Below are 111148 nucleotides of genomic sequence, written 5' to 3' on the forward strand. Positions count from 1 at the left end.
TGTTTCTTTTATCTTTGAGAAACTGCTTTTTTGGCACTTATGTTCCTATCATTTCAAATAACTAAAATTCTTTTTCTGTTTTTTTTTTTAAAGCATAAAACCTTTCCCAGAGGATTTCAGTCAATATTTATGGAACAGCTTACTTTCTGCCCGAAAGTTGCTCAAATCCAATCTGAAAGCTTTTAATAATATAATAATAATTCCTTTATTAGCAGTTTTTATGAAAACAAAGTTCCTATCCTACTACTTTTAGGTATCAAATGCATAACAGCAGCATTATCCATTATCCCATATCCTTTTACAACTAACACAAATCTTTTTCTTTACAAAGAAGTATTTTATCTTCCCTTCTTTTTTTTTTTTAATCACATCTTCTCTCTATAAAAGGGTCCGAAAGAGACCGTATACCTTATAGAGGAGTCAAATTTATGGCTACAAGTTTTGCAGGGACCAAATTAAAATAGAACTTGTGGGCAGCTAGGTGGCTTAATGGATAGAGAGCCAGACTTGGAAGCAGAAAGTCCTAAATTCAAATTTAACCTCAGTTCCTAGCTGTGTGACCCTAGACAAGTCACTTAGCCACAATAACCTAGGCTTTGGAACTAATAACAGCAGATGATGAGAGAGAGAGAGAGAGAGAGAGAGAGAGAGAGAGAGAGAGAGAGAGAGAGAGAGAGAGAGAGAGAGAGAGAGAGAGAGAGAGATCTCTACAACATCTCAACTTTTCCTATCCTGATATCAATAGTGGTTTGGCATAAGAAAATAAATGGGAATTTTGGGGAAGTTTTACAGAAGTCGAGGACAACATGTGAAGGCCAGCAGACACAGAAAAAGTTTAGAAACTCAGAAATGTAGAACATATATGTATACTATCATAATAACAACCTTTTTATCTTTCAATGACACAAATATACATGATTTCTTTTTTTAAGTTAAAATAAGTAAAAAGTTAGTTTATGAGAAGAACAAGAAATCCAGCAGATGACATATAAGAGCAACAAATATAGATATTTTTAAAATTTAGTAAATAAATACACAAAATATATGTACTGTTATGTGTTTTTAGTACATTCAGTACTATTTTCCTAAAATTTGTTTAATTTAAAATTTTTTTCATATTTGTTTTGTATTTTATATTTATAAATGTTTTTTGAAGTTTACTGTTTTTAAAAGATGTTTGAGGGCATGGAAGATATTTTTTAGGTTTTCTACTTGTGTGATCATGGGCAAATTATTTAATGTCTCCAAGCCTCAGGCAGCTCTTGAAGACTAAATAAAATCTGCATTGGCAAAATCTGTAATCTGCATTGGCAGAGAAAGTTTCTATGTGGATGAAATGAAATACTCTTGATATAATAAAGTCTTTTCTGGATCTTTCAATATCATCCTGTATTTTGGTTGGTTTTAATATATTTATGATTAATTATGCAAAATGCCTTCCTAATCATAGCCATCCTTGTGTTTCTGATATAAATACAATTTGGTTAAACTGAATAATTTTTGGACATATTGTTGAAATTGCTCTTTTAGGGGAAAATAGTATTTAATAGCAATGATATAACATGGAATTATGGAGAGAATGGTAGAATAATGGAGTCAAGAGACCTACATTTAATTTCTGCCCGATACCTCCCACCCCCAAAGCAGGTCATTTATCTTTTACTATAAATATTATCCCCAGGTAAATCCCTAATACTATATGTTCCTGAATATTTGCTAATCTGTTTTAGTAATTTCTTCACTGGGAGCTCCCTATACTTATGAAATCGCAGTTCTGCTTAAAAAAAAAAGGACAGTGAGGTGACTCAGGGAAAGAGAGTCAGACTTACCAACAAGAGATCCTGGGTTTAAATCCAGCCTCAGATACTACCTAGCAGTATGACCCTGGCTAAGACATTTAACCCCCCATTCTTCTCGCTATTTTGCCTTGGATACTTAGTATAGTTTCAAAGACAGAAGGCAAGAGTTAAAAAGAAAAAAGAATTAACAGGATTTTTCTAACCCACCTGTTTTAATTCCATGGATGATGATGTGGTTTCTTATGCATATAAGGGAATATCATTAAAAGGTTTTTCTAGTTGATAAAGATCCAGAAAACTGATGAATGACAGTACTATGAAGAGTCAGAATCAATTCATTGTCAATAGTTTCAATTTATTTTCTTTTTCTTTTCTTTTTCATTTATTTTCTAAAGACTATTTAACATATACATTTGACCATCCAAACACTTTGGAAACAAACAAAAAAATATTTCACATGTAGTATTGCACATACAAGCAGTGATCCTAGCAGGCCAGCTGAAGAAATTGATTTTTCTCAGCTTTAAACAATCAGTTTTTGTTTCCTATCAGTTTAGAAATAGACATATCACATATTGCACATTTTCAGCATAGTTATCTGTTTTAAACAGACTCCGTTCTTCTCTCCTATTCCTTATCCCTGCATGATATTATAAATATGAGACTAGTTATCAAAAGCAAAGGATTGTGGGGATTTTTTTCAGCATAATTGAATAATGAGATCTTATAGATTTTAATATTTGATTAAAGAAAAATCCATCCATGTTTAACAAAAACATAGAAATTAGAGATCAAAATGTCCCTATGGTCCAATTTGTCTCCTTAGTCAAATGACACACTTTGAGAGATAGAAACTGAGACAGAGACAGATATACAGAAAAAGAGAGACAGTGAGAGATACAGAGATAAATCATCTTAAAGTTAACATCTTATTTATCAATAAAAAAAATTTAAATGAATGCATATGGGGAGTCAGGTGTGAAATGTACTTGAACCCAATGTCTTTGTCATGAGATGCATTGGGAGTGGGGGTGGAGAAGGTGACAACTGCTATGTCTCTAGATATTTACATTCAGTCTGTTTTCACATAGAAACCAAACTCCTTCATTTTGTGCAACTTTACTAAGTGGTCAGCAAATAAATAATTATGAATTCAGTCTCTGTCTTGTTTTTGAATATTATAGTTAACAAAGGCACTATTTAAACATAAAGTGCATAGAATCATAGATTTAAAGGGACCGTAGAGGTCTCTGAGTCCAATTCCCTCATTTTACAGATAAGAAAACTGAGGGTGAGAAAGGAGGTGTCTTGCCCAAGGTCACCAAGCTATTCAATGTCTGAGATGGAACATGAATTCAGGTCTTCTGATGATGCCCACCCTCCATCTTCTGCTCCACCAAACTGCAACTGGAATGTTAAGAAAAGGTTACTCAAGGGTGGTTAGGTTGCTTAGTGAGTAGAGAGACAGTTCTGGAGATAGGAAGTCCTGGGTTCAAATCTGTTCTCAGCCAGACATTTCCTAGCTGTGTGACCCTGGGCAAGTCATTTAACCCCAATTATCTAGCCCTTACTACTCTTCTGTCTCAAAATCAATACCTAGTACCAATTCTGAGATAGAAAGTAAGGGTTTATTAAAAATATATATATATTCTTCCTCCTTAGGAGTGCTGCTTAATCAGTATCACCATGAGGTTTTCTGGCTCACAGAAATATTAGTTCTTCCACAGGGTTCTTCAAGGTACTCTATTTCTTTCTTGGGGAATAATTGATGCTCAGTACTTAAGAGAAACATGTAAGCTCTTTGAAAGGCAGCCTCCATCATGCTTCCTCCTGCTCTAGAACACTAATGAAGGAAAAGCCCAAAGAATACTTTTCAGGTCATGACTTTGTTGTTGGCTTTTTCTTCCTGAAGTTTCTAAGATTTAATAGTCAAGGCTTGTAGTCTTTTAAGTGTTTCTTCACAGGGGCACTAGAAGGAGAGAAAACAAGTGGATTTAATTTGTTTTTCAAAGAGCTGGGCATATGATGACAGTGTCCTTATTTTATCTCCTCCAGAGCTAGGACCACTTCAAAAAGAGTCACCACCTAGTTCTTCTCTATATCCGTTGTTAACACCTCCAAATCCAGGAAGCTTCCATTATTCATCATGTCCCTTTTGAAAATTGCTTCCTGAACCAGTTCAAAACTTTCTACCACCATTACAGAAACGTCCCAAACCAAAATTTCTTCATCTTCTTCTCTTAGAACTATGACCGTGAACTGGATTCATCCTAATGCTGTAGGAGATTCTTACAGCTGCCTGAGAAACCATTTGCCTTATTAGTTTTCTCTAGTCTAGGGTGGCTGCTAAAAATCTAGATGTTCTGTGGCACTATAGTCCAGGAATCCAGGTGTTTATACATCCAGGGTGTTTGCGTACATTTATTAGAGTAGGTACAATTTCCCCTTAAGCATTTGGGTGGCACTTGAGCTTTCTAGCAAGCTGATGCTCAAGTTGTTGAGGTTTTTTCATTTTTTTTTCTATTCTCCTTCTTCCTTAATTTGCTCTGTTTTGTTCAGCAGCTTCTTGCTCATATAGATTTGTGGTTATCATCCTCTGGTTTTTGACCTGATGGTGAGATACGTACATATCTTGGAATGAGTCATCTCTACCTATATGCTGCAGGAGACATTTCAGCTTAAGCAGCTGGGCTTTTCTCATCAAGCATCGTAGTGTGCTCAGGGGCATCTACCAATAACAGGGAATCTTGGTAAAGGCTGGTCTCTCTGGAGCTTTTAGAATGACTCAGGAGATTTCCTAGGTCTCTTACCAATGGAGAAGGGAATGGAAGTCTTTAAGGAGAAATTCATACATGGAATAAGCAAATCCACTGAGAGACTGAATTCCCTGAGTTTCAGGCAAGTCCATGAGCATGAGTTGTCAGTGTTTGGTGGGTTTGCTACAGATCCAGTGGAGATCCTCCTGGCAGTTGGCACTGCTGACCTCAGTATTTCTCAAGTATGCACAATTCCCATTTCCTGTGAGGTTGAACCTATAATGGATGAAAGAAACCCAGAATTAATGTCATCAGGAAAGAGAACTTTATAACAAGAGACATTTCAAAATCAAACCACAGCAATCTAAGTAGCCAGGCCATTGCAGAGAAAGAGGGGAATCTTTATTTATACCTTTGGGGCAGCTAGATGGTGTGGTGGATAGATTGCGGGACCCGGTGTCAGAAAGTCTTGAACTAAAATCCAGCTTTAGACACTTACTAACTGTGTAGTCCTAGGGAAGTCACTTAAACCCTGTCTGCCTGGGCTTTCTTCAACTGTAAAATGGGGATAATAACAGCATCGACCTCCTAAGGTTGACATGAGACTGGATGAAATAATATCCAGGAAGAGTACTTAGCATAATCCCTGTCCCATAGTAGGTGCCATATAAAGTCTTATTCCCTTCCCATAACTTGAAGAAAAAGATATAGAAATAGAAATTTGAGGTGCTGAGTTAGTTTATCTGGTATAACAGAAATTGTAATTTCTCGTCGCCCAAACTAATATGCATTCTATGATGAGCTTTTGAAATATCTCTAAAAATGTCAGATTTCTCTTTGCAAGAGAAACAATTTCTAATCAACCCATCTTCCCAGTCACTGTCACCAGACACTTAGTTTGGAAACCTTGGAATCATCCTTAGCTCCTCTTTCTGCCTCCCCATCCTGTGGATACAACCAGTGGTCAAGTTTTGTTGCTGACGCCTCTCCAACAGCTCTCATATCTTTGGTCCTCTCCACCTATACAACTTGGGCTCTGTTTAAAGTCCTTTCCAATTCTAGTCAGGCCAATTGCAATTGCCATTTAATTGACCTCCCTTCCTTAAGTCTCTCCCACTCAAGTCTATCCTTGAAACAACTACCAATGTGATAACTAAAGCACAATCGAATTATGCTGTTACTCTGCTTAAAAATCAATATGTTGGGGGCAGCTGGGTAGCTTAGTGGATTGAGAGCCAGGCCTAGAGATGGGAGGTCCTGGGTTCAAATCTGTCCTCAGACACTTTCCAGCTGTGTGACCCTGGGCAAGTCACTTGACCCCATTGCCTAGCCCTTACCACTCTTCTGCCTTGGAACCAATACACAGTATTGATTCCAAGATGGAAGGTAAGGGTTTAAAAAAAATCAATATGTTGGGATTTAGAGCAGCTAGGTGGCTCAGTGCATAGAGAGTCAGGCTTAGAGATCTGAGGTCCTAGGTTCAATTATGGCCTCAGACACTTCCTAGTTAACAATGCCAATTGTCTGGATCTCACCACTCCTCTGCCTTGGAGCCAATATTTAGTATCAATTCTAAGACAGAAGGTGAAGGTTGTTTAAAAATAATTCAGTAGCTTCTGGAATCAAATATAAGCTCTACTGCCTGAAGGCTGGAGTCCCTGATACGGGGTTCTAGGGGCAAGGTATCTGGCCCGGAGACAGGAAGACTCATCTTCTTCAGTTCATATGTGACCTCAGACCCTCACTTCTTTCTGTTCCTCAGACACAGCATTTCATCTCCTATTTCTATCCTTTTCTGTAGTCTGTTTCCCTCATCTCTGAAATGTGTGCACTAAATAATGCTTAGTGGAGAAGAGAGAGAGGGGACAGTGAGCAGTTCTAATAACTTGGGTAAGCAGGAAAAGCCTTGTGTAGGAGCCGACATTCATACTGATCCTTGCAGACTGATAGGGGTTCCAAGAAGGGAAAGAGAACCATTCTCAGCAAAAGGGAAGCCCAATGCAAAGACTCAGAAGGAGAAGGTGGAAAAATGCCTTGCCTTCCGTGAGCCTTCATTTTCTCATCTATGAAACAATGCAGTAAAAGTACCTGATATCTAAGGCTTCCTTTCAGCTCTAAAAATTTATATTATAACTCAGTGGAATTGCGCATTGGCTATGGGAAGGGTGGGGGGAGAGGAGGGAGGGAAAGAATATGATTCTTGTAACCAAGGAATAATGTTCTAAATTGACTAAGTAAAATAAAAAATAATTAAAAAATGACAAGAATTTATATTAAAAGATCTTAGATCTAGTGCTAGTAGAGACCACAGAGGATACTTGGTCCAATCCTATCCTTTCACAAATGGCTCTATAAAGTAGGGAGACAGTTAAGTATATGTACATGGAATGGATAGCCTCAATCATTTATTAAAAATGAAAATCTCATTCAGAATAATACTTTGGAAAAGGAAAAGGAACTATTCCCCACTCATTCCTCTGAGCTTCAGCAATTGAGAGAATGAATTTCCATCTCCAAACTCACCAGCCACTGAATTCTTTGTCATTTGTCCATCGCCATTCTTGGTTTGTTTCATTTCTCAGGCCAATCCAGTGCTCAACACTCCCCGCATATCGTTGGAGAAAAATCTTGAAGGAAACACACGGGAAGCCACTGTCATATATTTCCTCTTCCATGTAAGTGTGGAGTTGAGAAGTTGATTGATTTCATATGAAATCCTCCCCCCCAAAGGCTAGAATGAGCTTTTTGATGTATATGCTATGAACATCAGACCAGTACCTTTTGCAATCATGATGATGACAAAGGGCAGTTAATTCTTATTTGGGATCCATATTATTGAGCTATTTACTGTAATGAGGATCATGAAAGTCAAGCAGAATTTGAAGATATTTACTGCCTGATCAATGCCCATTGAACCCTATTGTATTTGACTAACTCTTCCTAACCTGAGGACACAGCAAATACCTAGAAATTCGGGACATGAAGCCATAGGGAAAATTATGAAGCAAAGTTTGCCTTTGATGAGTCCATTTTTCCCATTCCAGCTTCTTCCCTGATATTTTTTAGAACCCTTACCTCCTGTCTTAGAATCAATACTGGGTATCAGTTCCCAGGTAGAAGATCAGCAAGGGCTAGACAATTAGGTTAAGTGACTTGCCCAGGGTCACAGAGCTAGGATGTGTCAGAGGTCAGATTTGAATCCAGAACCTCCTTATCTGCAGTCCTTGTTCTCTCTCCACTGAGCCACCCACTCCTTTATTTCAATTAACATTTATTAAGCATCTACTATGTGCTGAGTATCATGATAATACCCTGGATTACAAAGAAAGGCAAAAACAAAACAATAATAACATAACAATAATAAAATAATAAATAATAAAATTAAAATAGTCATTGCTTTCAAGGAGCCCACAATCCAATGGAGAAAAAAATACAAATAATATGCAATATCTCCCCTCAAAGGAAAGCTATGAAGATCCACAAACTAGAACAATTAAAGAAAAAAAAAGGCAAAACTCCTAACATCTTAAAATACCAATTTTCATATAGCAAAGTCTTACCAGATCCTCCATAGAGGCAATCTGGGCAAGAGTTGAGTCATGGAACGAGCAGGCATATTGGCTGGTGGACCAGTTCCCTGTAGTGTTGGAAAAGATGTAACAATTGCCTTGATATCCAATCCAGGAATCTGGGCATGAGGAGACAGGAGGAGCCAGGGGCATGGATGTCATCAGTGGGTATGTATTTTCCTTGGTGTATATTCCAGGACAATTGTATTGGCCCACTGCAAATGAAATCATTCAGTATTTTAAGTCATAATACAGATCTCAATGAACCCACGGTCTGTGCCCTATACTAAATGATAAAATGAGGAATAGGTTTGCTGAGAGTATTTCCTCACTGGAGAATAACCCCCTACCCAGTGGCATAAAGAAGGTTATTTCCCTGAGCCCCAAATATAATGTTCATCATAGGGTCAAATAGGGTGTTCTCTGTAATGTCTCTGACCAAGGATGCCAGAGAGTAAATGGGCAAAGGAAAAGGTTGAACATTTAGTTTTTCCAACCTCAAACAGCCTTCCCTGGCCACCTAGAGCCCTTCCCTCTGGGAGGAGGTAATTTTCTTGAGTACAAAGAATATCTTTTTGTATTCATATACACAGAATTTAGCCCAATGCTTAACAATAATTAATATACCCTTAATAAAAGTTTTGAATCATCTATCCAATCATTCACCAAAACAACGCATTCCCCAACCATTCTGGATTAACTAGACAGTTGCTGTAGGTAAGGGGCTATAACTGAATCCAAGGAGAGCTCACTCACCTGACAAAGAAATTAAAGCTATGATCAAAGTAACAATAAAGACGACAGTGAGAACAGCACATGGAATAGGGCACTGTAGGTGGCCATCTGACTCGGGGGTCATCATGGAATTTCTGTTCTGGCCTGAAAGAAAGGAAATCAATGATCAGTCAAGTCCTGAAAGGGATTCATGTTTTGGGCATCTATCTACAAGTCACTGATAAACAAAAATGCCTCCTATGGCTTCTGGCCTAATTAGTTGATTTATTTATCTGTATTTTGTTGTCTTGGATTGAAGAGATTCTTGAAAAAGTCATTTGGATGAAAATAAAAGAGACTCAGACAAGACTAATTTATTATTCATGCTTTGGGTAGATCCATAAACTCTAGATTGGCTACATTTTTTATTCTTTTGGTAAAAATTGAGGAGGTTCTCTTTTAAAATCAAATCTAGGTGGCTCAGTGGATTGAAAGCCAGGTCTGGAGATTTGAAGTCCTAGCCTTAGATACACTTCCTAGCTGTGTGACCCTGGGCAAGTCACTTAATCCCCATTGCTTAGTCTTTACCTCTTTTCTGTCTTGGAATCAATATCTAGTATTGATTCCAAGACAGAAGGTAACAACCCCCCCCCAAATCTAAAAAAGAAACTAGGTTGTTATTGTTGTTTAATGTGCTAGGGTACACATCATTGAGCTATTTACTATAATGAATATTACAAAGGGTTAACTTTCTAGCCTGATATTTCTTTCTCACTCCTATAAGGACTTCATCACTGGATGCAGCTAGGGTTCCTTCTCGGTCTGGTTTCATTTCTCTCCATCTGATAGTCACTGATGCTGCTAACCACAATATCAGAACAGGTTTCATAGCATATCCTCAAGCACCTAAATCCTACCCCTCCTCCTCCTCCTCCTCTTCTTCCTCCTCCTCTTTCCAAACCAGATCAGTTCACCTGCAGTAACAGTGAGTGAGCAAAAGATCAAAGGGACAGGCACCACATCACTGATCTCATCATTAAGCATGTGGTTCAGTTTTGAGCTACTCTGACCCACAGTTCAGCTCATATTACAGGTGAATTTCCACTACACACAACATCATTTCTGAGAACCTTTTAAACATCCTTTCCAGAGGAAGAGTAAGAAAGACAATAAAAATCCCCCCTACACACACACACACAAATATTTCCTGTAAAATCCCCTGACAGTGATGTCCATTCATCTATATGAACTAGACAACCAAAAAGCATTGGAGACAGAGACCATGAATCCACCAGGCAACTAACTGTGAGTTCAGGAAATTTTGAGATCCTGGTCTGGCCCCCAGATAGTTCACCTCCTCTGAGCCTGGTTATCTCTTCCTTTACAATTTGCTGCTCAAGTTGGGTAAATGGTGTATGTGCTTCATTGAAATAGTGATATGACTTATGATAGTAACTTGGCTTTGACATATGGTCTTTAGTCATTCTGGTTGCTCAAAGGTTAGAAATGTCCTTACACGACTCAGCAGTTTGATATTTGATGACTTTAGAAGAATTTCATCAGTTTCACCCTTTCTACTATAGGCTCTATGGCACAAGAATGTCAACAGTTTCACCCTTCCTACCATAGGCTCTATGACTCTGATTAGTTCTTAGATACTGTAGTACCCTTGTTCCCAATTTCCTAAATTCCTTTAGGATATGACTGAAGGAAGGAGGGGAGAGGAATGAGAGCTTCAAAAGGAGTTTTTCCAAACTGGGATGAAAATCACAAATTGAGGAGGTTCTCTTTTAAAATCTCAAAGGAGTGAAAGTTCCAGAAAGAGAACAATCTGGAAAAGGAAATGCCAACAATCAAAGATGTAGTCATGGGGGAAATAAAAGAATGAGAAAGAAGGTAATACTAGTGAATTCAAATGTTTTCAATGGGAGGAGGAATGGAAAAAATAACCCATATAATACAGAACTAGAAACTGATGCTGAAGAAGAACATGAAAAAAAAAACTAGCAGAGAGGTACAAATTCAGATAATTCTTTCTTGTCTATTTTCCTATAAACTTCATTTACCTGTGTAGTCATACTATAAAAGGCAAGGTGGCAGTTATAGTTTGACCTCTTGTCTTGGAAGAAGTCAGAGGTTGCTGGCACAGGATAGGACATTTGGAAAGGCAGAAGAAATGAGATGGTCAAAAGTAGAGGTGATAGTAAGGAAAACAGAAATTATATCTAAGGAGATAGGAAGTATTGAGCATCCTCCTAAGAGTATGATCTGGGTCAGGCATATGGAAGTATTAGGAGAAATTTGGGGGGATGAGGGGAGATGGGATGGAATAAGGTGGGGAAAGCCTAAGTTGATTTGAGTTAAGACCATAAAGACAATCTTGAGAATTTCTATCTTTCTAGAACTTTCTTCCAGCTCAGTCACTTTTCCTCCCATGGATTAACAGCTATAAACCTTTTTCCAAGGCCTTCCTATATCCCTCTGATTGAAGCAGATTTGGATCCAGGCTTAAATATATAATTGATGATGATGGTGGAGGAACAGAAGACATAACCATCATTCTACCAACTGAATTAATGTCATTATCGGTACACATTTTTCTTCATTCTTCTCTTGTTCCTTTTTATAAGTTCTACTTATGATATTTTAATTAAAAAGATAAAATCTGGCTTACTTTGAGTACCTCTCTCCAAGTGCAAGGGGCTGTTCTCTGTTCCAGAAAGTTCTTCTCTCATCTTTCTTGTTCAAGGTCTCTTGACTGATCCTTTGCTGGAGTTCTTGTGTCTGTGATGATAGTCAGAATAGACACAGTCACTTATATTCTGTTACACTGACTCCGCCCCCTTCTTCATTTCCTCCTTCCCCGATTCATCTTTAATTTACGGTCCAGTGGTCCAGACAGTGTTCGCGTTATATGGTGAGGGGGTGGATTTCCCTTAAATCTGAACCCTTCTTCCTCATAGCTATAGGGATAACATGAGGGGTTTGAAAACAGGGAATTTCTTACTTTTGATGGATCAGCTCAGTACAAACTCAGAGAGTTAGGGAGAAAGACATGTGAGGAAACAATAGAACTCAGCAGTTTTAGGATAAGTGGTTGCACATGCCAGGAGGTGAGTTCTAGTTTTGATCATACAGTTTCTACCAATTTTCTCTCTTTGTGCCCCACCTTTCTAATCTGTAAAAATTAAGAGAACCAGGGCATCTAGGTGGTTCAGTGGATTGAGATCCAAAGCTAGAGATGGGAGGTTCTGGGTTCAAATTTGACCTTAGGTACTTCCTAGCTGGGGGACCCTGGGCAAGTCACTTAACCCCAATTACCTAGCCCTTATCACTCTTCTCCCTTGGAAGTAATACTTAGTATTAATTCAAAGATAGATGATAGGGGTTTATTTAATTTTATTTATTTGTAACCCTTTTACTTTCTGTCTTAGAATCAATATTGTGTATTGATTCTAAGGCAGAATTGTGGTAAGGGCTAGGCAATGGGAGTCAAGTGACTTGCCCAGGGTCACACAGCTGGGAAGTGTCTGAGGCCTGAGGTAAGGGTTTTAAAAAGAGAGAGAGAGAGAGAGAGAGAGAGAGAGAGAGAGAGAGAGAAACCTAATAATAGTTCACACTTTCAAGCTAGGTAGGGAAATTTTCACCCAGGAGGAAAATATGAAAGTGAAGAGAATAAAGCATTATTCTTTAGGGTTGGGATAGGGGTGGAGATAAAAGAATCCTTCATGTGTATATGATGCTTTTATCTAAAACAAATTTGCTGAGCTCTTCATTAATAGTTTCATTCTAGGAAAAGCCTTAGTTAAAAATAGTTTACCTAGGAAGGAGAGTAAATAAACTCATTATCACTCAGTGATCTACTTAGCATGAGGTAGTTTTCCCGATCAACCAGATGTTGTGATCATATTTCATAACCTGGCCTCAGATGGGTTAGCTGTCCCCTAAAGGCCCTGAGTGAATAGGATAAAGAAGAACAGGGTCTTTAGGAGGAGTAAGGAAAGGTCCAAAGCATGGCGTGCTTTTTCAAGAGAAAGTCAAAGATGACTCTAAGGACATTTATTGGAAACCTGCTATATGTAAAAATAGCCTTTCCTTTGTACATTTCTATTATACAAAGTGCATAGAATAAGTAGCATCTTACTTTATTTTATAATGGTATTCCTGAAAAAAATGGTTGATCATGTGATCTATCCCACCCCCCCAAATCGGTTTTCTTATTGACTACAAGACTTGTCCTCTCCCTTTCTCCTCCCAAGGAGACCCTAAACTCCTTGAGGGTGGAGACCGAGTCATTTAACAAATAAGTTTTATCCCCAGTGCCCCAAACACCCTAGACACCAAATAAATAGTTGATGAAGGAAACGTCTGATTTTGCTGCCAATCAATTCTTTCTTCCTCTACAAATACTGAAGCTCGAGTCTAAATGGAAGTTCTTGACAAGAATGAAAGTAGCCATTTTTAGGGGCTGATTTCACCAGAACCCAGTTTGGAGCCATCTTAGTCAATGAGAGAGACTATCCATCCTTATATGGAGAATCCGGCAGGCTCATCGAGGAAATGAAGTAATAGCAGTTTGATGCAAAGCAGGGCAGCAAAGCCAGGATATGGTATCTGATCATGACAGCAGCTGGGACAGGATGGCACATATACAAAAGACCACAAAACTCTGACCAAAGTGAATTTCCGGAGTCAACCTGTTCAGTTTCCTATTCTTAGTTTGATTGTCTGTGGGTAAAATCAGCTTCTTCGGTTGGCTTTGAATCTTCCTCCAGGTCTGAACTCCATTTGAAGTTAATACAAAGAACTCTAAATGTGTCTTCTAAATCCAAAAGAGTCCCTTGAGGTTGGGTTTTGGAGAAGGATCCTTAGAAGCAGCAGGGTAAGAGCAAGGGGGAATTCCCACTTCCAATGACCTCCTCCACCCCTATCCCAACCCTCAAGAATAATGCTTTATTCTCTACACTTTCACATTTTCCTCCTGGGTGAAAATTTCCCTACCTAGTTTGAAAGTGTGAACTATTGGGTTTTTCTCTTCTTGACTTGAGAGAATGAAAGAAATACCTTCAAATCAGAAAACTGGAGATTTTTTTTTTTGCCTTGGCAGACTTCCCAAAAGGGAATTCAGTCAGTGAAAACCTTATAAGATTTTGAATGAGCTTTGGAGTGGTCATGTTCTGGAAAGACTGATCTATACTGCTTTGGAAGGTAATTTTCCAAATAATCTTTCAAATTAGACAGGGTAGTGGAGAGCTACATGGCTCAGTGGATAGCCAGGATTAGAGACGGGAGGTCCTGAGTTCAAATATAATCTCAGACACTTCCTAGCTGGGTGACCTTTGGCAAGTCACTTAACCCCCATTGCCTAGCCCTTACTACTCTTCTGCCTTGGAACCAACACACAATCCTGATTCTAAGTTAGAAGGTAAGGATAAAAAATGATATGTAGACGAGTTGCTATCCTCAATTCACAGATAAAAACAACCTGAGGTTTAAAGTCGTTGATTGAACAAGGCTGTAAAGCTAGTAGACTAGAAGCATGTTCTTCTGATCCATTGGCAGGGTTCTCTCATCAATCAATTAATAAACATTTATTGAGCAACTACTATGTGCCAGGCACTGTGCTAAGCATTGAGAATACCAAAGGAGACAAAAGACAGGTCCTGTCCTCAAGGAGTTTACAGTTTCATGGGGGAAGCAGCTAGGAAGTGTCTGAGGATAGAGAACCAGGCTTGGAGTCATGAGGTACTGGGTTCAAATGTGACCTGAGACTTCCAAGTTATGTAACCCTGGGCAAGCCATTCAACCCCAATTGCCTAGCCCTTACCACTCTTTTGCCTTGGAACCATGATTCTACAGAAGGTAAAGGTTTGAAAAAAATAATAATCTAAAAGAAGAGACAACATGCAAAGAAATATATTTAAAGCAAACTACATATAGGATAATGGGAAATCATTAAATGCAAAGAAGACACTGAAATTAAGAGGGATTGAGAAAGGCTTCCTGAAGAAGGTAGGATTTTAGTTGGGGCATAAAGAGAGCCAGGAAGTCAGCAGTGTGGTCACAGGAGGGAAGGAGAATGTTCTACACCCAGGCACCAATTAGAAAAAAAATGTCCAGAGCAGAGAGTGTTTTGTTCCTAGAATAGTGGAGCAGTCAGTGTCACTGGATGGAGGAGCATGTACTGAGTGAGGTGTAAGAAGATTGGAAATGTAGAAGGGGGCTAGGTTATGAAGAGCTCTGAATGTCACATGAAAGATTTTGTACTTGATCCTGGAGGCAATAGGGAGCCATTGGAGTTTATAGAGTTGGGGGAGTGGGCATGGGAATGGGATGATCCAATGTACCCTGAAGGAAAAGCAATTTAGTGCCTGAATGGTGAATGTTTTGGAATGGGGAGAAACTTGAGACAGAAAGGCCCTCCAGCAGGCTCTTGTAAGAGTCCAGGCATGAGGTGATGAGGATGATAAGAACAATAAGAGGGGCAGGGGAATCTCTGAGAGATGTTGCAGAGGTCAAATGGCCAAGCCTGGGCAACAGCTTGAATATGGGGGTGACAGTAAGGAGTCCAGGGTGACTCCCAGGATTCAAATCTGGGACTGAGATGCTGCTGCTGCCTTCTAAAGTAATAGAGAAGATGGAGGGAGAGGGAAGCCAGGGTTTACAGGGAAAGAGTGAATTCTCTTTTGGACATGTTGAGTTTAAGATGTCTGTTGGCCACCTAGTTTGAGATATCTGAAAGGCAGTTAGAGATGTGAGATTTTGAGGTCAGGGAAGAGTTGGGGGCAGGAAAGATAGATTTGTGATTTATCAGTTTAGAAATAGGAATTAAATTGATAGGAAGAGATAACTGACTATCAATTCAAGTAATGAAAGAGAAATGAAAGTGTCCAGGATCTACCCCTGAGGGACAGCTCCAGTTAGAGGGCATGACCTGGAAGAGGACTGAGCAAAGGAGACTGAGAAGCAATCAGGTAGGTGGGAAGAAAACCAGGAGAGAGTGATGTCTAGAAACCTAGAGAGAAGAGAGCATCAAAGAGGAGAAAGTGATCTACAGTTTCCACTTGTGAAGTAATCTGTAGCCGTGCTGTAGGTGGGTAAGGGAAAATGTTTCTGACTTAGACTTATGAGTCAGTATCTCTTTGTAGACAGCATCTTGCTCCACAGCAGTGCCCAGACTGGTGCACTTTGATCATACTGCCAATTCCATTCTCTTTGATTCTAATTTTTTTCTTTATCATCTTTCCCCCTTTAATGAATGTAATACCACCTTTCCACCAGCTGTCCTGCTTACGGAACCAACAGCTCAGTAAATGCAGTCCCCCATCTTTGAGTCTCTAATTTTCTGTATTGAAACTGAGGACTTATTGTTCCTCTCTTGCCATGTCTTTTATTTTTTTTTTCATGTTTCTTTCCAATTAATTTCCTACTTTTAATCTTTACTCTTGGATTCCTACCCCTCCTCTTCCTCTTCCTTCTTGCATTGGTCGACATCATCTCCCTGATTTCTGAAAAGTCTTGCTCAATTTATTTCTAGAATGTTGCAAAAGGTCATTTTAGTGAAGTCTCTTTGTGATAAAAAAGAAGTTCCAAAAGTAGGACAGTTCAGAGAAAAAAGAAGACATGAAACTCACTGAGAAAAGGAAAAGAGAAAATGAAGACACTGGAGACAAGAGGCAATAATCTCTCACTCCTGTAGTCATTTCCTTTCTCAGCTAGAATTTTCAAATTCAGTGGTTTTTTTTTTGTTTTGTTACCTTTGATTGCATTAGAAGCTACCATAGCAGAGGTAGGAAACACGGTGAGATCATACTTAACATTTTAAATACAATAACATTTTTTTTCAAAATACCAGGGCTATGGAGGCAGCTGGGTGGCTCAGTAGATTGACAGCCAGGCCTAGAGATGGGAGGTCCTGTGTACAAATCTGACCTCAGACACTTCCTAGCTGTGTGACCCTGGGCAAGTCACTTAACCCCAGCTGCCTAGCCCTTACCACTCTTCTGCCTTGGAGCCAATACACAGTATTGATTCCAAGACAGAAGGTAAGGTTTAAATAAAAAAAATACCAGGGCTAGAGGTTTAAAAACAATATGTAAATTTGTCAAGCTTATTTGGGTCTACAGGGCTTTTTAATCAAGTGCATCAATCACTTGAGCATTTAAGCACTTCTTTTCCCATAGTATGTACTACAGACTATGAAATAAAATGAACTTAGCAGACATTGGGATCACAGGCAAGAATTCCCTCTTACATGATCCCAAGACAATGTTTTACCCTTTCCTTGAGAGATCACCAGTGAAGAAGAACACATTTATATGTGTGGTTTGGTTTTGAAGGGGATGTTTATTGCTCTTATCCCAGAATGCCAGTCAGGTCTCAAATCCCTATTACAACAGGCTGGGATATTTTTAGTTTATTCTTAAGTCCCTAAATGGTTATTGTTTTTTAATTAGGGAATTGCTATAGTAAGAACTTTGCCTTAGGGAAGTTGATCTCCAAAGTTTTTCTGAGGTGTACCTGCAGCTAGGAATGCCCTGAGACTACCACATTTCCCACAACACACATCTAGCTGATCAAATGAGATAATATCTGGGGGATGGTTGGGGTATTCTGGGAGGACTAGGTACCTCTGATGTGAGGACTTGCTAAGCCCTGCTACTCATCCACCTTTGATGCCCACCTTTCCTTCATCTCTCACCTGTGGCTCAAAGAAGCTGTAGCCTGGGCAAAGACCACACTCTAAAACTGTCTCTACAGATGGGCTCAACTAGATTGAGGGTAACCAACAGGGCTCGATCTGTCAGATGAATTAATGGGGTAGGTGGCTCCCCCAAGCATGTGAAGACTTCCCTGGGGTTAATGAGCAGATGAGAAGAATTTGTTCCAACCACTGTGGAACTTGGAGCTTGGTCAGCTATTGAAGATGCCCAGGTCATCCCCTGTGCTCTTGGCCATTGCCAGTTGTCCTGATTTGTCTTGACACTGGACTTCAGTGACTCAAGAAGACAAAGTGAAGTTGGTGTCTGTGAAGCTCTGCACAATTCAGGGCCAAGTAAAGACATGATGCCATGATGGCATTGACCTTCTTTGAAAAAGAAGGATGAACAAACAATAACAGCTCCACCTCCTACTGCAATGTGCTGGTTGTTCTCAGCATAGCTTTGTTGTTGGGGAGGGGGTTACTTTTTCTTATTTATTTATTTTTAAAAATTGAACCCTTACCTTCCATCTTGGAGTCAATAATACTGTGTACTGGCTCCAAGGCAGAAGAATAGTAAGGGTTAAGCAATGAAGCTTAAGTGACTTGCTCAGAGTCACACAGCTGGGAAACTTCTGAGGTCAGATTTGAAGCCAGGACCTTCTTGTCTCTGGGCCTGGCTCTCAATCCTCTGAGCCACCTAGCTGTCCTCCCAGCATAGCATTGTGATGATCATAGCATCAGCTTTATCTGCAAATTTGACTTCCCCACATTGAGGTCTGGGGAAGAAAAAAAGGATGAGGGATGAGAGTAGGGAAGGAGAAGTAGAGGAGGAATTGACTATCCCTGAAGTAGCCCATTCTACTTTAAGAAAGTTCTCATTCTCAGAAAGGTTGTTTTTATTTTCTTTTTTTAAATATTGTTTCCCTGCAACTTTCACACATTCCTCCTAGTTTTTCCTTCTGAGACTAAGCAGAACTAAGTCTAAACCTTTTTTCTACATTGTAATTATCATATCAAATATTTGGTGACCATGCTCAAATTCTTTCCCCAATCTGATCATGTTATAGATCAGACATATAAAGGTGAAAAAGCCTTCAAAAATCTCTTTTCTTTTTACAGATGAGGAAATTGAGCCTCAAAGGAATGAAAGAAATGGCTCTCCAAAGGTCATGGGTATTAAATCAGAAGGATTTGAACCCATGGCCTCTTATTTGGGGCTTACTTTAGTCGTTAAAATTTCACATTAAAAAATCACAACTTTGATTTTAATTGTTGTGTCTTATTGTTTCCACTTAACGTCACTGTAATAAAAATGTATGTGTGTGTGTATGTGTGTATATATATATATATATCTTGATCAATGACACATGTAAAACTCAGTGGAATTGTACATTGGCTACAGGGTGGGAAGAGAAAGAACATGAATCATGTAACCATGGGAAAAATTCTAAATTAATAAATTAAATAAAAAATTTCAATTAAAAAAATAAATTAAAAAAATATATTTTTCCTTTCTTCAACTTACTCCATTTTGAATTGGTACATTTTGTTCTTCCATACTTTTCTGTATGGAGGGCTTGTTGTGTCCCCCTAGGGCAGCTCTCCAACCTCTGACCCCCACCTGACACCCAGCTCTCACTTGTGGCTCCCAGTAGCTGCTAGCATGCGGCAGCGGCCACACTCCGGGCAACGGCTTTGACAGGCCGGCTAAACCTTGTGAGGGTAGCCATCAGGTCGTCGTGAACCCCTGGTGAACCAGGGCTTTGTTCACCCAGCATGTGAAGACTGTTTCAGCGGAACAGGCGGAAGAAACCAATAAGAAGGTTCAACGGCTGAGAGGGCAACGCAGCAAGGCACTGTGGAGTGCTTAGGGCGTGTTGGAGCACAAAGGACAACACGGCCATCCAATACAGCTGAGGAAGTCTCCAGGTGTAACGACTTTTCGTGCCAATGGACCCAGGCTTCCAATGCCGAGAGAGTGGGACTGTCTCTGTGCATCGACTCTTCCACTTAAATCTCCTTCACGCACAAGTGTTTTTGTGCACACTCATCTACATCACAGATGAAAGCACACAAAGACAATCGTCATCCTCGGTTACCGAGAGACTACTACTACTTTTCTGTATTCTTCATATTCATCTCTTCTTTTGGAGCATTACTATTACATTATATTTATTTATTTACTTATTTTTAGTTTTATTTAGTCAATTTAGAACATTATTCCTTGGTTATAAGAATCATATTCTTTCCCTACCTCCCATCCTCCCACCCCTTCCAGTAGCCATCAAGCATTTCCACTGGGTATGTCATGTGTCCTTGATCAGAACCTATTTCCATGATGTATAATAAAGAATGGTAATCTTGTGAGAAACTATTTCTTATTGTGGTAACTGGATACTCTGGTTTATTAGAGAGCTACTGCTAAGGGAACCTCTGAGGTTGCTTAATTATAATGGAGATAGATGAGAGATGTTGCCAGAGAGATGCTCTGGAGCTGCCTATTGATCACTGATGGCTAATAAGTCAAGATGTTCCCTACCCTCTTTCTCCCTTCACCTCCCAGGTTTCACCCAGCCCTTTTGCCACCCTTTCCCCTCCCCAGATCTTAGTCAGCCACCTTCTAAGTAACTCAGAGGAACTATGAGATTTCAAAGAAATATTCTTTACTCTTCTATTCTCAGGTAAAGAGGTTTATTGGGAACAACAGGATGAGGATTGAAACTGAGGTAATTGGGATGAGGTTGTCCCTAATCTCTAGGGAGAATTAGGAGGGTTAGGGAAATGCCAGTCTAGTCACAATTATGACTCAGAGACAGCCAGAGAGATGGAGGACAAGTTTTTCCTTCTTTTCTTCTTTCTTCGGGCAGGTAATCTCTGCTTGAGTAATTCAAGTCCAGACTCTGTCAAAAACCTAGGTCAGGAAAACCCAAAGAAGAGGTTTCTCTCCTGGTCAGTAAACCCAGAGCACCAGTTTCTCGCCTCTGGCCAGGCTCCCAACTGCCTCCTCCTGGGAACATTCCTTTTGGAATCTTCACCTTGATTTTGCAGATTAGGTCCTTCACCTTGGTCTGCATGCCTAGCTTGTCCTGCAAATCGTCTCTTTCTTCAAGCCTCTTCCACAAATATCTTTGTTGATATTTGCACTAGGATGATCATTTAGAGTCTACATCCTCTCGACCCATATTACATTATGTCTATATATCATAATCTGCGGATCCATTCCCCAATGGCCATCTACTTTAATCCCCAGTTCTTTGCTATTAAAAAAATATTGCTTATAAATATTTTGAAATGTCTGAGATCTTTCTTCTTATTTTTATTCCCCTTGAGGTCTATATCTAATAGTAGGAATTGTAGGTCAAAGAGTATGGACATTTTAATCATTTTCTTAGTTTAATTCCAAATTGCTATACAAAAGGGTTGGAACAATCTACAGCTTTATCAACAATATTTTGCTTAATGTACCTGTCTTTCCACATTCCCTCCAAAACTGAGCATTTCCATTCTTTTGTTCTCTTTACCAGTTTGCTGGATATAAGAATATAAGGATAAAAGGATAATAAAAACTCAGAGCTTTGCATTATTTTTAAACCCTTACCTTCCATCTTGGAATCAATACTGTGTATTGGCTCCAAGGCAGAAGAGTGGGAAGGGCTAGGCAATGGGGGTCAAGTGACTTGCCCAAGGTCGCACAGCTGGGAAGTGTCTGAGGCCAGATTTGAACCTAGGATCTCCTGTCTCTAGGCTTGGCTCTCAATCCATTGAGCTACCCAGCTGCCCTTGCATTTCTTTTAACAGAAGTGATTTAGAACAATCTTTCATTTGACTGTTAGTTTGTATGTTTCTTACAAGAATTTTTTCTTCATATTTTATAACATCCATTATAGTAAAACTCTTTGTTTTACATATTTCTTCTAGCTCCCTATTTTGCTTATATTTTAGTCCCTTCTCAGATATTTGACATAATTTTTCATATATACATACATATATATTCATATACCCACTCATAAAATTACACAATTATAGGAGAAACTACATGGAAGAGGCAGCTAGGTGGCACAATGGATAAAGCCCTGGTCCTGGAGCCAGAAAGATTTGAATTTAAATTCAGCCTCAGATACTTATTTTCAGTGTGTGTCTGAATCAATCACTTGGCCCTGTTGACTCAGTTTCCTTATCTGTAAAATGAGTTGGAGAAAGAAATGGCAAACTACTCCAATATCCTTGCCAAGAAACCCCCCCCCCCAAACCTCCTAGAATCAGCCATGGATATCTTTGCCTCAGTTACTATTGGAAGATCTTGATAACTCAAAGGTGGCTAGGTGGCTCAATGGATAGACAGCCAGGTGTGGAAGCAGGAGGTCCTGGGTTCAAATCTGGCCTCAGTTATTTCCTAGCTGTGTGACCCTGGGCAAGTCATGGATATCTTTGCCTCAGTTACTGTTACCTTTATCACTCTTCTGTCTTGGAACTGTTACTTAGGATCAATTCTATGACTGAAAGTAAGAGTTTTAAAAGAATGAAGTAACTAAGTTTTGAATCCACTTCCCTAGAAATGAAGGCTGTGTAAGGGAAAGTATGCCCTGCTAAGCATTTGGGGCATGAGAAAAATATCTTCTATTTGTTATTGCCATCATTTTGAATAACTTTGTAAAAGCTTTAAAAAATTATCTGTTCATAAGATTCGACTTCTTTGTAAGTAGACTTCTTTTTTATATTAGAGGAACACAGTTTGGGCCCCACTGGTAAGCGTCAACAAGATATGAATGAGGTGGTTTTTCTGTATTATCCCTGGGGGTTTCATCAAAGATTGGTGCACTTTCCTATCTATCTTAATAGTCAACCTCCGGAAATTTATACTCCATGTTTACATTTATCTTAGTCTTCAAACAGGAAACATTTAAACCACTTCTGAAGATATGAGTGTAAAGCAAAAAGAGAGAAAAAAAAGAGTTTTGGTGCTGTTTTCCCTAATACCACATAAAGAGACAGTCTGTTCCATTATATAAGGGAAAAAACAGTGGGTGGGGGACAGAGCAGGGAATAAGGACCAAAGAGGAAATGAAGTAGAAAAATATGGCAAACATAGTGTTATGATCACCAATAGCATCAACTATTGCTGCTAGAAATACCACATGTTATCAGAATATTGTAATAGGGAATAACAGTTTTTGAAAGAACTATAGCTTCCCTGAAGGTACTTTAGTAATTAATGTCTGCTAAAAAAGTATATTTTCTTTATATTTGTTTAGCCTAAAATCAATGGATTTTAAAGCTATCAGTTGAGTTTATCAATCACCCCCAAAATACCAAATGCTTTGAAGAGTATGGTTCAGAGGATTTCAATGCTGACTAAAAGGTCTTTTTAAAAATACAATTTATTAATTTTTATTTATTACCAATTACATATAGATAGAATTTTTAATAATCATTTTCTGGCATTTTGAGAGCAATGTTCTCTCCTTCCCTACTCTCCCAATATAGCAGGTCATATGACATAGGTCAGTGACGGTGAACCATTTAGGGACCGAGTGCCCAAACTGCAACCCTCATACTGCCTTACCCCAGATAGGGGAGGGAGGAAGCCCTTTCATTGGGCTGCTGGGAAGAGGCATGGGTGATGGGAGAAATGTCCTCAGGCATGTAAGGAGAGGGGAAAGGGAGCATCCCCCTCTGGCATGCTCTAGCACATGCACCATAGGTTTGCCAAGATGGATATAGATTATACTTGTGCTATCATGAAATACATATTTCCACATTCATCATGTTGTAAAAGAAGGCACATGTCACTTATTCAAGAAAAACTTATGAAGGAAATAAGGTGGAAAAGGGTATGCTTCAATTTGCATTCAGACATCATCAGTTGCTTTTATTGTGGTGGATAGTTTTTTTCATCATGAGTGCCTTGGGAGTATCTGGGATCCTTACATTACTGATTATAAACATTCATAGTTGATCATTGTACAGTATAGCTGTTACTTTGTACAACATTCTCCTGGTTCTCACTTCACATAAGTCTTTCCAGGTTTTTTTGTGTTTGTCCTGTTCTTCATTTCTTATGTCACAGCAGCATTCCATTATAGTCATATACAACAACTTGTTTAGCCCTTCCTCAATTAATGGACATCCCTTAAATTTTTAATTCTTTGCTACCAAAAAGAGATGTTATATTTTTGTACAAGTAGGTCCTTTCCTCCTCTTCTCTGATCTCTTTGAGATACAGATCTAGTAATAGTATTACTGGGTCAAAGGGTATGCACAATTTTATGGCCCTTTGGGCATAATTCCTCTAAAAATTGCTCTCCAGAATGGTAGAATCAGTTCACATCTCCACCAAAAGATTATTAGTGTCCCAATTTCCCCACAGTCCCTCCAACATTTATCATTCTCTCTCTCTTTTTTTTTGCCATATTAGCAAGTCTGACATTCACAAAGTGATACCTCACATTTGTTTAATGAGTAATGATTTGGAGCATTTTTGCATATGACTAGAGACTTTTAATTTCTTTATCTGAGAACTACCTGTTCATATCCTTTGAAAGACAGTTAAGTCCTCTAGTGGGAAGGTAACTGGTTCCCTGAGAAGTAAAGATGTACAGGATGCCCCAAAGGTATTGAAGCTTCAATAGTTTAAAACTGTGCTAACTCTCTTGGAACACCCTGATGCTATTATGAGTTCTAATTCCATCTACTTGTTTCTCAGTTCTTTATAATCTGTTTTACATTCTCCTACTCTTCACAACTCCCAGAAGCACCCAAACATACCTCATAGCCTCCTCTGACTTCCAAAGTAAAAAAGTTGAAAGGGATTTCAAAGGTCATCTAATTAAACTCATGTCAAAGTACTAATTCCTATAAAAACATAATCTTCAACAAGTGCTTAAGGGTCACTAATAACAGGGAACTCTCTACCTTTCAAGGCAATTAATTTATTTTATTAAACAGAAATTTCCCCCTCTTAACTATCACTCATTCCTGGGTCTTAGATTTGTGCTCTGGGATTAAAAAGAATAAATCTAATATTTCTTTTATATGACAAAATCTTAAGTACTTGAAAAATGTAATCATGTTCCCCTAAAGTTTTCTCTTTGCCACAATAAACATACCAAGAGCCTTCAAACAATCCGTAGATAGCATGATTTCCCCTGGGTTACCCAGTCCTGGAATTCTTCCACCACTTCAATACCTTTACTAAAATATAGTACCAAGACATGCTATTTCTTTTTTGCTCGTTTCTGTTTTTACCTTGTTATAAAGAATTCCATAATAAAAAAAACAGTATCTTCAAATCTGGCCTCATACTTCCTAAATGTGGGACCCTCAGCTTGCTTAGCCTTCACCACTCTTCTGCACTGGAACCAATATCTAGTGCTGATTCTAAGACAGAAGATAACGGTTTAAGAAAAAATACAGTGTCCACTTGAAATCCAATGCATACAGCCTATCATTTTAAAAGTAAATTTCCCCCCATTCATTCTTAACAATAGGAATATCAATAGCCCCATCAAGCCAGTGAATTTTACTTTTTTAATTACAACACAATGCAGTGTTTTATGTGCCAATAATGGAAATATAAGCAGAAGTGAAATAGCATAGAAGCTGAAGGAGACTACAATCTAATGGGGGGAGACAACACATAATAAGAAACTCAAGAGTGGAGGGAGTGGGAATGCTGAGGGGAAAGAGAAATTAAAGAACCTAATAATACATCAGTGTGGCAGAAAAGTCTGGAGAGGAATGAAAACATGAAATCTCCCTTAAAATGGAAAGTTCTGAGATGAATCAGCCAATCAGAGGGAGAAGTTGAAGGGGTAGAGGATATTTCTAATGTGCAAAGTGAGGGTCCTTCCACATTAAAGAGGTTTCTGAGGCATAGAAGAGAAAATCTGCACCATCAGGAGTGAAGCCTGGAGTGAAAAATGAGATGAAGGATCTCCAGGCATCATTATCTGATGCTAAGACAGAAGATAAGGGTTTAAGAAAAAGTACAGTGTCCACTTGAAATTCAATGCACTGTGGAGGAGAGAATTTACAAGGCATGCAGCAAGACAAGAAGCTAGAGATGGGTCAGCTGTCAGTTAAATGAAGATTCCATTTGGAATGTGACTGGGAAACAGTTGGAGGCAAGAGCCAAGTGCTAAACTGTTTTTTTCTGGTCTTTGGGAGCTGATGGTAGTGACCTGAAGAAAGTTTTTGGCTTCTGGTCGATGTGGAAGAAGCTGGTTTTATCTCTGGGACTTGAGATAATTAAGTTGGAGGTGACCTGGCTGATTTGAAGGCAGAAGAAGAGGGCTCTGTTTCATAATAGTGACTGAATTGCCATTTCTCTCAATATCCTCCAACCCAACATTCACTGTAGAGAATAGGGATATCCCACCCCTCTTACCTTATCCTCCACCTTGTCCTGTTTTCCCCCAACAAACCCTTACTTGATATAAAGAAGAGAAAAGAGTGTTTCCTCTGAAACTTCACAGCTCATCCTGGGTGATTTAGAAGGAGGCTGAAAAAGAGAGGGGGAGGGGAAGCAGAGGAGAGGAAGGGAGATTGGAGGGGAAAAACCGGAGGCATCAAGGGAGGAAGGTAGGCAAAAGAAAATAACTACTTGATCCATTAGTTATCATTTACCCATCAATGTATACTCTCAAATATCATCTATTATAGCACATAGCCTATCATTTTAAAAGTAAATTTGCCCCCATTCATTCTCAGTAATAGGAATATTTTGCTTTTTCAGACAGCTCAATCTCTATATTCTCTCTTCTTCTAGCTCCCCCATTATGAAACAAAAAATAACTGAAAAACAATAACTACCACCATCACCACCTTATAACCAATATGCATAGACAAAAACAAATTCCCCCATTGGTCATATCTGAAAATATGTGTCTCATTCTAGATCTTGCATCAATTTATGACTTCTATAATCTTGGGCAAATCACGTACTTTCAACCTCAGTTTACTCATCTATAAAATGGGGATAATAATAGTACTTGATTTCTAGACTTGTTATGAAAATCAAAAGAGATTATATATATGTGCGAATTATATATATGCATATATATATACATATATATATAGTTTACAGAGCTAGCTATTGTCATCATCACCATTATTATAGTCTTAATTTCTGTTTCCAAAGTCACTATCCAATTTCATTCCTGTATTGGCTTTTTCCTGGATCATGGCAATGATCTCACTAACTAAATAATAATAAATAATAAAGAAATAATTTGACAATAGGGTATATGATAGGGAAGGAGAATAATTTGACAGTAGAGTATATGATAGGAATGACTCCTCCCTATCATATATCCTATTGTCAAATTGAACTTTCACTTTACAGGTAATCATGTTATCCTTCCAATCAGTGTCCTTATCTGTTGCTTACCTAGAAAGTTTAAATGTTTTCAACCTGGCATTCCAAGCGCCTTCTATGATTTAATCCAATTTAACCTTTCCTGACCCCTTCCCCAGTTGTTAACATCCTTTAAATTATTTTTGATCATTTTGCCTATGCTTTGTGCTCACTTATATGCATATTATGCTCTCCCTTCTAAGCTCCTCGTGGTAAAGATTGTTTCATTTTTGTAAGATTACCCCTCACTGAACACTGTTCCTTGTACATAGTAGGCATTTGGTAAATATTTATTGAATTGAATCGTAGCTTCAGTTCTCCCTCTCCTGTTGCTCACGTCCCACCCACCCTTCAAAATCCACCTCAAATACTATCCTCTTCCTCACAGCTTCCACATTCATTTGGATTCATGAGGAAAATCCATGGGGAAAGGCTCTCTCCCTCCTACAAACTCCTCAGCATGAATGAAAGCATTAGGGAGCAAGAAAAACTGGAAGACTGCCACCAGCAAATGTCCGGGGAGGGAGCATTGGAAAGAGAGAGACTTATAGATTTTCACACAGGTGGTAGAATAGAAAAGATAGAATCCAAACCGTGTTTTCCGGCTTCAAACCCGGCTCTTCACCAAGTGAAAGTTCTCTTACATTTCCATTAGGCATATGTGGATGGAACATCACGTTCTTTTTAAAAAAATTTTCTGCCTTAGAATTGATACTAAATATTGATTCCAAGACAGAAGAGTGGTAAGGGCTAGGGTCTAGTATCTATTCTAAGAAAGAACAGCAAGGGCTAGACAATTGGGCTTAAATGACTTGCCCAGGATCACACAGTTAAGAAGAGTCTGAGGCCAAATTTGAAGTCAGGTCCTTCCAACTGCAGGCCTGGCTCTCTATCCACTGTGCTACCCAGCTGCCCCTCAAGTAGTAGGTCTTTAGGAAAACTCACTCTCCTTCTTGACCTGACATCTCAGAAATTATACGTAACTAAACAAGAAGGAAATCCCTATGTGTTAGTTTCCTTTGCCCAGTAGCTCAAGAACGAAGTCATTTATAGGAAGCAAATTGAAGTTCTTTTCTTAGAAAGAGGAAGTTACCATTTTTCAAGAGTAAATTATTCTTGTTCAGGAGGTTGGGTGCATTAAGGACAATATTACATTTTAAAGATTGGAACCCACATGATCTAGGAGGAAGTGCTTAATATCTGGTATTGGTTACAATTAATCATTTTCTTTCTAAATGATGCTAGTTGGGGTGATCCATCAATATACACTGAACAGATAATAAATAAATTAGATAGATCAAAAAAAGGACAATAAATTAACAAATAGAAAAATATGTAAGGAATAAGCAAATGGGACTGCAATAAATAAGGAAAATTCATGGGGAAAAATAACTTTGTATAAAAGTGGTTATGCCTGGGGCAGTTGGTAGCACAGTGGATACAGTGCCAGGCCTACAGGCAGGAAAACCTAGGTTCAAATTTAGCCTCAAACACTGCCTAGCTATATGACCCTGGGCAAGTCACTTAATCTTGTTTGCTGCCACTTGGCTAACTGTCTTAGAGTTGATACTAAGACAGAAGGTAAGGGTTAAAAAAATAAGTGATTATACCTGTATTATCACAAGTAAAATGAACAAGAACCAGAAAATTCAATCAATTCAAAAGTAAATAAGACTTTTCCTCATGACTGTATACCCTCCTTGCCATCACCATCGTAGTTTAAATTTAAGTGCTTACATTTTTCATATCTTATGTCCTTTGATCCTTATAACAGGCAGGCCATAATCAGACCACAGCTAAAGTATTATGCTCAATTCTGGCCATGGCATTTTAGGAGGGCTTGATAAGTTGGTGCAATGGATAGAGTACTGGCCCTGGAATCAAGAAGATTCTTCTTCCTGAGTTCAAAACTGACCTCAATCATTTCCTAGCGATGTGTCCCTGGACAAGTCACTCAACCCTGTTTGCTTCAGTTTCCCTATCTCTAAAATGAGCTGGAGAAGAAAATGACAAAATGAAGGAGACTGGCATTGGGTAGTGAGGAGCAGTGATAGAAGCAGGGCACTCATATACTCTGAAATCTTGCATTACTCACCAGTTGGCACTAGTTAAACATCAACTGCCAAACCTATAGTTTCAGCATTAGTCAAGCATGAATTTGCATTGTTGATCAGTTACTCATTCTATATCATCAGTCACCTGGATTAGATCTGTTTTGTTCCCTTTGGGGCATCAGCTTTGTGCTGTGTGGTATTATTAATTACTCATATTGTTCCTTAGTTACTTTAGTTCTGAACTGTTAGGCATAATTAATTGTCAGTAGTGGTCATCTACTGGGCTGCACCCACATATTCTCATTCCAGAAGGGTAGTGAGACCCCTCCCACATTGGCAAATGATGACAAGGTGGACAATGGGGGTAACATGGGACATGTACACTCAGGACTCTGTCATTCCAGAAGAATCCCCTAAACCTGCACATATTCCTTATTCCTTTTCTGGTGACATGTTCCTCCAAATACATGCCCACCTGCCCATTTTCCAGGGTTTGGGGAAAAGGTGAAGATTTCTTTGGAAGCTCCCAGATCCTCAATAAACATACAAATGCTGACCCACACTTCAGGTTGCAACTCTACACTAGGGGCTGCTCCATTACCTGTTGGGCTATTCCATCAGCCCCAAGGGCTACTCTATCACCCCAGGAGCTACTTTTCCTTCAGCTCCAGGGCTGTTACTCCATCAATCTAGGGCTATGGAGCTGATACTCTACACCTGGGGCTGCCTCTTCATTACCTGTTAGGCTACTATTAGCCCTCAGATGAATTCATTAGCCCAAGTCTAATCCATCTGCTCCAAGGCTGTCTAGTTATCACCCAGACTATTCCACAAGCTTTTTGGCTATTATACCACCTTAAATCTCTTCTTTTTCAAATAAAACTCTTTTCTTACTTCTGGATTAGACTGGAGTTTGAGCCTTCCTTTTTTGGGGTGAGACCCTGCTATGAACTTGGGTGTGTTTCTCCCACAACAAAACCACTCCAATATCTTTGCCCAGAAAACCCCAAATAGGCTCATGAAGATACGACTAAAACAACTGAACAACAAAAGATAAGTTGAGGAACATTTAGCCCAGGCTTAAAGAAATGGGCATGTTTAGAGTGTTAAAAAGAAGAAAATGAAGGAAGTGTGGTGGGAGGGATGAGGAGAGAGAAAGGCCATGATGGTGATCTTCAAGTATCTAAAGGTTGTCATGTGAAAGAGGTTAGATGTATTTTGTTTAGTCCCAGAGGATAAAACAAGGAGCAGTGGATAGAAGTTGCAGAGAGACAGATGTAGACAATATCAGGAAAGAGCTTCTTAGCAATTAGAATAGTTCAAAATGGGATCTACTTCATCCTCACTAGAGGTTATCAGACTTTTATATGGATTCTTTTCGGGGTATGTGTTGGAATTCTACAATTCTCTGATTCCTTGAATAACCCTAGGAAGTAGGTAATATATTATCATTCAACCATTCTTGAAACCCCCCCAAAAATTTGTATAATGTTTACCAGGGTCCTAATGGAATAGGTTTTTATTTGCTGTGTTTTGCTTAGCACCCTAATTCCTCTGAATAACAGATTTCCACATCCTGAATGGAGATAAGATGAATATTCTGATCAGATGCTTGCCATCCACTTTAGCTAATCATTATCCTGTAAATTTCTGAGAATCAAAAAGATTAAACATCAGTGTTGTGTCAGAGATTGGATCTTTTCTACATAAAAGGGGAAGACTGATGAGCTTACTAGACCATCCAGGTACCAACATCCCATCTTGCGTGTCACAACCCTTGTAAACTATCTGGGAGCTACTCTCCTATCCACTGGTTCAACTACCTGATCTGAGATCATAAACCTGTGAATGCCACAGATAGCACGCTGGAGGAGACCTAACCAAGAAGCAACTCTGAGAAAAGACCACCTTCATTACTAGTCCTGTAGAGACCTCTTCTGGCTGTTGAAAATATCTTTCAATAAATCCCAGGAGGATGCCCAACTGCTCTAAGACAAAAGGTAAGGGTTTAAAAAATTATTATTATTGACTTTTACAGGCACCATCTCTCTCTGGGAAAGAAGGATATAAGGTCTGTGCTTAGCATGGTATCTCTCTGATTTTCTCCCCCCCCCCCCCTTTCTTTTTGAAAGAGAGACCTAGACCCTATAGGATTCATGCTTCAGTTTACAGATACATGCTCTGGAAATAACCCTGCAGTTATACAAGATTGGTTCATTCCAGTTTTGAGCAGTCCCTGAGTCAAGCAAGATAATTCCTAGGCTGTTTTCTTTTATTTTCATGTGCTACATCCTGGTCCTCGGTCCAAGTTGCTGCTGATCAATCCCTATTATATTGGGTAAAAGTTTCCATCTTGGTTGCCCAATCATGAGGGCCCTACCCCTTCTAGGATACTATAAAAATATGTAACCTACTCCTCCTCCCTAGCTTTGGTTCTCTACATAGCATATGTGTCTTGTTTTTGCTTGGTGGAATAAAGTTATTGCCAAGAATTATTGCTTTCTTGGTTTAAGGGTTGACAGTCCTACTGTGTAGGAGTTTAAATTTGGGGTTTATGCTAAATATAAAAATTCTAAAGTAATATTCTGGTCACTGATTTAAAAATATTATAGCTTAAGTCAAAATGACTTTTAGCAGCTTTATTTACAAAGAGATGGGAAGGGTGAAAGCAAAAAAATGTAAATAAGAGACGGATTCTACTAAGCCTACCAGTCCTTCCTCTGAGAAGCTAGACTCAGCCCTGGCAGGGGCTTCCCTATATCCCTTGTCTCCACATGGATTTCCTGGTAATCCTCAGCCAGAGCACAGCCTCCTTCAAGCCAAGGCAGGGATCTCAGCCGCTCACTCCAAATACCAGGAAGGGAATGAATCTCTGGAACCAATCTTTCCAGAAGTCAGGAAAGGAATCCCTCTAGGCCATGCTGGTCTCTTCTTTTATGCTCCTTTTTTCCACATTACTTCCTGTTATTCACCCTTCTTCACAGAAACCAATGGCAATCTTTTAATTTGTCTAGCACTGCCAAAGGGGGGAGCAATAGCCTTTGGAGATGTGAGCTTACTCTCTTACCTAGTCTTAAGTAGGAGTACTTTAAGTTCTTGATTTGATTAGCTAAAAATAGACAAGGGGAGAGTTAATTCTATCTTCACAGTTGCTCTCTGCTTTTTAGGATTGACAGGTCCATGCACTAAGTTGGGGATTGAGGAGAAAACCTCTTTCCCCTATTTATGTCCTATTTTTCTAAGTAATAGGCTTGGGGTTATGGTCCATTTCCTTTGTCCTCTTTAGTTCTATGTGCGGATGGTAGGGTCCCTAGATCTCCCAAACTCAAACCACCTAAACCTCAGAGACAGGATCCCAGGAAGGATGTTGCTACCAGTCTTCCATGGAAGCCCTGAGAAGTCAGAATGATGTGAGGATAGCTGGGCCTGGTGTGTGTGTGGCTGTTTGGATTTGGAACTTGGAAGAACTATGCTGTGTTAAATGCTTTTATCAGAAGGGGCTACCTGGACTTCACTGACCTCAAGGTTGGAGCAGGTCTTGTGATATCTCCTGAAACTTAGGGTACCTGGAGCCCTTTGACCTGTTCAGATATTAATAATATCTGAAGCCCTTTGATCTAATTAGATATTAATCACACTACTTGTTGCAGCCCCTCCCAATCACTCCTCCTTATTGAAGTATATTTAAACTCTGTCCCTTCTGCCTCTCTCTGGGGATTCCTACATTCTAGTGTTGTGCAATTTCCTTGAATTGATTTAAAGATGGGTGCTCCTTTGGTAGTTCCATTTATTTTTCAAGTTAAAACTAAAAGGAACTGAGATAAATTGTGAGCTTAATCTCTTTTCCCTCCCCAGAAACTGAAGGGGTACAGGTATTGGAGGGGAAATATTTATTCTTGCTATACTTGTGAAGTAAATATTCCTTTGCAAAAGCTAATCTCACTGTTAAAAAACTAAATGGAACTAGAGTGATTAGAGATCCTTAAAATAAGGGGAACATAATGAGTGAGAGCTTGAGCCAATGGCAAAAACCAGACACCCCTCCAATTCTGTTAAGATTAGTAGAGAAGGGGCAGCTGGGTGTGTCAGTGGATTGAGAGCCAGGTCTAGAGAGAAGAGGTCCTGAGTTCAAATGTGACCTCAAGCATTTCCTAACTGTGTGACTCTGGACAAGTCACTTAGCCCCATTTCCTATCCCTTACCACTCTTCTGCCTTGGAACCAATACACAGTGAAGAATATGGGGGGCAGGGGGGATAAAAATGTAACATACCTGGCCTTCAAGTATTTTTGTTTTTTATTGCTTCCAATCTCTACAATCCAGTGACACAGACCATTTTTGCTCTTCCTTACTCATGATATTCCATCCCTCCACTTCATACCCTTTTCCTTGTTCATGGTGTGCTCTTTCTCTTGGTAACAACATCTTGGCTTCTCTAAAGAGTCAAGTCAACTCCCACTCTGTGCAGGAAGCCTTCTTTAGTTCTCATGACTGTTGATGCCTTTTCTCTGAGATTACCTTCCACTTATATTGTATGTATGTACCTTGTATATGCAATTTTTTTTTCATGTTTTCTCTTCCATTAGAATGTGAGATACTTGATGGTCAGAACTTTCCCCCTCACTTCCTTTGGATTTCTACAACTTAACACTATTACTGGCATATAGTAAGTGATTAATAAAAGCTTATTGATTTATTGAAATAATAAGGGTGGGGCAGCTAGGTGGTACAGTAGATAGAGAGCCAGACCTAGAGATGGGAAAGTCCTGGGTTCAAAACTGGCCTTAGACACCTTCTAGCTTTGTGACTTTGGGCAAGTCACTTAACCCCCAAATGCCTAATGCTTATTATTCTTCTGCCTTGAAGCCAATATTTCGTATGAATTCCAAGACAGAAAGTAAGGGTTTCGTTGTTTGTTTGTTTGTTTTTTTGTTTGTTTTTTAAAGAAAGAATAGGGGCAAGAGATTCTTGTTATAGTTCTATTTTTAATTATTTCCTCAGATACAAAAAGAACACTTTCAGATTCTAAACTGAATAATCAATAAACCTTATTCAGTCTGTGTAGGTATTTGGTCCTAGTTTATGGATGAATTAGGAAGAAACTGAAAATATTTCCCCTTATCAATGTATTTTTTAAACCCTTAACTTTCATCTTAGAATTAATGCTGTGTATTGGTTCCAAGGCAGATGAGTGGTAAGGGCTAGGCAATGGGGGTCAAGTGACTTGTCCGGGGTCTATCCATATTTGGCTATCCATATTTGTTATAAGAAATTAATTTTTCTTTCATTTTTCCAATGGGATAAAGGATAGAAATGAGAGAAAAATAGATTAATGTTCATTTTTTAAAAATACAGTGATGGGGGAAGGCACTAGAGATGTGGAAAGTTACCCATACTTTCAGTTGAGGCACCTACTGTATTCTTAGTTTTTCTTAATTGTTTTATTCCATTATAAGAGAACTCTCAAAAAGTAGAAATGATCTACAAGTAATCTATAAATGTGTATCATTTCAGTAATAAGTAATCTATAAATGCATGTAACATGAGAATGAAATATCAGTGAAATTAAAAAAAAAACAATAAAGTGTACTTTAGTTTTATCTTAGACTAAATCAGAAGGTGATCCTTTTGCTATTTTGTACTTAATGCTGGTTTCCAGGAACACAGACCATATCCAAGAGTGTCTCTCCAAATATTAACATCACTATTTTTCTTTTTAAGCAAACAAAAAGGCCTAAATTAGGCTGCACTCCTGTTTTAATTTTCCTGTGGAATTTTTCTTTTCTTTTCTTTTCTCTTTTTGTCTTTTCTTTTCTTTTCTTTTTTCCTTTTCTTTTCCTTTTTTTCTCTTCTTTTCTTTCTGTCTTGCACATTGTAAAATGTAAAAAGTTCAGGAGAGACTTCTCATAGCAAAGCAAAACTGCCCATTTGGGTTTCTCTGTCTCTTTTTCTATCTAGCTCTCTGTCCTTCTCTCTGCAAAAATGCTTGGGGATAAATGAGAAATTCTCTAGAATGGAAACTGGCTAAATAAAGACAGAGTACTGAGTTTTTCTTCTATTGCTTCCTCTGAGATATGGGGGATAAGCAGCCTCCCCAGAGTATCCTCCTCATGTCTGGGGTTTTCTCTTCGTGGGATAGTGTCATATTCCAACCCAGAAATGAGGGTGCTATTTGTGCTGCTTGCCTTCATGTTTGCCCAAAGTTCAAAAGTTCCCAGTTAAGGCTGGGTTTGAAGCAATCCCAAATAATAAGTGTAACTGACATTTATAGAGCATTTTGCACACACATGATCTCTACCAAGTGTCACAGTGACCTAGGGAGTGTATAATCCAAGAATGGTTCTTTCTGTTTTATAGAAGGTCATCATGAATCCTAAATTACAGAGCTGGGTCTCAAACCCACTTTTTCTGAATCCAAATTCAACATTCTTTATACTCTTTCATAGTGTTCTTTCTATTGGAGTCTGTATTGGTGGTGGTGTTTCTTTCCTAACATGTCATGTCTTTCTGATTACTTTCATCATTCTCTACTGTTACTAAAATCACTGATTCTATTTGAAATGTACCTCACTCAACACAATCACATAAAAACTAAAGGAAGTTGTTCTAACAAATCAATATAATATATAATAATGATCAATATAATAAATCAATAGTATAGTATAGTATAGTAGTAGTCTCTCAGTAACCGAGGATGACAATTGTCTTTGTGCGTTTTCATCTATGGTGTATAGATGAGTGTGCACAAAGACACTTGTGTGTGAAGGAGATTTAAGTGGAAGAGTCGATGCACAGAAACAGTTTCACTCTCTCGGCGTTGGAAGCCTGGGTCCAGTGGCATGAAAAGTCGTTACACCTGGAGACTTCCTCAGCTGCATTGGATGGCCATGTTGTCCTTTGTGCTCCAACATGCCCTAAGCACTCCACAGGATCTAACTTTGAATATACCCTCTTTCATTAATATTTCCTGTCCCTCCCCAACCTAACATATGCTTTCCCTCCTTTAATTACCCATAATACATACTATCCTTATAACCAATTTGCTGGTACTATATATGAAATTGTGTTTTCTACATAACAGTCACTTTTAAATTTTCTGTTGAATGAATGAATGACTACATTATATTTTAACTATGTTTATCTAGAGTCTCTAGATCAGTGGTTCTCAACCTCTCAATTTGTAGCAATGAGAATACATAATGCATATCAGGTATTTACATTCCGAATCATAACTGTAGCAAAATTACAGTTTTGAAGTAGCCACCAAAATAATTTTTTGGTTTGGGGTCACTGCAACATGAGGAACTGTATTACAGGGTCACGGCATTAGAAAGGTTGAGAACCACTGCTCTAGATTATCAATTCTAGGAATAGTGATCACATCTTACAAATCTTTGTATTGCTTCATCAGCACCTAGGACAGCATTCATCACATCCCCATTACACAATCAATAATTATTTGCTGATTAAGAGTACTTATATTTACCACAGAATCTAGTTGTGCTAAACACACAGTAGGTGCTCAGTAAACAATTTTGTTTTTCTTTTTGGTTTGATTTGGTTTCAGTAGCCAAAAAGTAGAAAGGATTTTAATAATAAATCAATAAAAATCAAATAAAATCAATATGATAAAAGTCAGATAAATTTAGAAATCTTAAATCTTAGAAAAGATGAAGTTGCTTTTATAACTTCTACTTTTATAGCAAATATTAGTGGAATCTATTTCAAATTCTTTTAAATTTTGTTTTGTGATAATAAAGAAATATAGTATCAGAATGAAAATTTACAAGTTGGAAAAATATTTCCTTAAGATAATTCAATTAGCCTTTCCGTTTTACAGATGAAATAACTAAGGCCAACAAGGGTTAAGATTTAATATTAATCAAACAACAAATATTTATTAAGGTCATACTATGATCCTGACACTATGCTAATCACTAAGTAGACAAAGGAAAAGTGAGATATTCCTTGTTCTCAAAGAACTTACTTTCTACTAGAGTAATTACTTAAGTGGGACAGTTGGGTAGCACAATGAATTGAAGGCTGGGCTTGAAATCAGGAAGACTCGAGTTCAAATCCAGTTTCAGACAATTAGTATCTGTGTGATCCCAGATAAGTCTTTTAACCCTGTTTGCTTCAGTTTCCTCATTTGTAAAAAGAGCTGGAGAAGGAAATGGCAAACCACTCCAGCATCTTTGCCATGAAAATTCCAAATGGGGATTGCAAAGAGTTGGATACAAGTGAGAAACAACTCAACAACAAAAATTAAGATAAATATCCAGCTCTCCTAACTTCTTTTGTTTAATATTGAGTAGCCTATAAAGTTTGTTAAAAATTGGTCACTTCCTCTGACAATTGTTTTAGCCTGACATGAAAACAAATACATAGTACTTATAAGTGATATGAAATAGAAATCTCTCTTCTTTCAGTTAATATCACTTCCCATCCAAGTTCCACTGTTGTAATCCCCTCCCAGATATTTCTGCCCCTTTCTCCTCTCCCTTAGCCAGAAATTAAATTTCCCCTGACTCAGCTCCCATAATTGTTTGTTCATGACCTGTATTGTGACACTTAAGCCATATCACAAGACAGACAGAAAGTGTTATCTTCCCAACTAAACTGGAGCTCATTTGGAAATATCTCATACTATGTATAATTGGTTGCATGTTGTCTCTAATCACTGACCCTGAAACCACTCTAGATTTTAATAATTTAAGTTATATGCATGTATTCTTCATAGCATAGTAGTTGGTAGCAACCAACTACTTAGAATATACTCTATTTTAAAAAAATGAATTCAATAAACAGCCCTAGAGCAATAGCAGCATCTGGTGGCTACTATGAGAAACTGTTGAAGCCAAAGTTTCTTCTTCATTACCAACTCCACTTCTGGAATATGTTTTAGTCCTGCCTTTTCTTTTGTCTTTTATAAGTCAAAACCCATCAAACTACCAAAAAACTTTTTACTGAATTAGAAAAAAACATAACAAAGTTCATTTGGAAGAACAAAGGATCAAGGATATCCAGGGAAATAATGAAAAAAAATGCAAAGGAAGGAGGCCTTGCAGTCCTAGATCTCAAACTGTACTATAAAGCAGTGGTTATCAAAACAATTTGGTACTGGCTAAGAGACAGAAAGGAGGATCAGTGGAATAGACTTGAGGTAAGTGACCTCAGCAAGACAGTCTATGATGAGCCCAAAGATCCCAGTTTTTGGGACCAAAACTCACCATTTGATAAAAACTGCTGGGAAAATAGGAAGACAGTGTGGGAGAGATTAGGTTTGGATCAACATCTTACAACCTATACCAAGATAAACTCAGAATGGGTGAATGACCTGAATATAAAGAAGGAAACTATAAGGGGAGTAGGTGAACACAGAATAGTATCCCTGTCAGACCTTTGGGAAAGGAAATAATTTAGGACCAAGCTAGAAATAGAGACTATCACAAAATGTAAAATAAATAGTTTTAATTGCATAAAATTAAAAAGGGTTTGTACAAATAAAACCAACATATCCAAAATTAGAAGGGAAACATCAAACTAGGAAATATATTTATAACAAAAACCTCTGACAAAGGTCTAATTTATCCGATGTATATGGAACTAAATCAATTTTACAAAAAATCAAGCCATTCCCCAATTGATAAATGGGCAAGGGACATGAAGAGGCAGTTTTCAGATAAAGTAATCAAAACTATCAATAAGCACATGAAAAAGTGTTCTAAATCCTTCCTAATTAAAGAAATGCAAATAAAAACAACTCTGAGGTATCACCTCATACCTAGTAGACTGTCCAATATGACAGCTATGGAAAGTAATGAATGCTGGAGGGGATGTGGCAAAGTTGGAACATTAATGCACTGCTGGTAGAGTTGTGAATTGATCCAACAATTCTGGAGGGCAATTTGGAAGTATGCCCAAAGGGCTTTTAAAACACTGTCTGCCCTTTATTCCAGCTATAGCACTGCTGGGTTTATACCCCAAAGAGATAATAAAGGAAAATACTTGTAGAAAAAATATTCATAGCTGCGCTCTTTTTAGTGTCAAAAAAAAAAAAACCCTGGAAAATGAGGGGATGCCCTTCAATCGGGGATTGGCTGAACAAATTGTGGTGTATGTTGGTGATAGAATACTATTGTGCTCAAAGAAATAGAGAAATGGAGGAATTCCATATGAACTGGAAAGTCTTATGAGAAAAAATGCTATCCTCATCCAGAGAAAGAATTGTGGGAATAGAAACACAGAAGGAAAAACATTTCCTTGATCACATGGTTCTATGGGGATATGAAAATAGGTCATGATCAATGAAACATGTAAAACCCATTTGAATTACTTATTGCCTATGGGAGGGGGTAGGAAGGAGGGAAGGGAAATAACATGAATCATGTAACCATGGAAAAATAACATAAATAAATTAAATAAATAAAATTTAAAAATAAGTCAAAGCCTAGTCCATTTTATGTAAGATAATTTTCCTATAGCATGTCTTTAAATTTTTCTCATTCTCTTGAGGAACTGCTGTGGAAAGGAGTGCTGCATTTTGAATCAGAAAGTGTGAGTTTAGATCCTTGGATCTGCCATTTATTTAACTGTGTAAATTTGGACAAGTCACTTAATTTCTCTGGGTCTCAGTTTTCTCAATTGTAAAATGAAAGGATTTAAGTAGGTGACCTCTGAAGTCCCTTCAAATTTTAAAGCTATGTTCCTACATGTTTTTCCCTTTTTCTCTACATACTATGTTTATGTGAATTATCTATTGTCCAAGAATAGACCAGGCACCACAGCACCTGGATAATACATAGAAATACTTGGATAGTTCCATTCCAAATGTTCATATGTGTTACTTGTGCTCAACCTGTGGTATAGCTTTCTAAACTCATATTTGTTTGATCAGTCATGGCTGAACAAACTATACATATTGACTTCAAGCTACAGAGTGATATCATTTTGATCTTCTTCAAGAATTAAGGACAACAATCAACATGGAAAGTCTGCTTAATAGTCAGGAAGATTTTGGTTCAAGCACTCCCTCTGAAATAATATAGCTCTATGATCCTAGGCACATCTGAGGCTAGGTAACTCTCTAAGATATTAGTTGCAGAGCAAGTATTGATCTTCATTGACAAAGAAAGTTTCTCATCAGGAATTCACTAATACAACAAAGAAATTAAATTATAAGTAGATTCTTTGGAAATGTGAATCTGAAGTAGTTTTAGGATGAGATAAAATAATAGTAGAGTAGCTAAACTGGTGCCAGAGATGAGGGACAGAAAAGAAGATGAGTGCTAAAAATATTAAAGAACAATGAAGAGTGGACTAGGTATAATAAGCCTTCTATCTAAGCTTATGACTGTGTATGCAGAAGGAGACATGATCTGGATTCAAATTCTTCCTCTGGTACTACCTATGAGACCTTGGGAAAATCACTTAAACTCTCTTGGCTTCAGTTTCTTCATCTGTAAAAAATGAGGAGGTTGGGCAAGATGGACTCTGAGATCCCTTCCCATTCTACATCTATGTATATAATCCTATACTTGAGTTCTTTCCCCCTATATTAGGATCTTTTGCAGTGGAAATTTATCTTCCCAACCTTATAAAATCTAAATGAACATTTCTATGTAGAATCTATTGGGAAAGAGCGATCAACAATTCTCATCAATGGACCTGAAATCCTTATTTGCAAGACCAAACTAAGATTGTCCTTTTAGTACTGGTCAGGTAGTTTAGAGTCAGAGCTGTGAAAAAAACTCATGTTCAATAGAAACTATCCTACATACCTGTGTGGTTTGAATTGCTTTTTGTTTTCTTTTGCATTCACCCCTAAAACTAACTAAAAAGCTCTCCCTGTATTTCTCTAGGTAAGTTTATAAATTTATAGCTAGGCTTAATGGCCCTCTGTTAGCCATGAGATCACAGATAAGATCCTCTGTATCTCCATTGTTTACCAACTCCAAGTATATTATCAAATACTTCAAACTCATCTTTTCATTGCCTCCAACCAATTATAATGTCCCAAGATTCCCAAGTGTAGTTCTTGAAGGATAGATAACACAGTTACACAAAAATTAAGACCCTGTAATTTCTCCAAAAAAGAGAGCATTCCTAATATAGATCAAAAAGGAGATTTTTTTTCTATACAAAAAAGGAAAGACAGAAGTCCATCTTTGGGAACATTGCCATTTCAATATAGATTTGAAAGAATATAGCAACCTTTTCCCAGCCTAGTACCTCCGAGGCATCGTTTCATTTTAATTAACAAAATATCCTTTAGTAAATCTCATTTGGACATGTAAGTCATGTGTGTGTGCATATACACATTTCCTTTTGCCTCTACTAAAAGTTAATGCTAAATTAACAACATTTAAGGAGGCCTTTGCTACCAATTGGAAGGGCAAATGTAGCTTTTTAGCACATCCTTAAAGCCAAATTGTATAGTTGATGAGTAGAAAAGACCTTGGTCGTCTTTCCTTTCTCTTACCATTTTTTAAAAAGTGCTAGTGATACAAAGAAAGGCAAAAAAATAGTCCTTGTGCTGAGGAGTTTATGGTGTAATGGAGACAACATGAAAATAATTAAATAAAAGCAGAGTATACACACACATGCGCACACACACACATATATGTGTGTGTGTGTGTGTGTGATGAATTAGAAAGAATTAAAAGAGGGAAGGCATTAGTATTAGTTGCAAAAGGTTTCTTGTAGAAAGTGAAATATTTTTTAGCTGAGACTTCAAGGATGCCAAGAAGCAGGAAGAGAGTTCCAAGCATTGCAGGATGGGGCCAGTAAAAAGGTCCAAAGTCAGGAGAGAGTGTGGGACTTCTGGAATAGCAAGGAGGTCACTGTCCATGGTTCACAGAGTCTGGTAGGGACTAGCGTACAAGAAGACTGGAAAATTAGGAGTGGCGCAGATTGTGAAATGTTTTAATAGCCAAATAGAGAATTTTATATTTGATCCTGAAGGTGATAGTGAACCACTAGAATTTATTGAGATGTGTGTGTGTGTGTGTGTGTGTGTGTGTGTGTGTATGTGTGTGTGTGGTGATCAGACTTGTGATTTAGGGAGATCACTTTGACATCTCATTGGAGCATCGACTGGAGTGGAGAGAGCAATGAAACAGGGAGACCAAATCAGTATACTATTGCAATAGTCCAAGCATAAGGTAATAAAGTCCTGCACTGGGATAATGGGAGCATCAGGAGAGAAGAGGGCATATGAGAGATCTTATGAAGGAACCAGAAGACTTGACAATTGATTGGACAAGGGCATGAGAAAGGATGAGGAGTGAAAAATAACACCTATGTTGTGAGCCTGTATTAATGAGGGGATAGTGATATCCTCCTTCAACAATAATAGGAAAATTAGAAAGAAAAGATGATTTCAGAAAAGATGGTAAATACAGTTTGGGAAATGTTGAATTTGTCCATGGGATATCCAATATGATATGTCCAATAGGCATTTAGAAACTTAAGAATGGAGCTCAAAAGAGCAGTTAATACTGAAACAGGGCTAAGAATCATCTGCATAGAGATAATTGAATCCATGGAAGCTAATGAGTCCACCAAGTGAAATAGTACAGAAGAAAAAGAGAAGGCCTAGATAGAGCTTTGGAGACACTCGAAGTTAGCATATGTGACCTTGATGAAAAGACAGCAAAGGAGACTAAAGAGTAGTTAAATAGATAGGAGGAAAACCAGAAGAAGCAGATCACGATGAGGACAAAAAACAGAGTTAGGGAATGCAAAACAACAGACTGTGGTCAGGTATAGGAATTACAGAGTTCATGAACATGGAAGTGGAACACTTACAGGTGACAGCAAGATCAAGGGTCTGATCATCTATATCTGTGTGTAGCTGACATGGAATGAAGGAATGGGTTATGGAAAATGAATAATTTGAGGGAAGGACTGTTTGAGGGAATACTAATATGTTGATGTCTCCTAGTATGAAAGTTGGAGCTGAGGAGCAGAGAAAGATTATAAGTGAGAGAAGGAAGGAAGGAAGGAAGGAAGGAAGGAAGGAAGGAAGGAAGGAAGGAAGGAAGGAAGGAAGGAAGGAAGGAAGGAAGGAAGGAAGGAAGGAAGGAAGAAGGAAGGAAGGAAGGAAGGGTGACCAGAAGTTACTATTTTCCATTGTTCCCATCAATATTCCAGTATCAATGGCTTCTGTTTTCTCATCATTCTAGCTGCATCTTTGTAAGTTTTTTCCATTAGCTAAGGAAAGAATGCACTTATATACTTGACTCTACAAGGAGCACAGAAAAGAAATTACAACAGTGCCTGGGGAGGACTTTTTGAGTACAATCACAAAAGGGGAAAAGGCTGTGATTTACCCTTTTGTCATATGTACTATCTAAGGTTCTATCAATTTTCCTTTGAATTTTATATGTGTTTGTGAGAGAGAGAACATTTCATAGAACTCTGAGGGGAAAATACCAACTACTCTTATTGGTCCACCTTAGTCACCTCCTTTTTTTTCTTTTCTTTAGAATATTTTTCCATGGTTACATGATTCATGATCACTTCCCCCCATCCTCCCCTTTTCCTCCCTGGTCCTGAATCTGACAAGAAGTTCCACTGGGTTATACATGTATCATTGTTGAAAACCTATTTCCACCTTATTCATACCTGCAGTAGAGCGATCCTTTAACACCAAAACCCTAATCACACCCCTATCACACTATGTGATCAATCACATATTTTTCTAATGTATTTCCATTTCCACATTTCTTTCTCTGAATGTGGATAGCATTCTTTCTCCTAAATTCCTCTGAATTGTCCTGGGTCATTGCATTGCTGCTAGAAGAAAAGTCCATTACCTTTGATTATGCCACAGTGTATCAGTCTCTGTGTACAATGTTTTCCTGGTTCTGCTCTTTTGCTCTGCATCACTTCCTGGAGGTTGTTCCAGTCTCCATAGAATTCCTCCACTTTATTATTCCTTTGAGCACAATAGTATTCCATCACCAACATATACCACAATTTGTTCAGCCATTCCCCAATTGATGGGCATCCCCTCATTTTCCAATTTTTTGCCACCACAAAGAGCGCAGCTATGAATATTCTTGTACAAGTCTTTTTTCTTATTATCCCTTTGGGGTACAAGCCCAGCCGTGTTATGGCTGGATCATAGGGCAGACAGTCTTTTATCGCCCTTTGGGCATAGTTCCAAATTGCCCTCCAGAATGGTTGGATCAATTCACAACTCCACCAGCAGTGTATTAGAGTCACCTCCTTTCTAAACCTACTTAAGTGATCCTCAGTTGTTAATCTTGGTTGATGCTTGAGCCAATGGCATTGACATTTATCCCTACTTCTTCAGAAGTACTCCTTGAATCCTGAGAAGGAGATGTAGCCAACATAGCTCTCAATCAGTTAGAGTGGGAATTGGGATGAAGAGCACCAGAACTTATATTGGCTATAGTAGAAATGGATAGAAGAAGCACCATCTCATTTTTAAACACATTAAACCCATAGAGCCTTCATTCTATAATTGCTTCACTGAGTATACCTAATTGGCCATTACTCCCAAATTCTAATTGTTTTTGCCTCAAAAAGAAAATGTTCTGTTCCCAGAAGCTAGCTTTTATCAATATCTCTTCTAACACAGCTCTTTTAGAGAAGTTCTTCTCTATTAAACGAGACTGGAGTTAACTAGTAGCTTTAGGCAGCTGGGTTCTTTTATAGTCTTGGGTACATAGCTCTTTCCTCTTTATATGGAGTCACAGACTCTGACAGCTAGATTGAAAAAGACTTTAGTTCTGCTCTCCAGTTTGCTACTTAATACATATTCAATTTTTGTCAAATAACTGCATTTCTCTGAGCCATAGTATCCCCATCTATAAAATAAAACCCAACATTATCAGTCACTCTTATATCACATGGTGATAACATAAGATAATGACATTTTATTACTTTCAAAGTATAAAATATATCTGTAAGTAAAAATTGTTGCTAATCATCTTTTATGAGCATTTGCTGACTCTACCACCCACTTGATTGGAAGCTTCTTGAGGGCAGATATCTCTGTATCCCCTGTGCATTGCATAATTCCATCCCAAAGTAAATATTCAGTAAATTTGGTTTTTATTATGATTATGTACATGTACTGTTACACTAACATTCAGAATTACCTTGAATTGTTAGTCTATTTTTATTGTATAAATTTTAAAGCAGAACCATTATATATGCATATATATTATTAGTCTCTTATCTTTGCTCCCCATCTCCCCCATTTTAATAAATTCTATCCAGAATGACTCCTGGATGTCTACTTTAATCCCTAAATCTCATCATTCTTCCAGCATCATTTTTCTTGTCCCATTGCCACTTTTTAGTCAATGTTGTGATGACTATTAGCCTGTCTTATGCACCATTAATTGGTTCCACGAAAACACAACATTGAAACATTATAAATAACCCATCAGCTAAAAGACCCTTCAGCAATATTAAGTGAGGTTCATCATGAAGCCTCAATGACATTAAAACAGTGGTGGAAAATGCCTGCCTGAATCATAGTTAGCATTTAAGGGCTAAATTCTTCTTCTGAGTTGCTGCTCTTGTAATGTACACACAAAGGTAATGGTAAGTTAGTTGTACATTTTGAATGAGTATTGCTTCTACTTTTTATACTTCTTGTATATACTTTGTTATTTACACTCTCTTCCACAGTACAATGAGAGCCCTTTGAGGATAGACTATTTTAAAATTTCTTTGTAACCCTAATCAATACAGGGCATATAGCAAGCACTTTTTATATGCCTGTCAATTGGCTAAAAAAAGAAATATCACAAATTGTTTCCCAAGAATAAATTCTTTCTCAAAATAGTTAAAACTATGTAGCTATCCAATAAATACCAGAATTTTCTACCTCTAGGACCTTATGATTTTTAGTATTTATAGTCTCTGATACACATATGCATGCGTTTTTGTTAAATAAATCATCTGTTCCTAGAACCTGTTATTTTAAGATGTTTAGAAAAGACTTTAGTCACCTAATCTGCCTTAGCTTACTTTTTTTAGAACTACTTATTTTATTGATTTGATTTGTTCTCTTTCAACTAAAAGGCCTCTTTTTGGGGGGTGATTTCTTGAGATATCAGTAGGAAGGTAAGGTATTTTTAAAAATATTTTTCTCTCCCTCTCTCTTTTTTTCCCTAGGTAGGAACAGCCTATCATGCTTCAGCTGTTCTCAGCAGAATATGAGCATTCTGTTACTTAAGGAAAATGTAAAACTTGATATGTGTTGATAACCCTGTAAATCACAGTTTATAGCAGTGATGGCAAACCTTTTAGAGATGGAGTGCTGTCTCCCCCCTGCCAAGTGCCATGCCCTGCCTCACCAGAGACTGAGTGCCAATCTCTGTCCCCCACCCCCCAACCCTCCCCTTACCCTAGACAGGGGAAAGAAGAAGCACTCCCATTGGGCTGCTGGGCAGAGGGGTGGGTGATGAGAAAAATGTCCTCAGTTCAGGTGAAGAGGGGGAGGGGAGTGACTTGAGCACTCTGCTCCCCTTCAGCTCTGCCACCTGTGAACTGCCCACCTTACCTGTTGTGCTGGGCAGATGGGTGGGGGTTGTGAAAAAATGTCATCAAGCACTATGGAGAGGGGGAGGGGAGTAGCTCCACCTGAGTCCCTCTGCCTTTCTAGTAATGAACTCTTGGAGGAGGAGGCAGCACTTGTGCCCACAGAGTGCTCTACATGCCATCTTTATCATCTGTGCCATAGGTTCACCATCACTGGCTTATAGATTCCTTTTTATACCTTCTAGCACAGAAAGTCCTTAAACTTTTTTGTTTGCCATGGCCCTTTGGAAGTCTATTATCCCATCTCAGGATAATGTTTTCAGATGCATAAAATAAAATGCATGGAATAGCAAAAAATAAGATGTATTGAAATACAGTTAGCAAGATACAGAGAGAGAGAGAAAGAGAGAATGGATGGAGAGATAGATAGATAGATAGATAGATAGATAGATAGATAGATAGATAGATATTTAAGTTTGCAAACCCCAGATCCTAGAAGAATAGAATAGTCGTCCTGAAAAAGTAGTTTGGCTTTTAGATATAGTTTTAACACAGAGATTGAGATTTCATGAAACTAGCTAGGTAGTGGTTTAAGATACATGGAGAAAGCAGGCTTTTTAACATTTCAGGACTCACTAGAGAATTTTATTGTAATTTTTATGATTGGGGTGGGGAAGTGGGGGAAACATGACTACCCCTCCTTCAACCCCTCCAAACAATGAAGAGAATTAAGCAAAAGAACAATTCCAGAAAGATACAAAATAAGGCATTTATTTTTTTAAAAGAAAAGAATTTGGAAATAAAAGCAGTAAAATTGAAACACAATTACTTTAGGGAGTTAAGACACTGGCAGGGCAATAATGTTGAGGAGATTCATGCTTCAGAGTGGGGTTAAACCAGATCACCTCTGATGATTTTTCCCCCTTTTGACCAGAGGGAGTTGGCCTTTTCAATTTCTGGTTATTCTAATTAGGCTCTTTTCTGGGACGCATGATATTAACTAGTCACATCTGAACCACCCTAAAGTTCTGGGATGCAATAAAACGGTTCAGATATAGCTTTTCCAAATGCTGTCCCATCCTAGTTATAGATGTCACCTCATTATGCTTATAAACGGCCCAATTCCTGGCTTATAGTTCTTAATTGTTAACCTTAGGAGAGAGAATGAAACATTTCACAGTCTATCACAACACTTGACTTGGCCTTCTTGGACAGGCTGTGTATTTCCATAACCATTCATCACTCCCTCCTCCTAGCCATTTTCTTGTCTCTAACACAAGCCACAAGTGAGAGCAAGAGACACAGCTCTGAGATTCCTCTGCCCCTTTTCATCACCACACATGGTACTGTATAAAAAATAACAGGAAACAAAGAAAACCCCAAATTTCTCACATATATATTTACACCATAAAGTATTTGAGAGGAAGGGAAGTGTCCATTGTATATACCTTTGTGTGCACCAAGAAAAACCTAAATTTCCTTTCAATGAATGCCACTCTTTCTTAGAAACATTTGTCTACTTTGCTGCACATATAGTTTCTTTGAGACATACAACTATCAGTAGAAATGCCTCCACGGGATAAATGGGCACAACCAGTTCCTTTAATCCATATCCTGGAACAGAAAGGAGAGGGAAGTTCTTTAATGACTTGGCTCCAGCAACAAGGAGGATGGAGTTCATCTCAGAATCTCTAACAGTATACAGTAAAGTGATGGGATATTCAATTGGTCATTGTAGGATCAGGATAAACATGGAGAAGGCAGAATGGCTGAGTAAGATAGACTAGCAGACTTTCTCTTCCCTCCTCCTCTCCCCCAGCCTTTAGGCTCTACTAAGTGATTATGATTAAAAATCCCACCCAGGGGATCACCTTAGCCCACACTTTTCTTAAATTCCCATGAAAAGACAAAGAGAATGTCTATGAAATGATAAAGCCTAAAGGCTGAATCCCTGCTTTGTCACTAGTCATAGAGCTGTGTGGAAAATTATTTGCTCTCTATTTCTTCACATCTGAAAACTGGTGTTAGTGATATCTACCTTATAGAATTACAGTTAGGATAAAATAAGGGAGTGTGTGAAATACTTTGTGGTCACAAAAATGTTAAATCAAATGTTCTATGTTAAATATATTCAAGGAAGGGTTCTAATGTCCCAAAGTGGCAAACCACTAAGGGCCATGAATCAATTACTAATGAGTTATACACCCAGTGTGATCCTACATATTAAAACTCAGAGAGCTCCTCACATATTACTCAAGTTCAAGGAAATCAGGACTTGTTCAGAACCTTCTCTATATGACATCAAAAACCAGGGTGTCAGGCCATATCAGTGAAGGATTAGTCTCCATAAGCAGCAGTTCTCTGACCCATCTCTGAATACCTACCTACCAATATTGCTATCATCACTAAAACCATCACTATTTTTCACTTTCCTGAATTGAAATGACCAATCCAACAAAGGTTTTCTGTAAAGTTATCCTTTGTAGAGGAAATTCCGCTTTGCTATTTTCCCAATTCTTATTTACAAAATTATATATGTATATATACATATATATATATGTATATTTATATATTTTCCAGTAGTACAATAGAATGAATTGAGAAAAATTCAATGAGGAAGAAGTAAAAGCAATAATAAATCTGTCAGGAAAATGCTTTTGTAATACTTTTTGAACATTGTAGAGGCACACATTTCTCCAGCCCTGTTTTTGCTGGTTAGCCATGGAAAATACTGTCCACGTAGGTGATAATTCCCTCCATTCTTTCTCATTCATCTGTTTATTTTTCTTTTGGCAAATTGCATCCACCTATTTTAGTTAATTATTAAGCTTCCAAAATCTTATGATAGATGCCTATATCATAATACACTTGTTAGAAATTCCTTGAAGTTTAGGCTCAATGAATTTATGCTTCAATTTACTTATTCTGCATATTAAAATTTGGTAACACAAATTCACTTTAAAACAAAACATACTGGGAATATTAATTACTTTGCATTTACTCAATGCTAACTTTATAACTGCCTCTTGTGCAAACTACAGTGTGAATTCCTTGGTATTAGGAGTTTGTCCTTTATTATTGGCCCCCCTTCAAACCCTAAATGCCTTAAAGTAATGCTCTGAGTTAACTCGACATTAAGAAAGGTTTCCTGTTTAAAAATACCAAAGAAACAAAATGGAAACCTGACAAACTAAAATTTCTTTGGAAAGAAATGGCAAGCATTTGTGGAAAGATTTGGTATTTTAAAATGGTTCCTTTTATTTAAGGATCCTGATGAAATTGATGTTGTTTCCTTGGAATTTTTTTCTTTAATTTAAGCTTTCAAATCAAGAATGTGGGTCAGTAGAGGGAAATGAGAAAATTCACAATAGATCTAATGTTCTGATAGGGAAAAAAAGATATATATCTACTAAGGGAATTCTATCTCTCCCTATTCTCTAATCCTAATTATAAAGCGGGACACATTTTTTAAAAAAATAGGATCAGGGAGAAAACACTCTTATAGCCCAAATTATAATTATAAATTATATTGATGAGGAAAAGGTATATGTAGTAATCAATCTTATGTACTTTTGTAACACTGTCATGGACCTATAATTTAGTCATCAGGGGAACTGCCAGTGTAAAATGCCCTCCACTGATATAGCCCATAACCCATATATAACTGATTGTCTTAGGGAATTAACTCTTCTAGATTGGTAACCAGTGGATTGATGATAAAGGAATAGGGCATTTCTCTTATCAACTCTGAATAAATGAACAGATATCTCAGACTCACCATCTGGAAATCGAACTTCCGTTTTCCCATGTCCAGAATGAGACTCCATTTTCAGTTATTAGACCAAACCAGTAGGGAGAAGAGCCAATACGTTTCATCAGGAATTCCTTACACAAAGCATAGCTGTCTGTAACACTTCATTCTCGAGCCCCCATCCTTCCCACCTTCAATCCTCCTTCTAGGCTCTGTCCTTTCTCTCTGAGTACAGATTGCATCAGATCACTAACTTTCAACTTTGCCTAGAATTCCTGTGCTAGGATCTCATTATGTTGTGTAGTATATTGGTGGTAGGCACAAGATCTCCTAGCTAATCTCTTCATCATGGTGATTTACGTGGGAAAAGGAAGGAGTTGATGTAAAGAGATCAATTCAACTCCCAGAGATGTGCAGAGAACTGTTTCCCCATTTGTAAAATAAGAGAATTGGATTACACAATCTCTTTGGTCCTAATGCTAATGCTCTAAGAATCTGTGTTTCACCATCATAATGGGGAGATTGGAGATGAACTGATAAGATGAATGTCCAACTATAGCAGTATTATAGAGAAGATTTCTTACCATTTCCTCTATCGAGTTGAATGTAGCCAAAGAAGCACCAAGAGACCTACACATTTTTTGGCTGGCATTCCAGGTCTTTTGATCCGATGATAGGTAGTAGCATTTATAAAAGATTCTGATCCAGTCTTTTGGACACACAGTTGAGTCATCTGAGCATCGCTGTTCTTCTAGGTTCATAACCGTTCCTTTTTCCACTGGAATTGAGACAGAGAAACAATGAGGCCAATGTGGGGTTAGGTTGCTCTTCAGGCAGAGCTCAGGAATCTCCATTGCTCTTTGGTGATGGTGAGATCTGCATTTCCAGTCCCCTTTCATTTTATTCAGTTTGACTTAAACATTAAAACAGAATCTGAAAGACATTAGTTCAGGCCTGAAATAAATTGGTACTAAAGGAAGTGTACAGAAAAAGAAATAAAACCATGATTTCATTAGAAGAGGGAACTCCCAGGTGAGAAAACTTCATCTTCCAATGAAGACTGGCACCTCTTGTGCAACTTTTAGTCTTAGATAACTATCCAAAACACTGAAAGATTGTGACTCGATAGCCAGTGTGTCAGAAGTAAAACTTAAACCTATTTCTTCCTGACTTTGAGGCTAGCTCTCTATCCACTGTATGGCACTGCCTCTCAAACTGAAGCATATTGTTTACTTTTTTTGTTTGAGGAGAGAATATAAGGATATCTCAACCTGAAATTCCATTTATATAGGCAACTCCCAGTGAAAAATACCCCTTACCAAAGCAGTTAAGGGACTTGCTCAGAGCTAAACAGCCAATTTGTGTCAGAACTAAGATGTGAGCCTGTGTTCCTGACTCGAAGACTTGCTCTCTATCTAATACCCCTATATTTTCCTTGACACCAGTGGTTCTCAATGTATGTCCAGGGACGAAGACTCTTTCAAGGACTCCATAAAGTAAAAACTATTTTCATAATAATACTAAGACATTTCACTTTGAGATAAAGCAAACATTAACAAATCTAATCTGCATAAACCAAAGCTCTTTGAGTAGTCCTCAATAACTTTTACAGTGTAAAAGGATCTTGAGACCAAAAAAATTGAGAACTTCTGTGCTATACTATGTTGTCTTTCCACAGAGTTTAATGAACATTGAAAACAGCATTGAGTTCCCCTGGGTCATTCATTTCCATTCACTGTTCCTCAACAATCAACAACTACTAAAGGCCAGGAAGTTAGTAATCCCTTGGTTAGTTGGTAAGTTTCTCAGAATCAATTACACTTTTCCCCTTGGTAGTCACAGGTCTAATTCGCAAAGAAGTTCAGTTCAAGGTACTCCCTTCTTGCTTGAAGTTCCCCTAGGAGAGCCCTTCGGGACCCCAGGCCTAAGGTGTCCAAAGACTGTGAGAATAAGAACTTTGATCTCACAGCCTGGGACAGAATAGAGAACAAAAGAAGTTTAAGGAGATGCATCACTTACCTTGCTTACTAAGGCTGACCACAAACAGTAAGATTGAAATTATGCCACCTCCAACCAGAGTTGAAAAAATCAGTTTTTTGGATTTTCCACCTAAGGAGAAAGCATGCTAATGTACACTTCCTGAAATTCCTCCAGAGAACAGGCTTAATGCAACAATTTCATCTCCAATAACAGGGGGCATGTTACTTCCTCAGACCCTTTTTTCTCTATAGGAACTCTTTTCTTTCCCCCTCCCTTAACCCATTGCTGCCAAGATTTGTTTCCTACAATCCAGGGGTCAGGATGTCCATAGAAAGGCAGGTAGTTAACAGCCCCAGGGATCCAGGGCCAGGATTCCCCCTTACCTGGGCTCTCTGTCTCCTCTTGCTCTTCGGTGCTCTCTCCTTCCTGGTTGTAATCATCTTCATCGCCTTTGTCCTCTCCTTCGTCTTCCTCTTCAGCGTCATAGTTGCTGTCATTTTCCTCCTTCTGGTCCTCCTCTTCCATCTCTTCCTCCTCCTCCTCCTCCTCCTCCTCCTCCTCCTCCTCCTCTTTCTTCTTCTTCTTCATCTTCTTCTTCCCCTGCTTCTCGTGTTTCTTCTTGTCTTCGTGTACTTGCAGTCTCTTTTTTTCTTTCTCTGTTTCTTGTTCCATCTTCCTGTCTCATCTGCTGCGGTCAGTCTGGGCACTACTGGGGTTGGAGTGCTGTCTCAGGATCGAGCCAAAGGTTATGATTGCCTGAGGGAATACCCGGGTACCAAAGGAGTATGCCCAAATAGAGGCAGGAAGAGAAACGGAGCCCCGAAAAGCTTTAAGATGCCATTGACGGCCAGCAGCCCCTCACTACATTAGCATCCCCTTCTGGGTCATGGCTGACCTCGATCAATTGCTGCCTTCCTGGCCCATATCGCTGTCTCTAAGTGCCTCGTTCTCCTGGCCTTTTAAATGTCCATGACAGCAACGGCAAGCGGAGAACTACCCAGTAACTCACGTGACTGGCCTTGGCTGATTGAGGAGAGCGCACGCAGATGGCACAGCAGCCAGCTCTCGCTACCCGCTTCCCGGCTCGCCACATCACTCTGTCATCGCCCCCAACCTCCGCGCCCGCCTCATTCTCGGCTTATAACTATCTTTCAGGCCTATTCTCTGCGGGGGAAACCTTTATTGGGCGCGGAAGGGTGGTTTAGTTTTGGTTTTCTTTTCACCTGCTCAGAGGACACTTCCGAAGGCATGGAAAGCACAACAGAAATTACCCAAGGTGGGCAGGATTGAAAACCCTTACGCTTCACAGGGGAAAAACCTTTCAGGTTCCTGATTCCCAAGCAGCACCCTGCTCTGTCCCAAGCGCCTACACTAGCTACATGACTGTTCTTTCTTGTTTTTCTGGTAGACAAGGTTCTGCTCCATCTGCCGCCCACCATTTTAACAAGGGTTCCAGATGCACCATGCCCTAAATATAGAATGGTAAAAAAAAGAGCAAAGAAGCTAAATAAAGGCACATCTCTTGAGACAGCTCTAGGATACTAAACATAGAAGACCCCCAAGAGAAGGAAGGGAGGAAGGAAGGGAAGGAAGGAAGGAAGGAAGGGAGGGAGGGAGGGAGGGAAGGGAGGAAGGGAGGAAGGGAGGAAGGAAGGAAGGAAGGAAGACTATTAGTATTATATGGCACTAGGCTCTGAAGGACATAAAATATTTTTATGTCAAAGATCTTGTCCTCAAGAAACTTTTAGTCTAGTACCAGAGACACAAACACAGGGTGCTGTAATGTGTTGCATAACAAGAAAAGTTCTAAACCAGATGTTTTTTCAGGGGAGGATTGTTGCTAACCTACGTGATGAAGAAAGCTTCCTGGAGAAGGTAGCATTTGAACTGGGTTTCAACAAATGAAGGTGAGTAATAGAAATAGAAACTCCTTAAAAACAAGAACTCTACATTTTAGTCTTTGTACCTCAGTAATGTTTTGTACTGTTCCCAATTAAGTGTAGAAACAATTTTTTAACATTTTTTTCTGACATTTTGCAATACAAATTCTCTTCCTCCCTCCCCAAGGTGGCAAGCAATATCTGTTATATTTGTGTTATCAGGCAATATATAGTTCCATAATTATCATATTGTGAAAGTATATAAGGTAAAAACCCATGAGAGAAATAAACTTAGAAGTGGTATGCATTTGTATTCAGACTTCATCAGTTACTTCTATGGTGGTGGATGGCCTTTTCAGTATGTGCCCCTTGGAGTTGTCTTGTAATCTTGCATTGCTGATAATAATTAAGTTATTCTGGGGGCAGCTGGGTAGCTCAGTGGATTGAGAGCCTGGCCTAGAGATGGGAGGTCCTAGGTTCAAATCTGGCCTCAGACACTTCCTAGATGTGTGATCCTGGGCAAGTCACTTGACTCCCATTGCCTAGCCCTTACCACTCTTCTATCTTGGAGCCAATATACAGTATTGACTCCAAGAGGGAAGGTAAGAGTTTTAAAAAAATAATTAAGTTATTCTCAGTTGATCATCATACACTATTGATGTTAATATGTTCAGGGTTCTCCTGGTTCTGCTCACTTCACTTAACATCAGTTCATATAAGTCTTTCCAGGTTTTTCTGAATTCATCCTGTTCATCATTTCTAACAGAACAATAGTATTCCATTACAATCATCTACCACAACTTGTTTAGCCATTCCCCAACTGATGGACATCCATCAGTTTTCAATTCTTTGCTGCCACAAAAAGAACTGCTATAAATATTTTTGTACAATTAGGTACTTGCCCCTCTTTTTTATGTCTTTAGGTAATAGTGGTCTTCCTGAGTCAAAGGGTATAGAGAGTTTTTGTAGCCCTATAGGCTGAGAATGATTCCAAATTACTTTCCAGAATGGTTGTGTCAGGAGGTAGAGTCAAGATGGAGGCATAGAGGCAGCAAAAGTTCAGACCTCTGAAAACCCTTCCTTACTGATTACAAACTAAATGCTCCTAGGGGACTGAAAATCAAACCTAACACCAGGACAGAGCTAAGGAACCCTCCTGCTGGACTCAAAAGGTATGCTCCCCAAAAGCCTGAATTCAAGAACACTCAGGTTTAATGGGAAGGAAGAAGGAAGGTCCCTAGACCCCTTCCCTACCTAGAGCACTGAGCCTCCATTGGTAGCTGGAACCTCTGAGAGGGCAAGGGTGCTGGTCTGGAGGGAGTATCTTGTGGGCAAAGCTGTGCCAGGCCCAGAGCATAGAACACAGGTGGTGGGGAAGCAGTTGGAGAAAAAGCTCAGAGTGTGCAGCCTAGTTGCAGTAGCAGAGACACCCCATATTCCTCCCCTCCTTCTGAGGTTTTGGCCTCAGGGCACATTCAGCTCTGCAACTCAGCTAGGCTTAATCCCATCAAAGCCTTCAGAGGACCCAGAAACTCAAACTCTAATAACCCTCCCCCACAGACTGCACTGAGAGATTTGCTGCCCAAACTCCAAGGGTGAAGGCTGACAGAAAAGCCAAAAACCAGAGATCCATCATAAAATGAGAGGAGTAAAAGCACAGGCAACTACGGGAAGTAAAGAAGGGGTAAATGTGAGCAAACAACAGAAAAAGAAATTATAATCGATAGCTTCTATCCAGGCTATGAACAAAGAGCAAATGGAACAGAGAAGGATGAAGGAACAGCAATCAAAAAACCAGAAACTCCAGTGAATTGGATGCAGGTTTTGGAAGAACTCAAAATACAATTCAAAACACAATTAAGAGAGGCTGAAGACAACTGGGAAAAGAACTTACAAAGCAAGATAAATCCTCTGGAAACAGAAAACAGTGTCTTGAAAGCCAAAACTAATCAGCTTGAAAATGAGGCAAGGGAGATAAAAGATCAGGAGGAGAAGGATGACCAAAAAGCAAGGGATGAAATCCATTCTTTAAAAACCAGAATACAACAATTAGAAGCAAGTGACTTCACAAGGCAGCAGGACACTATAAAACAAAATCAAAAGAATGAAAAAATTGAGGAAAATATTAAGCACCTCATTCACAAAACAGAAGATTTAGAAAAATCGTTTCAGGAGAGACAACTTAAGAATCATGACAAAAGAAAAAGCCTGGACATCATCATACAGGAAATTATCCAAGAAAACTGCCCCAACATTCTAGAACAAGAGGGAAAAGTGGAGATTGAAAGAATCCACAGATCACGTCCTGTACTTAATCCCCAACTGACAACACCCAGGAATTTTATAGCCAAATTCAAGAACTATCAGACCAAGGAAAAAATATTACAAGCTGCTAAGAAGAAGTCATTCAGATACCGTGGAACCACAGTAAGAATAACACAGGATCTGGCCACATTTACACTGAAGGACCAAAAGGCATGGAATATGATATTCCGGAAAGCAAGGGAAGTAGGTATTCAACCAAGAATCAACTACCCAGCAAAACTGACTATATTCTTACAGGGGAAAGTATGGTCATTTAACAGAATAGAAGAATTCCAAGCATTTTTAAAGAAAAGACCAGAACTGAAAAGAAAGTTTGATGCCCAAACACAGAACTCAAGAGAATCATGAAAAGGTAATTAAGAAAGAGGGAAAAAAGAAAAACAAAACAAAATGAATTAAAAAAAACCCTTTTTTTCAAGAGATCCAATAAGTTAAAATGAGATGTATCCCTATAAGAAAAGAGGTCATTGGTAACTCTCAAAAATTGTTATTATCACCTGGGTAGCTAGAAGAATTATACTTAGAGGGAACAGTGACAAACTATATAGGATGAAATGCCAAGACATAAATATGTATATAGATATATATGCATAAATACATATGTGTGTGTGTGTATATATATATACAACTAGAGCTAAATAAAAAGGTAAATACTAAAAGAAATGAAAGGTTAATACTAAAAGAAATGGGAAAAGAAACAAAATGGGGTAAAGTTATGTCACAAAGAAGCACATGGCGGGTGGAGGGAGAACATTAATACACTGGAAGGATAACGAGGTTGGAGATAGGAAATACTCAATTCTTATGTGCATTGAAATTGAGAACAATCAAATACATTGGGGCAGAGAATTGATTTGCGCCCTATAGGGAAGTAGAAGGGTAACAAATGGACTGGTGGAAAGGGAAACTGTACAAGGGAGGGAGAGGGTGGGGGGTAGTTAAAAAAAGATTGTAAAGAAAATAAGAGGGGAATAAGAAGGGAGGGGGGTAGAAAGGGAAGTAAAATAAGGGTGGGAATTAGGGGGACTGATTAAAAACAAAACATTGGTATAGAAGGAAATAGTGAAAGAAGAAAAGGCAGGACTAGGAGTGGAATTCAAAATACTAGGAAATACACAGCTGGTAATCATAACTGTGAATGTGAATGGAATGAACTCACCCATAAAATGCAAGCAAATAGCAGAGTGGATTAGAAACCAAAACCTTACCATATGCTGTCTACAAGAAACACATGTGAGGAAGGTAGACACACATAGGGGAAAAGTACAAGAATGGAGCCAAATCTATTGGGCATCAACTGATAAAAAGAAGGCAGGAGTCGCAATCATATCTGACAAAGCCAAAGTAAAAAATAGATCTAGTCAAAAGAGATAGGGAAAGTAATTACATCCTGATAAAAGGCAGTATAGACAATGAGGAAATATCAGTACTCAACATGTATGCACCAAATGGCATAGCATCCAGATTTCTAAAGCAGAATGGTTGTGTCAGTTCAAAACTCCTCCAACCATGTATTCCCACATTCCTTCCAACATTTCTCATTTTCCATTTTTGTCACATTAAGCAAACTGATATGTGTGAAATGGTACCTTAGAGTTGTTTTAATTAGAATTTTTCCAATCAATAGCGATTTTTTAAAAAAATATATTTTATTTGATCATTTCCAAGCATTATTCGTTAAAGACATAGATCATTTTCTTTTCCTCCCCCCCACCCCCCATAGCCGACGCGTAAATCCACTGGGCTCAATAGCGATTTTAAACAATTTTTTCATATGACTATAAATAGTTTTAATTTCTTCATCTGCGTACTACCCATTCATAGGCTTTAATAGGTACTTAATAAAACTTTAGATGAATTAGTGAAAGAAGTGGGAAAACTGCATACCTAGTGAATTGTGTGGACAAAGGCAATGAGGACTGAGAACATAGTTAGTAGGTATTCAGGGGGCAAAGAGTAATTAAGAGTGGCTTACAAAATGTGTAAAGAGGGAACAATATGAGATAAGTAGTCCTGGATCATATATCATCTTGAATGCCAGGGAAAGGAGTTTAAACTTTACTTAGTTTATACAAGAAATCATTGAAGATTTTTGAGCATAGTAGAGACATTACCTGTGTGCATTAAAGAATAGTTTAGCAGTGCTATAAAAAATAGATTGGCCAGGGTGGGGGGTAGCTAGATCACTCAGTGGCTAGAGAGCCATACCTAGAGATGGAAGGTGCTGGGTTCAAATGTGGCCTCAAGCACTTCCTAGCTGTGTGATTCTGAGCAAGTCACTTAACCCCCATTTCCTGCCCTTACCACTCTTCTGCCTTAGAACTCATATTTATTATTAATTCTAAGACAGAAGATAAGTGTTTTTTTCTTTTAAAGAAAAAGAAAAAGAGATTATAGAATGAAAGGATGGAATCAGAGAGACTTACTAGATCCCAACAATTTGGAGGTTATTTCTCAAGGCAGGATATTTGTCCAATAAGCATTTATTAAGTACTTACTATGTGCCAGGAACACTTGGGATATTAAGCCAAAATTGAAGCAATCCCTGCCCTCAAGGAGCTTATTGTCTAATAAGAGAGACATTGTATTAGATAAAGTATATGCATGATATATACAAAATGAATGCAAGATGTTAATGAGAGGGAGGTAACTAGGAGCCAGAGGATCAAGAAGGGCTTCACAGAGAGGGTAGCACTGATGCTGTCTTGAAGGAAACCCAGAATTCCCAGTGGCAGAGAGGAAGCAATGCATTTCAAACATTAGAAATAGCCTGTGTGAAGGTATGGAAGGGGGTGTCATAGGTGCTAAATGTGAAGCAGGCCTATATGGTTGGATGGCTCAGTGAGGGGAAGGGAATGATATGTGAGAAAACTAGAAATATGGAAAAGGATCAGCTTATAAATACTCTTAACTCACAAATAAAGGAGTAAAAAGAAGGCCTCCTCTAGAATGGTGGAAGTGGGAAAAGAATTTTAGAGATATTGGGATATGGAACTGCCAAGATTTGGTAACTGATTACATATGAGTACAGAGGAAGAGAGGATAGGAAGGAAGGAGAGAGAAAATCTTACAAGGTCATGAAAGTGCAAGACCAAGTCGTACTAAAGACAAAAATAATGAGTTAAGGAGACAGCAGGTAGAAGAGAGTGAGCTTGGTTTTGAATTTGTTGAACTTGAGGTGGTAGAGGAATATCTAGATGGAGATATTATGGAGGCAATCAGGGATTTGAGTCTGAGGTACAGAAGATAAATCGGGACTGGAGTTACAGATCTGGAAACAATCTAAATTGAAATGGTATTTAAAACCATGAATTCTAATTTGATTGCCAAAGGTCAGAGAATAAGTTCAGATGCTTGGGTAACTCTTATATTAAAAGGATGAAAAGGTAGCAAATTAGAGAAGGAGCAATTAGAAAGGTTGAGGTGCTCTGTGGTTGCTGGGAGGGGTGCACCAATGGTATAGTCAGTTCGTATTTTATTTCCAGAATTGAGGTCTTCCACCTCAACCTCAGTGACTGGGGCATCTGGGTGGGCAGTGCCCTTGCTGCCGAATGCTTGGGTCCTCATGAGGCTGACTCCAGCACAGCATCATTTAATTATGCTTCATAGCTCTTAAGAGTTTGAAACAGATGTCTCAGAGTATGGAATGATCTAGGGGAAAAAATGGAAGACATTCAGATCATTGTATCCAAAATGATGAAAACTGAAGAAGAACCTGTCCCTGGAGTTAGTCATTATATTTCTGTTAGTGAATTTTCTTGCTGCTGCTGTTATGGCATCCTGGTGAATTCCACAACCTTGAACTGAGGACACAGTTTCTGTCGCTATTGCCTGGCTCTATGGTGGATGTCCTCAAAGAAAACAGTATCCAGAGTGTCAGGAGAAATGAAAAAGGTTTTCCTAAAGTAGATATTCTGCTCAGAGATGCTGGTGAAAAGTTATTTCCTGATGCCATCAAATTGAGATCAGAAGATATTCAGCAGATCAGTGATAGTCTTTCAGTCTCACAAAAAGGGGAATGATCAAATTTCTGTCATCCCAAATGCAGGATGAGCAAATCCTCAGAGCAGGAGGATTGTTTTTCTGGAGTCCTGACAGCTTTAACTGATTCTACTTGTATATCACTGGAGCAGGAGAGGATCAGAGCATGACCTGCTTGTTCACGAAGCACAAAATGGACAGCTGAAGAAGTCATCTAGCTAGAGCAACTGGAACCGTGGGCTTCTCTTTACAGAGAAAGATTTTTATCTGAAAGAGTTAATGGCTCCATATAACATAGAGAATAGTAGCCACGGGGGGTGGGGGGGGGGAAGGGGAAGGACATAATGGAGCTCCAGTAAATCAAAACTTTAGGAGTAAAGCCCCTACAGAATCTTTGGGAATACAAGGCAAGTCATTTTCTTGTTGAATGCCCTGAAGAGCTCCCCAAGACTCAATATGTTGTATCTGTACTTGTTTGAGTGTGTGGAAACCTTCTTACCTTTCATCCATACAATATGCCCTGGGCAAGAAAAAGAAGATATCACAAAGTTTCTTGACTTTAAAGAGCCCATTTGGAAGCAGTGGAGAGAATTCCTTGTTAAATATTCTTTCCTTCCATATCAGTTAATTGCTGAATTTGCCTGGGATTGGCTAGATGTGCACTCATGATTTCTTATTATTAATGCCATGTTGCTTTCTGTTCTGGAGTTATTTTCCATTTGGAGGATTTGGTCAAGGAATTAATTGAAAACTGTACTTTGCATATTGTGAAGCCATTTTTGGAAAGTATCAATGCAGGGATTTTTTGGCCTATTATTCCTCAGTTTATTTGCAACTGTTTATTTTACTTGACCCTGTACTTTAACCCAATTATCAACTTCAATCTTTCAGTCAAAGAAGTCTACCAACTAGAAACCCAAGTGTTGTGAATGATGCTTTCCCAGGTCTAAGTTAAGTCAGGCTTCAGCAGATCCGAGCTTTGAAACTTCAAAAGTGGTGAGGGCTGCAGTAGGACTGGGGAAGGGAGGGTCCACTTTTCTATAAATAGTGATAAAAGTAGCTGCTTTTTAAAAAAAGTATACAGATGGGAAACAGGACCATCAGTTCTCAACCAGTATTGGTTTATTCATATTGTACAGCAGTGATACCTGTCATTTACTATAACTACTTCACAAAGGTGGAATGAGGTTCAATGAGATGATAACTATGAAAGAGTGTTAAGAGCTCCTCAGAGAAGATGGTACATGCGTTTAAACATCATAGAACTAGATTGTGTGTGTCTGCTTCTCAACTGGCCTTCCAACGTTCACTTTGGCAGAGCTGTTAAGTGACAGGGCATCTACTTTGGAGCTCCAATGACGGAGGGATGACATTCTGTGAGGCAGGACCTTTCCTTCCAAATGTTCTCAGCAAGAGAGCTTTTCATCACGTCTGGCTGTGTGGTCAATTGTAACCATGACAAAGAGCTGCAAACCAGAAGTACAATGTGGAAAGCTACGCAGTTGGGGACTGGAGGGGGTCAGTTAAAGATGCTGTCTTGTTGGTGACATCTTAGGAAGCATCACAGTGAACATCTGGCAGTCATTGAGTTGCTGACATTCCTTTTTAACCACTTTTAATCAATGTTTGTGTGCTTTTATTTAAAAGGGGATATTGAATAACTTTGAGCAATTAATGAAGACTAATTTTTGCCACTCTGTGCTGTCTCAATGTTTCCTAAAAATCACTTTTTTAAAAAGAATTGCATCTGTGATAAAATTTCATGATTGTACTTTTGTTTAAGAAACATTTGATAATCGACCTCACACTGTATCTTTGTCTTTGTGGTGTGAAATATCTATACCAGAAGTTGTGACAGTAAATTCAGAACAGGTTGACCTAGGACTTTTTGTATGTGGAGGCAACAAAGGTGAAATACAATATGTGAGAACAGACCATTCAGAGATGGTTGATTTCTATCCAAAAGGAGGTGTGTGGCAGCTTCATGAACCATTCTTTGACCCTTTGTATCTTGTCTTAGAAATGAGGATTTCAGATTCGCTTCTGAAGGTTTCAAAAAATGACTTAAAACAAAAATAAAGAGTTTTTTTTAAAGAAAAAAGGTTCATTAACTGCTCATGGGTAGGACGAGCCAATATAATAAAAATGAACATTCTACCCAAACTTATTTATCTATTTAGTGCTATACCCTTTGAACTACCAAAATTTTTTTTTTTACTGAATTAGAAAAAACCATAACAAAATTCATTTGGAAGAACAAAGGATCAAGGATATCCAGGGAAATAAAATAAATACAAAGGAAGGTGGCCTTGCAGTCCCAAATCTCAAACTCTATTATAAAGCAGTGGTCATCAAAACAATCTGGTACTGTCTAAGAGACAGAAAGGAGGATCAGTGGAATAGACTTGGGGTAAGGGACCTCAGCAAAACAGTCTATGACAAACCCAAAGCCCCCAGCTTCTGGGACAAAAACCCACTATTTGACAAAAACTGCTGGGAAAACTGGAAGACAGTGTGGGAGAGATTAGGTTTGGATCAGCACCTCACACCCTACACCAAGATAAACTCAGAATGGGTGAATGACTTGAACATAAAGAAGGAAACCATAGGTAAATTAGGTGAACACAGAATAGTATACATGTCAGACCTGTGGGAAGGGAAAGACTTTAAAAACAAGGAAGTCACAGAAAGAGTCACAAAATGTAAAATAAACAATTTTGATTACATCAAGTTAAAAAGTTTCTGTAGAAACAAAACCAATGCAACCAAAATGAGAAGGAAAGCAACCAAATGGGAAACAATCTTCATAACAAAAACCTCTGGCAAAGGTCTAATTACTCAAATTTATAAAGAGCTAAATCAATTGTACAAAAAAATCAAGCCATTCTCCAATTGATAAATGGGCAAGGGACATGAACTGGCAGTTTTCAGCCAAAGAAATCAAAACTATTAATAGGCACATGAAAAAGTGCTCTAAATCTCTTATAATCAGAGAGATGCAAATCAAAACAACTCTGAGGTACCACCTCACACCTAGCAGATTGGCTAACATGACAGCAAAGGAAAGTAATGAATGCTGGAGGGGATGTGGCAAAGTTGGGACATTAATTCATTGCTGGTGGAATTGTGAATTGATCCAACCATTCTGGAGGGCAATTTGGAACTATGCCCAAAGGGCGATAAAAGAGTGCCCTTTGATCCAGCCAAAGCACTGCTGGGTTTGTACCCCAAAGAGATAATAAGGAAAAAGACCTGTACAAGAATATTCATAGCTGTGCTCTTTGTGGTGGCCAAAAATTGGAAAAATGAGGGGATGCCCTTCAATTGGAGAATGGCTGAACAAATTGTGGTATATGTTGGTGATAGAATATTATTGTGCTAAAAGGAGTAATAAAGTGGAGGAATTCCATGGAGACTGGAACAACCTCCAGGAACTGATGTAGAATGAAAGGAGCAGAACCAGGAAAACATTGTACACAGAGACTGATACACTGTGGTACAATCGAACATAATGGACTACTCCATTAGTATCAATACAATGTCCCTGAACATTCTGCAGGGATCTAGGAGAAAAAACACTATCCACAAGCAAAGGACAAATTGTGGGAGTAAAAACACCGAAGAAAAGCAACTGTTTGACTCCAGGGGTTGAGGGGACATGATTGAGGAGAGACTCTAAGTGAACACCCTAATACAAATACCAACAACATGGAAATGGGTTCGAATCAAGGACAGATGAGATACCCAGTGGAATCATGTGTCGGCTATTGGAGGGGTGGTGGGAGGGGGGGAGGAAAAGAAAATGATCTTTGTTTCCAAGGAATAATGTTTGAAAATGACCAAATAATGTTCAAATTGGAAAAAACAAAAAAGAAAAAAGGTTCAAAAAAGTTAAAAAGGATATCATGTCTCTTTACACAAGGGAAGAGTGACTAATTATCCAGTAAGAGTGGATGGCCAGTACAGTCAAAACTTAAAAAAAAGTCAATATCATCAAAGGAGAATAGGGCAGCTAGGTAGCTAATAGCTAGTTGATAGAGACTCAGGCCTAGAGTTAGGAAGATCTGATTTCAAACCAGCCTCAGATACTAACTGTGTCACCCTGGCAAATCACTTAACCTTGTTTGCCTTTATTTCTTTATATGTAAAATGAACTGAAGAAGGAAATGTCAAATCACTCCAGTATTTCTACAAAAAAAAACCCCAAATAACCCAAATGGGGTCATAAAGAGTCAGACATAATTGAAATGACTGACTCGCAGCAAAAAGATGGAAAGCTATCTTGGCTTCATTAAGAACAGATCCCAGGATCATAATATCTAGGAATCATAGATTCAGAGTTATAACCATCTCAAAGGTAATATGAGGAAACTAAGACCAAGAAAGATTAAATGACTTGCCAGTGGTCATACCCATAATCAGTGGCAGAATTGGGATTTCTTGACATGTTCTTGACACTCTCTAGTTTTTAAAGTGGACAGAGCACTGACTAAAGTCAAGAAATTGGAATCTGATTCTAGTCTTTGCCCTTGAATCATTAGCCCTTTTGACAAGATGTTCCAGGACATACAATCTTCTGACTCATTAGACTTTTGGACTTCCAAACCATCAGGCTCATTCCTCTTGACCCTAGTTTTCATCCTTATGGTTATCTTTAATCTCACCAGTCTTTCTATATGAGTCCAAGTGCTCTGGCTACATTTTCCTCCCTTTCCAATCTCTACTCTTAAATCTGATTTTCCCTTTTCTACAGCTTATACTTTACTAAACTCCAGCCCTTGATCTTCCTCTTTTGTTCCTATGCCTAGAGACAGCTAGGTGAAGCAGAGGGTAGAGCAGTTGAATCTAGAGTCAGGAAGACCTGAGTTCAAATTTGACCTCAGAAATTTACTTGTTTTGGGATCCTAGGCAAGTCACTTAATTTCTGTCTTAATTTTCTCAACTATTAAAAAAAAAATTCCTCAACAGTACCTAAATCTCGTCAGAATTGTAAAAAGAATCAAATGAGTTAATAATTGTAAAGCACTTAGCACAGAGTTTGGCATGTTTGTTGTTGTTCAGTTGTTTTTTAGTTAAGTCCAATTTTTCATGACCCCATTTGAGGTTTTCTTGGCAAATATAATGGAGTGGCTTGCCATTACATTCTTCAGCTCAATTTACAGATGAGGAAATTGAGGCAAACATACAGGGTTAAGTGCCTTGCAGAGGATTACACAGCTAGTCCATGTCTAAGGCTAGATTTTAATTCAGGTCTTTCTGACTTTAGGCACATAGTAGGCTAAGTAACTTGCTACATAGTAAGTGCTAATTAAATATTTGTTCTCTTCTCCTTCTCCACCCCATCACATTCCTGTACAGCAGAAGTAAGCTAGGAGAAATCATGCAATCATATGTATTGGGTCTATAACAAATTTGTTATCTAATCTCAACTGGACCTTCTCTGCAGCAAGACAGTCTCGTGGCTCCTCCCTAATTGATTCTCTTTCCCTTTACAGTAAGGAGCTCTTCCAAACCTGTTCTTTTCTCTTCACATCTCCTATGGCCCCTCTTCCCTTGACTATCTCCATTGAAGATTTAGACTCATACTTTACTGATAAAATTGATGTGAAATCTTTTCAGGGACATCCTTCTCCAATGGTTCTTTCTCATATGTAACATCATTCCTCACCATCTTCTTCACTTCAGGCTCTGATGATGAGATGTGCCTTCTACTTCCTAAAACCAACTACTCTCCATGCACTTTTGATCCCAATAGCTTCCATTTCCTCTAATAAATGGACCTCATCACCATCCTGTAATAGAATTGATAATGGTGTGCCTATTGTAATAAATAATACTGGAGTGTCAATTGTAGTAACTAGATACTCTGGTGTGACTAGAGAGGATACTAAGGGAAACCTGAAGGTACCTAGTTATAAAAAAGAGAGTGATACTACTAGGGGAATACTTGAGGGTGTCTATCAATTCCCTAGATGACTAATTGATTAATAATTTTCCTACCATCCTCCTCCCTCAATAACCTCCCTTCACCTCCCACTTCTGAAGCCTTTAGCTTCACCCATCCCCCCTCCTTCCCAGAGAGGACTATGAGATACTCTTTCTTTCTCAAGGGGGTTTATTGGGAAAAACAGGTCAAGGATGGAAGATGAGGTGAGAGGGATGGAGTTATCCCTAGTCTATAGTGAGGGTTAGGAGGATTTTGGGAAATGTCAGTCCTGTCAGCTGTTACACAAAAGTTTGTCAGGGAGATGGGAGGACAAGTATTTAATCTTCTTTCTTCTTCCTTCAGACTCAATTCTCAGAGACTCCAATATCTTCTTCACCACTCAGCCACCAACAAAAGTTAATTTCTTCTCAGCTTAGCTCCAGAAGCCCCCCCAAGGGTCCTTCATCCTAGGACAGAAATTACATGTTGCTTTTGCTCTGCTGACAAATGAGATCAAGTCTCCCCATCTTAAAAAACAAACCAGCTAACCTTACTGGTCACTACCACCTCCAGCAATCATCATCTAGTAACTGGCCACAACAAAACTTCTTGAAAAATATGTCTAAGGAGCAGTTAGGTGACTCAATAGATTGAAAGTCAGGTCCAGAAATGGGAGGTCCTGGGTTAAAATCTGGCCTGGGCAAGTCACTTAACCTCCACTGCCTAGCTTTCACCACTCTTCTGCCTTGGAACAAATACATAGTATTAATTCTAAGTTGGAAGGTTAGGGTTTAAAACATGTCTCTCTCTATCTGTCTGTCTCTCTCTCTTAAACTCTTATCTTCTATCTTAGATTTAGTACTATATATAGGTCCCAAGGCAGAAGAGTGGCAAGGGCTAGGCAATGGGGGTTAAGTGACTTGCCCAGGAACACAGAGTTAGGAAGTGTCTGAGATAAGATTTGAACTCAAGACCTACTATCTGCAGGCCTGGCATTTTATCCACTGAGTCACCTAGCTACCCCTCACACTTTCTTTTAAACCCTATTTTTTATAACCTGGTTTTTTACTTCCTTATTCAACTGCAACTGATCTCACAAAAGTAATAAATGGTCTTTTAACTAGCAAATACAATGTCTTTTTCTCAATTATCATCCTTTTTTTAATCCTACTCTTGTCTTCTGATTAGAATCAATACTAAGTATAAGTTCCAAGGCAGAAAATTGGTAAGGGTTAGGCGATTTGGGCTAAATGACTTGCCCAGGGTCTCATAGTTAGGAAGTGTCTAAGACTAGATTTGAACACAGGACCTCCTGTTTCTAGGCTTGGCTCTCTAGTCAATTAACCACCTAGCTGTCCCTAGTCCTAATACTTCTTGACTTCACTGATGATTTTTTAAAAAATTGAACATTTCTTCCTCCTAGATACTCTCTCCTCTCTGGATTTTTATTACTCTTGTGTCTCTTGCTTTTCCTCCTAGCTGCCTGACCATTCCTCTTTAATCTCTTTTGCTAGAACTTCATCCATGCCATGCCCACCAAATACAAGTGTCCCCAAGATTCTATCCTGAACCCTCTTCTCTCTACATTCCTTCATTTGGCAAACTTCTAGACTCCCAAGGGTACAAGTGTCATCTTTATGTAGACTATTCCCAGATTAATATATCCAGTCTTGGTTTCTATCCTAAACATCAGGCTCTCATCACCTATTGGATACTGGAATTGGATGTTACAGGTATCTCAAACTCAACATTCAAAATGGAACTCATCACCTTCCTTGCTAAATCCATACCTCTTCCAGCTTCCTTATTATTAGTAGCACCATGCTTCTAGTCACTCAGGTTTACAACCTCATGGTCATTCTTTAACTCCTCAATCCTTCTTAACTACATTTCAAGTCTTCCCATTTTTATCTTCACAATATCTCTTATAGCCCCTTTCTCTCTATTTGCACCCCTTCAGATCTTCATCAGCTTTCACCTGAATTATTACAGTAGCCTTCTAATTGACCTCAAGCATCTCTCTAATCCAACCCATTCTTCTCAGGCTAAGAAAGTGATTTCTAAATCATAGATATGGCTGACTTTGTCACTCCCTCTACTCAATAAATTCATGTCTCCCTATTAACATCTAAATTCATATATTGTACTACTAATGTGATGATGATGTTAATTAAAAATAATCAAATAGTATGTAGTGAGGGTTAAGATTTGCCAAACACTTAATAGGCATGAACTTGTTTGATCCTTCGACTATATGATGTGAGTGCTATTATCGTCCTCTTTTTATATATGGGAAAACGAATCTGAGAGAGATTAAGTGACTTGCCCAAGTTCATATATGTAGGAAGTATCTGAATCAACATTTGAACTCAGTTTTTCCCGATTATGGTGGAGCACTCTATTTTACCACAAATAAACTTTGGTTTTCTTTTAAAGATCTTCACAAATTGCCCCTTTTCTACCATCCACCCATCTTATACATTATTTCCTTCCATGCATTCTACAGACCAGTCATATACATCCGCTTGCTATTCCTTACATATCTCCCATCTTTGTATCTTTGCATTGGCTGTCCCTCATTCCTTGGAATACCCTCAGTACCCTCCACCTCTAAAAATCTGTGATTTCCTTCAAAACTCAGCTTGAGTGCCACTCACTGCAGGATAGCCTTTGGGGATCTCGCCCCTCATTCTGGGACCTTCCCCATTAAGATAGCCTTGGGGGCAGCTGGGTGGCTCAGCTGATTGAGAGCCAGGCCTACAGATGGGAGGTCTTGGGTTCAAATCTGGATTCAGACACTTCCTAGTTGTGTGACCCTGGACAAGTCACTTAACCTCCATTGCCTGACCCTTATCACTCTTCTGCCTTAGAACCAATACCCAGCATTGATTCTAAGACAGTAGGTAAGGGTTTGTTTTTTTTTTTGTTTTTAATAAAAAATAGATTGCCTTTAATTTTCTATACATTTATCTTATATGAACCAATTTACATCCCAGTTGTCTCCACTTTGGAATTTGAGCTCCTTGAAGGCACAGAATGTTACTCGTCTGCTTTAAAAAAAAATCCTCAATGTTTAGTACAGTCCAGCACATACTAAATATTTAATAAATATTTATTAATTGATTGATGATCTTGTTTCCTTAGCCTCAGTTTTATCATCTATAAAATGGGGATAATAATGACTACTGAGGACAGCTGGATGGTATAGTAATCACTGTACTCAGGTCTGAAGTCAGGAAGACTCATGTTCTTAAGTTCAAATTTGGCCTCAGATAATTACCAGCTCATGTGCCTCAGTTCCTCATCTGTAAAATTAAGTAGAAAAGGAAATGACAAACCACTCCTGTATCTTTGCCAAGAAAAACCTAAATGGGGTCACAAAGAGTCAGACATGATGCAAACAACTGAATGAAAATAGTGACCTTACATGGCTGATTGGAGGATCAAACATAAAGCAATTTGCAAACTTTAAATCACTATATGAATATTATTACTAGTATCCATTATCATCTTTATTACCAAAGTGCTTTTCTCATCATTATCCTGTATAAATGAAAAAACTGAAGCACAGAGAGGTTAATGGTAGGGCTAGATTATTATGAAGGTCTTGTCTAGCTAAAAACGGTAACAATTTATTATAATTTCCCCAGGGTCATATAACTAGATAAATGTTGTAGTCTGAGCTCCAGCCCAAATTTTCCCATTCCAAGACCCAGTGTTCTTTTTACTAGACTACAATGTTTTTGATCTGTCTTCTTTTTTTTCCCTTGTGTTTTCTGAATATCATTATTGTCCTCCAGGCTTGCCACCATGGCTTCTTCATGCTCTTCTTCTCTTCTCTCCCTGACTTTTCCTGGCTACAATCATTTTTCTACCCGCATCCCACTAAAACTTGACATTCCCAGTCCATAAATATCCAGCTAACTAAGGAACTAATAGTTCCTTTAAGAACTCATAATAAATTCTTAAACTTCCAAAGCAACTAAGAAGTCTATTATTATTTTTAAAAAATACATACAGAGTAATGCATCTCTTTCCCAGCACTCCAGGAAATGTAGGCTGACCTCCTTTTCTGACAGAGTAATTAGATTAATAAATCAGGAGAATACACGAGATAATTTGCCTAGATTTTACAAAGCACTTGAAAATTCCCTCATGCCAGTGTAGCAGTAGGTGAATTTGGAATTGGGTTCACGACTAAAGTGTACTCATCAGTGTTTCAACATGAACTCGGAATGTGATCTCCAATGGAATGCCCTGAAATTTCTTCTTGGTCTTGTGCTATTTACAGTTGTCTCTTTTCATATGGATAAGAGTATCAATAAAATTCTTCTTCAACTTGATGATGCAAAGGGAAGGATGCTAGTAAATGAGGGGCACTAGCTTAAGAAGGATATAGTAGAGTCAATATTCAAATAGATCTTGGCAAACTAGAATTTGGTGATTCAGTTGGACATTAAGTTTAATTCAATGGCTTATGTATGAGCCACCAGGCTATGTCTTTGGAATACAAATACAAAGACAAAAAATAATATAATTATATCCTATTTAGGGAAAGACAATGTTTTCACAGATGGTGCCAAATTATCTGGAATTATCAAAGTTATGATGTTTGTCATTTTCTACAATGTTCCATTAATCTTTTTAGTCATTATATTTATAATCACCTATGCCAGAAATAAGAAACTTCTGTTTATTCTGTTGGTGCAAGACACAGACCCAGAAGGTATAATAAATAGTGATTCAAGAAATATTTATTTAACATTTACTGTATGCCCAACCTAAGTAAAATGTTGGGAATACAAAGAGAGGAAGAAAAACAATCTCTAACTTAAATAATGTGTATACGAATGGGGAGACAACATGTAAATAACCAGGTGTTGACTACACAATGTGGTCAAGAAGCACGCATTAAGGGCCTACTATGCACCAGTCACTGTGCTAAACACTGGGGATAAAAAGGAGAGCAAAAACAATCTCTGCCCTCAAGCAATTTACAGTTTAATGGGGGAGGCAATACAGTTAATACATACAGGATAAATTGAAGGCAGTCTTAGTGAGAAGGGACAAACATTATGGGAATCAGGAAAGACATTTTTAGAAGGTGAGATTTTATCTGAAACTTGAAAGAAGTCAAGGAAGGTGAAATGAGAAAGGAAGAATTCCAGACCTTGGGTAAAGCCAGTGAAAATGCCCAGGGACAGAAAATGGAGTGTCTTATGAAACAGCAAGACCAGTGTGCTTGGACCCTGTAAGTAAGGTTTAAAAAGACTTAAAAGGTGGGGGCAGGTATGTGACTCAGTGTATTGAGAACCAAGATCAGAGACAGAAAATCTTGGGTTCAAATCTAGCCTTAGATACTTCCCAACTGTGTTACGCTGGGCTAGTCACTTAACCCCCTTATCACTCTTCTGCTTTGGAACCAATACACAAGTATTGATTTTAAGGTCTGGGTTTAAAAAAAAATAAAGAAGACTCAAAAGGTAGTATGGGGTTAGATCATGAAGATCTTTAAAACTCAAACAGATTTCATATTTGATATTAGAGATAATGGGAAGCCACTGGAGTTAATTGAAAGGGAAAGTGGTATAACATGGCCAAGCTTGCACTTTAGGAAAATTATTTTGATGACTGAGTGGAGGATGAATTAGAGTGCAGAGGGATTTGAGGCAGGGGCACCAACCAGAGGTCAATATTACTACTCCAGACATGAGGTGATGAGGCTTCTACCAGGGCGGTAATAGTACCAGAGAAGGGGTCCTATATGAGAAATGTTCTGAGGAAAGACCTTGACCTGAAGAGAGGTTAGGGGAAGAATCAAATAGTTTTTTTTTTTTATTTTATTTGGTCAATTTCAAACATTATTCCATGGATACAAAAATCATTTTCTATTCCTCCCTTCCCTCCTCCCACCCTTCCCATATATGACTCGAAATTCCACTGGGTATTACATATGTCCTTGATCCAAACCTATTTCCATGTTGTTGATGTTTGCCCTAGGATGTTCATTTAGGGACTATGTCCCCAACCATATCCCCTCGACCCATTAATCAAGCAGTTGTTTTACTTCGGTGTTTTTACTCCCACAGTTTTTCCTCTGAATGTGGATAGTGTTCGTTCTCGTAAATCCCTCCAGGTGGTTCATGATCACTGCATTGCCACTAATGGAGAAGTCCATTATATTCAATTGTACCACAGAGTATCAGTCTCTATGTCCAATGTTTTCCTGGTTCTGCTCCTCTCACTCTACATCAATTCCAAAGGGCAGACAGTCTTTTAGCTCCCTTTGGGCATAGTTCCAAATTGCCCTCCAGAATGGTTGGATCAATTCACAACTCTACCAGCAGTGCATTAATGTTCCAACTTTGCCACATCCCCTCCAGCATTCATTACTTTCCTTTGCTGTCATGTTAGCCAATCTGCTAGGTGTGAGGTGATTATAAGAGATTTAGAACACTTTTTCATGTGCTTATTAATAGTTTTGATTTCTTTAACTGAAAATTGCCTATTCATGTCCCTTGCCCATTTATCAATTGGAGAATGGCTTGCTTTTTGTACATTTGGTTTAGCTCTTTATAAACTTGAGTAATTAGACCTTTGTCAGAGGTTTTTGTTATGAACATTGTTTCCCAATTTGTTGCTTCCATTCTAATTCTGGATGCTTTAGTTTTGTTTGTATAAAACCTTTTTAATTTGATGTAACCAAAATTATTGATTTTATATTTTGTGATTTTTTTCTAGCTCTTGCTTGGTTTTAAAGTCTTTCCTTTCCCAAAGTTCTGACAAGTATACTATTCTGTGTTTGCCTAATTTGCTTATAGTTTCCTTCTTTATATTCAGATCATTCACCCATTCTGAGTTTATCTTGGTGTAGGGTGTGAGATGTTGATCTAAACCTTATCTTTCCCATACTGTCTTCCAATTTTCCCAGCAGTTTTTTATCAAATACTGAGCTTGGTCCCCAAAACTGGGATCTTTGTGCTTATCATAGACTGTTTTGATGAGGTCCCTTACCCCAAGTCTATTCCACTGATCCTCCTTTCTGTCTCTTAGCCAGTACCAAATTGTTTTGATAACCACTGCTTTATAGTATAGTTTGAGATCTGGGACTGCAAGTTCTCCTTCCTTTCCAATTTTTTTTTTATGATTTCCCTGGATATCCTTGATCTTTTGTTCTTCCAAATTAACTTTGTTATGTTTTTTTTTAATTCATTAAAAAAGTTTTTTGGTAGTTCAATGGGTATGGCACTAAATAAGTAAATTAATTTGGGTAGGATGGTCATTTTTATTATGTTAGCTTGTCCCACCAATGAGCAATCAATATTTTTCCAATTGTTTAGATCTAGTTTTAATTGTGCGGAGAGTATTTTGTAGTTGTGTTAATATAGTTCCTGTGTTTGTCTTGGCAGATAGATTCCTAAATATTTTATATTGTCTAGGGTGATTTTAAATGGAATTTCTCTTTCTAATTCTTGCTGCTGAAATGGGTTGGAGATATATAGAAATGCTGATGACTTATGTGGGTTTATTTTGTATCCTGCAACTTTGCTAAAGGTGTTGATTATTTCAATTATCTTTTTGGTTGAATCTCTAGGATTCTTTAAGTAGACTATCATGTCATCTGCAAAGAGTGATAACTTGGTCTCCTCCTTGCCTATTTTGATGCCTTCAATTTCTTTTTCTTCTCTAATTGCTACTGCTAGTGTTTCTAGTACAATGTCAAATAGTAGAGGTGATAATGGGCATCCTCGTTTTACTCCTGATCTTATTGGGAAGGCTTCTAGATTATCCCCATTGCAGATGATGTTTGCTGATGGTTTTAGATATATACTGTTTATTATTTTTAGGAAAGGCCCTTCTATTCCTATACTTTCTAGTGTTTTCAATAGGAATGGGTGTTGTATTTTATCAAAGGCTTTTTCTGTATCTATTGAGATAATCATGTGATTTTTATCGGTTTGCTTGTTAAAATGGTCTAATTATGTGGATGATTTTCCTGGTATTGAACCATCCTTGCATTCCTGGTATGAACCCTACCTGGTCAGAGTGAATAACCCTTGTGATGATTTGCTGGAGTCTTTTTGCTAGTATCCTATTGTTATAATTAAAATAGTTGGTTGAGGCCATAAACTGTGGTAATTAAAATAGTGGAAGACTTAGATTGTTGTAGATAAAAGAGTGGATGAGTAAATTATGACCGCAGAAAATATATTTTTCAAGACAGTGTCTTGTTTAAATCAAATATAAGGTGGTCGCCAGGGAAGAATTCCCAATTATTAAATATACCCAAGTCAGCTGGGTTTTATAGAGATTTTAATTAATACAAATGTGGAATTAAAGAAAAGGAGAGAAAGAGAGAAAAGGGGAATAATGAGAAAAGGATAGGCCCACCCAGGGCAGCCCTGGCCAACCCAGGCCTAAGCCCTAAAAGAAAGATCAGTCAGTCCTTAATCACTCACCACAAGATCTGTCCAAGCAAGGATTCAGAGGGACAGAGTCTCCTCAGAGGAAGTTCCAGCCAGAGTCAGCCTCTCTCAGACTGTCTTTAAGAGACTGTCTCAAGAGACTGTTCCAAGAGACTGTGTCTCAAGAGCCTGTCCTGTCTTCTCAGTTTCTCTTCTCCTTTTAAAGAGAATTTTCTCCTATGTCTCCTCCCCTAAGTTCTCACATCTACCAATCACAGTAGTCGTTTTTCAAAGGACAGACTATTCTTAGTTCACACCCAAGTAGACTAATCTTTTGAGTAATTCACACCTGAGTAGACTAGAATCTCCGAGTAAATTTTCACATCTTTGCTCCTTGTAAGTTCACAAGTTGCCTGACCTTTATAGGTACTTAGCACCCCCTTTGTATTTGTTCTAAAAATAGGCACAGCTTAAGAACTTTTTGCCTTATTATAAATATGGGTTTAAGTACTTTTCATTGTTCAGCAAGGAGTTTACAAGTTTATCTTCCCCTAAGGCATGCTTAAGTATGGTGAAGTAGAGTTCTCACATTCCTGATCAAGTACCTTCACTGCCCAAATGGGGAATGGTCTTAACCAAATCTTATGAAGTAGGGTCTGGGAATTTTTTAAGGTTCACAATCCAACTTAATGAAGTAGGGTTTGAGAATTTTTAAGGTTCACACTATTTAAAATTTGCATCTATATTCATTAAGGAGATTAGTCTATAGTTTTCTTTCTCTGTTTTTGACCTGCCTGGCTTTGGGATCAGTACCATGTTTATGTTGTAAAATTAATTTGGTAGAACTGCTTCTTTGCTTATTCTGTCAAATAGTTTGTATAATATTGGGATTAGTTGTTCTTTGAATGTTTGATAGAATTCATTTGTGAATACATCTGGTCCTGGGGATTTTTTTCTTAGGGAATTCTTTGATGGCTTGTTAAATTTATTTTTCTGATATGGGGTTGCTTAGGTAATTTATTTCTTCCTCTTTTAGTCTAGGCAATTTATATTTTTGTAAGTATTCATCCATATCACCTAGATTGCCATATTTGTTGCCATATAATTGGGCAAAGTAGTTTTTAATGATTGCCTTAATTTCCTCTTCATTAGAGGTGAGGTCTCCCTTTTCACCTTGGATACTGTTAAGTTGGTTTTCTTCTTTCCTTTTTTTAATTAGGCTGACTAGTACTTTGTCTACTTTATTTGTTTTTTCAAAGTACCAGCTTCTAGTCTTATTTATTAAATCAATAGTGCTTTGACTTTCAATTTTATTAATTTCTCCTTTGATTTTTAGGATCTCTAATTTAATCATCATCTGAGGATTTTTAATTTGTCTGCTTTCTAGTTTTTTAATTTGCATGCCCAATTCATTGACCTCTGCCCTTCTTCATTTGTTAATGTATGAACTCAAGGATATAAATTTCCCCCTGAGTACTGCTTTGTCTGCCTCCCATAGGTTTTGAAAGGATGTCTCATCATTGTCATTTTCTTCAATGAAGTTATTAATTGTTTCTACAATTTGTTCTTTAACAAACTGGTTCTGGAGAATTATATTTTTAAATTTCTAATCAATTTTTATTTACTTCTCTATGTACCCTTACTAATTATTATATTCATTGCATAGTGATCTGAGAAGGTTGCATTTATTATTTCTGCTCTTTTGGACTTGTTTGCAATGTTTTTATGCCCTAATACATGGTCAATTTTTGTGAATGTACCATGTGCTGATGAAAAGAAGGTATATTCCTTTTTGTCCCTATTTATTTTTCTCCACATGTCTACTAACTCTAATTTTTCTAAGATTTCATTCACTTCTCTTACCTCTTTCTTATTTCTTATTTGGTTTTATTTATCTAGTTTGGATAGAGGAAGGTTCACATCTCCCACTAGTATAGTTTTTCTATCTATTTCATCCTTGAGCTCCACTAGTTTCTCCTTTAGAAATCTGGATGCTATGCCATTTGCTGCATACATGTTGAGTAATGATATTTCGTCATTGTCTATACAATATACATTGTCTATACTATACCTTCGCTATCACTTTTAACTAGATTTATTTTTACTTTGGCTTTGTCAGATATCATGATTACGACTCCTGCCTTCTTTTTATCAGTTGATGCCCAATAGATTTGGCTCCATCCTCTTACTTTCACCCTATGTGTATCTACCTTCCTTATGTGTGTTTCTTGTAGACAGCATATGGTAGGGTTTGGGATTCTAATCCACTCTGCTATTCACTTGCATTTAATGGGTGAGTTTATTCCTTTCACATTCAGAGAAATGATTACTAGCTATGTATTTCTGAGCATTTTGAGTTCTACTTCTGGTCCTACCTTTTCTTCTTTCACTATTTCCTTCTACACCAATGTTTGTTTTTAATCAGTCCCCTAGTTCCCACCCTTATTTTACTTCCCTTTCTACCCCCTCCTTTCTTATTCCCCCCCTTATTTTCCCCTGTAGTCTTTCTAAAATTACCCCACACACATACACCCTCTCCCTCCCTTGTACTGCTTCCCTCCCCACAAGTCCATTTGTTACCCTTCTATTCCCCTATAGGGCGCAAATCTCTATCCCAATGGATTGGATTGTTCTTCCCTCTTTGGGTCAATTTCGAAGCACCCAAGAGTTGAGTATTTCCTATCTCCAACCTCTTTACCCTTCCAGTGTATTGATGTTCTCCCCCCTCCCACCATGAACTTCTTTGTGACATATAAATTTACCCCTATTTGTTTCTTTTCCTATTTCTTTTAGTATTAACCTATTTTTTTAGCTTTAGTTGTATATATACATACACATATATACACACATTATATGTATTTATGCATCTCTCTCTATGTGTGTGTGTGTGTGTGTGTGTGTGTGTGTGTGTGTGTGTGTGTATTTATGTCTTGGCATTTCATCCTATACAGTTTGTCACTGTTCCCTCTAAGTGTAATTCTTCTAGCTGCCCAGTTGATAACAACAGTTTTTAAGAGTTACCAATGACCTCTTTTCTTATGGGATACATATTATTTTAACTTATTGAGTCTCTTAAAAAGGGGGGGATTGTTTGTTTTGTTTTTTTTCTTTTTCCCCTTTCTAAAATTACCTTTTGATGATTCTCTTGAGTTCTGTGCTTAGGCATTAAATTTTCTGTTCAGGTCTGGTCTTTTCTTTGCAAATTCTTGGAATTCTTCTATTTTGTTGAATGACCATATGTTCCCCTGTAAGAATGTAGTCAGTTTTGCTGGGTAGTTGATTCTTGGTTGTAGACCTAGTTCCCTTGCTTTCTGGAATATCCTTTCTGAAACATGCCTTTCTATCCTTCAGTGTGGATGCAGCCAGATCCTGTGTTATCCTCACTGTGGTTTCATGGTGTCTGAATGACTTCTTTGCAGCTTGTAATATTTTTTCTTTGGTCTGATAGTTCTTGAATTTGGCTATAACATTCCTGGGTGTTGTCAGTTGGGGATTAAGTAAGGAGGTAATCTGTGGATTCTTTCAATCTCCACTTTTCCTTCTTGTTCTAGAATATTGGGGTGGTTTTCTTGAATGATTTCCTGTAGTATTCTGTCTAGGCTTTTTCTTTTGTCATGGTCTTCTGGTAGACCAATGATTCTTAAATCGTCTCTCCTCGAACGATTTTCTAAATCCTCTGTTTTGTGAATGAGATGCTTCATGTTTTCCTCAATTTTTTCATTCTTTTGGTTTTGTTTTATAGTGTCCTGCTGCCTTGTAAGGTCACTTGATTCTAGTTGTTGTATTCTGGTTCTTAGAGTGGATTTCATGCCTGGCTTTTTGGTCATCCTTCTCCTTCTGGTCTGATTTTCTTTGGAGGTCATCTTTCATCCTCTTTACCTCATCTTTCATCTCCTTTACCTCATCTTTCATCTTCTTTGCCTCATTTTCCAGCTGGTTGATTTTGGCTTTCAAGACACTATTTTCTCATTTTAGTTCAAGTGTCTCTGTTTCCAGATGACTTATCTTAGTTTTTAAGTTCTTTTCCTAATTGTCTTCAGCCTCTATTAATTGTGTTTTGAATTGCATTTTGAGTTCTTCCAAAGCCTGTATCCAATTCGCTGGGATTTCTGATTCATTGTTTGCTGATCCCTCCCCCTCTGTTCCGCTCACTGTATAGAAGCTGTCTATTGTAATTTCTTTCTTCTTTTTCTGTTGTTTGCTCATATTCACCCCTTCTTTGCTCCCCGTATTTGTCTGTGCTCTTGCTCCTCTCATTTTTTTTTTTTGGTTTTGGGGGCTTCTATCAGTCTCCACTCTTGGAGCTTCGACAGAAGATCTCTCAATGCAGTCTGTGGGGGAGGGTTGTTGGGGTTTGAGCTTCCCTGTCCTCTGGAGGCTTTTGATTGGATTAAAATCCAGCAGTCAATGAGGGAGAGATGTGGAGCCCAGGCTTCCCTGAATTCTGAAGACTTTTGATGGGATTAAGTTCAGCTGGGTTGGGCTGGGTGTGCTCTGAGGCCAAAACCTCCTGGAAGGATGGAGACAATATGGAGGATCTCCACAGCTCTGGCCAGGCTGCCAGCTCTATACTCCCTCTCCAGCTGCTTCCCTGCCATCTGTGTTCAACACTCTGAGCTTGGCACAGCCCTGCCCACAAGGTACACCCTTCAGACCAGCACCTTTGCTTGCCCAGAGGTTCCCGCTGTTGCTGGAGGTTCAGCACTCTAGGTGGGCAGGAGAGGGGTCCTGGGAGCTTCCTTCTGCCTTCCCCTTAAACCCGAGTGTTCTCAGATTCCAACTTTGGGGGGGGTGTACCTTTTGAATTGAGTCCAGCAGGAGGATTTCTTGGCTCTGTCTTGTTGTTAGGTTTGATTTTCTAGGAGCATTCAGTTTGTGATCGGTAAGGAAGGGTATTCAGAGGTCTGAACTTCTGCTCCTTCTAGGCCACCATCTGGACTCTTTCTCCTTTTCAAATACTTTTTAATATACTTAAAATAATTAGTTTGGGATCTAAGTGGAGGATGGATTAAAATAAGATTCACTGAGAGTGATGTGGACTTGTACTGAGTAGTAGCTATATGAATAGAGAGAAAGGGATGACAGCTATTGTAAAGGTAGAAATTGCAAAATTTTGCAATGTATTGGACATATAGGGTGATTGAGAATGGGAAATAGAGTATGATACTGAGGTTATGAAACTGACTGACTGGGAGGGTGGTAGGAAATCTGAAAAGAGGGAGGGTTTAGTGTCATAATGAATTCTGTTTTGGTCCAGTGGAGTTTGAAATGCTTAAAGGACATCTACTTCAAGCTATCTAAGAGGCAGCTAGAGATGTGTGATTTTAATTCATGAAGGAGGATAAGTATATTTAGATCTGGGAATCATTTCTATAGAAATTATCATGGCAGCTGGTGAGATCACTGAGAAAGCTAGTAAAAGGGAGAAGAGAATGAGGCTCAGTTCAGAACTTTGAGGGATACTCCCAGTTAGTGGGCATGACAAGGATGAAGAACCACCAAAGGAAGCTAAGAAGGAGCATTTAGTAAGATAAGAAGAGAACCAGGAAAGAGCAATGTCACACACACACACACACACACACACACACACACACACACACACACGATCAAACAGGACATGAAGTTTGACTCTTCTCACAACACTTATGAGAGCTCTCTGCTATAGATTTCTATGTTGTTTTAAGATTCCTTATGGAGTTTTTCATTTGTGTCTTTTAATCATTTTATAAATTCACCTGTGGTGATTTAAGAGGTAATGGCACAGCCATGGTTTCTCAAAACTATGTCCAGCATCAGTTGATACCAAAAAGGGAAATGAATGTCTTCTTAGCCTGTTTTATTTTCACATGCATCTTCTCAGAAATTTACAAACTTTGACCATTTATAGAAGATACCAACTCTTTCATTTTCAACAGCAAGATGTAGCCTTCACCTTTTTACTAAGTGTTACTTAGTACAAAGATTTATGAAGTTGATGATTGATTCATTGTTGTTGGGGCAAGACATTACAAAGTATGCTTCAGTTAGCCAAAAATTGCTGATGACACTAAGGAATCTTGAGAATTGTGAAGGAATGAAATTGAGAGACCGCCTTTAAAAAATGAAGAAGATAGTGAAGACATCTATTTTAAGGGTAGGTCTAGAGAAGAAGAAAAAGATTAAAACAGCAACTGGATAACTTGATAAGGAGCAAACAAGAGTCGTGCTTACCCTGTTGAAGGATACTAAGTTAATTCTAATGGAGAATGAAAAATAAGACACTTGTAAGTATCTTAAGTCCCTTATAAGATACTATGAAACTCAGTCTATTAAGAGAAAGGGCATATCCACAAAAGGCTAGAATACTGGCAAATGTGAAAATCCAATGAATGATACGAAGAGCTATGTTCGTTCATAGACAGCATATCATTTCTGACTGGGGGATGTCAGGGAGAGCTTCATGGAGGAAATATCTTTTCAATTGTGTCCTGAATGATGAGTGAGAACTTGATTGGTTGATTTGATGGCAAAAAGCATTCTAGGTGAAAGGAATTGCGGTGGGAGTAAAAATTCTTTGGAGGGGAATATAGGAATCTTAGTGGATTGAAAACTAGGCCTAAAGATAGCCAGGCCTAGAGATGGGAGGTCCTAGGTTCAAATCTTGCCTCAGACACTTCCCAGCTGTGTGACCAATACACAGTATTGATTCCAAGATGGAAGGTAAGGGTTTTAAATTAAAAAAAAAATTCCTTGGAACCAAATGTTGCCTTTTACAGGAGATCCTCTTTTAAAACGCACATTTCAGGACAACTACATGATTCAATGGCTAGAGAGCTAGGCCTAGAGATGGAAGATCCTGGATTCAAATCTGAACACAGATACTTCCTAGCTTTGTGACCCTGGGCAAGTCACTTAACCAAATTACCCAGCCCTTCTGCCTCAGAAGTGAGACTTAGAATCAATTCTAAGAGAGATGGTAAGGATTAAAAATTAAAAAAAAAAACAATAAAATAAAATACATATATCAGTGATGACTCAGGAAATCACTTAATGTGAGTTTAATTTGAAAGTTCAATCCCCTAACATTTTGAAGGTATTTGGTGTTGTGGGGAGTTAGGGATGGATGATATAGTTCAGTTCAACATTGGCACTGTTGTAGGCACAAGATACGGTATGTACCCAGTAAATAGATACAGAGTAATTAAAAAAAAGTAATTTCAAAAAAGAGTGAGAAAGAACTAATATATGGGGAATCAGGAAAGGCCATTGCTTTGAAGTAAACTAGGAATTCCGTGAGGCACATTCAGTGGGGAGGAGGCTGACCTTGACACTTAAGGTCCTATGAAGGAGAGATACTGAAATGCCATCCCCTTATTGGACATTGAGAGATTGGGAGTGATGCAGACATTAGACTTTCTTTCTGTGAACAAGAGAAATTTCATACCACACTACTGGGCAGTAATCACATCAAAAGGGAGCTTGATCTGTCCTTTGGAGTCTATCCCATCCCTACCCCATCCCTCCCCGCCCCCAGCATCATTGAAATCCAACCCTTGACTCATTCACAAGGCCTGGGACAATGTGAGTGGTGCAGGAAGGAAAGGAGGTCAGTGGAGGCATTCAGAAAGACATGTCCAGGGAGAAGGGCAGCAGGACAATGGGACCCTCAGGGTTCAGGTCCAAAACCAAGTGAAGGTATAAGAGTGGCCAGATGGAGCAGCTGAGTGGCTAAATGGATGGAAAGACATGCCTAGAGTTTGAAGGACCTGATTCAAAATATGGCCTCAGATACTTCCTAGCTGTGTGAACCCTGAACTAGTTACTTAACCCCAGTCTCTTAGCCCTTATTGCTCTTCTGAACACATAAAGATTGAAAAAGATTTTTTTAAACTATTTATCTTAGCTTTTTGTCATGTGTTTTCTTAATGAATGGATTGGCCAGTAACAGTACAACTCTTTATTACAAAGGGATCTGTGAAATGCCTGGATATTAACAACTTTTGGAAATATGGCTTTAGACTCTTCTTAGTAGTAGCTCTAATTCTGCACATCATGAAACAATTAACTTTCCTAGGTTTGAAGTTGGACCATATTAGATACTCTCCCCAGCCCTTCCTACTCCCACTCCAAGATCAATATCCCTGTTTGAAACTTAAATAAGAGTTTTGTCCTGTGGTATTTGTGGAAAAATACATGTCAAGGAAGGAGAAAAGGAAAGAAGGAAGAAAAGAAGAAAGGAATAAGGGAAAGGAAAGGAAAGGAAAGGAAAGGAAAGGAAAGGAAAGGAAAGGAAAGGAAAGGAAAGGAAAGGAAAGGAAAGGAAAGGAAAGGAAAGGAAAGGAAAGGAAAGGAAAGGAAAGGAAAGGAAGAAAGAAAAAGACATGCAAAGAGAAAGAAAAGTCAGGAAGGATATATGTTAGGGAATGCCTCTGTTACTCACTAGAGATAAGAAAAAAGGAAGAATCCACTTCATCGGCTTCTACAGCAAAAGTTCCTTTTCTGCTGAGTCCAAGGCCAGTGTATCTTTGAATATCCATGGGAGGATTTCCTGAGAGGCGTAGTATATCCAGCCTTTAGATGACTCCTCCACACTGATGAGGAGCATAAGTAAGGAAGAATAGAGAAAGAGAAACATTGATCTTGGGATTGTGAAGGTGGCCTGTGCTGTCGGCTTGCCTGTCTACACTAAGCACTCTAATCCAGCAAAGAGAAAGACATGCAGGATGAAGATGGATATATCACATTAAATTTTAAATCAAGAGCATCAGCTGGGACTTCAAGACTTACAGGTAGGAATCCAATTATCCCCAAGTGTTCTAAAAATCATCAGGTTGAGATGATTCTAATTCTAATAGTTATTGAGGAACCCTCCTCCCCATTAAAAAAAAAGCCTATATTATCCATATAGGCAGCATGGTATAGCAAAAAGAGAACTGACCTTGGAAGCCAAGAAGAACTGAGCCCAAGTCCTACCTCTTATGTGTACAAGTTATATGACCTTGGTCAAGAGAGTTAATTTCTTAGTACTCTAAGCTACTCATAAGTTGTGGAGAAAGTGCTTTGGTAGAAGGAGTTTCCTCATTTGGGAGTTCACTGTACTAATAAAATCACAAGTCAGATTTATATTCCCATGCCTAAGTTTACAATAAGGTGTATATTTAGTGTTTCTATGTGAATGTACTTTTGTGTTCAATAGAAACAATGTTATAAAGTAAGATAAAGGGTTGGATTTAGAATAAAGAAGACCTGAAGTCCTGTCTCAGACATTGAACTAACTATCTAAGGCTGGACAAGTCATTTAGCTTTTCTAAGACATAGTTTCCTCATCTGTAAAATGGGCATCACAATAGCAACTAACTTACAAGTTATTGTGAGAATCAAATCAGATAGTGTATATAAAGTACTTCACAAAATTCAATGTATTATAAACGTGAATTATTTTCCCTTCAGTCAAATAATGTGCCAGAGCCTAGAAGTTATGTACTATGTAGGCAGGGGGGAAAGATTTATTAGGAAGAAGGATAGCTGAAAAGATAGGGGAGGATGCTAAGGCATGTGACCCCAAAATTCCAATCCACAACAAAGGGACACTGAGGCAGACTCTGAGCAGCTTGAATTTATTAGGGAAATACATAGTCCCTAAGCAAGTGGGTCCAGGACTGGCCTCAGAAATAAAGGACCCTTCCCTTCAGGATTTCTGGAATTTTTTAGTATTTGAAAAGTTACCAAAAACAAAATGGGATAATCCAATTCCATGATTGCACATCTTTTGAAGCAGTAGGTGGGTGGGTGGGAGGGGAGAAGGCATAACTCCTATTATTGTCTACCCTTCTTGAAAAGACAAGCATTTTTTATAGGCTTTCCATTTGCATTCATGCAAAGCATATTTTTATATTAATCGGGTTGTGAAAGAAAACACAAACCAAAAAATAAGAAAAAAGAAAAGAAAAAGAAAGTGAATAAGGGATGCTTTCATTTGCATTCAGACTCCTTTCATTTTTCTGGAGGCAGATGGCATTTTTCATCATGAATCCTTTGGGATTATCTTAGATCACTGAATTGTCCAAGAATAGCTGTCATTCACAGTTCATCATACAATATTGCCATTCCTATGTACAATGTTCTCTTGGTTCTACTCACTTCATTCTGTATCAGTACATTTAACTCTTTCCAGGTCCCCCCCCCTCGAAATTAGCTTGCTGGTCATTTCTTGTAGCACAACAGTATTCCATTATAATCATATACCAAAACCTTTTCAGCCATTTCCCGATTGATAGACATTCCCTCAGTTTTCAATTTTTTGCCACCATAAAAAGAGATTTTGTGAATACTTTTGTATAAATAAATCCTTTTCCTTTTTGCTTTTTATCTCTTTGGGACATAAAACTAGTAGTGGCATTGCTGGATTAAAGTGTATCCATTTTTATAGCTATTTGGTCATAGTTCCAAATTGCTCTATAGAGTGGTTGGATCATTTCACAACTCCCGCCAACAATGCAATTGATGTCCCAATTTTCCCACATCCTTCCCAACATTTATCATTTTCCTTTTCTGTCATATTAGCTAATCTGATGGGTATGAGGTGGTACCTCAGAATTGTTTTAATTTGCATTTCTCTAATCAATAGTGCTTTAGAATATTTTCTCACATGGCTATAGATAGTTTTGATTACTTCTAAAAACTGTCTGTTTGACAATGGTGAGACTTATGACAAAGAATGCTGCCCACCTCCAGTAAAAGAGTGGTTAGTCTTGGAATACAGATGAAAGCATGTGATTTTTCACTTGTTTATCTGGGGTTTTGTTTTGTATGATTATTCACTGATAAAAATGAACAATATGGAAATATGTTCTGCATTATCATATATGTAAAGCCCAGATCAATTAGTTTGCCAACTGTGTGTGTGTGGAGGGGGGGGGGAGGCAAAGGAAGGGAAGGAGAAAGACAATTTGGATTACATAACTTTGGAAAACTTATGTGGAAATTTGTTGTTGCATGTAATTGGTAAAAATAAACCAATAAGATGAAATAAAAATTAAAAATGAAATGAAATAAAAACTACCTGTTTGTATCATTTGACCATTTATCTTTTAGGGAATGACATATTCTTATAGACTTAAGTAATTTCTCTATATATTTGAGAATTAGGCCTTTATCAGAGAAACTTCTTATAAAATTTTCAGTTATATTACAGTGTTTTTCCCTCTATCTAAATTCTGCCCCCTACTTCCCCCATTTTTTCTATTCTCTCTTTTTTTCACCCTATCCATCCTCAAAAGTGTTTTCCTTCTGATTACTGCCTCACCTAATATGCCCTGCCTTATATCAGTCTCCCCTTAAACCCTTCCCCAAATACTTCCCTGTAGGGTAAGATAGATTTTTATACCCAACTGAATGTGTATATTATTCCCTCTTTGAACTAATTTCAATGTGAATAAGGTTGAAGTACTACTTCCCACCTCCCCCATCTACCCTTCCACTGTAAAGACTTTTTATTACCTCTTTTATGTGAGATAATGTACCCCATTCTACCACCTCTCCCTTACCCTTTTCCCAGTGTGTTCCTCTTTCTCACCCCTTAATTTTATATTTTTAGATATCATCCCATCATATTCAGTTTTATACTCATCCCCTCTGTCTATATATACTTTTTCTAACTTCCCTAATAATAATGAAGTTCTTAGGAGTTACAAGAGAATGTGAAGAGTTAGAAATTATTGAATCCTTTATAATTTTCTTCCTTCTCATTGTTTATGCTTCTTGTGAGTCTTGTATTTGAAAACTAAAATTTCTATTCAGCTCTGATCTTTTCATGAGGAATGCTTGAAAGTCTTCCATTTCATGGAATATCTTATTTTCCCCCTGAAGGAGTATATACTCAGTTTTGCTGGGTAGGGAATTGTAAGTTTTAATCCTAGCTCCTTTGCCCTCCAGAACACCATTTTAGCCCTTTTATTATTAAATGTAGAATCTGCTAAATCTTGTGTTGTCCTGATTGTGACTCCACAATATTTGAATTTTTTCTTTTTGGCTGCTTGCAATATGTTTTCCTTGATCTAGGAGATCTGAAATTTGGCTATCGCATTCCTAGAGTTTTAATTTGGGGATCTCTTTCAGGAGATGATCAGTGAATTCTTTCCATTTCTATTTTGCTCTCTGGTCTGAGAATATTAAGGCACTTTTCTTTGATATTTTCTTTTTTTTTAAACCCTTACCTTCCATCTTGGAATCAATACTGTGTATTGGTTCCAAGGCAGAAGAGTGGTAAGGGTTAGGCAATGGGGGTCAAGTGACTTGCCCAGGGTCACACAGCTGGGAAGTGTTTGAGGCCAGATTTGAACCTAGGACTTCCCATCTCTAGGCCTGGCTCTCAATCCACTGAACTACCCAGCTGCCCCCTCCTTGATATTTTCTTGAAAGATGATGTGCAGGCTCTTTTTTTGATAATGACTTTTAGGTAATATGATAATTCTTAAATGATATCTCCTTGATCTATTTTCCAGGTCAGTTGTTTTTCCAATGACATATTACACATTTTCTTCTTTTTTTATCCCTTTGATTTTGTCTGATTGTTTCTTGCTATCTCATGGAGTCATTCATTTCCATTTACTGAATTCTAATTTTTAAGAAATTATTTTCTTCAATGAACTTTTGTATCTCCTTTTCCATTTAACCAAATCTACTTCTAAAGAAGTTTTTTTTCTTCAGAGAATGTCTGTACATATTTTTCTACTAGGCAATTCTACTTTTAAGTTCTTTTAGGGGATTTTTGTGACTCTTTTACCATTTGGCCTATTCTATTTTTAAGATGTTATCTTCAGTATTTTTTTGTACCTTCTTTACAAGATGTTTACTCCTTTTTAATGATTTTCATACATCACTCTCATTTATTTTCCTAATTTTCTCTCTTTTTCTATTATTTGATCTTTACATTTTTTGAGCTCCTCTAAGAATTTTTAAGCTTGAGGCCAATTCACATTTTTCTTTGGGAAAATTGAATGTAGAGTTTTAACTTTAGTGTCCTATTTTGAGTTTGTGTTTTGAGCTTCCCTATCATCATCATCATAGTAACTTTCTATGGTCAGGTTCTTTTTTTGTTGTTATTTGCTCATTTTTCCAGTCTATTTCTTGACTTTTAACTTTCTGTGAAAGTTGGGTTAGGGTTGGGACACTGTATCAACCATCAGGTTTTTTTTTTTTTGTTCAGCTGTAAATCTGTAATTTTTCAGTTCCTCCAAGGTGGTATGATCCAAGGAGAGATTTGTTTACTAATCTCCTTGCCTGTGCTCTGGTCTGTGAGCATTCTCTTCTACCCTTTAATTGAGACCAAGTTTCCTGGTCCTCTATGTTTCCAAGCTCTGGTGTGCTAGCATTTCTCCTTGCTCTGGGACTGTAACCCATGAATGTGAATTGGATCCACATGTGGACAATGCAACAGAATCCTGCAACCAGTGTCAGCAGTGGGACCCCTGTAATCTCCTTCTGACAGAATGACCAACCCCCTTACTATCTGTGGGCTGAGAGCACCAGAAGCTGCTACTATATTGCTGAGGCATAGTTTGCACTGGATTGTGCTTCACTCTCACCCTAGTGTGAAAGACTTTTCTTGCCAGTCTTAGTTGCCTGGAAATAAAATATTACTGTCCTTCCATAGATTCTGTTGCCCCAGAATTTGTTTTGAAGCTTTATTTTAAAGTTGCTTGGAGAGGAATTTGGGAAACCTTAGGTAAATTGTTTCCTTTTCTCCATCATCTTGACTCCATCCCATAGTTATGGTTTGAAAGTAAAAGGTAACTTTGGAGTGGTGACAGTGATTCATAGGAGGTAGGGGTATTGCTAAAGCATTTGAACTTTATTTCAAGCATTATATACTTGAGAGTCAGGTGGGGTGATCAGTGCTAATAGAAGACAAGCTAAGACAAAATCTTTTTAACAGACCCAAATAATATAGCATAAATCTTAACATAATCATTAATATATCAAAAGTATCACCAACACATTGTGGGCTAATTAATTCTAATCTATATAATTCTTATTCCTATAGTATTAACTAATATAACTAACTCTTACTCAATCTTATTTTGTTTAACTCACTAATATAACCACATATACTCATTAAATCCTAATGAACTGAGTAAATACTGATTAAATTGCATTGAGAGTATCAAAATTATTTTCATGTTCTACTCTTTGATCCAAAAAAGACCTATATGGATTGCTAAAGCCTAAGGACCCATAATAGGCAGTCCTCTGTGGGTGGTGTAAAATACCAAAGGAGACACTCTCTACTGAGGTTCATTGACAATAATCCATGAGGACAGTAACACATGGGAGAAGTAGAATTTACATGTCTTCCAGGTAAAACAATGATCAAATGCTTTTGGTTCCTAAACCCCCAATGTCTGGGTAATTTCTAGTTGAGTTTTGAATGTGTCAGGTATTTGTGTGTTCATTGAAAAATGACTTCTCATGGAGTGACTTTCAGTTGATGGTAGCTCTAAAGGTGAGTCTTTACAGAAGAGCTGACCAGTTACAGAGGTTCCTTCAGGTATTTCCTGCTATGACCCTCTTACAAAACAAATCTTAATACAATTTAGTATATATTCATCTGAGCTTGTTATTTTTTCAATAGGTCTTAAGCCTAGCTATTCAGTCCAAATTAGTTATTCATTGTAGCTCTTAGGGAATCTACTCTTGTGTAAGCGCCTATAAATTATATGAACATGTCTGCCTCCTAGATGATGCCTTCTGTGATGTGGAAAGGAGGGACTGAAACATTTGTGGATAAATTCTATTATTAAATTTTTTTAAAAGAGCAAATGACAAACTAGTTTATTATCCATAGTTTGGCAGTGTTTTTGTAAATAGTATATTTTCAAGCCTATTTAGGTCAGGGTTTCACTTTTGCTTAAAAGGTTCTATTTCCAAATAATTTGAATAGTAAACTGACAAAAAATTTTTAAATTAAATAAATCTTTTCAGTTCCTTCAGTGTGTACTTGCAAAAGAAAAAGAAAAAAAAGGAGCATGTAGGTAGCAACATGGTTTGTAAGAGATAACTTCTTTGCCTAAGTTTAATGGCCACCCAGATGAATTTACATTAGAAATGCTCCAATTGGAGCATTGGAACATTGGAATTCCAGTTGGAACAACAAAAGTAAACCTGAATAACACTGGCTATCACAAGATCAATCATGAGTCACTCTCCTCCAAGATAACTAATTGTTCTAAAATTTTTTTCTTTTAACAAAAACAAGTTTCTTATTTATCCTCACTAAATAATAGATTCATACCTTGGTCCTGCAAATGGCTGAAACATTGCTTAATCATTCTCATAACACACAGATATTTCAGAGATTTTATTGCATGCATGACAGACAGTAGGCAAAGCTAAATATTTGTTTATTTAATAGTTTAGGATCTGCAAGTGACTATAATTCCAGGTTGAATAGTTTATGTCTTACATACTTACGTCTTAATGTAACTTAGATTGCTCCAGCATGAGCCTATGAGATAAAGATTTAATCTACTGGCTACTCGTTATGATTATAGAACTTTGCCACAAAAAAGAAAAAGAGAATCATGTTTACAGTTAAGAGGAAATGCTTCCCTAAATTAATATCAGTTATAGGCAAGAGTTATCTAGGCAATCAATGATATTCGCAGGATATTACAGTTGACTTAGAAATTTTGCCTCAAAGGGGGATGGATAGCTTCATACAAAAATATTTATAGCTGCACTTTTTGTAGTGGCAAAAAACTGGAAAAAGGGGGAGTGTCCCTTGATTGGGGAATGACTGAACAAATTGTGGTGTATGATGGTGATGGAATATTATTGTGCCACAAGGAATGGTGAACCAGTTGATTTCTTTAAGAACTGGAAAGACCTCCATGAACTCATATGGAGTGAAATAAGTAGAACTAGGAGGACTTTGTACACAGTAACTGAAACATTATGGGATAATCAAATGTAATAGACTTTGCTATTCAAAGCAATGCAATGATCCAGGATAATTTTGAGAGACTTATAAGAAAGAATGCTATCCATCAAGCTAGAAAAAGAACTGTTGGAGTAGAAATGCAGAAGAAAACATGATTTATCACTTGTTTATATTGGTATATGAGTTTGGGTTTTAGTTTTAAAAGATTATTATGAAAATGAATATTATGAAAATAGGTTTTGAGTGATAATACATGTATAACCTAGTAGAATTGCTTGTCAACTCTGGGAGTAGAAGAAAAGAGGGGAGGGAGACAATATGAATCATGTAACCATGGGGAAAAATTTTTTTTAAATCATGGAGACTGGGAGGTCCAGAAATGGTCTCAATTACCAGGAGATCTGGAAATGGTCTCTGAGATCTTTGGGAGACCTCTTGAGGGGATGTTGAAGAGAGACAGGAAATTAAAATAGTGCATGTATTTTGCAATGCAGGGTTTCAAATTTAACTGGAGAATCTGTAGACCTGACAACCTGTAGGTCCTGAGATTTCTCTGCTCACAATAAAGCCAGATCTTTGCCACTCCCCCAATAAATTTAGCCAAGTGGGGAAGCAAATTAAAAAAAAATACTTCATAGGGAATAGTTTAAAGGGATTTAAAGGGTTAATACATAATTTCCCCCTTGATCTGCTACACAAATAAAACAAAGTCAAAGAGAGAACACAAGGCCATTTCAAAAAAGTTTCAGAGCATAATTAACTAACTAAGGAGTTCCTTCATATGTTCAGTTTGACCAGAGCTTTGAGGGTGGTATGAGATGTGGAGCCTAGGAATGACACTAAACTTAGAATATACTTTAGACAGAATAGAATCAGTGAAATGAGACTCATTGGGAGTCTATATGGGCAGGTGGGCCATATCTGGATACAACTTCCTTGTTGAGAATTTTAGTAACAAAGGCAGCTATTACTTTACAATTATAGACACTTCAATGGTTAAGTAAGTTGATCAGCAATGACAAGATAGTGCTTATAATGACTTGTTTTGGACATTTGACAAAATTAATTTGTAAGTACTCAAAAGATGTACTACAAAAGATGTACAAAAGAAAGTACTCAACCCATTCTTGTTTAATTGAATCTGTTCTCCCTTGTGTGCCATAATGGCTCCCCTTATGAACAGAAAGGCATACCTGCTGACGGAAATTCTAGGAGGGGAGTGTCTTACCTTCTTCCTCAGTTTCCCAGACCCCTGAGACCTGTTTAGTCTTGTCTTGCTACTTCTACTTTCCAACCTCAATATCATCATAGAGTAAAGGGATTGCTGAGGAATTTCCAAACCCGTTGCAACCAGAACATCCTGACAGCATGCTGAACTCCTAAAGCATAAGAGATTCAATGTAAGTGGTTGTACTCTGTCAGCAGTAAGGTGATAGGCTTGACCAAGAGCAATGAGCTCAGTAGCCTGGGCACTTTGGTTAGAGGATAATGAAGTACCCCAAACTTTTTCATGGTCAGAGACTACAGAGGCTCCAGTGTAGCCCTCTCCATCTTTCATGAGGAAAAAGCTATCAGTAAAGAAAACAAAGTCTGGATTCTTAGGAGGCACATTAGCAAGGTCAGTCTGGGACTTCTCAACTGGGTCAACATACACTCATGCAAAAGCTCACCAGAGATAGGTAAGTCAAGGAGCAGCATTGCAGGATTGATAATGAAACAACATTTTAAGGTAATATTTTCTTTCCTTACCCAAATCACATCATACCTTGTAAATCTCTGGCCAGAAAAGTCTTGGAGCATAGTGGCATAGCAATAGGGCCTTGACCTCATGTGGACACTTTATTTCTAAGGGACATTCTAGGATTAGATCAGATGCCTTCTCCACTAGAAGTGCATTGGCTATTACTACCTGAAAGCCAAACTGGGGACCCAACCAGCATATTCTTCAATTGAGCTAAATAATAAACCATAGGGTACAGAGTGGGTCCTAATGGTTGAGTTAGGACCCTGGAAACCATCGTCTCCATTCATGTACAAAAAGAGTAAAAACGGCTTTCTGTAATGTGTTATTGATGTTGGTCAAGGCAGTAAGATGTAAAGTATAAAGTAGCAAATGTTCTGCAATCTGGTCTTTAGTCAAAGTAATAAGAGGTTTAGGAATCTCACCAAATGATGTAATCCAATGGTGACAAGTATTCTGTTGTTCCAAATATGGCATGTCCTTGTTTCTTCATTTCTCCAGTTGACACACATCCTTGAGGGAAATTAGTTCATGTCCATTGTTGATAGGTCCCAAGAATCTGGGTGAAATGAGAATGCTACTAAAATTCAGAGCACAAAACTATCACAATTAATTAAAGCAGATTGCTTCATAAGGAATAAAAGAAGTACTTGTAGTGGGGCTAGGAACTACAAAATGTCTAGGTACAATCATAAGAGTTAATAGCACTTGAATCATGGACAAAGCATTCTGAGCTTGTAGACATAGACGATGAGCATTAGTTCACACATACAATGAAAAATTGGTTCAAAAATATAGCCTCACCATATAATAATTATCTTATGGTTTTCCAAATGATTAGAAAGGAAGCTCATTTATTATTTAAAGTTTAACTTGTAGATTTCCCCTACTTTGGCTGGGAGAACCCACATTTCCTTAAACTATAGCATTTCAGAGTTTCATAACACAGTGTCAGCAGGTTTGTAAGATTTTATGACCTAAAGTTCAAAGAAATTTCACAGAGAAAGGTCTTCTAAGGGATTGTTGCTACTCTCTAAATCAGGGGTCCCCAAACTTTTTACACAGGGGGCCAGTTCACCATCCCTCTGACCGTTGGAGTGCTGGACTATAAAAAAAAACTGAACAAATCTGTATACCGCTGTCTGGGATAGTGGATGCTGCACTGCTGGCTGTGATGAGCCTGTCACACCCTGCACAGGCCCATCAATGCCACCACCATACTGAGCAGCAGTGTACACAGTGCGGAATCCCCTCCACCAGATCGCTTCTCACCATACTGACGTCTTCCATTGTGCAGCCACATAATCCTTTGTGCAGTGCTTCATTCTAGTTCAGTTACTCTCAGAACAAGGCGCCATGCAAAGGATTACGTCACTGAAAGTAGTACTGTATGTGAGCAACTCCATGCTTTGCGGTGCTGCCACATACAGTGCTCCTCTCACTGACCACCAATGAAAGAGGTGCCCCTTCCGGAAGTGTGGTGGGGGCTGGGTAAATGGCCTCAGGGGGTCTCATCTGGACTGCGGGCCATAGTTTGGGGACCCCTGCTCTAAGCTGTGAGATATTATTATTTTCTAAATTAAAACAAAATCTATATTGCCAGATAATCAGAAGTTTTAAAATATATAATAATATATAACAGATATAGTAATATTATGTAGAGCAGCTCGGTGGTTCAGTGGATAGAATGCCAGGCCTGGAATCAAGAAGACCTAAGTTTAAGTCTGGCCTTAAATATTTACTCTCTGTGTAGCCCTAGGCAAGTCACCCTAACCTTACATTTGTGATCTGTAAAATGAGCTTAAGAAGTGTAATGGTTATTTGCTGAATAGTAATAATTGGTCTTGAGGAAAATGTTGCTGATAGACAGATGAGTGAGTAAAGTAATAAAGATAGAATGACTCCTGTTACACTCTGTCACTCTCTTCTCCTGGGCTGTAATAACAGAGGAATATCTTGGGGAAATGGGGATCCTGAGTGATGGGCCAGGGTTGGTAAGTTGAGGGGAGGCATCCCCTATTGAGTGATAAAGGGGATACTCCAGAATTGATGAGCATGAACCTCCCAGAGATACAAGCCTATCCCCTGTTCACTGACACAGCAGTGGGGGGGGGGAGGGGCAGAGAAGGGCTGACCAGCACTGAGCAATGGCTGATCAGCAGCCTCAGGGAATAGCTTCCTCTATGCCCCTTGAACAAAGTCCCTTTCTTCCAATCTGACTGTGATTTAATATGCCTTTAATAAACCCAAGGTATCTGAAACAAGGGAATTGGGTAGAGGTTAAGGGGTGTCTCTGTCTTCCAACCCTTTGAGGTCCTTCTTTCTGGAAGTTCTGGGGCTAATCAGAAATTCTCCTCCCCTGCCCAGTTATCTTATAAGCTAAACTAAGATATTGAGGAATCAAGGTAAGAGTAAGACAGGTGCTATAAGGCTGGGGGGTTTGGGGGGACCACTTCAAAGGCCATTGAGTCTGAGACCCCTCAGGTCTGACAGGACCTGAGCCTCTCTTCAGATGTTGCTAGAGGTGTCAGGCAATTATGAATCTCTTCTTGAGAAGTCCCAAGGCTGATTCTTTTGGCTAATCTTTCGACTGGCTCTTGGACAATCTCCAGCAAGGTAAGAAACCTCCTCTCACCTAGACATCTTAGTCTCAAAAGCCCTTTCTTTCCCTGGGATCTCTCCCAGGTCGGTGTTCATCTCCCATGCTCCTCTGCCTCCAATGGTCTTCCACCCATCAATCAAGTCTTCTTCAACATTCCATCTTCTCCCTTGCATCCTGCTGTTACAGAAGGAGATAGCAAACCATTCCAGGATCTTTGACAAGAAAACTCCAAATGAGATCATGAAGAACTTGACACAACTGAATGACTCATCTACAACAAAAATATCTATATAATTATAATTTAGTTGCATTTAGGTTAAAAAAAAGAAGTAATACTTTTTCTCAGGTTTCAAAATATGAGAGAAATTTTTTCCATACTCAATATCATGTATTTAAAACATGAAACTCATGAAAACCCAGATGACAACAGTTCAATGGAACCCCCCCCCCTTTTTTAAACTCTTACCTCCACTAGGGATTCCTGAGGGCCCTAATTTTCTCAGAAATGTAATTAAAAGATGTTCATAAAACACCCAAGAACTCTTCCAGTGTGGGTCCTTTATTTATCAAGCTTTATTGCCTGATCTTTTTGAAATCTTTCAGTCAATAAGTTGGGGGTTCAATTTTAGGGCATCTCTTACCATTTTCAACCTTATTAACATGGTATTAGTCCAGTGTCCTCAGGGTCCTTTCTAGATGGAGGAGGTATTGTTCTACTTCCAAAAAGGATACTTTTATTTGTAAAAAACAAACAAACCCAGTTCTCCTTTTTCTATGGGGAGCGATCCTGCTTGCACTAGTTTTTTCTTTAGTTGTCTAAGATGCTGTGTACAAAACAAAAGCTTTTTTCCTGGCTATAGAGGACCTCCCATTCAGAATATCCTAGGACTGCTTTAGGAGGCTTAATTTGAAAGTCTCTAGGAGCTCTCAGTGGAAATCCAAATCTCTCTTCTAAAACTTTCAATTGTAATTGGTTTTCCTAGGAGTTGGGGATTAGGAGTTCCTGCCCAAAGACTCATGTTCAGTTTCCTTTTGGTCTTTGCTCCTTTAGTTTAGTCCTGCTAACCTAATGGATGTGATATCGATGATTCTTCAATGGCCAGACTAAGTTTTTCTAAATGGATGCAGAGAAGTCTAAATATAGACTTGGTGTTTGGCTCATAGATCTAAAGAAGTCTCTAGGTGGCGCTAACAGATGTTGCCTATTGTAGCCTTGTGTTTCTGCTTGATCCCTTTGCCTTTGCTTTTTACAATGACTCAGTTTACCTGGCCACATAAGGAAACTATTCACATTTGGTCCTTGCTTATGGGTCTAGAGGAAGTCCACAGGTAATCCTATAGATATTTCTTCCTGATAACTTGAGGTGTCCCAGTTGGCAGCCTTTGCTTTCAAGATTGCAATCACAGCTATCCACCCATAAGAACCTTGTGACAACTGCCATCAACCTTAGCACCTGAACATATCAGTTCATGGCTAGGGAACTTCTTGGAGAAGGCATAACATTCCTCCACTGGTTGGGATGCCAAACAGAAAATTAGGTTCCAGCTCTTGGTAGCCCAGTTTAGGGAGCTTAGAAACTATAGAAAGTCATGGTTTTTTATACATAGAGAGACCCAAGGACAAATTCCAAAAATGAAAGACAGTTAAGATTTGGAGCAAGAGGTTTCATATCAGTTTTACACTTAATAAGCTTCTATACCTAAAAACTCTGAGGGGAAAATGAAACTAAAGAGAAAAGAGAAGTTCTGTTGAGAGCCTGAGTTGGCAAATTTCCTGCATTCAGCTGTTGGCCAGAGGCTACCCAGCTTGCAGAAAGGAGAGAAATGATACTGGTATCCAAGTATCTAGGTTTTTTTAGCTCCTATGTGAAACTTTTTCCTCATAGGAAAGGGGAAAAAATCTGGTATGTAATAAATTTTCATGACTGCTTAGCAATTTATCAATTTTTCTAATTCAAAAATTGGCTGCTCTAGAGCCTTTCTAACCAAAATTACCTCATTCAGAAATACCAATCTTGATTTGTAAATATTTGTAGTCCCTTTTTTGAGCCAGATAAAGTACCTCTCTCAAATGAAAATTAAAAGGTCATGAATTTAAAACAAAAAGAAACTCACCACCTGCAATTTGGAGAGGCCATCTGTGGCTTGGAGAGTTTGGGTGGCAAAGATCAAGGGGAGTCCAGTCTCCTACAGCTGTCCTTTCTCAGGGAGCCTGAATTCAAAATTCATCCAGGGAACTGCTTGTATGAATCTCTTGGGGAGTACAACCAAAAAAGACCAGTGTCTATGACTCTAATACCACCAGAGGCACCAAGAATGTGACCCTAAAATTCCAATTCACACCAGAGGGACCCTGGGGCAGACTTCTAGTAGTTTCAGTTTATTAGGGAAATCGGTAGTACCTAAGAAATTAGATACAAGATTTGCCTTTGAAGTCAAGGAATCCTCTCTTCAGGGTTTCAAGGGCTTACTAGCATTCAGAATGCAGAGTAGGATAGAAAAATTCTATGATTGGTCATCTTCAGAATCAGAGAAACTGATATGATTGGTTAAGGGCAAGGTCCATCAACCATGACTATTTTTTCAACAGGCCTTTTCACAGGCCATCAATTACTAATATCCTATCAATAATATTTGGGGGAACTTTCCATAGGTCATAAAACTTTGTCAGCAGCATCCTGGGTTTGAGACCTTAAGAAGCTGTGGTTTTAAAACAAAAAGTCACTTAGATGTAATAGTAGTGATTCATAAGGGTGAGGGGTATTGCTAAGGCACATGAACTTTATTTCAAGCATGATATACCTAGAAGGGAGGAGTTAGTGCTAATACAGCAGCACAAACTAAGATAAGTCTTTATATCCTATACTAATATGGCCAATAAAGCAAAAAATCTATCTAATAAATCAAATACAATTAATATAATCATCGACACATGAAAAGTGTCACCAACTTATTTTAGGTTAATTAATTCTAACCAACATAACTCTTATTCCTACAGTAGTAATTAATGTAACTCACTCAAACTTAATCCTGTTCTGCTTAACTCACTAATTCAGTCAGGGATACACATGAAATCACAATGAACTGAGTAAATTACTAATTCAATTAATCAAGGGTAGCAAAATTATTTTCAAAAGATCATTAAGGGAGATGATCATAGCATCATAATGTTGAGCTGGAAGAGATCTTAGAGGTAATGTGATCATGTACATATCATTTTTCTGAGATGCATATTATTTAGTTAAGAAAAAATTATAACTCTTAGGAAAATGCACAGTACTTGAGGGCAGGGACTATTTTGTTTCTAGCTCCTCATTTTACAAATGAAATTGAAACTCAGGGAGATTATTGCCAAAGGCCACATTGGTAATAAATTGCAGAATCAAAATTTGTACCAACGTTTGGTTCCAAAACCAGCTCTTATTCCACACACAACATTGGTAGTCATCTACTCTACCTAGCATATTCTACGCTATTATTCCCTTGTGATTGACTAATAAGTTCCACTCTACCAGACCTAAAACCAGCTTTGAAGATAACTGATTAAGGGGAAATGAATCAGCCTTTTACCATTTAGAGGATCAAATGGGAACCATCATCAGAGGACCAAGTCGACTGCTTCAATGCGCGCCCCCCCCCCCCCCATTTATGAGACTCAGGAAATGAGAAAATGCAAGAACACTTTAGATGGCTAAAAATCTCAGAAAAAGTGAAAGATAAAGTTCTCCTTTGCTTCTGTTAACCCAATAACCAACAGTTTTAGCCCATATCATAGGTGCAAGGTTAGGAAGAAAGATGGAGACAGATAACAAGGAAACAGTGTATCCTGAAGATGAGTGTGGAAACAAACAAGGAGCAAGAGATTATTGCACAGTAAGAAATGACAAGCAGGTTAATTCAATTAAAATTTTAAGAACCCTTACCTCCTCTCTTAGAATAGATACTAAGTATTGATTCCAAGACAGAAGAGTGGTAAGGGGTAGGCAATTGGGGTTAAAAGACTTGCCCAAAATCAATCAGCTACGAAGTGTCTAAGGTCAGCTTTGAACCTAGGACTTTATTTCCCATTTCTAGTCCTGGCTGTCTATCCAGTAAATCACCTAGATGCCCCAAACAAATTGATTTTAAAGAAAATTAAGGAAAGACCTAAACAAAATTATGAAGAGCAAAATGAGTAGAACCAAGAGATTATATAAAGATACAGAAATATTGTTTGAAGAATAATTGGGAATGTCCACCTCCAGAAAAACTGATAATCTGATAAATAGAAACATGTAAAATATGGTTTTATAAATATTGCCAAATGATGCCTTCTTTAGTGTGGGGAGGGAAGGGAGGAATGGAGGGAGAGATGTGGGAAATTTAATAATTTAATGTAACAAATAAATAAATAAATATATTTAAATGGGGGGGGGGGGGAGAGACAAGCTTGATCTCTGAAGCTGCCTCTAAGTCAACTCCTGGAAGTGTAAAGAAGAGCCCCTAGACTATGTTTCCAGGATGTGTGCACTGTTCTCTGACTTTCCTCTCTGGCTGGTTGCCCATAGTTAAACCTGCTGTTTCTCCTGCATGGCGTCCAGTGGCTCTGTCACTACTGTTTCTGTGCCTAGGGATGGCAGTTGGTCTGGTGACTCTAGGAATAATGCGTAAGTGTCAATTGACCCCCCCAGGATTGGGATGGAAAAAAGACCCAACTCACAATTTACCTTCTTATCCTTATAATACATTTATGCCTTGTCCCAGGGACCTTACCTCTGAAGGACCTCCCACCACACTTCGGTTCCTTTAGAGAAACAAGACCCAAAACACCAAGAAAATGAAAAGAGATGAGTTTTCAGCCCAAATTTTCATATGATTCCAGAGCTCATGGGAAAAGTGCTACCCTTTCTTGTACCCATGCAACTTCTTTTTAGACTTTCCCTTATTTATTCTTTAGTTCTCTATAGAGTTAAAGAGCTAATGAGTTCCCTATCACTGATGGCCTTAAAGTTGAAGCTAGATGACTAAAGAATGAATGAATTAGACTAGATAACCTTCTAGCCTAGCATTAGTTGCCTTCTAATGTTGAGATTTCATTATTCTACCACCAGAAGGCAAACTTTTGCCAAAATGCTGGTTGATTGAATAAGTACTTGGGGAGATATTGATAAGTTGATTGATTTTCTGAAATTGTACCTGTGATGGGGAGCAACAGTAGTCATTTATCTTCCTTATTCTGCCTAGTGTCCTGCCACCCTGGACATAATACATAATGTTTCTGCTTTCATATACTATAAATTCTTTTTTGATATCAGGGACAATTTTACTTTTGTCTTTGTCCTTAGTACCTAGCAAAGTACTTATGCTAGGTGCCATAAAAATGCTTGTTGATTGATTTATCTGTTTAGTAGAGGTCTTTTGATTCTTTCCATTTTGTTTTGAATACCTTCCATGGAATCTCACAATTGGAAGAGACCTCAGGAGCCATTTAAGGTTGACCAATTAACTTACCCTCTATTTGACTTAATTTATTCATCTGTAAAAATGGGGTAATAATAGGATTCCCCTCCAGGGGTAATTGTGAGAATCAAATGTGATAATATTTGTAAAGCATTTTGCTTTGTTATTATTGTTAAACCTGGTTAAGAATCCCCTCTACAAAGTCATCCACCATTGCTTGACAACCTCCATTGAGACATAAACTAATAGCTCCCAAGGCAAGCCAATCATTTTATCAAGTCTAATTAATGAGAATTTTTTCCTTATTTCATGACTAAAGTTTTCTCCTTGCCAGTTTTCACTCAGCTGAAGTATGCAAAGATTATCCCCTTTACATAATTCAGAGTAGTTATCACAATTTCAAGGCCCTTCATAATCATGGCCCCCTCATCTGGACACTCTAAAATTTATCCAAGTCATTCCTAAAAGATGATACCCAACAAGTCACTTAACCCCCATTATCTAGCCCTTACCACTCTTCTGCCTTGGAACCAATACACAGTATTGATTCCAAGATGGAAGGTAAGGGTTTAAAAAAAAAGATGATACCCCAAACTGAACAAAATATCCCTGATGTATTCTGGTCAGGGGAGGATACAAAGAATTTTCAGGTATTTTGTTAATAGTTATTAATTAGATTTTCTGATCATTTTAGAAACAACTATTATTTTTCAGATTTAGTCTTTTTCACCCCCTCTATCCCTCCACAGAACTTCCTATCCCATATGAATATTATAAAATATCCAAGGGGTCAACTATTGGATTCATACCTTAGGGTATCTGGTATGACTCATTATAAACTAACTTCATGGTATTTCTTTCACTCCTCAGTCTTTATACAACAGGATTATCTTCATATCGAGAATGGAAATCTCTCAGAGATTCTCCAGCAAGTGGCAAAAAACTTCTGTAATGAGCTTATTCAAAAGACTGTGGGTAAGTGTAACTAAGGACTCATTGCCCGCTTTTTGGCCCATACCTTCCTTCTCTGCCAGAGAGCTTCTTTGGAGCCTTGAGATCTGAAACATGGAGAGAGTTGGAAACCATAGTTGGACTGAAGAGGTACCTTTGCTCTCTGGCTTCTGCTACAGGTCACAAATGTAATCCCTGTGATACCAACTGGAGATATCATGGAGACAGATGCTATGGTTTCTTCAGACACAATCTGACATGGGCAGAGAGTAAAGAATATTGTGCTGAAAGGAATGCCACTCTTGTGATGATACTCAACAAGGATATTTTGGTAAGGAGATTGAATCTCATCCCACTTCAGAGGAATCCCCATAATGAATACCTGGGAATACTGAGAAAAGTCTCCATATGGGTAGATTAGCATGCTGATTCCCAGTGATTTCCCCAAGTGTGAAATGCCTAAAAAGTGTAGGATTTTCTGGAAACACTGGTAAACAACAATCTCTTACTTTGTCTTCAACCACTGAAGCCTTTATAGAGGAGTCCTTCCTAGCTTTGGGGGATTGTACTTCCTCTCCAGTCAAGCAACATAGAAAATGCTTTGAAACTACAAAAGCAGTTAATAGAGGAAGAGAGTGTCCATTTATTATCTATATTTCTATAAATGCTTTTTAGTTTCTTTAAAAAATTTTAAGACCTACCTGAAAAACATTTACATATGCATATATACAAACACATATGTATCTGAGGAATAAAGAATTATTTCCAGTGACTAAAAATTATAGAGAAGATCTCAACCAAATATGAGCAGAAAGGATCCTAAGATAGATCAGTTTGAATATGAAATGAGACTGTCTTGGTTGCAAATTAGGTATAAAAGTGATGGGAAAAAATAAACATTATTGAGGATGACTTATTTTTATTTATTATTATTACTTATTTTAATTTTTAACTTTTATTTATCTTATATTTTTATTATTTATACTTCAGTTAGGGCTTGGACACAATAACTTCTAATCTATCTTCTGTCTCCGGGACTGATTCTTTGATTCTATGAAAATAAGGATGTTGAAAAGTAAATTAAGGGGGCACATGGGTGGTTCAGTGGATTGAGAGTCTGACCCAGAGACAGGAGGTTCCAAGTTCAAATTTAGTCTCAGACACTTCCTAGCTATGTGATCCTGGGCAAGTCACTTAACCCTTATTGCCTTATCCTTACTGCTCTTCTGCCTTAGAACCAATACACAGTATTGTTTCTAATATGGAAGGTACAGGTTTTTTGGTTTGTTTGTTTTTTTTTTAAGTGGATGAGTTTTATGATGAATGGTGTTGCTGTTCAGTCATGCCCAACTCACTCTTTATGACCCTATATGAGATTTTCTTCGCAAAGCTACTAGAATGGTTTGCCATGTCCTTCTCTAGTGTATTAAGGCAGAGGTTAAATTACTTGCCCAGGATCACACAACTAGCATCTGAAATAAGAGTTGAACTCAAATCTTCCTGACTTCATAAACCCAATGGTCTATGGAGTCATGGAGCTGCATCTAATGAACAGTAACAGTATATTTTTGAAAATTTTGGTTTGTTTTTTGGAAAAAGAAAAGCTTTTGTGTGCGGAAAGAGGAAGTCCATTTTGTCGTGAAGGGCAGCCCATTGTCCACTGTAGGTCACTTATACCTGGCTTCTTATAAGTAACTGTGGATGATAAGATAGTGTCAAATTCCTCCCAAGTCACTTGTGCCATATTTCATTATTATTAGTTTTTCCCTTATTTCTCTGTCCCTTTCTCGCTATCCACAGTCATGATAAGTCAAGACATCAACCTGTGATATCATTAGCTCTCTTCAAGATAAGAAAAATGAATAAAACCTTTTATAAACCCTTTTCCTATTCAATAAACTTTGCTGGCATCAGCTATCAACTATATGGCCCTTCTGATCCCAAAAGCTTATCTTTCTCTGGTCTTTATTTCTCACTCCAACCTAAGGGACCCTCAGTCACCCTTATCACTTCTCCACTGGATTACTGCTTTCCCCCTGATTTAAGTATTGCTCCATTCCAATCAATTCTGTACTCAGCTGCCAAAATGGTTTTCCTGAATCTGGATGATATGGGATTGTCTCTTACCACCCAATTCAAAAAGTATTCAAGCCTCAACCACAAAACATGCCTTTCCTTTCACCCTATCTAACTTCTTTCTGGCTAACTTAATTCCACTCCATGCATTTGGTGCAGAAATTGAGAGAGCTCTACTCATCAATACACTCTGATGGAGTTATACTAATAGATAATTTTTTCTAGAGTTCACAGATTATGGGAATTATGGGAACTATCTCATTCAATAACCACAAACCTAGGAGCCCTAGTAGTCTTCTGTAGTACACTTCCGTAGTACACTTAAACCCATCAACTGATTTTCCTATTTTTATTGTACTGGAATCTTGTCTAACTATCACTACCATGAGTTATTCTGAGTTACTAGTAGGGCTTCATATGTCTTCTCTAGGATTTCGTCAAAGGAAGAACTTCTTTTATTCGATGGATTGGACTGTCCCGTCAAAAGTCTGATGGAATCTGGATTTGGGAAGATGGTTCAGCTCTCTCTAAGAATGTGTAAGTCACTAGGCACCTATAATTAAGACATAACTGGGATGTTTTGTTCCTTTGTCATATTTTAAGTATAAACTTTTAACTATTCACTCACTTTTGGGAGCTTTCCCTCTACTGGTTTGTTTTCTTTTCTTGTTGTTGAGTCATTCAGTCTTGTGAGACCTTCCGTGGTCCTTGCAAGATTTTCTTGGCAAAGATATTGGAGTGGTTTGTCACTTCCTTCTCTAGCTGTCCCCATTTTATAGTTGAGGAAACTGAGGCAAAAAGAAGTTAAGGACTTGTCCAGTGTCACACAGCTAGTAAGTGTCCAAGGCCATATTTGAAGTCAAGTTTTCCTGATATCAGGTCTAGGGCTCTATCCACTGTGCAACCCAGTGGCCCCTCTACTGGCTATTACTTTATCCCATGCCTGAGATAGATAAAACTGGCAAGACAGTACAATGACAGCATGTTCAAATCTTTGTGACCCCCTGTGGGGTTTTCATATATATATATTGGATATAAAAATAGATGTATTTTATATATACATAGATATTATCTCTTCTGATAAACCATAAGTGTATCAGGAACTATTTAATAATTGCTTTTTTCTCATGAACAACTAACTCAGCACTTGTTATATATTAGTATGTTTATCATATTATACATACATAATGTATATGTGGTAGGTGCTTAGAAATATTTGTTGATTGCTTGAACTACACTCTTCCCTACGAACATGTGATCCTCCTTCCCAATCTGTACCTTTTCTCAGTTATTTCCCCAGTCCCAAATGCCTTTCTGTCTTTTCTATCCAAGTTCTGCCCATCTTTCAAGCCCCAGCTCAGGTTCCAGCTCCTTTATGAATTTTTCCTTTATTACCCAGAACAATCTCCCATGATCTCTTCCTCCCTTGAACTTCTTATAACATTAATTTGATATTTCCTGATATCTTGTCCAATATGATTCCTCAACTTTTCACATGTCAATTCCTATTTGCCTATCTCCTTAATCATCTCTTTGAGGGAAAAGTCTGTGTCTTTGACCTCATACATGGTTATTTGTATTATTGGTGATCAGTGAGCATTCACTATTTGCTTTTCAATTAAGTTGCAATTTTTATAGCTACCTTTTCTTTGTACAGGTTCGAGCTTTTAGGAAATGGAAGAAACGATCAACAGTGTGCCTACTTTCATAAGGGAAAAATTTATACTTCACTCTGTGAGGACACACATTACTTAATATGTGAGCAGAAGGCCAACCCAGTGAGGATAGACCAACTGATTTGATGTACCGGAAAAACAGATGGAGAAGAACAGTATGTCAAGGATTAGCAGCTCATGGATGCTGGCAAGTGAGAAATTTCTCAACAAAAAGAAGAGACTTTACTCCTTCACTTTAACACATATACACACGCACACACGCATGCATGTACACATGAGCACACACAGGAAAACATCTTCAGGGAAAATTCAATATTTAGTATCTTTTAGCTTATCATCTTCCTCCACCCACACACACCCTAACTTTGGCCTTCTTCCCCAAATTGTTTTTTTTTCCTTCCTCTTAGCATGAACCCTTTTCTTACCCTGCTGACTTTTATTGTATTTCAAACTTGAGTGTCTCTTACTCTTTTCTCAGCCATCATCATCTCAGCCACAATATTAAATTATAAATATATGTATATATTTATATAATATACACATTACATATATATGATAAATAAAATCAGGGCAGGAATTGCTGGTGTCTCATGGACTAAGCATTGGACCAGGACTCAGAACACCTCTAGGAGGATGAAAAAGTGATTATTACAAAGCATGCTAAGGAAAACAGCTTTGAAAGACAACAGAACACTGATCAAGGCTGTGACCAAGCATAATTTCAGAACAAATTTTATGATGGAACTTTTTTTTGATTTTTGAATTTGATTTGAATTTATGATGCCTGCCTGTCTCTTGGCAGAGAGGTGTTAGACTGAAAATGAAGAATAAAAAAAAGAAAGAAAATGAAGAATGAGACAGACACACATTTTCCAACATGGCCAGTGTGGTGAGATATTTTGCTTTACTGTACTGGGTAGGAAATAGTTAGTAAGAAGTAACAGAGAAAGAGCATCAACAAAATGAAAAATACACAGGCAAAAATCAAAACAAAAGGTTCAGAAAGGGAAACAGGTCAATTTTGTACCTACTGGGTTAAATGTAACATATTCTTTTAAAAATAATCTGTACATAATATTGTTCTTTGTAGAATTAAGTATTTTTGTGTGTTGGTGATTTTTAAGTGCTTAATAAATAGATCCTGCTCCGATGACATCCCATCTTTTGTGACAAACTCTTTAAAGGCTTTTTTTTTTAATTTATAGAATTTATCCATAAGTGTCCCAATTCCTCCCTCCCTGCACCACAGAATGTATCATCTGGGAGACAGACATGTTCATACAAATTATGTCTTTCATGTTCTACCTTCTGGTTCACTCTCTGGAGGTAACAGTCACAATTTAAACTACAAGAATTAAATCTGTAGCTGTGTATGAGGTTCTCTTGGTTCTACTCATTTCACTGTTCATCCCATGTAGTTCTTTCCAGGCTCCTTAAAAATCAGCCTTCACAGAGTCTTATGACACACAATTATCCAATGTTTAGCCATTCCCCAAATGATGGGCGTCCACTCAGTTCCCACTTCTTGGCCATTTAAGGGTTTCTAAAGACCTTCCACCACTTAAAGGGACTTTAAGCTATTACTGAATGACTCTGTCTCAGAAGATGTGAGAATCCTGGAAGAGGCAGAACTAGAAGATGATGAGAAAAACAAAAACAGACAGAGAAAAATACCAATCTGAAGGGGTGAGGAAATATGGAGAAGAACACAGATCAGAGATCCCGGCTTGGCCTTTTCCCTCTGGAAAGACCAAGACTCAAACGTTAACAGCTTGCTCTTTGGGGCAGATCCTGCTGAGTGTTTTCAGTTCACAGTGGATCTCCCACTATAAAGTGGGAAAACTGAGAAGCATCAGGAACCAGTGTCACAGCTCTGATAATAGCATCCTCAGCCTCAGGGGCCTCTGGAGCCAGCTAAGAAGTGGCTGCCTTATGGCATTCCCTCTGACCTGCTGTGTTCCCATGCCAGCGCCCACTACATTATGCCCCAGCTTGCTGATACTAATGTGGTTTCCATCTCCTACCTGCTGCTACAGAAGCCCCAGGGCTCCTTTGCCAAGGACCAGAAGCACTTCTACTGCTCATCTCTTCTAGGGTTAAACACTGCCCTACTCTTCCGGGGTCTAGGGATGACCTTCCCAGCTCTGAAGCCTGAGCGCCAGGGCTGAGTGCTGGTCAGGTTTCCTGGGAACCAGTCAGTCCTTCCTCTATGCTGCAGCCAAGCTCTCAGACTCACAGTCAAGCCCTTCCTGAGATAGTTGCTATTTGGTCCCTCGTGCTCAGAAGATGCACACAGCAAAGTCATTTAGGGGCTTTGCATTTGACATCTTTGCCATGTTCTCTATCTCCTTCTTGGTCTTAAATTCCTTCCTTTCCCAGAGATCTGACAGGGATGCTATTCTATGCTCACCTAATGTGCAGATGATTTCCCTTTTTATATCATTTAGGGGCTCTAGCTGCCATGTGCAAATAGTTTTAGCTAGGGAGGAGGAGGCTCTTCAGTGTCTTCACCAAGACCCATTCCACAGAAGTGCCTCATCCAATTCTTTTTTGAGATCCCAGTGAAAAAGAAAATGATTTTGATTCACCGTTCTGGAGACAAAGTGAAAGCTCTCTCCTTTTAAAATGTCCTCAGAAAATCAGCTGGGAATGCATTTGGCACCTTTATCATCCCTTCAATTTTTGAAAAGTCTCTAGGATTCTGGAAAGGCCAAAGCACTAAAGATCTTTAATGGCCTCCTAAAAATAATGGTCTCAGCAATTCACTTAGTACAGTTTTTAGACAATCCTCATATTAAAAGGCATTAGAGGAGCAGCTGGGTGGCCCAGTGGATTGAGAGGCAGACCCAGAGACGGGAAGTCCTGGGCTCAAATCTGGCCTCAAACACTCAAACCCTGGACCAGTCCTTGATCCCCCTTGCCCAGCCCTTAGTACTCTTCTGCCTTGGAATCAATATATAGTATTGATTCTAGTATGGAAGGCAAAGGTTTAAAAAAAAAAGTCATTAAAGAGGGCACAGGCCTCCCATAGCTGGTGGGTTTGGAGGTCATTATCCCCAACAAATGCAAAAATTTTACAAATTCAACAAAAGTTTACAGCATGTATCATTTTTAGGGTAAGGATTTTAAATGCCCAGAACACATTTCCATCTGTCTCTACCTGCCATGTCTACATTTCACATTCTAATCTCTCCAGGTCAGTGAGGGCTGTCTGGCAATATACAACAAAGACAGAATGACCACGAGAAACACAGTGATCAAAGGGTGCAAGACAACTCCCACATCATGATATCTGATCACTTGGGACAATTCTTCCTCTGTGTGGTCCTTGCCCTACTTTAATAATGAGAGGGTCCTCATCTGAGCCTAATGAGAAATTTCCAGATCTTTTCTTTTCTTCTTTTTTTAAAGCCCTGACTTTCCATCTTAAAATCAATACTGCGTATTGGTTCCTAGGTAGAAAAGCAATATGGGCCAGGCAGTGGGTGTTAAGTGACTTGCTCTGGGTCACATCCTTAGGAAGTGTCTGAGGCCAGATTTGAACCCATGACTTGCCATCTCTAGATCTGGCTCCCTATCCACTGAACTACTTAGCTGCTACCTCCTGGGATTTTTCTGATTCAAACCACTTTAGTAATTCAGGTTTAGGATTGGAATTAAATAAATACATCCAAACCATTTAGCAGTTAACAAGAGGAGGCTTATTAACCATGGCATGAAAAGAATATCCAGCAAGAACACAGAACTGATTCCTGTGGGCACAGCTTCTTGGCCTCTGTGTTTGCCATGACTTTACTGGTTTGGATCAAGTTGGAAGAGCCATCAGTCTCATTCACTGGCTTTAGTAATAAAATCATCAGAAACCTCCACTAATGGTCTGCCCCAGTATTGGCGTTGTCTGCTTGGTGTAGATGGAGTTTATAACACACCAGTGCTTATCCCACTGCCTGGCACCTAGAGGAAATGTTAGCTGATTGACTGATTTTTACTATAATATTCATTTTGTTGATGAATGTCATTTATAATTTTATAAAGAAAAAACTTTTTTAAAGGAAATATAGGCTAAAGCCCGATTGTGAAACACTTTAAATGACAAGTGGAAGAATTTGTATTTAGTCCTAATGGTAATGAGAAAATTTATTGAGGAGGGAAATGACTCAATCATCTGTGGGCTTTGGAAAAATTGACAGCCGAGTATTCAAATAGAAAACTGGGAAGCCTCTGACCTCAAGAGACTCAAATTCTAAAAGGCAATAAATACAAGAAGTGGAAAGGTTCCATGAGACTTGAGGTTTCTCAACAAAACAGATAGTAATGTTTCTTATTTTTTCTTGGCCAGGGCTACACAGCTAGGAATTATCTGAGGCTAGATTTGAACCCAGGACCTCCTGTCTTCAGGCCTGGCAATCTAACCACTGAGCTCTCTAGCTGCCCCTTTTTCTTCTGTAATGTTATATGGGGATGAGCCATTGGATTTAGGACAGGACTTGAACTTTCTTTTTCTTTTCATGGAAAGAAGAGACAGTCTAAGGTGAAAAGGAAGACAGTTCAATTTATTTTGCATGACTATACATATTTTTAACAGGTTTTGGTTATCATGCCTTCTCAATGGGTTGTCAGGGGTGGAGATATTTGGAATGGAACATAAAATAAAATTGAATTCAGAGCTAGAAAAAAAGAAAAACAAAAGAGGAAGCAGCTTTCTGGTACTCTTGAATGTAGTCATTATCCTGTGGTTATTATTCTTTTTTTTTTAACCCTTACCTTCGGTCTTGGAGTCAATATTGGGTACTGGCTCCAAGGCAGAAAAGTGGTAAGGGCTAGGCAATGAGGGTCAAGTGACTTGCCCAGGGTCACACAGCTGGGAAGTGTCTGAGGTCAGATTTGAACTTAGGATCTCCCGTCTCTAGGCCTGGCTCTCAATCCACTGAGCTACCCAAATGCCCCCCTGTAGTTATTATTCTATGATAAATATCATCTACTTTGTTTGTTATTAGTATCAAAAGTAGCTTGGAGTCAGGAAGATTCACCTTTCTGAGTTCAAATCTGGCCTCAGACACTTATGGGTTGCATGACCCTGGGCAAATCACTTAATCCTTTTTACCTCAGTTTCCTCATGAACTAGAGAATGAGATCAGTGAAACCACACCAGTATCTTTGCCAAGAAAACCCCAAATGGGGTTATGAAGAGTCAGACATGACTCAAACAATTGAACAATAAAAGTAAGGCATTCAGTGTACTTGGTGGTATTCCAAGTACTTTGTGAAATCTGTTGAAGAGATAACATGTTTATTGTCCAGGAGCTCACAATTCAAAATAGATAATATTGAAATGGATCTAGTACCTCATGGAACTATCTGTGCTTACTTATCTATGGACTTTTGTCCAGGACCTCCCACCACTGAGAATGTGTCCTTGCTGGAGGTCTTCCTCAAGTTCTCCTGACATCGCAAAGTCCCAGAGGCACAATGTGGTGATCTGTCATCTTTGGTTCTTGCCACATGCTCAGCCTATCTTTTCTTTCTAGTTCTTCCTCCATACTCTCTCACTTGGACATCTCATCATGTCCCATGGATTCCATTCTCATCTCTAAGCAGATGGTTCTCAAATCTGTTGGTAAAGGACTTCCAGTGTTGTATATAAACTGCCTATTGGACATCTCAAACTAAATGTCCTGTAAACATCTTAAACTCCACATGACCAAAAACGATCTCATCTTTTCTCTACAACTACCCTACACTTAAACTGTCCTATAAGGGTGCTACTCTCCTTCCAGTCATCCGGGTCCCCAACTTAGGTGGAATCCTCAAGTTCTCCTTCTCTCTCACCATTCCATATCTAATCTGTTGCTAAGTCCTATTGATTCTTGTTGTTCAGTCATGTCTGACTTTTAGTGACCCCATTTGGGTTTTCTCAGCAAAGATATTGGAGTGGTTTTCCATTTCCTTCTCCAGCTCATTTGACAGATGAGGAAACTGAGGCAAACAAGGTAAAGTGGCTTGTCCAGGGTGATACAAC

The 111148-nt window shown here is 38.3% G+C and overlaps 3 protein-coding genes and 1 pseudogene across 6 annotated transcripts; 2 read left to right on the top strand and 2 right to left on the bottom strand.

Annotated features, from left to right (window-relative positions):
* Positions 1 to 2140: 2140 nt before the first annotated feature.
* LOC100019309 (early activation antigen CD69-like) lies at positions 2141 to 11618 on the bottom strand. The gene is made up of 5 exons (XM_056799148.1): positions 11513 to 11618; positions 8881 to 9003; positions 8116 to 8339; positions 7079 to 7182; positions 2141 to 4831 (listed from the first exon to the last, which is right to left on the bottom strand). The coding sequence occupies exons 1-5, from the start codon at positions 11571 to 11573 to the stop codon at positions 4720 to 4722; spliced, it is 624 nt and encodes a 207-aa protein (XP_056655126.1). The 5' UTR covers positions 11574 to 11618; the 3' UTR covers positions 2141 to 4719.
* Positions 11619 to 47227: 35609 nt separating this feature from the next.
* On the bottom strand, positions 47228 to 53277 carry LOC130454552 (C-type lectin domain family 2 member D-like). 2 transcript variants are annotated; one of them, XM_056799149.1, is made up of 5 exons: positions 52592 to 53272; positions 52248 to 52337; positions 50813 to 51006; positions 50256 to 50362; positions 47228 to 48091 (listed from the first exon to the last, which is right to left on the bottom strand). In XM_056799149.1, the coding sequence occupies exons 1-5, from the start codon at positions 52878 to 52880 to the stop codon at positions 47980 to 47982; spliced, it is 792 nt and encodes a 263-aa protein (XP_056655127.1). In that variant the 5' UTR covers positions 52881 to 53272; the 3' UTR covers positions 47228 to 47979. The 2 variants fall into 2 exon arrangements, with proteins under 2 accessions (XP_056655127.1, XP_056655128.1); XM_056799150.1 differs by lacking the exon at positions 52248 to 52337 and having other exon boundaries at positions 52592 to 53277.
* CLEC1B (C-type lectin domain family 1 member B) lies at positions 53183 to 106284 on the top strand. Of its 3 annotated transcripts, XM_007503741.3 has the most exons (7): positions 53183 to 53484; positions 54036 to 54115; positions 99535 to 99633; positions 101297 to 101401; positions 101557 to 101708; positions 103884 to 103990; positions 105111 to 106284. In XM_007503741.3, exons 3-7 carry the CDS (start codon positions 99600 to 99602, stop codon positions 105253 to 105255), a joined length of 543 nt encoding a protein of 180 aa, XP_007503803.1. In that variant the 5' UTR covers positions 53183 to 53484; positions 54036 to 54115; positions 99535 to 99599; the 3' UTR covers positions 105256 to 106284. The 3 variants fall into 3 exon arrangements, with proteins under 3 accessions (XP_007503803.1, XP_056655129.1, XP_007503802.1); XM_007503740.3 differs by lacking the exons at positions 53183 to 53484; positions 54036 to 54115 and adding an exon at positions 83150 to 83493; XM_056799151.1 differs by lacking the exons at positions 53183 to 53484; positions 54036 to 54115; positions 99535 to 99633 and adding an exon at positions 83140 to 83493.
* LOC100618463 (bifunctional apoptosis regulator-like) lies at positions 60031 to 64755 on the top strand (annotated as a pseudogene).
* Positions 106285 to 111148: the final 4864 nt, after the last annotated feature.

Source organism: Monodelphis domestica, chromosome 5 (genome assembly GCF_027887165.1).
Source record: "Monodelphis domestica isolate mMonDom1 chromosome 5, mMonDom1.pri, whole genome shotgun sequence".
Classification (NCBI taxonomy): domain Eukaryota; kingdom Metazoa; phylum Chordata; class Mammalia; order Didelphimorphia; family Didelphidae; genus Monodelphis; species Monodelphis domestica.

Bases quoted from the DNA above. Each gene is read 5' to 3' on its own strand.
- CLEC1B (XM_007503740.3), top strand. From the start codon at position 83,421: ATGCAGGATGAAGATGGATATATCACATTAAATTTTAAATCAAGAGCA. The intron at 99,634-101,296 runs GTAAGTGTCAAT...TTCACTCCTCAG, and splicing joins GGTGACTCTAGGAATAATGC to TCTTTATACAACAGGATTAT. The intron at 103,991-105,110 runs GTAAGTCACTAG...TTCTTTGTACAG, and splicing joins TCAGCTCTCTCTAAGAATGT to GTTCGAGCTTTTAGGAAATG.
- LOC130454552 (XM_056799149.1), bottom strand. From the start codon at position 52,880: ATGGAACAAGAAACAGAGAAAGAAAAAAAGAGACTGCAAGTACACGAA. The intron at 52,338-52,591 runs GTAAGGGGGAAT...CTTTCTCCTTAG, and splicing joins AGAGGAGACAGAGAGCCCAG to GTGGAAAATCCAAAAAACTG. The intron at 51,007-52,247 runs GTAAGTGATGCA...TCTCAATTCCAG, and splicing joins GGTCAGCCTTAGTAAGCAAG to TGGAAAAAGGAACGGTTATG.
- LOC100019309 (XM_056799148.1), bottom strand. From the start codon at position 11,573: ATGAGAGAAGAACTTTCTGGAACAGAGAACAGCCCCTTGCACTTGGAG. The intron at 8,340-8,880 runs GTGAGTGAGCTC...TTTCATTTGCAG, and splicing joins AGCTTTAATTTCTTTGTCAG to TGGGCCAATACAATTGTCCT. The intron at 4,832-7,078 runs GTGAGTTTGGAG...CATCCATTATAG, and splicing joins GACAAAGAATTCAGTGGCTG to GTTCAACCTCACAGGAAATG.